At 35.5% G+C, this 144,179-nt stretch overlaps 1 pseudogene; it reads right to left on the bottom strand.

The window, feature by feature from the left end:
* Positions 1-1,258: 1,258 nt before the first annotated feature.
* Positions 1,259-60,579, bottom strand: LOC129494165 (tigger transposable element-derived protein 1-like; annotated as a pseudogene).
* Between the last annotated feature and the right edge of the window lie 83,600 nt (positions 60,580-144,179).

Raw genomic sequence — 144,179 nt, forward strand, 5'->3', positions numbered from 1 at the left:
TCCTACCCCTTCGTTAATGTAAATTATTCAGAACTACTTTTATGTTTTCAATTTAATTTACAAGCCTGTGGCTTATTTTATATTGAACATTTGGAGGGAGGATGAGATAAGCAGAAAATGTCAACAAGTGTACATGTTATCCTCAATAAAATAAATTACTTGGCTTTGTGACCCAGGTCACAACTGAGGTTGAGTAGTCCAAACTGTCTGAGGACATAATCATTAGGAAAATAGGGTGACTTAAATCTCAATGGGCCAATACTTATTTCAAGATTTGCAGTGATTTATAATCGTGTAGAGTCTACTCTCTATTCCTTACACCTGTATGTCATGATAAAAATTACTACATTTGTTGGATGAGGAATTAGGTGATTCAGGAGCGATTTATGTATCAACTATCTCTTGCGAAATCCCAAATAAAGTCATGTCTCCAGAATTACACAATGGGGTAAAATGAGCTGAACCTCAAATAATGGGTTTGTAGGCTGAGGCCTAGGGAAAATAGAAGGCATTCCATTTAGGTTTCACAGCACGTAGAAGTGAATTCTAATATATTATACAATGAAATCCTTTCTCCAACTCTTTGAGGTCAAAATGGGAAATGTTCCCATAAAGAAGGTGGAGTTGAGCTGAAATTGCCTTCAAATTGGTTCTTCCTTGCATAATCAGGGAAGAAATTAACCAGATGCTTTGCTCTACTTCCAAACCCAACCTCAATGAGGTGAAATATAAACAGATACTTGAAATTCAGTATTTGCAGTTCACAAAATGTACTATAATAAATCAATTTATTTTCTACTTTTCTGCATATTCTTTGATTTTTAAGTATGCTATGAAAATACATCATGTCGTTTATAACTACCATCAAGTACACAAAATACACAATGACGTTTTTATATCATTTTCTGATCATTACCAATGCTGCCCTTAAGGGGAGTCATTCAGGACAAATGTTTTTCTTTAATTTAGAAGAAAAAAGTTTTTGTTTTTGTTTTTGTTTTTTCAAATTCAGTGAATAGATTTAAAAATGCTAAGCAAGCATACCTTGGAGATATTGTGGGTTTAATTCCAGACAACAACAATAAAGTAAATATTGCAATACACAAATCAAATAAGTTTTTGGTTTCCCAGGTCTTATAAAACTATGTCATACTATAGTATAATCTATTAAGTGTGAGATAGCATTATGTCTTAAAAACCAATGTGCATGCCTTAGTTAAAAATACTTTATTGCTAAAATATTTTAGCCAATCTCTGAGCTTTCAGTGAGTCATAATCTTACTGCTGCTGGAGGATCTTGCTTCCCTATGGAAGGCTGCTGACTGATCGGGTGGTTGCTAAAGGTTAGAGTGGCTGTGGCCGTTTTTAAAATTACACAATAATGAAGTTTATCTCATCTGTTGACTCTTACTTTCACAAATGATTTCTCTATAGCATGCGATGCTGTTTGACAGCATTTTACCCACAGTAGAACTTCTTTCAAAATTGGAGTCAGTACTCTCAAACCCTGCCACTACTTTATCAACTGAGTTTATGTAATACTCTAAATCCTTTGTTGTCATGTCAACAGTCTGCACAGCATCTTACTCAGAGTAGATTCTATCCCTAGAAACCACTGTCTTTGCTCATTCGTAAGAAGCAACTCCTCATCCATTAAAATTTCATCATGATATTTCATCAAGTCGGTCACATCTCCAGGCTTCAATTCTGATTCCAGTTCTCTTGTTATTTCCAGCACATCTGCAGTTACTTCCTCCAGTAAAATCCTAAGCTCCCCATTCATGGGGGTTGAAATCATCTTCCTCTAAACACCTGTTAATGTTGATATTTTGAGCTTTTCCCATAAATCACAAATATGCTTAATGGCATCTAGAATGGCGAATCGTTTCCAGAAGGTTCTCAATTCACTGTGCCCAAATCCATAAGAGGAACCACCATCTATAGCACCTATGGCCGTACAAAATGTATTTCTTAAATAATAAAACTTGAGACTCAAATTCACTCCGTGATCTATGGGCTGCAGAATGGATGCTGTGTTAGCAGTCATAAAAACATTCATCTCATTGGATATCTCCATCAGACCTTGTGGGTGACTAGGTATATTGTCAATTAAAAGTCCTAATTTGAAACAAATACTTTTAACTGAGTTGTACATCTCAATAGTGGGCTTCAGATTCAGTTAACCATGTTGTAAATAGATGTACTATCATCCAGACTTTGTTGTTCCATTTCTAAAACACAAGCAGAGGGGGATCCCTGGGTGGCGTAGCGGTTTAGCGCCTTGCTTCGGCCCAGGGTGTGATCCTGGAGACCTGGGATTGAGTCCCACATCAGGTTCCCTGCATGGAGCCTGCTTCTCCCTCTGCCTGTGTCTCTGTCTCCTCTCTCTCTCTCTCTCTCTCTCTCTCTCTCTCTGTGTGTGTGTGTGTCTCGTGAATAAATAAATTCTTAAAAAAAATACAAGCAGAGTAAATTTAGCATAACTGTTAAGGGTTCTAGGATTTTGAGCATAGTAAATGAGCACTGGCCTCACTGAGAGTCACAGCTTCATTAACCCCTAACAAAAGAGTCAGCCTGTCCTTTGAAGCCAGGCATTGACTTCTCCTAACATAAAAGTCCTAGGTAGCATCTTCCAATAGAAGGCTATTTCATCTCTACTGAAAATCTGTTGTTAAGTATAGCCACCTTCATTAACTATCTTAGCTAGATTTTCTGGAGAACTGGTTACAGCTTCTGTATCAGCACTTGTTGCCACACCTTTCACTCTTATGTTATGGTTTCTTTCCTTAAACCTCATGAACCAACCTCTGCCTAGCTTCAAACTTTTATTCTGCAGCTTCTTCATTTCTCTCAGTCTTCAAAGAATTGAAGAGTTGGGGCCTCACTCTGGAATAGGATTTGGTCCAAGGGAATGTTGTGGCTAGTTTGATCTGCTATCCAGACAACTATAACTTTGTCCATCTCAGCAATAAGCCTGTTTCACTTTCTTATCATTTCTTTGCTCATGGGAGTAGCATTTTTAATTTCTTTCAAGAACATTTCCTTTGCATTCACAACTTGACTGGCCCAAGAGGCCTAGAATTTGACCTATCTTGGCTTTCAACATGCCTTCCTCACCAACATTAATAATTTCTGGCTTTTGATTTAAATTAAGAGATATGCTTGAACAGTTGTAGGCCCTTGCAAAGTTCTTCTTTGGCCTAATTTAATATTGCTGTATCTTAGGGATTAGAAAGTCCGGAGGAGAGGAAAAGAAACGGGAATGCCCAGTTGGTGGAGCAGTCAGAAACATACATTTATCAGTTAAGTTCACTGCCTTCAATGGGCATGGTTTGTGGTGCCCCCAAACAATTATAATAGTAACATCAAAGATCGCTGATAACAAATCACCTTAACAAATATAATAATGAAGAAAACGTTTGAAATATCATAAGAATTATCAAAATGTAACACAGAAACACGTAGGTAGCAAATACTATTGGAAGAATGGCATCAATAGACTTGCTAGATGCAGGGTTGTGACAAATGCTTAATTTGTAAAAAACACAGTATCTGCAAAAGTGCAATGTATGTGATCATCCACTTACATGAAATATCCCTTGTTTAATAAAATTGCTAATAGCATATTTAATAATTAATGTCCTTTCCAGACATTGAAAATCTATGATATCATTCTATATGACTAACATTACATGATGTTTTTATGGTTTTATACCTAGGCTAATAAATTCAAGCAAATATATAAGTATTATAAAACCTAATTTTGAGGCTTATGGCACAGAGAAAAGAATCAGCAAGATGAGAGTATGAATTTTAACTCTGCCACTTCCAAGAGAGTGACTTTTGCCAAATAGCTTTTGAGAATTGAAAATATGATAGAAATTTAAACGTGCATAGAACTAAATAGGGCTGTTTTGCATAAAGAGTAAAACTAAGAGAGAGATTAACATGAACATAGAAAAAATAAGTAAAATGTATATTTATATATAAACATATTTTACATATTTAAGCAAAATAAAATTTATTTTATATACTTATAAAATATAAGTAAAACACATATTTATATATGAATATATATATACACATATTTATATATGCCCATGCCCATCATCATGAAATTTTGTATCACTGAAGTACTAAGAGTAAAGGGGAATAAGTCACATAAAAGAATCAAGAACAAAATGTCTTCAGACTTATAAACAATAAAGCTGGAAGTGATGTCTTCATTATTCTAAAGGAAAATTAATTCCCTCCCTCTGACATTATCAGGCAAGTAAGACAGTAAACCAGCAGATCTCAAAATTTGCTGCCCATTACATTTTTTTTTAGAACTTCACCTCTTTATTTAAATTTTAATTTCAGTAGAATTAACAAACATATTATATTAGTTTCAGGTGTATGATAGAGTAAGTCAACAATTCCATACACTATCCAGTGTTCATCATAATAAATGCATTCCTTAATCCCCATCACCTATTCCACTGATTCCCCCCATCCACCTCTATGTATTTTTTTTCAAGATGCTCCAGGAGACCAAGTTCTAAAACATAGACTAATAAAATAAAAAAGAGAAAGCCATGGACAGGGACTCAAGAAAAACACATGGCAAGCTGTCCTATCAGTTTTAGCCTGAGCTGATAATATCCTAGTTAGCTGGTTCCAGAATCTTATCTACATTTGGTTTGTCTTGACCATGTGGAAATGAAATTATCCTCTTCCCCCTATGCCTCAGTTTCTGGAAGAGCTGAAAACTCTTTACTTACTCCTACTTACTCCAAAGAGGCACTCTATTTTGACTTCCTTCTGGAAGTTGCAGATACATTATATCCAAACAAGTAATATGAACATAATGAATCATTTGCATATTAGGCTGGACTCCTGTCCCTGCTCACTGACTTCTCTAGGGAAGGTTTTTGTACACTGTCAAGGAAGTGCCACCATGATAAAGAGGCTCTGCTCATCGACCTATCTTTTCCTGCTAAACTTCATAAACACTATTGCCATTGTACTTCTTAGCACATCTAGGTTTGTGTTAGCACCATTTTGTTGTTATTGTTGTTTTCTAAACTAAGCAATATATTGTTTACTGACATACAGAGAGAGTGAACTTACAAGGAAGTACAAAAGTATAATCAGCACAAATATTAGGATAATAGCTACGCTGGTGGGAAGAGAGATATTTGACTAAATTGGAATAATTGAGAGACTTCTAAACCAGTAAAAATTACTTCTTCCAGGGACGCCTGGGTGGCTCAGTGGTTGAGTATCTGCCTTAGGTTCAGGTCCCAGGGTCCTGGGATCAAGTCTTGCATCAAGAAGAGCCTTCTTCTTCAAGCCTTCTTGCATCAAGAAGAGCCTGACTTCTCCCTCTGCCTATGTCTCTACCTCTCTGTGTGTCTCTCATGAATAAATAAAATAAAATAAAAATCATTTCTTCCCATAACTAAGTGGTATTTATAAAAATGTTACTTTTATTATTTTGCTTTAAATTATACATATAATTTTAGATATCTTTCTATGTATAGAATATATTTGTCACACACATACGTCAATGGTTCTTTCCTACACCTGAAAAATTTCTAGATTGAAAAATCCAATCAAATTCCTCACACAATGAATGAACAGTAACTTCCTCAAAGCCCTTCATCGCAAAGAAATAAAGATCACCAGAATGTCTATAAAGTTTTTTAAAAAATGCAAAAGATCAGGAATCATAATGGCTGGAACTTCTTATCAGCAATTTGGAAGTATTTGAAACAATGAAAAAGGGTCTTCAAAATTCTGAAGAAAAGTACTCCAAACTTGGCTACAGTCCAACAATCAGTAAGGGGAAAAAGTCAAAATGAACTGTTACATATAATTTTTAGGAGCTACTAAGGATTTGCTAAGAAAAATAATATAGTAACAAAAGAGACAATATGGAATCAAGGAAGAATATTCAATACAGAAGAGAAGTATAAATGAAGGAAGTTATTTCCAGTACAAAAAGGGGACAAGAGGTTCAGAGAGCAGTTTGCCTTGGAGTGGGTAGATGGGGCTGTGGAAAGGAAGAATCCAATTAAGGAAATAGACCAATAAGTTAATTTTCCAATATATTCAAGAATTTGGAAAATTGCATTGGTATACATTATATAGGGTGAGAAGTATTTTGTAATGTATACAGGAAAAAAAATCCAAGGCAACTGTTAAGTCTGCGAAAAATTAAAATATATACATAATTATTGCATGCCACTTACTTAGCATTATAAGTACTTACACACGCATATATATATATACATGAACATTTATATATAAATATATAAACATTTATATATAAATATATAAACATTTATATATAAATATATAAGCATTTTTATGTATAAAAAATAAACATTTAACTTAATTCAAAATCATGATATAACTTATCTTCAGGATTGGAGGAGGGAAAGTAGAGATTTAAAATAAAGAAAAATCTCATTTATCAAAATATAAAGTCAAGACAAATTACATATATCATTGTTTTATTAGAGCAATTAATAAGCATATTATTATTTACTATTAGGAATCTGGGGTGCCTCGGTGGCTCAGTCAGTTAAGCATCTGCCTTTGGCTCAGTTCATGGAGTTGGGCTGTCTGTTCAGCAGAGAGTCAGCTTCTCCCTCTACCTCTGACCCTCCTCATTGCTCAAGCTCCTGCTGACTAGCGCTCTCTCTCTCTCTCTCTCTCTCTCCCTCTCTCTACAAATGAATAGATAACAAATCTTTTTAAAAAACAAAATTAAATAAATAAAATTAGAAATCTTATTCCAGTAGAAACAACTGAAAAATCTGATTGGAAAATTCCATTTCCACTCCTTCCCTTTGGTTATAGACCATATTTCAGGACAATTTAATCTATAACTGCCACCACATAAAATTTTGACTACAATAAAACTTGTAATAAACAATCATAAATAGCACCAAAATGAGAACTTTGAACTTCTCCAAAGTATGAAAACCAAAAATATGAGTTAAACTAATAGATTTTTAAATGATGATCCTTATGAATGTAATTAAAAGAGGAGATTTCCTGACTTTCATTGACTTTTACTTAAATATCCGGTATTCCTTAAGAGGAAACTGACTCTTATATTAAAGCTTCTTGACAATCATGTGGAATATGTATTTTTTTAAAGTAGACAAAATTTAAAACGAGTGTAATAGTCCCCCCCGCCCTTTGGCTATAGAAATTCTTTAGCCAAACAGTCTGTTCAAGATTCAGAAATGTATTACAGCACTTTATTCCCCAGGAAAAGTAAACTACTCCACAACTCCTCTCTACTTTCAAGTGCTAACTATGCTTTATTACTCCACAGGGTCTATTTCACTGGAAAAGGCTAACATTCTTAAAGAAGCTATTCCTTCATTATTTAGAATTTACTTATGAATAGACAGTGTGTGGTAGGTGTGTGAGGTCAATTCCCGTCACTTATGCTCATTGCTATATTGCATCAGCTGATGAACCTAGAACTAAATAAAACATACATCATGTTTACCATTTCATAGCACTAAAGTAATCTTCTTTTCCTGGTGGAGGAGATCATATAGATACTCAGCTGCATTCCCAAAGCTACTTAGAGCACATAATGGAACAGTCGATGTGGATAATCCCTGAAACAAATAAGGTAAACACTTGTGCTCTCAAAGCTGGTGTTATTTTGAGGAGATAGAGGCACAAATAACCACAACCCAAGCTAGACTTGACAGGTGCTTTGGTAGAAACACAAACGAGTGCTGTGGCAATGCTAAGAGAGAGAGAGAGAGAGAGAGAGAGAGAGAGAGAGAGAGAGAGAAAATATTTACTCTAGGGAATGGAAAATTAAGAAATTTTACCAAACGCTTCCAAAGGCTTCTTAGAGATGGCATCTGGAATGAGCCTTAAATGATAAGTAAAATTGTCTTGTCAGCTGAACACTGAGTACATTTTAAAAATTTAAAACCTTGTTTGCTTTTGCCATATAGACATGCATTATGTATTTAAGGGAGTTTTTTGTAATATAACATATACCAAGAGCTTACTTCAGCTGTTGCTATATCAGGCAAAAGTTTTAATTTCTTGCTTCTATTCCATCTCTGGGTCTGCACGGCATTGTATAAAAATCTTGTTTTTATTTTGCTTTTTATTTTTTTTTGTATACATCTCTCATTTTATATGGTTCACAGCACTAACATGCTCTGATTATAGGACCCTCATTGACTCTATCATTAAGCAAGACGGCCTATTTTGTACACAAATAATACCTATTTCTATAGATACCTAATAAATCCTTTAAAGAGAATAGTAAATGCTTTCAACATCCTATTTGAATTTAATTTTTCTGATGTGAAAAACATTCCTTTTTAGTTAGGATGAGCCTGTTTTTATTTCTTTTTTTTAGAAATGTCAATAAATGGCCTGGGATACCGCTTACAGTGATTGACGTATTGTGTTTCTTATAATAGCAATTTTTTTTTTTAACAACTAGCACTGCAAAAAAGTCCCTCTGATTCCCACTACAAGCATCACGATAGTAAGTAAAAATGAGGTTTATTAATGGGAAATAGAAGCTGAATGTGACCTTCTATGCCTTAAGATTAATCTAACCAATCATAACGAAAACCACAACATAATCAATACTCAATAAGTGTGTTTGGCTTGTTAACCAGGAGCTCCTGGTTATGTATATGTATAATACATATGTATATGCTCCTCTGACCAGGAGCAGAGCTGTCTACCTAAATATGTCTAGCTTCCTCCCTTCTGGGTATAAGAATTCCACTCCCACTGGGCTTTCCTATGGCTAGAAAATGCTGTGTGTCTAGTTTGGATCAAATAAATGCTAGGACATTTAATTAAAGGAGAAACTCCTCTAGACCTCTCTTTGTCCCTGTGACAGTGACTGAGCAATATTTGAGAGAGTTGCTGCTCCACAGTCCTGGACATAAGGCCCAGCCAACGAGTCATGGACAAACAGCTTAACAAAAGATGAGCCTTTGTTGTGACAATTTGGGGATTGTTTTCTTGCCACTCAGACTAGCACATCCTGACAGATACATACAGACATTGACACGAAGAAGAAGATATTTGACTTTTCAAACCCTGAAGGCTGTGTCATTTTTCAGAGTGTCATGGCAATAGAGAAAGCAGATGCACTCCTCACTCACTTCATTCACTTCAACCTCAGATGCCCTGGTGTGTGCTTCAGTATCACTCCCTTGATTTCACTCTTGCTTTGACATGGTCCAGTCTTTGAAGTTCAGCTCGCAGTCAGGTTTATACTGGTTCACACAGTATTTGTTCTAACAGTGGGTTGTTGTTTCTGTTTGTTTTCTTAGGTTTTTGCTAAGTTAAGACAAGATTCAAGATATGTATATGTATTGGAAGAGTGAGAGAGAGAGTTTATGCATGTCATTTCTGTGTCCTCTTTTAAACATCAAGAAATCTTTTATATCTGGGCTTGTATCTGCACCTTGCAAAAATGTGCACAGTCAAGTTGCCCCTGCCAGTCTGTTGTTTCCCTGACGGTGATGCTGAGCACTGGCTGCCATTCATCACCATACTCGAGCTGCTGTTTTTCTTGTAGAATCAAGAGGAGAGTGAAATATTCCTTACACTCATTTCTCTGCAGGAAATGTGAAAATAAAGGAGTGATCAAGAAGGCCACAAGCTTCAAGAAAAATGAGAAGGACCATATTTCTTTGTGGGAGCAAAGATGATTTTTTTTTTGTACCTGAACTATTTCACTCATTTTAGTTACTCATCTAAGCCCAGAGTACATTAAAGGTATCAACTTTGTTCTACCGATTCCCAACGTTTATTTGAGGATATCCTGCGGGGTATCTTTAGATCATCTACTTCATTTATATTACATTCAAAATGGAATTGATTTTATTTCAAACCAAAGGAAATATAAATAGGTATCCTACATCTGTAACTGAGAAATGTGAAATTCTTATGTTCATCTCACAAACACTAAAAAGCTTGAGTTTGAGTCCTGGATATGCTACTTGTTAACTTTGTGGCTTGAGCAAGTGTCTTTCCCTTTCTGTGCCTTGGAACCCCAACTAAAAATGGAGATCCTGATGCCAACTTCAGAAATAGTTATGAGACTGAATGAGTGAATATTAGTAACGTGTTTAAAACAATGTTGGGCAAACAGTATTACATACATAGTTATTAAATATGAACTCTATATTTGTATGGTTTGAAATCATTGTTCCGTTGTTGAAATTCCTATAGCAATTTTTGATTTGCCAAATTTACTGATCTTATGAATCTGTCTTCCTAGAAAGGAATGGTTCCTCTGGGCTTCTTCAGTTTTTTTGTGCTGGGTCTCTTGAGCATTTCCAGAAAACAAATAGGGAATTAGTAAGTACCTGTTTAATAAAAATCCCAAAAAAGGTATGCCAATCATACCATTACATTGCTAATGAGGGGGTTAGCCATAGATGACACTTAATCTTTCCCCAAGAACTGAAGAACTAGACAAAATGTATATGCCCCCCAGATGTTGAATGTGTGCTGAAACTTTCACTGAGTGCCCTAGCAATACATTATACTGAAATCTTATTAATCAAATTCCTCATTCAATTACCATGAAAGTCACAGTGATTTGAGGAGACAGAAAATCTGTTACAATATCAGTTTCATGGGGATTTGCCATGTCTTTCAAATACACACACACACATGCACATATGAACACGCATGTCACAAAAGGATTTAATTTTGCTTATTAGCTTTACAAGCATATAAAATCGTGAAAACGACAGCATCAATTATCCCAGGTAAATGGTTAACGCTGCCTGTAAAGTATTTGCAAACACAAGGTACCATGTAAATTCTTAATAATAGTAATTAGTAAAGCTTAGAGCTTTTTTAAAAGAGAAATCCATTCATCTTTATTTAATTTCTGCCGTTTTAAACACATAAAATTTCCCTAGCTATAGTTTCTATCTGCTAAACCAAATAACAATGTACAAAACACAAGCATTTGGAAAATTTAAGAAAGCATCACTCATTTACACATTGGGAGAAGCTTTTAAGCCCATTATCTCCTGTCATGGAAATATCAATGTATACAATTCTTAACTTGTCAAATATTTACTAGAAATTTTATGAGCCTCACTTAAATTGGATCCATTAGATATCCAATTAGTATCTAATAGTTGCTAGTTAGGACACATAATAGGGTATTTTACTTAACAGTTAGCAGGACAAATAATAGGGCATTTTACTTAACAGAGAAATATCATTCCACAAATACAACAAACCACAAGACAGGTCACATGTCATAAAAGCTGTAAGAGGACTTTTGTACAAGAAAGTCAGGTAAGTCACTGAAGACCTGTGTATGAGTCCTGAGAGTCTGGTGGGCATAGTTACAGTGACAAAGAGGAGATGGTATGCAGAGTTCAAACTAAAACCCATTCTATCATAGTGAAAAAAAAATGCAGTCATTTTGGATGGAATTAGAGAATATGAAAGACTCCAATAAATCTGATATTGAATATTTTACTTGCTTCTCTTAACATGTTGACATCTGTCAGCATTGTAAGTGCTGTGGTCAAAGAAAAGTCTTTTAGACTTAAACTCTGGTACTGCTATTGTCTTGTAGCATGGGGTAGGTCCAAATACATGTCCTATCTTGCCTCATCAATTCCCTCATCAATTGGATGAGGAAGGCATTAGGCCAGTGTTATTGTAGGTATCAAATGAACTGAAATTTGGTAAGTGCTTAAAGCATGTCTGCTAAAGAGTAAGTCCTCAAGCTGTATGCACATGCATATGTTTATCTAGTGGATTGATAAAATTGTCGAATAGAATATATTGACAAATATGATAAATATGCTGGACTGAAGGCAGGCGTTATTCATTAAACTTAGAGAAATAGACTTTTTTCAGTTTGGCATGGCTTGTGCAGCAAAAGTAAATGGACTATATCATTCACACTGGTTTGATACTTTTGTTGGTTTTTCTATTCCTACATATATTGTTTTCCCCACAGGAAAAAAAAATATCAGTATGCTTCATAAAAAGTAAAATTAATTATCTGGTTTAAAGAAAATAAAAATAAATCTACAGCTATTTGGGTAAAACAACTTTCTACTTGCTCCACTCAAGATTGGAATTGCCAAAAATGCTCTTTTCTTTAGCCAAATTTGTCAGATGGCCCAAAATCACAGTTTTTATATATAATATATAATATATATAATATATATTAGAATATGTTTTATATATAATATATATATTTATAAACAAATATATTTAATATATTGATATTAAAACATTAATATATTGATAATCTAATATAGAATCTATGTATTAATATATATCCATTTATATATGTGAGATTAAAAGTATGGCATTTGGAGTGAGACAGCCTTGCTTTGAATCCAATTTTCTCCACTTTCTGTGTGTGGATTGATGCACATTTCTTCAATACATTTTACAAGGCTCAGTTTATTTACGTAGAATGTAATCCTGGTATTTACCTTATTGAAATACTTTGAGAAATAAAACTGTGAGAATTAAATCAATGTATGTAAAGCACTGTACCTTGCTCCTATTAAACATAATTATTTGAAACTGTTATAGATCATTATGATATTTATTTAAATATTTCAGTTCTTCAACACATTATAATATTTTCGTATAACAATAATTTTCTCAATTGAACAAACACTGAACAATATCAGTTTTCTTAACAATGACTGTTCCTCAAGGTGTAGACACTAGACCACCTGGACCACGCACCACCTGGACACTTGTTAGAAATGCAAATCCAGAACATATGGGGGTTTGGACCCAGGAATCTGGAAGCAGTCTCTAGATAATCTTTTTGCATGTTTATCTTTGAGAAGCATTGATCTAGAGTAGCAGAATTACAGGTATGCTCACAGGATTGCCTCAGATAATTATGTAATCTATAGTAGCAGTTGGTACACTTTTATTTAAAAGGCCCATAGTGAATGGTTTAGGCTTCGTGGGCCATATAGTCTCTGCCACAAGTACTCATCTCTGCCATTGAAGTGTAAAAGCAGCCACAGCTAATATGTTAACAAATGAGTATGACTATGTCCCAATAAAACTTTATTTACCAAAATGGGTAGCAGGCTATAATTTTCTGACTCCTGCATCCTATTAGACTTGTGCACTACATAGTTTGCATAACCGTGATGGGCAAAATTGTTGTATCCTCTCAGAATCCACATATTGATACTCTCCCCCCCAATGGGGTAGTAGTTGAAGGTAAGCCTTTGGAAGGTAATTAAATTTACATGAAGTCATAAAGGTGGGTCCCTCATGATGAGATTAGCGCCCTTAGAACACACACAGGAGAAGGCCATGTAAGGACACAGGGAGAAGGCAACTGTCTACAACCCAGGAAAAGGGTCCTAACCATAATCAAATCTGCCAGCACCTTGATCTTGAACCTCTTAGCCCCCATAACTGTAAGAAATAAATATTTGTTGGTTAAGCCCCCCAGTCTAGGGTATTTTGTGATAGTAGTCCAAGCTGATTAAGACCATCACCTTATGCACTGGTCCTGTTTCTGTGGTCAAAGTAGACACTCTTCAGTATGCAGAGTCTAATAGATGAATTCAAGGAAGCATTTTTATTTTACTGAGGGATTATTTCTTTGGTCTGTGACATGATCCCTTGGTTTGTGACATGAGCTATTAGCAAATCACTAAATGGCTGTTCATTCTACCTTATGATGAGCTGTGCACAGTTAACTGTGAGAGTACTCAAAATCAAGGATGACTGGGTGACTGGAATGGGGCAGTCTCAGTGATTTTGATTCACCAAATGCAATCAATATGTTTTCTGTTCCCTGGAAAATGATAACTTCTTGAATTATTCCTCTCCGTTTTTCAAGAAGAGTACAAGGCAGCATAAATAGTTCCAATTATTATAAAAAAAAATCAAGACTTTCCTACCACCTTTTCACTCAGAAAAGGTAGCTGCCAAGGAGAAGGTAGAGGGCTTTTGCTCTGAAACAGTAACTCAGCTTCAAGTGATATTGCTGACATTTTAGAGGAGAAAAATGCCAGGATTAATTTATCAAACTTAAATTCTCAGGGACATTTTAAAATATATTCCAGTTTCCCAGGATTTAATTTAGTTCCTGGAAGCAAGTTATTCACTGGAAAATGACACTATTCCATTCACCTGTGTGGGTTGCAACCTGGCTGAGCGGGTGAGCCAGGCCAGGCCCCAGTCCCAGCTACAGACTCACATAGAGCAGGTGCTCCAAAGTATATGTTAAACAAAACTAACTTTCTTACTCAAAATCTTATAAGCCAACCCAAATTTTCATAAGGGTAAATACAGAGTCTCAAAGTTTTATTCCAGAATAATTTTTGATTAATTATTGATTATTTTACTATTCAAGGAGCCATAAGACACGAATTAATTCTGACCTTAGATTTAGAAGCCAATTGATTCAGTGCTTCAAGATTTTATTTATTCACTTGTTCCTTGTCTCAGCAAACATTTACTTGCAAATAAAGATTAGAGAAAAGAAGTCCTGTCTTTAAAAACTGCATGATATCCTGAGAAGGTCACCATAGAAACAAATACTTATAATCTAGAATATGTTCTGAGAACAAAGGAAAGTTTTACTGTCTCTTGTCAGAGATGATAAAAAAGTTTCAGGAAAGGGATTTATTGAATAATACACAGTGCCTGACACGCATCAGGCATTATTATAAACACTGGAGATATCAGTGAACAACAATAGCAAAAACCAAAAAGTTCTCATCCAGGAGGGTGAGATTAAACCTGTCCCATACATAGATTAACCTGTAGGCAGGTTACAATCTAGTGGCTGGGGAAGCAGACCATAGACAATGAATATAATAAAGGAATAAACCAAATAAATAAATAAATAAATAAATAATAAATAAATAAATAAAAAGGAGTAAACCTTGTAGCATGTAAGAAGAAATGTGCATTACTGAAATACAGCATAAGGCAAAGGAGATCAGAAGTACATTTCTGTTGGAGTTGAAACAAATCATATTAAGGTCAGGTGTCTTGAGTCATGGTGACGAGGGTAGAAACTGTGAATGACCATCCACTGGTGAGTATAATTGACAATAAAACAATTGCTAGTATAGCCTTCTATGAAATTGCTTGTACTACTACTTGTAGAACCTCCATAGAAGCATATTTTGAAGTTTATTCCAATCGTAGGATGCTGTCAGTAGCTAGAATTCTACAAATAGAAGGAAAAATAGCTACCAAAGTGCTGGGATTAGTATTCTAATTGTTAAGGCTAAAATATGAGATAGAATAGATGCATTAATGAATAAGTTCTAATGAAGTTCAAGGCCAAAGTAGTTAGTAGGTAATTTTATGGCATCTGCAATTTGGTTGCAGTAGTCTGTATGGACCTACGATATCTGGTTCTTTTCATAGCTACATATAGCCTAAACTAGGGATCAACAAATGTTTTCTCTAAAGGCACAGATCATAAATATTTTAGGCTTTGCCAGCCATACGGTCTCTATTACAGCTCCTCACATCTTCCATTATATCACAAATGTAGCTACGGGCAATATATAAACAAATAGACATGGATGTGTTCCAATACAATTTTATACAGATACCAAACTTTGAACTTTGTATAATTTTCATTCATCATAAAGATTTTCTTTTGATTTTTAAAGCCATTTTAAAATGTAAAAGAAAAAAAGGGGGGAAGGCATTCATAGCTCACAGACCGTACAAAAACACTGCTAGATTTGGCCAGTGGGTCACAGTTTGCCAACCACAACCCTATAACTTTTCATTTGATCAGGGCTAGAAAAACTATGGCAAATATGATTGGGATAATAAGTAGAGGAAGACTGGGCAAAACATACTTGTTAAGTCAAGCTGGAGTGGAAGCTCTTGGGATCACCATTTAACTTACATGCAATTATCTGGCTCTGTTACCTTCATGAGCCCTATTCTTTATTTACCAAATTTAGATGATTCCATCTAATCAATGTATGGGTGTATGGTGTTGTTGTAAAGTGGGCCTTATATCTTTTGTGGAATAAATGTAGTATAAATTGAAATTACTTGCTCCAGTCTAAACTCAGATCTCATAACTTTACTTGAAACAACAAACCCTAAATAGCTACTACACAATTAGGATGTATTGAGGTCCAACATCAAGGTCATAAACCCTGAGGTCAATATGGACTACAGAACAGGATCATGCTTCTATCCCAAGGACATGTTGTTCATGGATCAAAGTTTTGGGTCAATTAGTGGCATTATTTTATTTGACTAGGTAAGTCTAAGTTTGGTCATTCAGAGGTTTTTCTATGCTCTGAGGTCACCCTAAACAAAATTACTACTTTAGATAATGATTTTTTAGTCCCTCAGGGTAATTAATTTTCATATTGAACTAATAGATTAAGCTTCACATCTTATATATTTATTTCTTTATTTTCCCAGGAAGGTCAATTTCACTGAAGTAAAAGACATTAAAAATCTGGTTTGTCCATTTATTCAGTTCCTCATTTAGAGAACAAGTGATTATGCTACCTTTGGTACATATACCCTACAAAAGCGGAGGGGAAAGTTTATAATTAAAAATTATGATTATAGATTGAGCTTTGGAGGTGACATATGAAGTGAGTTTTGGAGGACATAAGTTAGCCAAGTGATACATGAGAGCAGTGCATTCTGGGCAAGGGGAGCAGGTTTGACTCATTCAAGAGCAACAGCACAGAGTGCTAATAATCGGGTTATTTATACATTGAGTCAGCAGCTTTGCACATAGCATTGTCTTTGGTCTTTATAACAGTCTACACAGGTAGATATTTTTATGTTCATATTATATTGGAGGAGACTGAAGCTAAGAAAAGAAGTTTTTTGGACTTGCATAGCCAAATAACTAGTAAAAGTCAAAACTGAGATAGGAACTCAAGAGTCATGTTACTCCTGAATATATTTTACTTTCTATAAAATACCAACTCTTCCAAGAAGTGCATCCTAGAAAGTTTAAAAACTGGGGCGCCTGGGTGGCTCTGTAGGTTAGGCATCCAACTCTTGGTTTCAGTGCAGGTTGAGATCTCAGGTCATGAGATCAAGCCCCACATTGGCCTCCACACTTAGCATCAAGTCTCCTCAGGACTCTCTCTCCCTCTGCCCCTCTACCTTGTTCTCTTTCGCTCTCTCTCTCTCTCTCTCGCTCTCTCTCTCTCTCTCTCAATAAATAAATACAATTCTTTTAAAAAAAAGTTTAAAAATTAAGGTCTTACATGCAGTCTGCACTGACGATTATTGTTGGATGAAAGGACAATTCAACAAAGCCAACATACTTACTATTTTTTTTTGGAATAAACAGACTTAAACAGAAGTGACTAAAGAATTATCAGAGTAACATATAAAAAATAGAGCAATTAGATTTTTCAAATATCAAAATATATGTGCAAAAATATGTCACAGAGATACATGGTTTGTTTTCCTAACCTACACTTATTCATTCAAATAAAAATAATACATGTAGGCCTTTTTATAAACCTTAAAGCTTTATAAATATCTACTACCATCACTAAGGAAAATGTATATATACTTGAAGTTTACATTTGAAGACATATTTCTTGGGGTGTCTTTAACCTTTTTATATATGTTATTGGAGAGTAAAATGTTTGTGTTCCCTGCTCTTTCTTATTGTACAACTTAAATTCAATCCTACTGATAATAAGCATATTATTTGTTGATGACAATTTACTGCCGAGTTTACTAGATATATTAGAAATGAGTTTTACAGAAAGGATTTATTGAAGTTACCTTAAGCAAGAATTTATTCTGATACCAGTATATTGCCAAACTCCCACAGCAATAAAACTTTGTGGAATATTATCAGATTGAATTAATTCTTTGAAAATTTAACCTCAGAAAATCTCTTTCAAGTAGATTATTGGTTTTAACCTCACTGTTTAACATTTCAGTGTATCTTTAGAATGCATTTTTACTTACATACCACTTCAATGAGATAATTTAATCATCATTGTCACTGTTTGTTTGTTTTTATGCCTCACTGAAGGATTAGACTTTATTTGAAGACTTGGAATAAGATGTGCTAACTTGAATTTAAGTAGCCATCTGTAATTATGGGAAGTCTAAGGTTTACAGATAAGCCACAAAAATAGACACACATAGAGAACTGTTACCCTTCGAACATTTAAGATATTTACCAAAAATTTAAAACTTCTATTTCCATTCATAACTCGTTTTTATTACATTATATTGACCAATTTTTCTTCACAACAGAAAGCTCTAATATTATATTTTAACTTTAATAATCAGCTTACAATAAACTACAAATATCTAAATGTATAATTTGTTAAGTTTTGAGATATGAATATGATTATTTGAAAGCAGTACCACCATCAAGACAATCAAACAACCTATCATACTTGAAAGGTTTTTTCCATGTATTTTCTATATAGAATCTCTCTGTCTGGCTCCTTTTCACATCACCCTCCTCTACTCCTTGTCCAGGAGAACCACTGCTATTTTGTCACCACAGATCGGTTGCCATTTTCTAGAACTTTATTTTTTTTTCTAGAATTTTATATACATAGAGTCATACTAAATATACTGCTTTTGTCAGGCTTCAATCAGCATAAGTACTTTGAGATTCACCTTATGTTATTATTATAATAGTAAGTTTCCTTTTTGTAACTGAGTAATATTCCTTTGAATGTATATTTCACAAGTGATTTACACATTCACTTATTGATGACCATTTGGATTTATTTTATTTATTTAGTTTTAGTTTTTAGCAATTACAAGTAAAGCTTCTCTAAGTGTTCATGTACAGGTCTTTATATGGATATGTTCTTCATGAATCTGCTCATTAGTAGACAACTGAATATGCAAATAGGAGACCTCTGAAAAGATGGGACTCTGTACCCAGTCTCATAACTGGTATCCTGTTCTTTAAAAAATATATATATATAATTTATTTATTCATGAGAGACACAGAGAGAGAGAGAGAGAGAGAGGCAGAGACACAGACAGAGAGAGAAGTAGGCTGCTCTCAGGGAGCACGATGTGGGACTCAATCCCAGGACCCTGGATCAGGCCCTGAGCCAAAGACAGATGCTCAACCCCTGAGCCACCCATACTCCCCTGGTATTCTGTTCTTATCCTCACCTCCTTAACACAAGGATTCTGCTGAGTTCACCTCTTCTCTCTCCCTGTGCCTCAGCCTGGAAACTAAAATGGTAATAAGTTGGGGCAATCATAGGACTCACTTTTTTTGTTTCCTAACTCTTAGGGGTCTGGGTCTTTTCATTACCTGATACCCATTTTTGTTATATTATCCATTTTTGTTATATTATTTAAATAATTGGTTCATATATCTCTGGAACCAAAGTAGTGTTTGGCAGGGACTTAAAATATTTTTTTCATAGGCAACTATGGCAAACTGAAAATACTATTTCATAACTTTTGAATAGGTCATTTTTCCCTAAGATTGTTTGTGAATCCCTTTATATCTTAAATGACATTCACTTTTCTCCTGTATATGTATGTGTGTATATATATATTTTAAAGAACAGGATACCAGTATGTACATATGTATATGTATATATATATGTATATATATGTATATTCAAAGGTGATGTGATCATCCATGAGATCGTCACAAAGACAATCTAGTGTATATTTGCTAGAGGAATCAAATTAGATTTTTTTGTTGATACTTATTTAGGAAACCAAGGAGGGCACTTGATGGGATGAGCACAGGGTGTTATACTATATGTTGGCAAATCAAACTTCAAACTTCAATGAAAAAAAAGGGAAATTTTTTTAAAAGACTTTTTTTGTTTATCAGGGATATATTAGAAAAACACAGTTTGTGTATTTAGAGATATTAGAATTCAAATCCCAGGTCTACAATCTGGCCACAGATTTTATGAGCCTGAAGCACTTCCAACTGTGTTAACAAGACACCTTCACTGCAGATTTTAGACAAATTCTCTAACCTCTCTGCAATTCAATTTTCTTATCTGTGAAGTTTGGTTAATAGTACCACCTCCTTCTCAGATTTTTACAACTGGTTGAGAGAACAGACCACACAGCAGGTATTCAATGAGTGTAGAATTTTATATGTTGATTATCCTGAACAAGGGGATTATAATGTTAACTCTTCCACTGGTTCTCTCTTTTAAACTGTGAATTTCAATGTTATTGACTAGAGTTTCTTTTGGCTTATTGATTTTTTGTTTGGGTTGAGTTCTTTGTAAATGATCAGTAGTGTTAAAAGAAAATGTGAGAGAATTCCATTTGGAGTCCACTAATTTTATATCTCATGTATAAACAATAAAGTAAACATTACTGCTGTTTTCTTTGTTCAAGAACTGCACTGAATTCTCTTTTGAGTAAAAAAAATGTATAACATCAAAGTATGACAGATCAAATGTTTGGATTCCATTGTCATGATCTTGATGACGTTTACTTTAGAAAAGTGATGAATTTCAACAGGCATTGCTTTTGGGATTCCATAGCAACTATATCAGAAAAGAAAAAGAACTGAATTCTAAGCATCATTAGATAATAATCAATGCTATTATTATATTTATGTATATAAAATTAGAAGTATGAATTTTCAGTGCATGTCAGAAGGCCTGCTACCATCATTAAACTTGGAAAACCATGTCTTAAACATTTTGACATTATATGATTTAAATAACAAGTTAAATCTTTTGTACCTTATCAAATTTTATTTTATTTTTTAAACATTTATTCATTTATTTGAGAGAGAGAGAGTGCATGCAAGCTGGGTGGGGGGGACAGAGGGAGCAGACTCCCCAATGAGCATGGCACCAGATGGTGAAGGTGGGGCCACTCTAGATCCAATGACCCATGCAATTATGATTTGAGATGAAACCAAGAGTTGAATCCTTAACCTACTAAGCCACCCAGGAACCCCACACTTTATCAAATTTTAAATAGGATAGAAAAATATAGATATCAAAGGTAACACAAACATAAAATTGGCAAGAGACACATAATTGTTTTAAAGAGAAATACAACTTACTGGTTGAGTTTGAATTATCTGGATAATTATCACATTATACTTTATGGCATAGAAGTCCAAATAAATTTTGTAGTTCCCTGGCTATGGACAAAGAGGCAATCATTGAATATCTAATGAGCCTGCTGTTTGAATGAGTCAATTAACATTTGACTAAAGTAATTGAAATATTTGTCATTATGTACCATATTAGAAAAAGTATATCTTCTAAATAATAAACTTTATTCCAATGAAAATAGTCATTAACTTAATCAAATTTCATTTGGTTAAGATAAAATATCAGAGGTGCCTGGGTGGCTCAGTCAGTTAAGCATCCAACTCTTGATTTCAGCTCAAGTCATTATCTCAGGGTTGTGAAACTGAGCCCCAAGTCGAGCTCTATGCTTAGCATGGGATCTGCTTAAGATTCTTTTTCTCCCTTTGTCCCTTCCTGGGCTTTCTTTCTTACTCCCTCTCTTAAAAAAAAGAAAAGAAAAAGATAAGAAAATATTGGAGAAGTAACTATTAACTACACAGTCCAGTTAAATAAACAGAAAAGAATAAGAAAAAAAAAGAATTAGGAAAAAATGTTTACTAGGATTGAAACAGAGTAGAGTAACAATTCTGTAACCATAACTTTAAGATATTTTATATTAGATAATCACACAGATAGAACCATATGGAAGGACATCCATAATGGCTCATATTTTCATTTCTAAGAAAGTTATTTGCACAGTGTTCCACTGAAAAATTATCAGAGAAATCAGCAAAACCCACTAACAACCTATAAAAAGGCTGAGAGCTCAAGTAGGTTACTTTCCTACAAAAATTCTTCATGGATTTAGGACAATTTACTTACATTCTTCATTCTTCCTATCCATGTGCTTTGCCTACTTCCTTATTGGGTTGTTTGCATTTTTCTTTATAATGTAAGACTTCATTACATTTGCTATATATGTTACAAATATCTTATTCTGTACTATTTATCCTTTAAATTTAGACATGCATATGGCATTGTAGGTATTTTTAATCTTTTAATTAAACATTTAACTCATTAATATTCAATATTAATTACATAATAAATTGTCATTCTATTTTTCTACTTCATATGACATACTTTAATATTTGGTATCACTTCACTATTTTCTAGTTTGGGTTATTAGGTTTTCTTTGAATTGTAGTTTTTTAGGAGCATTTGATTTTCATTTTAAGATTTTTAAGATTTACATTGATCATTGATTTCTACAGTAGATACAATTTGGTCAGTGACCATGATCTGAGTGCTTTCAATTCTTTGATATTTGGAGAGGCTTCTTTTATTGCCCAATACATGCTTAATTTTTGTATATACTGCTTGCGAACTTGAGTTTATTTCTCACTCTTTGTTCAGTGAAGACTATTTTGATTCCCTTTTTTATTACTTTAAAAAATGTTAAGATGAGCTTCAGTCTTAAAAGCTATCATTCCCATTCTTACAAGAAAAAAAAAAAAACCTCAGCAAACTGAAAATCAACGTTTGTTGGATTAGAGAACTGAAATTGTAGGACAAATTCTACCTCAAACTCTATACAGACAGGTGAACAGTTACAGCTGGGATCTATTTATCTGGACCAAAACCTTCTAAAGCCATAAACTGGTACAACCTTTAAGTGGTAATCTTGTTGAACTGGCTGGAGGCTGATTATGAATTAGTGTGAAAATAATAAATTCCTTCTGATGGAGACTTAGGAGGAATCCCATACTTTTGTGGGTTTTGTCTCATGGAACTCCACCAGGTTCTTGTATTAAAGAACCAAGAAAGATTACCTCACGGTTCTGACAGCGAAGGGAAAGAAATTGTGAAATATGCCTAGAGTATTCACACACAAAGTTGTATTCCCCAAAGGAAAAGACTTTATCAGAGCTTTCTCCCATATGCAGGAAGGACATTTATCAAACCATAGTCTCTATACTTTCTGACTCACTTAAGGTGTTAAAAAAAAAAAAACTCATAAACATTATGAAGGTTGAAATGCAGGGAAATAGGTTCACTAAGGGACTCATTTAATCAAAAGATTGTAGAATGCTTCCCCTCTTCAATCCCTTACTATCAGATTAACAGGGTTCTAGTATAATAATGGATTATTGTTGAAATTGCTGCATGACAGTCTTCTGAGAAGTACTTAGGACAGCCATAGCCAAGAAGGCATACAAAAACAAAAACACTAAGGAAAAGAAAGAAGATTAGAACTAATAATCATTTGACAGTTTCTAAATGTGTAACATATGCATGATTGGAATAGCAAAAGGAGAGAGTATTTGCAGTAATAAAAGTCAAGTGCTTTCCACAATTAATGATGACATCAAACTACAGATCTAAAAAGCTCAGAAAACAGCAAGCAAGATAAATGCCAAAAATATAAACCTACGTGTATCATATTCAAACTGCAAAAAAATGAAGGCAAAGAGAAAATCTTAAAAGAAGTTCATGTACAATATGAGGGAAAGAGAGAGAGAGAGAGATCACCTTATCTATAGAGGAATAAGAATAGGAACTGCAGGAGACTTCTCATCAAAAACCATGCAAGCAAAATGAGAATGGTGTGAAATATTGAATAGGCTAGGGAAATAATCAACATATAATTCTATACCCAGCATCCAAAGCATTCCAAAATATATATGCTTCAAATAAGAAGGAGGATATTAGCAAAAAAAAAAAAAAAAAAAAAAAGGTAGAGAACTCCAAAAATGTTCACTCCCCAAAAGTAATAATTAAGCTGGGAAAACTGCCAGAATCAGCCTTTTTGGAATTCTCTTACCTAATAATAATAATAATAATAAAATAACACATACATCATGAATGGAATACTTAAGATAAAACTGCTAAATTTCAGTAAAAGGACTCTGTGACATGTTGACTTATCCTATGACCACTCTTCCCTCAGCTGTGCAGCAGACTTGACTAAAGGAGCCTGAATTCCTGGTGTTGGCTGCCAGAACCTGAGGAAGCAATATAACCTTCTTCTCAGAAGAATTGTGTTAGCATGTTTTAACCTATCTGGTGGCTCTAAGAAGAACTGGCTCAGGACTTGACTTTGTTTCACCCACCTTGGAGCTTGTCCAAGGCTAAGGAACATTTCCAAGTGTCATTTGTTATAAGCAAAGAAAGGCAAATGTATTAGCTGTTGCTTTGGGGGGAGGTTATTAAGAAGAGATATCTACTGGTCATGAGCTGAACCTGGGGCAATTAGAGGCTCCTCACTCCTCTCTTCCCTGGAATGTGTGTTCTGCTTTGCTTCCTTATTCTAAGGAGCTTCCCACAGAATAGAGTTTTAAGATAGAAATGTGGTATTGAGACTACCTCCGTGGTATATGTGACTGAATCTAGGGAAAGGCTCTATATAAACTTAAGATTTGGGGGGCAGGTGCAAAAACTACTCTTCCTGGGCCACCCAAACCTCTTAAGTAAGTTCCCTTGTTCATTAAAACTGTCACCTACCAATCTGGAGTGCTTTGCCTCTTTCTTAGGTCTCTCCCTACCCTCCATGTATGGAAGCAGGTTTCAGATTACAATCAGAAAGCTCCCAGGGAGCAGGTGTTATCTGGGACAAAGGATCACAGTCATGCAAATAATAGATAGACTGAAAAACCTGGCAAGGAAGAGGTAGTGGGGAGGAGACACATGGGTTAAAATAAAGGATTTGAAAAGTTCCTTTATATTCCAAGAAATCTAGAAGGTTATACACTTACCCAGGATTAGATGTTCCAAAAAGACTCAAGAAATACTAATTTCTCAACTCTTGCTGACTTTTTGTGTCCACATAAGAGGTGAACACTAAGGTACAACACTAAAGGAATCCCCTAACAGCACCAATTTGCACAAGCTGGGAAAGCTCTGTTTGCTTCATTTCATTTGGTTTGAATCCAAATGTATACAGGTATCTTTGCCAATCATTAACTGACCAATAAGCTAACACAATGAAGACACAATGAATACACATGACAAACAATAAACACTTTACACAATTATTTCAGAAAATTCACCAAACCAATAAACAAAAACACATAAATCAATAAGAGAAGAAAATCACAAATATGTGGAAATTAGACAACACACTTTGTGACGACCAATGGGTCATGGGCCAAGGATGAAATCAAAGGAGAAATTAGAAAATACTCTGAGGAAAATAAAAGCAAAAATATATCAAAATTCATTGGATGCAGTGAAAGCAGTACACAGAAAATTTTAACTATAAATGACTATATTGAGAGAAGACAAATCCCAAATCAATAACTCAATGTTTTATCTTTATAAACTGGGAAAAGGAAAGCAGACTCCCAACACTAGCAATCAGGTAGGTGGAAATTAAAGGATAAAAAAAGAGATAAATATAATAGGAAAGAAAAAAACAAGAATGAAAAAGCAAAATCAAAAGTCAGTTCTTTGAAATAATCAATATGTTGATCAAACTTCAGCTAGACTCACCAAAACTGTTATTGCTAAAATCAGAATTGAAAGTGGTGACATTATTACCAACGGAAAAAAAAAAAAGGTTATAAAAAAAAAAAGAAACAAAAAAGGGTTGTAAGAAAAAAGTATGAGCAACTGTATGCCAACATCTTGATGACCCAGGTAAAACAGATTCAGAGAATCGTACAATCTATCAAAACTGACCCAAGAAAATAGAAAATCTGAACAGTCCTAAAGGGAGCCAAGACATTGAATCAGTAATTAGAAACATCCCAATGAAGAAAAGCCCAGAACTAGATGGATTGATTCACTGGTGAACTATACTAAATATTTATAGAAGAACTAATGACAGTCCTTTTCAAACTCTTCTAGAAAACAGAAGCAGAAGAAATACTTCACAATTCATACTCTGAGGCCAGTGTTGCTGTGACACCAGGCCAGACAAGGCATCACAAGAAAAGAAAACTACAGATGAATATTACTTATTAATATAGATGAAAATACACTTAATAAAATGATAGCAAATGAATCCAGCAGCATATTAAACAGCTCAGGCTTCATAACCAAGTGAGACTTATCCCAGGAATGCAACATTAAAAAATTAATGTAAAATACCACATTACTAGAATGAAGGAAAAATCATCTTAATTGATGCTGAAAAAGTATTTTACAAAATCATACATTCTTTTCATGATTAAAAAAAAAAAACTTCAATACACTAGGAACAGAAGGCAACTTCCTTAACATGATGAAGTTCGCTTATGAAAAATCCACAGTGAAATCTTACTTAGTGATGAAACCCTGAAAGCTTTCTACTAAGATAAAAAATGAGGTGAAAATACTCTATTTCCCCCACTAATATTCCACATTGAGCTTAAAGTCCTAGCCAGAGGAATTACCAAAAAAGAAAAATAAAAGGTTCTATATGGGAAAAAAAAGTAAACATCCATATTGATGATGATGTGATTTTATCTACAAAAATCCTAAATACCCCTCCAAAAAACTATTCAGATTTGTAAACAAATTTAGAAAAGTTAGAGGGTAATCAACCTACAAAAATAAATTTTATTTCTATACACTATCAATGAATAATCTGAAAGAAAATTATGATTAGAATAGTATCAAAAATAATAAGAGTTTATGGCAGTATTATCTACCATAACTAAATTATGGGAACAGCCCAGTGTTCATCAAGTGATGGATGGATAAAGAAGTGGTATACGCACACACACACACACACACACACACACACACAGGAATATTAATCAGCCATAAAAAAGAATGAAATCTTGCCATTTGCAATGACATGGATGGAGCTAGAGAGTATTATGATAGGCAAAATAAGTCAGAGAAAGACCAATACCATAAGATTTCACTCATATCTGGAATTTAAGAAACAAAACAAATGAGTAAAGGGGGGAAAATAGATAATCTCTATCAAAACCCTAAAGGCCTTTTTTTTGCACACTCAGAAAAGATGACCCCCTATTATTTCTATGGAATCAGAAAAGACTGAGAACATCAAAACAATCCTAAAGAATAAATGTGTAGGACTCACAATTCCAGACTTCAAAACTCAATAAAACTTCCCTACAAAGCTATAGTAATCAGGAGAATGTGGTACGAGCATAAGGATAGATGCATAGGTAAATTAAATGTATTTGAGAGTCCAGAAATAAACCACTTACCTGTGGTTAAATGATTAGAATAGTATCAAAAACAATAAGAGTTTATGGCAGTATCATCTACCCATTGCCAGGGAGATTATAGCCATCTTAGCCATCTTAATGTATTTAGTTCTTTTTTTTTTTTTTTTTCAACAGCGTTTTGTAATTCTTTGGCTAATTTTTCTCCTAAGTTTCTTATTTTTTAAAGTTTCTATTTAAATTGCAGTTAGTTAATGTACAGTGCAATATTAGTTTCAAGTGTACAATATGGTGATTCAACACTTCCATACAACACCTGGTGCTTATCACCTCAAGTACACTCCTTAATCACCATCACTGATTTCCCCCATCCCCCAACCAATCTCTGCTCTGGTCATCATCAGTTTGTTCTCTATAATTAAAAGTTTGTTTTTTGGTTTACCTAGATTTAATAATGGATTCTTACATATGACATCAAAAGCACCAGCTAAAAAATTTAAAGGTCATAAATTGGATTTCCACAACAGTACTATTTTTATATTAAGCAAATGATACTATCAAGAAAGAGAAAATACAGCTCATAGACTGGGAGACAAATCCTATGATTCATACATTTGTTAAGAGTCAAGTATCCAGAATATATTAATAACTCTAACAACCCAACAACAAAAAGAAAGACAACCCAAATAAAAAATTAAGAAGGGACTTGGATAGGCATTTCACTAAGTATTAATGATAGTCAAGGACTCAAAAAGATGCTCAACATCACTAGTCATTATTGAAATGCAAATCAAAATCACAACGAGAAACCACTTGGTACCAATTAGGAAGGCAATAATAATAATAATAATAATAATTAATAATGAAAAGTAACAAGCGTCAGCAAGGGTGTAGAGAAGTTGGAACTCTCATCTGATACTGATGGAAATCTAAAATGGTATACAGATGATGCTGAAACGTTTGCTGATCCCTAAATAAGTTAAACAATGAATTACTCTGTAATCAAGCAATTCCACCTCTGGGTATGTACCCAAAAGTACTGAAGCAGATACTCAAAATAGAACAGAACCAGAAAAAAAAAATGTGCATGCAAATGTTCATAGATACAGTATTCACAATGGCCAATTGTCCAACGTTTCACCATTTTAAGTATGATGTCAATGATAAGGTTTTTGGAGATGTGTGTTATTGTGTTATAGTTTCCTGAGCCAAGAGCAGCCTAAGGAGACATGACTATTAATGTAATGTGGGATCCTGGATGGGATCCTGGAATAGGAAAAGGACATCAGGTAAAAACTAAGGAAATCTTAATAAATGATGCCCTGCTGTTAAAAATATCAGTATGAATTTGTGAATTGTAACAAAATACCATGTTAATTAAAGATGTTAATAATTAGGGGTAGGTGCCAAATACATTGATAATACAGAAAGAACTCTGTACTATTCCTCAATTTTTCTGTAAATATATAGCTGTCTAAAGTATGGTTTATTAAAGCTTAATTCAATTTATACTTTATTACTAATTCCATATCTGAACTCTCTGGAGTTGTCTGCTGTTTATTTTCTCAAATGTTTTAACTTTATATCATAGTCCCATTCATCTGGATTTTTGTTGTAATGAGAACCTTGTGGGTTCTCCACATGTGTAGAAGGAATTTCCTCTTGCTTTTGGCATGCTGATGCCATTGTGGAGCTTCTTTATTTCCTCAACCTGGAGTTTCCCAGACAATGTTGCAAACAAATAGCATTTATACATACTGTGGAAAGGTAAATTAGTGGCTATATTTATTTAAAAGAGACTTTTATACCCAAACCCTTGTTGAGACACACACATTTTCATAGGGTCTCTATTTGCTGTTTCAGACCACTGATTGACTGTTTCACTGGGATTTTAGCTCTCCATGGCTCCAGCTTTATGAGGGATCTCAGTTCAGTATTTTTTCTAAATTGCCCAAAGTTTGGCTTTTTAACAGCCATTGAAACATAAGCCTTTGTATCAAGTCATTGAGATCAGCAAACCTCAACTTCAACTTTGCATTCTCTTGGTTTGGGCCCCTGGAATTTGTATTCCTGTTTTTCTAAGATCAGGTATGCACAGAAAAATATACTTCTAATTTTCATTAGTGTATATATATATATATATATATTATATAAAATATATATTAGTATTAACACATATATTAGTATATAACATATATATATATATATATATGTTTTAAGTGGAATGATGTTTCCTCATACATAATTTCCATGTTATCCTTTGTAGCTAAATTTATTGTTTTTATGGTATCTGGTTATTTTTTTAAAGATTTATTTGAGAAAGAGTCAGAGGAGGGAAAGGGACAGAGGGAGACAGTCTCAAGCAGACTCCCCGCTGAACCTGGAGCCGAGGGTCGGGATTGATCTCATGACCCTGAGATCATGACCGGAGCTGAAATGAAGAGTCAGACACTTAACCAACTGAGCCACCAAGGTGCCCCTATGGTTTCTAGTTTTAAGGTCAGAATGAGAAAGTGCCCTCCTTACCCCACATTTTTAAAGAGTCACTAATCTCATTTCAATTTAAAATTTAAAAATGCTTAATTATATCATTAATCCATTGTAATATGTATTTTGAGGAATATATTAAATACATGTAGTAGTATGTATATTCATACATATTTTATTCAATTTTTTTGAATTAGTCAGATTCTAGCATATATTGAATATGAATTCATTCTCCAATAATTTTACTACTAAAAGGAGTCTCTTTTCATTATCATTTTATTTACTGTCCTGAGTAGTTTAGAAGTTTTCTTCCAGAACAACAAATTTATTCATTCTTTCACTCATTTATTTTCTCTCTCTCTCACCTCCTCCCTTTTAAAAAGAGTAGTTTGGGAGGAATTTGAAGTATAAAATTCATCATTGAAGAGTTTGGTGAGAGTGCATTATATAGATTAACATGAATATTGTTGAATTTCTCATTAATAAATTTTCTTACTATCTCTGTGCCTTAATCACCTCACATATAAATTGGGATTAATGATGCACCTGCTTCATAATGATAATACCTACCTCATGAGATTATTTTGAATATTAAGTTAGCAAATATGTGAAAAGAACCCAGGCAAATACTGGGTATCAGCACTAGTTATACAGAATCAGTAAAAAGGAGGTGCTGGAAACACAGAGAAGGGATAACTGATAGAGCAGTATTTCAGAGGAAGTAACAAGTGACAGGATTCTCCAGGACTGTGGGAGGGCTGTTGCCTTACTTGCTGTGTCAGATTAGAAAGTTAAAAAGGATTTAGATCAGATAGTAAGGATTTAGATAAATTTTAGGATCTGAAGTGGGAAATTAATTAATCTTTTTTCCCCTTTAGGGAAATTGAGTTGATTGCCAAAATAGATATAGGATATAGTTACGGTAAGAGGTGTTAGCAGAGAAAGTTTGAAATAGTAGCTGTGGAAAATGGGGAAAAAATACATGAGAAGCATAACAATTTTTGACAGGGTTAAAATCTCAATGGACACTGTGACAGATCGAATTATATTTCCCAGTTTTTCACTCTAAGACCAGCATCTCCAGTTTTATTGGTTGGTGTCTATACTGGACTCTTCATTAACATTTTTTTTCATTAACATTTTTAATATCACAGTGCATTAACCTGGTAAATGCTGCTAATGTAATACTTTCCTATTTGAACATACGTGTAATAAACATTGGCCTGCCCTATAAAACTGTGTGTTCTTTAAAATTATTATCTTCTGGGATGCCTGGATGGCCCAGTGATTGAGTGTCTGCTTTCAGCTCAGGTTGTGATGGAGTCCGTGGGATAGAGTCCCGCACTGGGCTCCCTGCCTGGAGCCTGCTTCTCCTTCTGCCTGTGTCTCTGCTTCTCTTTCTCTGTCTCTCATGAATAAATAAACAAAATTACTATCTTCCTAGTCCTTTTATCCCACCTGTTAAGCAGAGAGCATTTTTTTTAATTTATGGGAAAAAAAGAACAAGACCATGAGAAGTTAAAAGTTATCCTTAATTGCTCACAGAATAAATGATGTACCTAATAAAATATAGAAATAGATACACCTGATTTTGATTTTTCAAATCATTTCACAGGTATAGAAGAGTCTATACAAACTTACAAAACTATCCAATAAAAATTACTTCCCTAATTTTCATTCCTATTGGAGGACTGGTTAGTGGTCGGTATTAATTCAGAAACCAAATGGTTCTGTCCATGCCTTTGATTTATTCGGAGGTTGTATAAAAGGTCAGAGAGCAGCACTTTTTCAAGGTGCCAGAAAGAAAATGAAGGGCTGCCCTGTCCTATCAAGCCTGGAGTTTAGGTCAGGCCTATTGACTGAGTCAGGAACCTTCGGTCATCTTTATGTAATAATTTGAAAGCTGCCTGTGTGAGAGAGGCCGTGGCAAAGCCTAACACAGTAATCACTAGAATAATAATAATAATCAAGCCTTTCTGCACCTTAAACTTATAGAATGTTATATGTCGGTTACATCTGAATAAGGGAGAAAGGAAAGAAAGTTGTCGGTTAAGAGAAATGCAGAGGCAACCCCAGCATCTGATACTTAGGAAACCCACTTGAACAATCTATTACAAAGTGGATTACTGACAATTCCGATCCACCAAAATCAGTGCAATGCATATTCCTCAAACCCAAATACACTTTAGTGTCCTTCAGCTGTCCGAAAATGGCCACTCCAAATGATTGCTTTGTGTATAATTCCAGTTTTATTATCTAGACATATTAAAGAGTTTACAGATTTACATATTGAAGCTTCAGCCTCAGGCTGCAGTGACTTATTACTATGTCATGGCTCATATCCTTTCTTTAATACTGTGTTTCCTAGAGATACAGCCGATGGAGTCACAAGCCGTATGTCACGGCTGTCACTATTCAAAGGACTCAGAATCCAGGAGTCAAGTTTGTTCTTCAAGGACTTCTGCTATAAGTAGAGGCTCATACCATCATCACTCAACTTTCCTCCATATAGTTTTTTTTTCCCTCTTATAATTTTGTAACATAATTAAAACAGTTTTCCTGAATCGTGCATTTATTATTCACTTCAACTTCATTTAGCAGAATTTAAAAGTTGGTAGGCGAGAAACTGTAGAATCTAGATATTGGAAAAACTGCAGGACAAGAGACTTTTTTTAAAAAATTAGATCTCTCACACACATACTCCTTTATCAATGATGCATTTTTTAAACTGGGCTTGCATGTTCAGTTGATTTATCATTCTTTTGCTCCTGGAAACAGGGTTGTAATGCTGTGCATATACGTGTGTGTGTGTGTGTGTGTGTGTGTGTGTGTGTGTGTGTAGAAAGAAAAAGTAGAGATTTCTTAAGAAATTCAGAGTACAGAGACGCCTGGGTGGCTCAGCAGTTGAGCGTCTGCCTTTGGCTCAAGACATGATCCTAGTTTGGGGATCGATCCCATATTGGGCTCCCTGTAAGGAGCCTACTTCTCCCTCTGCCTGTGTCTGTGTGTGTGTGTGTGTGTATGTGTGTGTGTGTGTGTCTCATGAATACATAGATAAAATCTTAAAAAAAAAAGAAATTCAGAGTACAGAACAGAATGGATGCAAGGATGAATGGTCAGGAAAAATTATAGTTTACAGATGCAAAATTACAAACAATGAATAGAAAAGCAAAGATACCTAAACACCGAACACCTATTTTGAGGTACTGACACATGGAAGGAATGGCCATGTTCACAGACAGGGATGGAACGGCAAATAGGAAAGATACTATGTACAGAGAATGAGATTTGTAGGAGGATTCAGTCTATACTCATCTAGAAAAAACAATCTATTGTTAACACTCTGCTGACCCCTCACCGTGGCTGACCACTCCCCCCCCGCCCCCGCCACACCCTCCATCCCTAATGTGGGCTGGCTGGATGAACTTCAAATGGTGAAAAATGGTGGAATAACCAAGCCAGATATGGGGCAAAAAGCAGTGAGATTATTTTCTATCAGAATTTGAACAAGGAGTTAGGTTTTGATTTTAGGAGCTGTGACTGGTGGAGCTACTTTCTGCCATATTACCTATTTAAGAAGTTAAAGTGGGTCAACAGAGAAAAGCATGGAAACAGAGCACACTGAAGCAAAGGAAAAATAAATTCACCCTATAAAAGAAAAGGAAGTCACTTATTTCTGCATTTTCCTACATTTGTTTTTTTTGTGAAAAATCTGTTGCATTTTTATAATAAAGTACAGAAGAGTACATATGCTATTAATATTTGGTAGCTAAGGGATCCCTGGGTGGTGCAGCGGTTTAGCGCCTGCCTTTGGCCCAGGGCGCGATCCTGGAGACCCGGGATCGAATCCCACGTCGGGCTCCCGGCATGGAGTCTGCTTGTCCCTCTGCCTGTGTCTCTGCCTCTCTCTCTCTCTCTCTCTCTCTCTGTGACTATCGTAAATAAATAAAAATTTAAAAAAAAAATATTTGGTAGCTAAGAAACAAATAAACCTGTCCCTCTGCATTTTTTTTCCCTGAAAGAAAATCAAGAAACTATTAAAACATGTTGCCTGTTAAAGGAAAAGACAAAATAAGGGTGGGGGGATGGAGGGGGGAGATAACAAACTTCACTTTTGTTTTCCTATAAATATATAGAAAAACAGGAAATATCCGTGAATTGGGTATATAGACCATCTATGTATCTTAAATAAAAACGAACACAGATTGCTTTTTTAAGTGTGAAATTGATCTTACAACTAATTAATGTCTAACTAGGAGAAGCAGGTAAATACGTATCAGTTCTACACTTTCATCTATTGGGTCTACCCCACATTAATGAAACTCTAGTATCCTGATGTGAGAAAAACAATTAGTTTGCAAATCAAGTATGAACCACCTGGGTTTCAAACTTTGCAAACTGTTCCCATTTGAATGAGCTTTGATATTGAGATGCTGCAGCAATGAGGTTAAAGTTATCATCATTTTCTCAGCATTTAAAAAAGTTGATTACTCACAACGTGTTTAAAAAGTGATGAAGAAATATTGGTTGAACAATTTTTTAATGTTATTAGTTTATACCACACACATCAATCACCTAAAATAATTCCCCTAAAACAGAAAGAGCTGGTGATTTAGCAATTATCAGAGAGGTAAGTGACATAACATTAATATAGATTAAACAGAGTCAATTTTTTTTTTTTTAGAAATTTTTATTTGAACTCCAGGTAGTTAACACACAGGGTAACACTAGTTTCAGGTGTATAATACAGTGATTCAACACTTCCACACATCACCCAGTGCTCATCACAACAAGTGCACTCTTTAATCCCCATCACCTATTTTCTCCATCCCCCCCCACCCACCTCAACCTCTGGTGATCATCAGTTCTCTGTAGTGAAGAGTCTGTTTCTTGGTTTTCCTCTCTTTTCTCCCCCATGTCCATTTTGTTTCTTAAATTCCTCACACGGGTGAAATCATATGGTATTTGATTTCTCTGACTGACTTATTTTGCTTAACATGAAACTTTCTAGCTCCATCCATGAAATGCCAAGATTTCATTATTTTTTTACGGGTGAATAATATTCCATTATAGATAAATACCGCACCTTCTTTATGCAGCCATCAGCCAATGGATATTTGAGAAACAGAGCCAATTTTCAGTTGCTTTCATTTGAGTAAGAGGGGAGGTTGTGCTGGTTTAGGTCAGCTCCAGAAAGTGCGTGGCACGTATAGCTTCAGGTTCTATTCTTTCCCCTTTGGTAGATATCAGTAATAATTATGGCACCAATTTCAACGCGTCTAGGTGTTGCCTCAGATTCAGACTCAACATTTTGTGAGAAAAAAAAACTAATTTGTCATTCCTACTAGTTAGGCTGTGATTTTTATGAATCTGCAGTTTGGGTGTCCACACAGGAAGTACTAAGTGTTTGACATCAGTTCATAACAAATAACGAAGTATGTTTTGATCATTTCTCTCTTGGACATGAGACATTGAGAACATATTTCATGAGAAAAATCATAGCTCCCATTAAATCAAGGAAAGACTAATAATGAAAATGTTGGGAAAGTGCAACCACTTAACAAGCACCCCATTAGGCACTAGGCACTGTGCTAAGTCCTTTATCATATGTACCTTGTTTGATTGTAACGATAATTCTATGAGACGGGACATGGCATATCCACTTTTACAGAGGAGGAAACCAAGATGTGAAATAACATGCTGGAGAGTATTGAAAAATTCACCGACAACCAATATTTCATAGCAAGGTGCTCTGACTCTGACGCCTATTATCTCAACAATTACTCTAAACTACTTCCTCCTCTCAGTCCAGGATTCAGAAGCTGACTGCCCTTTGCAGGAAAGGTTGTACTGTAATGACCTCATTGTGTAGTACCTGAAAGAAGGACTCGCTCATTAATTAAGGAAAATCTCCTTTTGGCAAGAGCAGTCCCCATTGTAATGAAAAATACAGCACTCTTCTCCAATTTAATAGGGATGCTTTCAGTTCTAATGGCAAAGAGGAGGTAGCTCTGAGTCATTACTTATTGTCACACTATGTCTTGGGGACAATCATCAAACAGAGGGGGAGGGGGCCATATTCTTTACTTCAGGCCACCAGAGCCAAACTGGTACCTCCTTTTCCTTTCAATCTGGTATCTCCCAAAGACATATGGGCTACATGTTATTTTTACCACCTCTAAAGTCTTATGGAAACTGTACAAATATCTGTACTAAGCTTAGCATTATTAGATGAATGAAGATGTCAGGTGCCCTTGATTTTACCGATTATATCAGATCAGTATGGTTATTGCAAAATGTAACTGCAAAGTCGCATGTATTTCCTTCAGATAAATCTGGGGTCTAGGCACTTTCTGACAGCAATCACATCCCTGCTTTCAAATGTCTCCATCCCATGTGATATTGTTACTGTTCACTTGTGCTACAGATGTCACAGGAAATGAACCATAAAGTCATATAAAAATGGCTTTCATGTGAAGGTCAATTTATTACTACATTGTAGTGAGTATATTTGCAAGAATAACAGGGAAACCCAAGTGCTGGGCTCCAGAACTCCTAGTCTGTGAGTCAGCACTTAGATTTCAACAGTACTATCTATTTCCACCCCCTACTTGTGGACAAAAAAAGAAAAATTAAAAAGCCTAAGCAGGGGATGCCAGCCATTTAATGAGTATGTGTTATATGATAGAACCTATGTAATGCTTTATAGCTATTCTCTCATTTATCCTTTACAACAATCCAATAAGGCAGGTGCCATTATTATCCTTGGATGGGAGAGATAAATAACCGGGATAGATTCACACAATAAATAGCTTAGTTGGGATTCATACCTGTCAGATATGCTGCTCTAAATGTCACAGTCAGCGAGGTCTTTTTCAATTGTTCCAAATCAACTTTCACCTGCATTTAACGGTCTCCCTGTACAAGTATTAGTTTAGGAATTAATCCCTAGCATCTTCATTTTATCAGGCACAGAATCTGGTTCCTGAAAATGGACTATGACTTTCCATACTAGAATCATCTCTCTTTGTTTCAGATAAGGAACACGGTATCTTGTGTCAACTGCATCCTGCTACTTTTTTAATACTTCTATCTCACCCTATGAGGAAGGGCCATTTGGGTACACAAAACTTGCAAAAGTCCAGAGCATTATATGGGATTCCTGCTTTTCAATAGAGTTTTGATTATAAAAAAAAATAGAACAAATTAAAGGCTCTAGATAGGAAAAAATAAGAAGAGTAAGTTTCTCCTACCAGCCATCATAATACGCTTGAGTTATATGGCTCTACATCTTCCCAGGATTACATTGTAGCACGGCACATGAGATTTTAGCCAAATTCTCTTAGCTGTTTCCATCATTTCCTGGATAGTGTGGTTCTGGGAATAAAGTTTTGAGGTCAGAAAGGCACGAGTCTGAATCCTAACTTTATTATGTAAAAGCTTTGTGAGTTCAAGGAAATCATCACTCCCTGGACTGACTGGTAGCTGCCTCCCTCCAAACAAACAAAACAAAACAAAAAGAAAGCAAAAACCACACTCTGGTAAATTACCAAAAATGTGATACAAAACAAGGTAAATCAGTAACCACTGGTGATTTTCTAATATGCTTCCAATAACGCCCAATACATACAAACAACCATCATTTCACTCCATAATTTCTCCCTTCTTTAATTCTCCACTTACTCACTCACAAACTACCACTAGACATATATACCCATTACTACCACTAGACTACCACCCATTTCTAATTCTCTTCAATGAAAGTCTTTTGCATTTCTATTTATACTATGACTTCAGACGTTATCTCTCAAAAGCCCTTAACAGGTAATAAACTTATTAATGAATTAAACATTAAAATGAATGTTTTCCAAGATGTAGGAAAAAAACACAGCAGCAAATATCAAAATATGATCAGGAAATTTCTTACAAACATTGCAACTGAACAACTTGCTTCCAAATTACAATTTGAGTAAATTAAAAATAAATAAATAAAAAACAAAACAAAAAACATTTCTTTTAGAAGCACACTTGTGGCTTGCACACACACCACACACACACACACACACACACACACACACACACACACAGTTGCTTATGGCCCAAATTGAAAATATATTCTCTATTTTATGGAATTATAGGGACAGTCATATGGAAGATACAGAAATAAACCCTTGAATTACTATGTCCTATGTGGAAGTTATGCCCCAATTGCAAGGGAAAATTTTAAGCAATTAATACTTCACATAAATGGAGGTAAAGGTAAGAAGGTGACAATTCAGTCCAAGAGATTCTTGTGTTGTTGAAGAATAAAACAAAAGAATTTATCAAAATTTATGAGCTGACTTTACTTACTATTGTATTCCACAGATCCTCCTGTTTGGAAGAGTTAACTTGGGACATAACCTTTCACAAGATGATAGTAAATTCTGTTTCTCTGTTGACATAATACGGAAGAGAAACCTAATTCCATTACTCTATTCAAACTCCCACTCCTGACTCTAACATCATACAGCATTTTTACCTTTTGAACAGAATTTTACGTTTTAACAGAAGCATCTTCAACATTTATCCTAGGCCATTCTCACTCTGTTCTGGTTTCATTTCTGTTTTTGCTTGAGAAATTCATGGGTCTTTTTCTAAGAATATCATGCATTATTATGATAATATGTTTGAAGTAAGTTATGAAAAGCTCTGACACGACTGTCAATATATATCTTTTGAAGCAGGCCACTTCATATAGTCGTAGTCAGGATTATATGGTTTATTCAAATAAAAGTTCTTCGATTATCTTGCACCTACATAAATACAAAAATTTTGAATGTTTATGTCTTTATCTTTACACAGGTGAAATGAAATATATTTGTAAAGGCAAAACCAGTTTAGTTTTCTTTTTAAGACTCTATTAAAATAATCGTACAGGCATATTAAAATGTCAAAGACCTCCTTAAAAGATGATGAAAGGAAGTTAACTGATAGGGATTAGGAGACGTTTCTGACCAACCCAGATTCATGTGCCATGAAATAAGGAACAGTTGTCTTTTGTAGGCTTAGTTCCCACAACTAGGGTTGGGATCAAATTGTGATGTGCATTAAAAGACCCTTCTACCTCTGTCAAAAGCCACTTAGTTTTTTTCATCAGAGGACATACCAACCATGGTCCTTTATTCTTAATTCATATAACATCAAAAATACACTATGGATTTTCCCTTAGAATATGAATATGGTCTTTCTTCATTCTCAATATTATTAAGTTTTACTTTCATGAGGATCTTAACTGATAAGTACTTATGGTCTGTTTTCATGGCAACATGGCAGGAACATATTTAAAAGTTTAAGGATTCCGCTTGCCAGTTTTTTAAATGCATTTTCAACTATCCTGGATTGCATTTGTTTCCTCTTGCTACCACCACAAATTATCAAAAAATTACAGCTTACAATAATGCAAATTCCTGATTTTATAATTCTTCAGGTCAAAATATTGGCATCGGTCTCAATTGGATAAGATCAAGGTGGCTGCAGGGCTGAGTTCCTTTCTGGAGACTCTAGGGGAGAATCTAATCCCTTGCTCATTTCTTGGGTTTGCAGAATTGAAACCCCTGTTGTCTTGCTGGCTGCCAGAGGAAGTCCATATCCAAACTTTGGAGGTCTTCTATGTGCCATGAATACTGGCCCCTTCCCTTGTCTTCAAAGCCAGCAACAGTCCCTTTCATGCTTCACATCACGTCTGCTTCTACCTTCATTTTATTTGACACAGTCATAGGTTCTTGGACTACAGCATGGGCATCTTTGAGGAGCCTATGCACTGATTAAATATCTTTCAGATTCTCTAGAGAGAAAGAGTTCTGTGGTCTGAATACTAGAGGCAGTTTCATCCATAAAAGCTAAGCAAAATGATGCATCATGAAAATCTAAGAAAAGTGAACCGTGGATCTCTTCAACTTTTTAAATCTATATTTAGACTTCTGTGTGAATTTGTCCACATTCTAAAATCAGTTAAGCTACACGTGCAGAATGCTTGCTTCACTCACCCAAAGCTTGTGTGTGCAACGTAATCAGAGACCAGGCTGCCTAATCCTTCTAATAGCTATTCCAAGGGACGGTTTATAACCAAAAAACAGTATTTATGGAGTGTTTGCATTATACAAAGTAGTCTTCTAAGGGCTTTATCTTCAATCCTCACGGCCATTCTTGCAACAAGCTCTACTAGTGTCTTTTTAATACCGTTCAAAAGATGAGGGTAAACGGAAGGGCAGAAAGTTCACATAGTCAGGATAATGAGCTGAGCTGATATTTGAATACAGGGAGATGACCTCTAGACCAGCTCTGGCCAAAAGCACTTTCGGTGATGACAGAAATGCTCACCGCAACACTCTCCAGGGAGGTTACCACTCTCTCCACGTGGCAACTGAACAATCCTAACGTAGCCAGTGTGACTGAGAAACTCAACTCCTTTGACTGTATTTAATTTTAATTAACTATTTTTAATTTTAATTAATTTAAACTTAGAAAGCCCCATGTAGCTAGTGGCTACCACAGTGGCTACTGTAATTCTAGGGGCCACCTTCTTGATCACCTCAAGGAACAGCCTGAAGAAAGCACTTCCCTACCCTAAATTCACCTTTCCACACAAAGGCACTGCAATTCAAGTTATGCTTTGCATTGGGAAACGGGAACAATTCTAGCATCGTAAATAGCTTAATTTAACAGTTTATCTCCTGTAATGATTTGTGGAAACAAAATAGGAAAGAAATCTGCTTGACAAACCATTTTATCTTGTCTTCCGCTTCTGTGTAGGTGAGAGAAATCACTTGTGGTTAATACACAGTGTTTTGTAATAGAACATCGTGATATAAATTTAGCATTGCTTCTCCCTGCAAATGTAAATGGCCCTTCTTTTCTTTCTTTTTAGCTTTATTGTGGAGAAACCTCAAACATATAAAAGAGCAAAGAGAATAGTATACTGAAACACTGTGTTCTCATTATTCAGCTTTAAAATTTATCAGCTCGTGGCTACTTCTGTCTTCCGTACTCCCACTCACGATATGAAGCATATGATGTGTTTTAATTGACTGCAATTATTATCCTCATTGATGTTCAAATGGTCCCAATTTTGGCTAGTGGGAGACTATTCAATTAGCTGATGAATTCTTTTAATATCTACATCTTATTCTACCAACTGCATATTTAGGTTCATTTGTCTCATTTAATTTTTGATTTTAGTGATTTTTAATGTAAGTTAATTTTATAATCGTGTCAAAATTCATAGCATCCTGAAGTAGAATACAAGAAAGAAGACACAGTAAAAAATAACCTGTATCCCAGTTCCCCTTACACTATTTTTGATTCCCCTTTGGATAACAGTTTTTATATTGCAAGGCTTACCTGTCCATTAGAAACATACAAACAAACACATAGATGCATTCATTTCTTCCATAGTTGGATAAAAACATAGATTGGCACCCACACTCTCTTCCTTTTGCTTTAACAATAGTTCCTGGTGATCATTCTGTAGTCATACGTAGAGATGTCCCTCGCTCCTTTTGTTACAGCTGCATGATACTTCATTATGTGGATGAGCTATTTTTTATTCAACAAAGTCCTTACAGATATATATTTATCCTTTTTTTTTAAATTTTACTATTACAAATACGTTTGCAATTAATAGTGTTCCTCATAAATCTTTGCATATTTTTGCCACCAGGAGACTTTCTTACCCACATGGTCACACGAACAGACGGTAGAACTCTAGTGCCTAACTCTTTGAAAAAATACTCTTTTCTGAAGAAGGTCATTAAGTGAGTATGTAAGTTTGGGCAGCATGTGGGAACGTGACCCCCCATACACATAAAAATATAAAGGCAGTGGGTAACTTCTAACACTTTTAACAGCACTTGATCTCTTCCCTCAGTCGCAGAGCTAGGATGTCATGCTAAAAGACAGTCACTATCCCTTCTCCCAGGAAAGTTCGAGAACCACGTCACTGTTGCTTCTCCCTAGTGTGGCAATGCAGAGGTAAGGAAGCCATCTCTATCAGCTTCTTTCTAAATCATCACCAAAAGGAAAGAGCGTCAGTCTCTGTTGCTCCATTTCCAGATACTAATTGGGCCGTGTTTGCTTGAGCATAAGGTCACTGCACTTTAAAAGACCCCAAACATATGTATACAATGGAATATTCTTCAGCCATTAGAAACACGAATACCCACCATTTGCTTCGATGTGGATGGAACCGGAGGATTTTATGCTGAGTGAAATAAGTCAATCAGAGAAGGACAAACATTATATGGTCTCATTCATTTGGGGAATATAAATAATAGTGAAAGGGAATAGAAGGGAAGGCAGAAGAAATGGGTAGGAAATATCAGAACGGGAGACAGAACATGAAGACTCCTAACTCTGGGAAACAAACTAGGGGTGGTGGAAGAGGAGGTGGGCAGGGGGATGGGGGTGACTGGGTGACGGGCACTGAGGGGGGCACTTGACGGGATGAGCACTGGGTGATATGCTATATGTTGGCAAATTGAACTCCAATAAAAAAAAAATAATAAAGCCCTTGTTTCTTTTGAAAAAAAAAATCTCATACACCTCGAAGGCTCTCTGCATCTTCCTCTGGTGTTCTTCTCTACTCACCTGTGGCAGGGAAGTAAGCATGTTCAGCATATAGTGTTTTCTTTCTTTTTCTCCTTATCTTTGTCTGTGTCTCTGTACCATCTATCTATTGCTGTTTCCCTCTATAGATTGAAAGGCCAAGTCCGTTCCCACAGGGGAAGAAGCCTCTTTCTTCTGCCACTTGGCAGGGAGTATGTAGCCCTGGGGAAAAATGTGACCTCATTTATACTGCACTTCTCTGCATACCCTCCTATGTTAGCAGATGCCTTGAAATGTTCTTTTATCTGAAGATTTTTAGGGCTAAGTAGCTTAAAGAAAAATGGTTGCTCTACATGGTCTTATAAAATTTACCAGATTTGTCTGTATTGTGGCTCAGGGCCCAAATCTATCTAGCAACATATCACTACTTTATAGTTTTGTACCACTAATCTTCATTGCATTTATCTTCCTCACAAATCTAAATACATTTATTTCTCATGCTTCTGTAGTATAAACATTTGCACAAAGACCAGAGATCATAAGAGAATTCACTGTTTAACTATTTCAATGGTACCACGACTGCTTTTACTACACACTGCAAAATGCCAAGCAAAGAACTTGAGTATTAGGTACAGGAAAGTCTCTCTTCCAATCAGTAAAGAACAAATGATTGATGCCTATTATGTGATTCAATTCCTCAGCAAAGTATGGCTGTCACTAATAAATATAAGGGAGACATAAGTTCATTTTACAGGAGAAGGTTGAAGTGTCTATTTGGCATTTGAGTTATAAATTAGCCTCCTTTTACCTCCAGCTGTATAACATATTCTTAAAATCTTATAATTCAGAACAGAAATATATCCTAGAGGATCAACTAATATTTCATAATGATTGATTGATAACCAACAAAAAAGTATTCTCAGGGCTGTGAAAATTTGTGGCTTTATAATTCCTACTGCATTGAAATGTCTGCATATTAAAATAAAATGTGATATTTTTTATAATGTCATCCTAGAAAAAGTGTATCAACATCAGTCTTCAGTTATGTGTTATGAGTAACAAACTCATACAAGTAAAAAAGTGAAAAGGAAGAATTATGCCTAGAATCCCTGACCTAGGTGTGAGAGTTTGCTTAGTCTATGGCTCCAGAAGGTAGGGAGAAAAAAAAAAAAAAACAGATTAGCATCAACCACACTACAAGACACACATTTAAAAATCATTGAAATTCTGGGGATGTCTGGGTGGCTCAGTGGGTTACGCCTTCAGCTCAGGTCATCATCCCAGAGTCCTGGGATGGAGCCTTTTTCCATCAGGCTCCATGCTAAGTAGGGAGCCTGCTTTTCCCTCTCCCTCTCCCTCTGCTTCTCTTCCCCCTGTGTACATGTGTCTCTCTCTCAAACAAAAAACATTTAAAAAAATCATTGAAATTCTGTAAAATTCCATTTCTTCACCTATTAAATGGGGGATGATACCTTGCTCAAAGTTTAAAATATTGGGGCACCTGGATGGCTCAGTGGTTGAGCAGCTGCCTTTGGCTCAGGTCATGACCCCGGAGTCCTGGGATCGAGCTTTGCATCAGGCTCCCCAGAGGGAGCCTGCTTCTCCCTCCGCATGTGTCTCTGTCTCTCTATGTCTCTCATGAATAAATAAATAAGTAAAATTTTTAAAAAATTAAATATAAATAAAATAAGTAGATAAATGTGGAATTCCAAAGCAGAGGCCAGTTATCTATCCAACTTCCCAAAGAACCTTAAACACCTGTCCCAGTATAGTAAAGAAGAAAGTGTGGGAAGACCTAGGTCCTGGCCATGTCACCTTGCCTGGCCATGTTACCTTGAAGTAGTGACATGACCCACTACATTTTTTTCTTAGTCGTCTGTCTCTCCTACCCTACAGAGCTTACATGAGGCGTTTCACTGTAGAAAGAACCTTGGTGCTCACCTAGAACCAAGGAGGCAGAGTGGTGCCCACAGTTACATGGCTTTATGTGTCACCAAGCTAAAAGAAGACCCAGGCCCCCTTACCCCTAGCCCAGGGCTCTTGTGCACCAGTTCACACTGTAGCTTTACATGAAAGTGGCAGGTATATCACATCTTGCCAGTATGAGGGAAGAAGTAGAGATTGAGCACCTTAGAGGCTTAGAGCAGGATAGTGTAGATTTTGAGATCCTTGTTTGTGGAGGGTATGCCAGAAATGGATGGGAGTTTAATAAAATAGATATTGGATTATCAAAAAAAAAATAGGACTGAACTTGCTTAGACTTCCAATGGGGCCACAGAAATGGATAATACTTTTATCAGCAGTATTATATCATAGGAAAAAATAGGTCTGGCAAATGTAGTTTCCTATTACTGAAATGGTAGCTTCTTCTAATTCTCTTGCAGTCTTGGTTGTATGACTACTAGTATAAGAAAAACAGAGATCTCTGGATTGAAAGTAAGAAAAGTCTGGGTCCAAAGGAAGTGATCAAGCCATTGGCTATTCACCTTGAATGGCACATCAGCTCAAGTGAAAAGTAGCAAGGAAATCTTTGTATCACCACTTCACTTAAAGTATATGCTTTCATGTAATAAAGATCCCCTTCTTGTAACAAGCACAGACCATGACAATGTTAACTGACCCCCCACTGTGTTGCATCCTTGTATCGAGTGCCACTGAATATGTCTACCATACTCATTGCCTTTTCAGTCTTTCCAATATCCCCTTAAGTAGTCAAATTTTATGTTATATGATACATAATTCTAATTTAACCATCCTTTTAGTAGACAGGCTAAGTATGCTCACCTCATCCAAACACAGCCAACTCCCAAACTCTATACCTAATCTATAATGCTTCTAGGAAACAAAAAGCTACGCCAACTGGATTGCCTCTTTTGTAAAACTGAGCTTAGAAATAGCATGAGAATGAGGCAAGTGGCCAGAGAATCAAAGCTAGAAAGCCATCCTGAGGAATGAAGCTAGAGCAGACCTGAGATCATGTTTAGTTGTAACTCTTGAGTGAGCAGAAATAAGTACACAGAAGCTGTGGGGGGGGGGGGGGAAGAATACGTGGTGAGGATATTAATTAGCAAATAGATGGAAATTGAAGTCTGTAGGTATTAAGACATACCAGTCAACAAAATGACAGATAATTAGTGAGGACTCTCATTTACAAGTGACACCAGCCCTGTTTAAACTGGCTGACACAATGCAGAAGTCCACAGGGACATTCTAACTTAGAGCTAAATCTAGACACCAAAATGCTTGTGTCAGGAAGTTTTACCTCACTTCTGCTTCCCTACGTCTTGGCTTCACATTCTTAGGCTGGTTATACTCTCATGGTGGTCCCACAGTGGCTTTAGTTTAATGGCCTCATGGACCCAATTTAGGTAGAAAGGGGAATTTCACTTTCTGAGAATTTCAACAGAAGTCCCAAAGTCTGTGGTTCTCTAATTGGCCACACGTGGGTCAAGTGCTACTCTCCTTAGAGTCTGGGTAAGCCAGGACCAATGAAAATAACTGAGATTTTAGAGAGGCCATTAGCCAAGAAAGAACGGGATGATATTACCAAACAAAGTAAGGTTGAATGGGTGCTGAGCAGGCTAGTATTATAGGCAGAGGTGGCCTAGAGCCTTGAGAATCATTTGTAGCTATAGTTTTTAAAGGTCATGAAAACCATATTACTAAACCAGTAATGGTAATTTTTAAAACTACTACCCATATCTATATTCAAGGAGACAAATCTATGTATCGTTATTATTCCATTAATCTACAAATATTAGTTGAACGATTATCATTTGCCCAATACTGATGATTTAAACTCTGAGAATACAGAGGTAGACACCAGGAGAGAAAAATATGTAATATGCATGTAAATAAACAAAGAAGAGAGTTATGCAGAGAATTGAAATGTGGTGAAAGGAAAATATGACCACGTGGTGACATTTTTATGGGGAAGATTTCTCTGAAAATTTGATATTAAATCTGAAATTTTTCATAAAGGATGCATCCAGTTCATTGTAGGCAGATGGAAAAAGTATGGTACCCTTCATATATTTTATGTAACTATTCTATGGCATTTAATGACTGGGCAACTTAAATAAAAAGATACTCCTAGATAACCTATATCTACCACTTTGTAAACTAAATGTTGATGCAATTACTTATTTGACATCTTTCTTATTTACCAGAAACCTTGCTCCTTACTGGCAAGGACTTTTGTTTTTCTGCTCAGTCATGTATCCTAAGTCTTGGTATGTACTCAGTAGATGTTCACAGAATGAAAGGCTGAATTCAGAAAAAAATGATCACACTGGAAATCTACTCATCTGACCTTTTGCAAAACAATAATTCAATTCTTTTTTTTAATTCCAAAAGGCAGGTGATCCCTGGGTGGCTCAGAGGTTTAGTGCCTGCCTTCGGCCCAGGGCGTGATCCTGGAGACCTGAGATCGAGTCCCACGCTGGGCTCCCTGCATGGAGCCTGTTTCTCCCCCTGCCTATGTCTCTGCCTCTCTCTCTATGTCTCTCGTGAATAAATAAATAAAATCTTAAAATAATTCCAAAAGGCAAACATAATCAATGTTGTCAAAGATTGACAAGGTATCATTGGAAGTGTTTTAGAGTTGTTCAAAAGCCTCATGTTTAGGAAATCTTCCAGAGCATGGTTAAAAAAAAAAAAAATCAGTCTTCCTTCATAATACATCAGTATTCCTGACATAAGTAATGACAGTAACCAGATCTTTCTCGACTCAGAATTGTACAATTAAACACATGTAACTTTTTGGTTACATCAGCACAATTTAGATACCAAATACACAAATGTGTTGATGTAGGAGCCTCAGAATGGTGATGTTTCTGGCATTCAATTTTAGTCACTGATTATAATTTTGTTATTTTAGCCTCTTCCTTACTATTGCTATGTTGACATGATTAGAAACAACTACTGCTTAAGAGGGTAGATGATTATGCAATTCATCGAGGATTTTCCCTCCTTGAAATAAATGTTGCTTATTCTGGAAGTTCTATGGAAATTAACTTGAAATGCAGAAGACCAATAATTGACAGAATTCAGATACATGACGGCAAAGATTGAAGGGAAACAGATCCATAAAGGCAAATGCTTGAGCCTGTATCAAGGTCTTGGATTAAAAACAACAACAACAACAACAAAAAAAAACACTCTAAGAAACAGCCTTAGAATGATGCAAAGGGCACCTGGATGGCTCAGTTGGTTAAGCATCTCTTGGTTTTGGCTCAGGTCATGATCTCAGGATCGTGATATTGAGGCCCATGTTGTGCTCCGTGCTCAGCTAGGACTCTACTTGAGATTCTCTCTTTCCCTTTCCTTCTGCCCCTCTCCCTGCTCATGCTCTCTCTCTCAAATAAATAATATATATATATATATATATAACTTATATTTTATATATAATATATAAATATATTCATATATTTATATTTAAATATATATTATTTATATAAATGATGTGACAGTCATCCAGGTTATTTCATTTAGAAAGTACCTTTGGCTGACCACTAACTGGAATGTGGGTAGAAAAATATAGCAGAAAAAAGATTAAATGGGGACTTGACTTTATTTTACACTGTAAGCAAGGGAAGAGGAACTTTGGATTACAGGAAAAATTAATAGATCAATACATAGATATGAGAAGAGAAGAAAGAGACACAAAGAATGATGTGAAAGAAAACAATATCCCTTATAGCTACACCTCTACACGGAATACAAGAGAGAAGGCTGGGATCTGCGGCAGGTTACTCATGACGGGACAACAGTGCTTCGTGCTCTCAGGTGAATGACGGCCATGCTGTCATTTGGGGCGGGCCTAAAGCTAATATATTATGTTCCTGTACCTTAGGGAGTGGGACTGACCACAACTACCAGCTGTAGTGGAAACTTTCTTCCAGTAAACACCCACTAGAGTAGTGAAGTATAAAAAAGAAAATGACCCCAAGAACCAAACTATAGAAGGGGGTGCAGTGCATGAACTGAGTGAGTGGAGAAATATGTAGCTTGCTGGGGAGCCCAGACTGGAATAGGAGGAGTCAACAATGGACTTCCGCCTAATTAGGTTTGGTGGAATGCAACCCCAGGGTCACTCGATTCCTACCTTGAAGATTCAGTGAGATACAGCATGTGAAGCCCTGGCATGATATGGGCCCACTGCAACTACAAAGTAAGTTTGTTATATTTATTACTTGATAGAGTTGCAGATATGGATTTAAAAATTATTAGCACCGGCTTCTGCTCTCTCTGGACTATGGTTGTTCTTACTTGCAAGTCCATAATTAACAAAGCAGTGTTTATGGTAGCTTTTATAGGAGCAAAATGAGTTCCATAGCATCAGATCTATGAAAGACATTGTTCAGACAGATAGTGGTCTACTTATATCTAAATGCAAGAACGTACATCTGTACTTCCGCTAGAACATCTGCAAATACATAGAACATAGCTTTACATAATTCTGGAAAAGCAGTTATACCAGTAGCTGAATGAAGCACATTTAAGACTGGATTCCAAATCTTTTTTTTTTTTTTTTTGAAGATTTTATTTATTCATGAGTGACACACAGAGAGATGTAGGCAGAAGGAGAAGTAGGCTCCCTGATGCGGGACTCGATCCCAGGACCCTGGGATCACAACCTGAGCCAAAGGCCGACGCTCAACCCCTGAGCCACCCAGGTGCCCCGTGGATTCCAAATCTTAACCAGGGTGCTTATTTTCAACTTGAACCAACATGTATTTGTTGAGGACTTGCTCTATAAAAGATAATCAGATACATTATGCATTTCAGGTGTCTCACAACTTAATAAGAGGAAATACAACAATTAAACAAATAACTGTAGTTTTAATCAGCTGTCTTATACTCTCCTCTTCATCTAGGAGGAGTCAGAAGACTTTGCCTATGTGTCTGCCTCTGTCTCTCATGAATAAATAACGTTTAAAAAAAAACAATACATGGACATGGAAGAGATGAAATTTAAAAAAGACTACAAAGATTATATTTGGATCATAGTGCAAATAATTATTGTAATATTAGCAATTCTATAAGCTTTTCATAGAAGTTTTCCTCTGTAACTTAAGGCCAAATAGGGACACCATGTTGAAAGAACGCACTCATAATGTCAACTGTGATTCTGATACCCAACATGTACATTATTCAAAGGCCTAATAAGCTACAGTTACTAGAAGGAGGATCTTAGTACTAACGTCACATTGAACAAATTCTGGAGACATACTAATATGTGGTTTTGAAGGAGCAAAGAGCCTAGGAGAGGTCATAGCTGGTTGATCCAAAAAGGAAATTTTTTATTGTTGAGCCATACAAGATGGGTAGAGAAGACACTGAGGAGAATAATACAAATGGAGAAATCAGCTTGAACAGATAGGAAAAGAAGAGTGAGGAGTTGTTGGTGAGGGAAAGAGAAAGAGACAAAAAAAAAAAAAGGAAAAGTAAGTCTGAGTGGTTTTTAAAGTATAAATTCATTTCTGCAGCCAACTGAAGGCTGCTAACCAGGCAAAGAGCAACAGATCATTGTTGTATTTGATTTAGGCAATAGACTCAACTATTTGACATTATCTAGACATGGTTAGGTATCAAAGTTAAACTCTCAAAATTAAAGTTTACCAAAGTTAAAGCAGTGATGCTCTACACAAATGAGTAATGTCCATTCCATATTCGATTTGATCCTATAAAGCAGTGACTCAGAAAGCAAGGGAATATTATCTGATTTCTAGAGTTGGCTTATAATGTGAAAGACAGTATTATATATTAAGACTAAATTTAAGTAGGTTAATTCGGTAAAATAAGTCATAAATTAAGACATTAACACTGCTTGAAATCAAGCTTACATGCTAGAGCAGTACAAATCCAAGTTCAAAATACCCTTCAAAGAAAGAAGAGCAAAAAAATATGTGAAAGTGTAAGGGGTGCTAAATTAGGACTCCGGTAATTTTGTTTCTGCTATTAGCTACCTATATGACCACCTCTTGGTCCTTTAATTTCCCTCTCTGCAAAATGAAGGTGTAGAATGCACTAACCTTCAAGTCCTTTGTAGCTCCATCATTCTGTGTGGAGAGGAGGCATTTTACATGGTGGAAAGATCAATGGCAAGGGGTATACTTCTTGTAACATTCAGACTAATTAGAGGTGATTTAACGGCACAAAAGATATGTGGCTCGTTAACGATCATAGGACTGGAAACCATGTAGTCCGTTATTTTTTTTTTCTTTTTCATCTTTTTTGAAAAGTGTTTAATTCTCTTGAGAACTCATATGAGAATAATTTATATTAAGATGTCATCACAGTTAATGGACCTAATGTAGGCTCCAGATTTCACTTTTGACATGGAAAATTGATCTTAAGAAACGTTCAAACATATGAATAACATATGTTTAGAAGTCATTCCTTTACCCCATTTTGTATGTTTATACTGCCTGTAATTTAGCCTTTGGTGATGATCTTGACTATTTTTAATACAGAGGCCTTATAACATTCCCATCCTTTACCCTAAATAGCATATCACTGATTTTCTCAAGGCAATGGGCAAAAATGATTGATAGTATTTTACTTTTCTAGAGGAAGCCCAGAGGGTGCTTCACAGTTTCTCTTGTAAATTGAGACTCCCACAAGAACATATGTTTGTGTGGCATTGCAATGGGAAAGTGTTAAAGGAAATAGATTCATTTCCACTTATAGCCAATGATATGTGAATGGAAGCAGAATCACCACTACAGTGTTGAGCAAAAGAAAATTAAAAAGTGATTCTATTTTGAATTCCATCTGTTTGGCAACCTCTAATTCATAATTAGCTGGTGTTACAGGGAAGATTAATTACATGGTCCTAACCATGCAATCACAGGTAGATTTTTTTTTTTTTACCCCCTCAGCATTCTAAGCAAGTGGAGCTCACCTTACATGATGATTCTTTTGGATCCACCAAATGCAATTCCCATATAAAAGGTGGAACTTGTAATGACTAAGTATTTAGTATTTAATAAGCATATATCCCTTTGACCAAAGAGGCAAGCTACAGTGCAAATAGCAGGATTCTGAAGCCAAGCTTGTGTTTGACTCTTTGAATCCTGGTTTCATCACTTGATGTGGACGTATGGCTCATCAATAGGAACAGCTATTATATTGATTGAATGAGGCTATCTATGAATTTATCCCCCAGCTATGTATCATGGGAGTAGGTACTCAATGGTTCTTCCCCATTCACAGGACACGCCATGCTACTTTATGCTTTGATTATCCTATTTCCTCTACCTGACATGATACGTACATTTTCTTCAACTGTTTAATTCCAGCTGGTTCAAGATCAAGACAGGGATTCACAAAGTGTGGCCAGTTAGTCAAATCTACCCCACCCACCCCAGTTTTGTCAACAGTTTTACTGGAACTCAGTCGCACCCATTTGTTTATTATTGACAGCTGTTTGACCACTACATAGCAAAATGAGTGCTTGAGACCTAAACCACATGGCTCACAGACACTAAAGTCTTTTTACTATTTCGCTCTTTACAGAAAAAGGTTTCCAACCCTTGATCTTCTCTATCCACCTTTCCTGTCTAAGAACAGGCTGGTTTCAATATTCCTTGTGCTATAGTTTACCTTAATGCTAACATGAGCACAGGGAAGTAGAGATTGTATTTTAGTTTTTCTTTTTTGTGTGTTTGTTTTTTCTTTCCTTCTGATTAACGTAGTATCTGACACTCAAATATTTTTTGTTTGGATTTAAAATACTGAATATAAAATCTAAAATTAATATAGAGAGTGTCTGGCATTCCAGTTATAAAGTTACATTTTTTAAAAGTTTTTTGTTTATGGAAAAGTACGTACACAGGTAATCCATAATTCCAAAAAAAAAAAAATCAGGAAGCTAATTTATATGTTTATGTCTCAGAATAAGAGGGTGGACCTCAGATCATGATAGAAGGGCTCTAACAAGTCCTTTTAATTGAAAACTCCAATGAATTTCATGTCTTACGTGACCTATTCCAGGGTTTTTTTTTTTTTTTTAACAGTCATGGGTGAGTATACTTATGCATGGCTTCTGCAACACAGAATTATTTATTGAGTTGGCCTCAAATTTGATTCAGAGCCATTTTTTCCTATGATCCTCTCCACCCCATGCTTTCTGGTCTCTTAACTTTAACCTCTCCTGATACAAAATATCACTATTCCAAATATGACTGATTTTTAACTCTGTTATTCTGAATATATGCCAAATATTTAAATTGTCTCAATCTATATGATTTTTATCTTTGAAAAGAATATATGTGAAATAAAATCTAGGTTATAAAACTGCCATTATTTAATTAATTCTTATGCAAAACATCTATTTACCTTTATAATAGAGTAGCTGCATATTGTTAATTACAAATGCTAAATTATCACGTTGTATGAAAGTGGAAAGCTTGGCTTAGTTACTAGCTGTATTGTTATTGGTGTTTGTTAAATAACCACAGCATGATATATATAAGACATTTTCCCAAACTGATTTTGCAGTGAGACTTTTATTTTCTCCTCTTTACTTCTTTTGATCAAATTGTGCCAAGGTCAGGAAACATTTTTAGACTAAGAGTTCTTTGTAGTTTTAGTTTTACTTTTATTTCTAAGGGTTTTATGACTTCACTATTTCTAGGCCTCAAAAATAGTGGCCATCACTGTTTTTTTATCTTTTAAGGATCTGCCAACTTATTTCAAGTCTGCCCTTTTATATATCTGGATCAGGCCACCATTACTGTTTTTTAGAGGGTTTTGTTTGTTTGTTTGCCTCGAATATCTGCTACAAGAAGTTGACATCATGATTACACAGCTTGGTATACCTGCTATAGTTTGAGTATCTTCCTCTATAAGATTCCTGGAGCATCAAACTAATACCATCTTTTATTAATGCTTCAGGACATAGATTGCAACAGAAGTGAATCACAGATATACAAACTTAATTGCCTTAGAAATGGGAATTATAATCCAGATTGTCTATCATTATGCACTGAGAGCAGCACTCTGAACAGAGAATCTGTACAGTTACTGAGGCTCTAAAGAGCCACTATCCTGATTTCAGTGCTTTATTATTAGTACCTGTTTATAATGGAGTAACATAGGGGCTATCTGAACTATTCCCAAGAACTATGAACTAGTAACGAATAAAATTTAGATGCACAGTTATATAATTAAAAACTCTTAAGAAAGAGGGGAGGTTGTTATGTTAGAGATAATAGTAGTATGTATGTTTGTATGTCTTGATTGATAGATTGATTGATTGACATTATTTTGGCTGCCTAGCTTCAATTCTCATTTTCTTCTTATAAAGAGCATTTCCCATTTGGAATTACCTTTACATTACTATGCTTTCTGTTCTGTTTTTTTTTTAAATATATCAAAGTATCCTACTTTTTCCTAACCAAGAAGAGAGCATATGGCCCAAGCCAGTTTAATTATGGTCTCTATCTTTCTCTAGAGTTTGTAAACTCAAACACTGAAGTCTAGAGAGAAATGTCTAAAAAAAAAAAAGAAAAGAAGAAAGAAAAAAAAAATCTCAGGGCTGAGTTATCCTCTAAAGAGACAGTTGTTAAGCTCATGCACCTGGATCACTGGTTCTACCCAAAGGTAGCACCTTACTGTTTCATTTCAACTCTGTGAGCTATATCATATGCTTCCAATAAATTTCCTTTTTGACATACAAATCCAGAGTAAATTTCCTTCTCTTCAAAACTGTACCTAATTGTTGTTTTTAAGTTTTTAAGTTGTTTTTAAACTTCTCTAGAGATTAAAATTGCCTGGAGAGTTTTAAAACTCCCATTCCCTAACCTACTCCTCAGAATAATTATAAAAGAATCTTTGAAGGAATGTACCCAGTATTAGAATTTTACAAGCTCCCCTGATGATCTTAATTTGTACCCAGGGTTGAGAACCACTGGCCAAATTTAGACAAAGAGCTACTGTTTTAGCCTTCTTGCTGATTGTCATCCATGTCATCTCATCATTGCCTTATAATAACTTTAAAAGGTAAATATTCTCATTATAATGGGAAAACGAGATCTTACACATGTTAAATAAATTACCAGAGGTCACAGAGACTAAGGAATAAAGATGCAATTCATATCCTGATTTGGATTATATTACTTCTAACCACCACTTTAACCAAAAACTTAAGAAAATGGCGTTACTCAACTAAACAACTGAATTTAAAGCTAGTGGTTTATAATATTCTAATAGAAACAAAAGTTGTTTTTAAAAAAAATCCTTTCTGGAAAATGAATTTCCACTGATAAAATGATAATTGAAGCAGAGGATTCTAATACTCTAATAGAAACAAAAGCTTAAAAAAAATCCTTTCTGGAAAATGAATTTCCACTGATAAAATGATAATTGAAGCAGAGGATAATCTGCACCATGCCCTTCTTCTTTGTCCCCTTCCTCATACAGGCTGAGGATCTCAGGACCCAGAAAGATCACATCAAGAATGCCTCCAATCATAGTGAAAGGGAATAAAGGAGAAAGGAGAAAAAATGAGTGGGAAATATCAGAAAGGGAGACAGAACATGAGAGACTCCTAACTCTGGGAAACGAACTAGGGGTGGTGGAAGGGTAGGTGGGCGGGGGGTGGGGTTGACTCAGTGATGGGCACTGAGGGGGGCACTTGAGGGGATGAGCACTGGGTGTTATTCTATATGTTGGCAAATTGAATACCATTTATGTTGTCTTATGTCTTATGTTGAATAAAAAATAAGTTTATATATATAAAAAAAAAGAATGCCTCTAATCCAAGCAGTCTTATGTCTTATGTCTTATGTTGAATAAAAAATAAGTTTATATATATAAAAAAAGAATGCCTCTAATCCAAGCAGTTTAGAAAGAAAGGGGGGAGTGCAAAAATGGATTATATATTTCCTATTATTTGATAAGAATGAGCCTATCAATTTGCAGTGAGATAAATTGATCCTGTGGTTTCCAAATTCTAAAAGAGATTATCTAAAGGTAATGAAAATGTCATTTGGACAACATAATAAGTATTCTTCTGAAGTGATCATTCACAAGATGCAGTGATGCTTTTCATGGTTTTCTCTTATGCAACAAGACAATAATACACGAAGATGAATTTAACACACTCTAAATTCAAGCTATACAAACTCTGAAGATTCAGTTCTATTGAATTTTTCTATACTCAAGGCCTCTAAGGATCCTAAATAAATGGCTCAGCAAGTCAGTTCCATGAGTGTTTTCAGAAAAAATAAAAATAAGTCAACCCAAGGGAGTCCACCTGAAAATCTCTTGAGTTTGCGCTATGCACAGTTCCTTTCTTTCCTTTATTCTGCTCTGCAAATTCTAGCTGTCTTAGTGCCCCCAAATTCCTATCCTGCTCCTGATTAAGCAAGACTACAGAGCTCCATGTGGGACTCCATTTCATACCTGCAGCCTGGAAATGACTTCTAGGCAGTAAACTTTATAATCATAGGGCTCACCATATTTGTTTCCTTCCTTTTCAGGAATGTAGTCCTGCATTGCTGTTGTCTAATGTCTGGAAACAGATATTGCATATATTTGGTGTAGTGTTATAAGGGCTATTAGCTCTGTTTTGGTGACACTGCAGTTTCTATGGCAGTTAATTCTTCATGGGCAGGATCAGAATCTGTCTCTCTTTCTCTCCCTTTTTATTTTATTTTATTTTTTCACTTAAATCAAAAGATATATTGGTTAAAAAGAACGCATCTAATCATCATATATAGAAAAGATAAAGTAGGGGCACCTGGCTGACTCAGTCAGTAAAGCATACCACTCTTGATCGCAGGGACATGAATTCAAACCCCATGCTGCACATGGGACCTACTTAAAAAAAAAAAAAAAAAAAGAAAAGAAAAAAGAAAAATGAAAAAAGTATTGATTATTTCTCAAAATATTTTTATGTTATATAATCTTAATTACTAAGGAATTTTATCGAAAATGTAGATATGTTATGGAATCTTTCTAATCACATGTAAATTGACTCCTATATCATAAACACAACAATAAATTCATGCTTCTCCAGGTGAAGAATTTGTGTTAAGTAATTATAGAAGAGTGTCATGATATATTGTCCACATATCTGGGCAGATGATAATTTTAATCATTAAAAACTCCTGGTTGCATAAATTATTTTAAGAAAAGGGCCTAAAATATCAAAACCATATAGGTAGAAGATCCATTTTTACTCAGGGGTCATTCACATGATGGATGTTGAATACGTGTGGGCAGAAAAGGAGAGTCAACATATATGGGTTTATTGTTGTAGGAATAAAAAATTTCCCAACCTCTGCTCCCTTACCCAAAATGTCTGTGAAGTGAAAAATATACAAAAGGAGAGGGCATCTTTTTTTTTTAAGATAAATATGTCATTAGTTAGACATATCAAAACAAAAGTTGATTCTTAGAAAATACAACATAGATATCTTATGGAAAGACAAATAAACCAAAAAAAAAAAGTGTTGAATGAACTTATTTTTAGAAAGAGAAATACAGGTACATATATAGCTGAAATTTTAAAATTATAAGAACATGTACTGCCTAAATTTCTTTACGTAGCATTTTTCTTGATCCTTCTGCAACACTATGCTGTCCGTTTTATCCAACAAAATATTGCCATCACAGAGAATAACCTCCAAGTTGACAAATCCAATGCCATTTCCTTTTTTAAAGTTTTTTACTTACTTACTTATTTCAGAGAGCGAAAGAGTAAGCAGGAGAGAGAAGGGAGGACCAACGGGAGAGCGGCAGAAGGAGGGGGAAAGAATCTCAAGTAGATTCTGTGTTGAGCATGAAAGTGACATGGGGTTCAATCCAATGACCCTGAGATCATGACCTGAGCCATAACCAAGAGTTGGACACTTAGCCGACTGAGTCACCCAGGTGCCTCTCCAATGTCATTTTCATTCCTCATCTGGAAGGTGTCTTGATAGCATAGGACATACTCAATCACTATTTCTCTTTTGAAATTATTTCTTTCTTTTACTTTCACGACAAGACAGATTTCTATTTCTATTCTATTTCTCCTCTTGCTTCACTCTTTCTCACTATATTTTAATGGTTCTTTCTCCTCTTCCTGACCTCTAGATGTTGAAATACTCTAGAATTCAGACTCATGCATCTTATCTACTCTCCAAAAAAAAAAAAAAAAATCATATCTAGTCTGTTTAGTTTAAGTACAATGTATAACCTAATAAATCTCAAGACTCTATCTCCAGACCAGACTAACTCCCTGGATTCCAGATTTTCTATTTCATTGTCTACTACATTCCTTCATTTGGACATTAATTAACCATCAGAAAGGTAACATGTTCAAACAAAATTCATAATTCCCCCAACTTGAATATGCTTCTCTTTTAGAATTCTCTATTGCAAAAAATATAATTAAAATCATCAAGGTTTCCAGGACAAAACTGTTGCCATGATCTTTGCTCTATTTCATAATGTGCATCTATCCCATGAGTAAATCTCATTGTTGAGATACATCTGAGATGAAAACGTGTGTAATTTTTTCATTGCCAACGTTTTGGTCCAACCACCATCTTCTCCATTGAGGACAATTCTAGACAATAATCCCCTACTTGATTTCCTTATTTCTTTTTTTTTTAATTTTTATTTATTTATTTATGATAGTCACAGAGAGAGAGAGAGAGAGAGAGAGAGAGAGAGAGAGAGAATGAGGCAGAGACACAGGCAGAGGGAGAAGCAGGCTCCATGCACCGGGAGCCCAATGTGGGATTCGATCCCGGGTCTCCAGGATCGCGCCCTGGGCCAAAGGCAGGCGCCAAACCGCTGCACCACCCAGGGATCCCAATTTCCTTATTTCTTTAACAGTTTTCTCTCCACACAAGGTCAATATTGTTCATTTAAAAATAAGTTTTATGTCATGACACAATCCTGCTCAAAACTTACCAATAGCAACCCATTATTCATAGACAAATGAATCTTGACACTGGCCCCTTTATTAGTTACTCTCTGACTTCATCTTTTAACATTTTATATCTCAGTCACTCTGCTCCAGCTACACTGACTTCCTTGCTGTCTTTCCAGTACAACAAATACAAGGATGTTTCTATTCAGGAGCTCTGTATTTGAAGTTTTCTCTTCCTATGTTGTTCTTCTCCAAGATAATCAAAAGATTTACTCCTTTTACTTCATGTTTGTTCAAGTCACTTCCTCAAAGAGACCTTTCCTACACACATTATCAAAAACATCATTTTATGCCCTTCCACCATTCTCTTACTAGCACTGATCATTACCTGAAGCAACTGCATTCATTTATTAGTATATTTTAATGATCTCTAGTCTAGAATGTAAAGTCAAAAAGGGCAAGGTTTTGTTTTGGTTTGTCCAATGTTATACCTACACTGTCTAGAAAAGTGTCTGGTACTTGGAAAAGAAAGACTCATTAAATATTTATTGAAAAATTAGATGTAATGAAAAATTGTCTGGAAAATACATACACTGTCAAGTTGATTCAATACTAAATAGAAATTTTGAATAAGCATACAACATTGAAATATATTGATTCTGTAATCCAGGAGTGAACAAACTTTCTGTAAAAGGACAAGGAGTAAATATGTTTGAATTACTTTGGACCTTATGTTCTCTGTTGCACCTATTCAAAGCTGTTATTATAGTAGGAAAACAGTCATAAATAAACAACATGTAAGTGAATGTGTATGACTGTATTCCAATAGAAGTTTATTTACAAAAATAGATTATAGGTCAGATTTGTCTGGCAAGCTGTATTTTGCCAATCACTACAGTAGTAAAGAAATCTACCTTTCTATCTAGCTATCATCTCTCTCTCTCTTTGTGTGTATATATATATATATATATATATATATATTTTTTTTTTTTTACATAAAATATGTAATATATATACATATCTATATCTACATCTATACATATCATATGTGAAACACACTCTATATTCACAAGGGTATAAAATTAATTTTTTCAAACCCTCATGGAATGTCTATTTTATAAAATGTTTACTAAGGCACATAAAAAGAGAAACTATATTCAAATGTATTTAATGAGATCAGTCTAAACTTGATTCCAAACCCAGGCAAACACAGTTTGATAAAGGAAAATTATAATCTTATTTATTAATAATGATATAAAATATCCCAAAATAAATCATGAGTTAATATATAAAATCACATCACAAATCACATCACAACCAACTGGGGTTCAATTCCATGATGCATATGTAAAGTATTTTTAAGAATATAAAAATATAGTTGACTACCTTAATGGATTTAAAAAAAAGACAAACTAGGATTTTAAAAGGTGCTATAAAGCACCTGATAAAAGCCAACACTTACTCTGATTAAAAAAAAAATCTTCACAAGTAGGAATAGAATTGAAGGGTATGATTATAGAAAAAATACTAGTTCAAATATTTCTTTAATGGGTCTATTAGATTATTCATGGAAGAGTAATCTCAGTTGATCAACATATAAAAAATGATAAATCTCACTTGTCATTATGAAATGCAAAAATAACAATCATAAAAGCAGTAACAGTTACCTATTAACTACCTGGTAGGCCTGTTACAAGTACTTTATATGATAAATACTTTTTGTGCATTTAAACATATTTTATACATTTAAGCCATTACTTGGATACAATGTCCACTACAGATATGGAAAGGGATAATTAACCAATAAAATAAACAAGAAAACAACCCTTGTTAGTCCCTGAGCTATGGCCCTGTGGGCAAAACAGCCTTTTCAATATTCTCTGATGGTTGGTATATGAAAAAGAACAGAATCAAGTAACATCATCATTTGCAAGTAGCTTAGGGTTTCATTCTGAAGGAGCTTGTACATCGCTTACTATGTGCATCAGTTTTCTGTTGTTGCAATAACAAACTACCACAAACCTGATGACTTAAAACAATATAATTTATTATTTTATGGTCCTGGGGTTCAGAAGTGTAAGACGATTTTCACAGAGCTAAAGTCACAGCAGTGGCAGGGCGAGTTCCTCCTGGAGGCTTTGAGGGGAGAATGCTTTTCCTGCTCTTTTCCTCCCCTGGCATCCACCTGCGTTGCTTGGCTCCTTGCTCCACCTTCAGAAAGCATCCCTCCAATCATTGCATGCCTTTTTTTTTAAGATTTAATTTATTTGCTCATAAGAGAGAGAGTGGCAGAGACCTAGGCAGAGGGAGAAGCAGGCTCCCCCCCCCCGCCCCCCAGGACCTAACGCAAGACTCAACCCCAGAGCCCTGGGATCATGACCTGGAGCCAAAGGCAGATGCTCAACCACTGAGCCACCCAGGTGCCCCTGCATACCTTCTCCTCTGATGCCTGCTTTCCCCTGGTGAGGGCAGTTAGAATTACAATGGGCCCATCTGGATAATCCAGGACCATTTTCCCATCTCACAATCTGTAATGTAATCATACCTGCAGATGCCTTTTTGTCACATAAACTAACATACACAGATTCCAAGGATTTGGATGCAGGCTTACTTGGGAGTCACAAATCAGTTCACTGTACAATTTTAAATGATGTATACTTGATCCTAAATGCATTTTGGCTTCTAAAACACTTATTGGTGCCTTTTTTTATATGGAAAAAAGAAAAAAGAAAGAAAGAAATGCCTTAGCCCTTATTATGAAAAGTAGAAAAGATTGAGATATGGTTCTATTCTTCTGAAAGCTCATAATTTCCTAAGTCAGAGCAAAGCAAAATGTAAGCAGATTTAGGTAGAATCTGAACAGATTTTCTCTTTTTATTACTTACTACAGAAGCTGAAGTATATGTGTTAATTCTCTGAGTATTTTCACACTTCAAGTGGCCAAATAAACCAGTATTTAAGATGGTAATTTGACAGTAGGGCTGCATGCAAAGTTCAGTGTGGATGGCATTTTGGAGGTCATGACTAAAGTCACTTTTTAATGATATCTCAGTGTTCTCTGAATTTACACAATCATCTTCTGTGATATTAGAATCTGAAGCAATAAAAACCTTATACCTCTTAAAGGCAGCATCTAAAGCAGTGGCTTCTAAATGTTCAGTTTTGGTCATATGTTCCATGACGAAGATTTCACTGGTCTGAGATAAACAAGGGAAAATATGAGAAGGTAAAGGAATATTTCATAAAGCTAATACATTGAGTTCTAAGACTGTCCGTTCTGTCCTTCTCATCATTTTTACTTTTCCTTTGAAAAACTGTAGAAGATGAGAAATATATCTTTTTCACTTGAAAAATGATTTTTAAAAAAAGGAAAAGAAGGATTTAGCAAATGCATATCAGTAGCAAATTAACATACACATACATATCCTGGCTTATAAAATTCAAAAATAAGAAAAGCAACAATAAACTGCTTGGATTAAATGAGTATAAAAAGTATTAATAATAAGGCCTGTAAGTGTCTAATGCTTTAAAATTTACAAACTATATTTATGTCAAGTGTTTCTCCCCCATCTCCAACAATAAGCCCATAGGGAAATATGTAAGCAAGGGTAGTTTCCATTTTAGAGGTTGGGAAATTAAAGCATGGATTTCTAAATAACTTACTAGAATTTTTCCAATTGATATATTCACTTACGCTTAACTATGTCACCTTAAACTTACTCTGTATCCTGGGACACCTGTGTGGCTCAGTGGTTGAGCGTCTGCCTTCAGCTCAGGATGTGATCCCAGGAGAAGAATTTTCTAAACTCTTCCTATGTTTAAGAATTTTACAGGGCATGTAACAAAACTGTTGCCATAAAAATACTCATACAATCCCTATAAAATACTTTAAAGATAAGGAACCTGGAGTATAGGAAGATTAAGTTACTTGGTCTATAGCACACAGGTTTGAAAGGTGGGAACTGGAATTGTCATTTATTTACTAAATGATTGCCAAGCCCCTGCACTATCCACTATATCAAGAGTTCTATAAGTAGGTAATTTTTTTTTATTTGACACATTTATTGAGAAGAATTTATATAACATGTGCCAACTCAGAGGTTCTCAACCAGGGGTGATCTTGTCCCTCAGAGATCATTTGGCAATGTCTAGAGATATTTTGGCTATCACAACTGCGACAAGGAGGTCTAGTGACATCAAGTGGGTAGAGGCTATGGATGCTACTACACACACTATAAGGGATAGCCTGCCAGAGCAAAAAAAAATATTAGACTCAAAATGCTGAGGTCAAGAAAACATGGCCCAATATTAGAAATTAGTTTATGGTATTTCAGCTAATAGTATTTCTGCTTAACCTGAAGAAAGTCACAACAGAAAAAGCCTGATAAAATATATCGTAGTTCTTTAAAACAATCAGATAGCCTGAAGATACAAAGAGTTTTAATAAACTAAATTTGAGGAAATGATGAGCTCTTCCTAGAACACTGATATAGAGGAGAAATCTACCACCAGTGGAAGCACTGACACAACATTGGACTTTCCAGAAAATTGTCATGGCCACAAGGGGGCCAGAATAATGGATTAGATCCCCAGAGTTTCACACACAGTATCTGCACCCAATGATCAACATTTTCACACAAGTTTTTTTTTTTTTTTACCATATATATATATATATATATATATATATATATATATATATACAAACAAGTTCTGGGGGATCCCTTGGTGGCTCAGCGGTTTGGCACCTGCCTTTGGCCCAGAGTGTGGTCCTGGAGTCCCAGGATCGAGTCCCATATCAGGCTCCCTGCATGGAGCCTGCTTCTCCCTCTGCCTGTGTCTCTGCCTCTCTCTCTCTCTCTCTCTCTCTCTCTCTCTGTGCGTGTGTGTGTCTCTCATGAATAAATAAATAAATCTTAAAAAAAAAAAAAACAAGTTCTTAAAACTCCAATATATATGGGGAATACGTGCAAGTTTGAGGACAAAAGAAAAGAGCTAAGAAATATCCCTCCATCGCACTCTGAACTTTCATGGGGGCAAGGAAGTAGCTGCCAAAAACTGTTGGCATAGCAGGAAATCTGAGAAAAGCCGTTCAGGAACTCCAGTCTTCATGAAGTACCCTGGAGTAGCTGCTAAAGGCTTGGAGCACAAAGAAAGGTGAAGAGAAATCTTTCAAGCTCAGAAAACCAGAGCCTGGAGTGGAGACGGTAAGGCCCAATGCTGCCCTCCTAACATTTGAAACCAGTGGTGACTCCAACCTAAATAATGCTACACCACAGCGCAGACCCAATGAGAGCACATAGCAGTGACCTGATGAAAAAGCAATGTATTCTTCTCTAGAGATGAATATCATTTACTTTTGTCTCTAACATTCAAGTATACATAATAGGTGGCACAATACGAATAACTACAGGCAAGAAAAAGCAAGAGAAAGTGACTCATCGCCTAGAAAAAAGAGATGGGAGCCTGGGTGACTCGGCCTGTTAAGTGGGTGCCTTCAGCTCAGGTCATGATCCCAGAGTCCTGGCATCAAGCCCTGCTCATCAGGGAGTCTGTTTCTCCCTCTCCCTCTCCCCCTCTGCCAGCTTGTGCATTTGCTTGCTTGCTCTCTTTCTCTCAAATAAATGAATAAAAATCTTTTAAAAAATAGAGCAGAATATTTTAAAATGACAGAATTTTCTAAAATTAATGAACGACTACAACTCACAAATCTAATTAGCTTAGCTAACTCTAAACAAAATTAAGATACATGGTTAAAGTGCTTAAAAAAAAAAAAAAAGATGAGAAATCTAGAGCACACAGTGGCAAAAGACAAATTATACACCGGGAAACAGCAATAGGAAAATATATAGTGAACAAACCCTAAGATGACTGCCATGATCCTGATATCCTCTTAAACATGCAATTGTCTCTCTCTCCCCTTGAGTGTGGGTGGAGCCTATAACTTGTTCTAACCAACAGAATATGGAAAAGATGACAGATATGAGTATGTGTATATGATTAGATTTTCTGATTGTGTTACATGAGATTATAATGTTTGTATTGCTACAAGACTCTGAGAGACAGGCATGTTGAGAAGACCACATTAAAAAAAAATTGAGGGCAGCATCCTGCCAACAAAAATCTGAGGTCTTCAGTTTAACAACACACGAGAAACTTCATGAGCTCAGAAGGGAAGGTACTCTGAGCCTCAGATGAGTTCTTAATCAGGACAAACATCTTGATGGCAGTTACATGAAAGATCTTAAAGGAAAAGATCCTGTCCCACAGATGCTATGACATACAAAGTTGTATTATTCTGGAGCATCTAAGAGGCCCATACAGTTAAGTATCTGCCTTTGGCTCAGGTCATGATCCTGGGGTCCTGGGATAAAGAACCACATGGGGCTCCACACTAAGCAGGGAGTCTGCTTTGCCCTTACCTTCTGCCCCTCACACCTCTGGCTCATGCTCTTGCTCTCTCTCAAATAAATGGACAAAATCTTTTTTTTTTAAGTTGTGTTGTTCTAAGCAACTAAATGTGTAGTAATATTGTTAGTAGATTGTTGATACAGAATTATAACATGATTCACATGAAAAAAATGAAAGCAGAAGACAATGAGAAAATATCATATAGTGTTAAAAGGTGGGACACCTGGGTGGCTCAGCGGTTGGGCATTTGCCTTCAACTCAGGGTATGATCCCGGGATCTGGGGTTGAGTCCCATGTCGGGCTCCCTGTAAGGAGCCTATTTCTCCCTCTGCCTATGTCTCTGCCTCTCTCTCTGTGTCTGTCTCTCATGAATAAATAAATAAATAAATAAATAAATAAATAAATAAATAAATAATAAATAAATAAATGAAAGAAAGAAAAAAGAAAGAAAGAAAGAAAGAAAGAAAGAAAGAAAGAAAAGAAAAGAAAAAAAATGTTTACCTGGAATGTTAAATGCATCATTTATACCTTCAAATAAGAGAAAAATATGACATTTTCAGATCGTAAAAATTGAGAAAATTCCCTGAAAAAGACCCACGTGACAAGAAATCCTAGAAAAAGTTCTTCAGACTAAAGGAGATAATACCAGCTACCACTTGTCCCTGAAGAAAGAAATGAAGAGCACTAGAAAAAGAGAATGTATGGGTGACTATGAAAGACTTTTTAACATTGTATTTAAAATTTTAAAATATATAGTTAAATATGGTTTTATAAATATGTACTTTTATATTTATATAAAACTACTGACATTAAGTGAAGACAATACCATACAATTATTATGGATATATAATTTATATATGGTTTATGATTTATAACATGACAATAAATGCAAATAGTGGCAGACAGTACATATGGAATCATACTGTTATAAGATGCAGAAATTTATAACATATTACAATATTATTTGAAGCCAGACTATGATGCCTAAAAATTGTTTACTGTAGTCTCCTAGAGCTGCACTGGCAAATACAATAACTAGTAGCCACATTGTTTATAAACATAAATTAAAATTAATTAAAATTAAAATAATTAAAATTTTAATTCCTCAGGCATACTAGCTATAGTTCAAATGCTCAGTAGCCAAGTGTAACTATTCATTACTGTCTTGAACAGCAGACATATATAGAATATTCTGAGAATTGCAGAAAGTTGTATTAGACAATGTTCCTCTAGAGTATCCATTAAAAATAGTACAAGAAAGGATAACTACAAATGACAAAGGAATATAAAAAGAAATACTACACTATTTGTTTCATGTTTAAAAGCAGGAAAAAAGGAAAAGAGAAACAAGGAATTTCATGTGCTAAAACTTAAATGAAAATAATCAGTAATCACACTGAGGTACCTGGACTCAGTATTCTAATGAAAAAGCAGAGATTAGACATCTAGATGAAAAAACTCAAGACTAGAGTTTGATAAGCAGTAGACTGCTTATATGAAATACAGTTTAAATATAAAAACATACACAGTTAAAAAAAAAGATGAAAAGGATACCATGAAAACACTAAGAATAAGAAACATGGGTTTGCTAGATCATTATTAGACAAAATAGACCTAAAGACAAAAGGTATTTCCAGAGATAATGAGACACATTTATAGTGATAAAGGATCAATTCATCAAGAAGATAATCAATCTTTAATGCACAAGCACCTGCTTTGGGCTGAATCGTGTTGCCACCCCCCAACAGTGAAATTCCACATTGAAAAGTCCCAACCTCCAGTTTGGAGATAAGGTCTTTAAACAGTTGATTAGGTAAAAATAAAGTCATTAGAATAGGTCTTTATTCTAATGTGACTGGCATCCTTATAAGAGAGACTCTAAGGGTGTGGAGGCAGAGAGAAACTAGCATGTGAAGAAGGAATGAGAGAGAAGCCTTCTGTAAACTAAGGAAAAAGGCCTCAGAAGAATCCAACATTGCCAGAACATTGATCTTGAACTTCCAACCTCCAGAACCGTGACAAAAGCCACCCAGTTTATGTTATTTTGTTAGGGTAGCTCTAGAAAAACTAAGATAGTGTCCAGTAGCAAATCTTTCAAATATATAAGCAAAATTAACAGGAAAAAAAAAGAGAAAACAGACTATTCCAAAATCATAGTGGAACATCTATCTTATCTATTTCTAAATAATTAATTAACAAGTAAAGAAAGCATTCAGTAATGCATGCAAGACTGCCTAATTTATACTTCTGGAAACAAGGATTTGTGTTAATAGTCTACATATTTAGTATAATGCACCCATGAAGTCATCTGGTCCTGGACTTTTCTTTGTTGGGAAAGTTGGTTCTTTAAAATGATAATAAAAATCATCACATCCATAGCAAGACTTACCCAGAAGAAATAGAGAAAACACAAACTAACAACATTAGATATAAATTAGATATCACCACAGATTGTAGAAAAATTAATAATATATAGATTTTATGAACTTTATGCCAATAAAGTTGATAATTTAAAGGAAATGCACAATTTGTTTTTAGGAAATATAACAGTAAATATGACACCAGAAGAAATTAAAAATCTCTTTACACCTATATTTACTTGAAAACTTGTGAATTAAAAAAAAAATCTTATCAACGAAAATTATTGATCTAGACAGGTCCAATGATCGATTCTATGAAACTTTAAGGAATAAATAGTTTAAATCTTACAAAAACTTTTCCAAGAAATAGAAAGTAAATCACTTTCCAAAAATCCTTTCATTGCTACCATATACCAAATACTAAAACCTAGCAAAGATATTTTAAAAAGAAATTGCATTTCAATGTCTCTAATAAACTCCTTAATACTGGCTAATTTATTTCATAAATGCACAAAAATAAAATATAAGAAAATGGGATTTATCCAAGGAATAAAAGTTTAACTTAATATTTAAAAATAATTCAATGGAATTTATTGCATTAGAAGAATAAAGGATAAAACTATATAGTCATTTTAGTCAGGTCCATAAAAACATTTTATCAATTCCATACTTTAATAAAAATTCTAAGAAAAAATCTACATGGAAGGCATGCTCAATCTGAAAAATGCATTAATCAAAACCTATACATAATATCATAGTTAATGATGAAAAGTTAAAGATTCGTTCAGTAAGATTAAAAACAACAACAACAACAACAAGGATTTCACTATCCCAATTTTTAGTCAACATAGTCCTGGAAACCATAGATGTCACAATACAGTGAGAACTAGAAAGCAATGCCTAATGTTGGAAAGATGAAAGTAAAAGTGTCATTGCTTGACTAAATTAGAATTATATACATAGAGAACTACTAAAGAGTCTACAATAAGTCACCGAAAAAAATTGTTAAATACAAAGCTAGAAAAAAATTATTTACATTTCTATGTGATAGCAATAAAATGTTAGAAAATGAGGTTTTTAAAACCAAACATTTTCAGTAGCATAAAAGAAAAAAATTTCCAGGAATAAAACTAAGAAACTATATGCCAAAATTTCATGCTAAAAACTATAATACACTGCTGGAAGAAATTAAGTGAAAGTTAATAAATGAAGGAATATACTATTTTCATGGATTGAAAAACTTTATATTGTTAAGATACCCTTCTCCCCAAATTGATCTATAGAAGCAATGCCATCATCCTAGTCAAAATCTCAGGAGGCTTCTTACAAGAATTTTTCAGTAAAATGACTAATGATAAAACTAACATTAAAATTTATATGAAAATGATAAAAATCTAGAAAAGTAAAAAAAATACAGAGTGTATACTATCTGACTTCAAAATGTCTCTATCATAAAGTTAATGTAATCAACATGTGTTAGCAGCATAAATACAGATAAATAGACCATGAAGACAAATGAAAAAGTGTATATACATAAGTGTGTGTGTGTGCATGTGTTTAATTGATTTTCAACTAAGAAACCAAATCAATTCAGTTGGGTAAGGAATAACTTTTTAACAAAAAGAACTGGAACAACTAGATATTAAATTTGGGGGAAAATAAACCTTGACCCCTACTGCACTGAATAACTAACTGGAGATGAACCAAAGACCTAAATCTAAAATTCAGAATTACTTATGAAAGAAAATATAGGAGAATACTATCAATCCTTGGTCTCAAGGACTTCTTGGAGCAGGAGAAGCACTAAAATCATGAAAGAAAACAAATGGCAAATTGGATTCCACAAAATTAAAATCTCCTTTCTTCAAAGAACATTTAACAACATGAATAAACAAGTCACAGACTGAAAGGGATACATATTCAAAATTAAAAAAAAAGAAACACCTAAAACTCAACAATTAATGAATTTTCATTAGATGAAAGGAAAAGGTAGAAGAGACTTGAAAAGCAGGTTTACAAAAGAAAATATATTGTCATTGGGAAATAAAAATATAATCTTCCATTGAATATAACACTTCCAACCCATAAAAATGACTCAATTAAAAATGACTGACAGTTTTAGATAATAGCAGAATATATAGCAACAGGGACTCACGCACATTGACGATGGGTGTTTAAATTGTTTTAATCAGTTTTGTGGACTGTGACCAAACAATTCTACTCCTAGGAATTTATCTATGAGAATCTAGAACACGTATCCGTAAAAACAGTATAGGGGCACCTGGGTGGTTCAGTCGGTTGGGCTCCAACCCTTGATTTCACCTGAGGCCATGATCTCAGAGTCCTGAGATGGAGCCCAGCATCTAGCTCTATGCTCACTGAAGAGTCTGCTAGAGGATTCTCTCTCTCTCTCTCCCCTATCCCGCTCCCCACTTAGGCATGTGCACATGCTCTCTCTGTAAAATAAATAAATCTAAAAAAAAAGATAAGAATATTTATGGTAACATTATTCATAACAAATAAAACTAAAAATAACTCAAACGCCTAGCCACTGAGCATCAATAAACAAAATTTTCTGTATCTATACCACTTGACAGCAAAATAAAAACAGAAAAAAATATATAAACATAGATGAAGGTATATATAAATATAATGATTACATAAATCTTTATCAAATTATATAAACATTCAAATTATACTGAATAATAGAAACTTGTCATAAAAGACTAAATACTGGGATGCCTGAATGGCTCAGTCGGTTAAGTGTCTGCTTTCAGCTCAGGTCATGGTCTCAGGGTCCTGGGATGGAGGCCCAAATTGGGCTCCCTGCTCATTGGGGAGTCTGCTTCTCTTTCTCCCTCTGCTGCTTCTCCTGTTTGTTCTTTCTTGCTCATTCTCTCTCTCTCTCTCTCTCTCTCTCTCTCTCTCTCTCTCTCTCTTTCTCTCTCTCATAAATGAATAAAACCTTTATGAAAAAGAAAAAAAAGACTAAATATTACATAAAACCTTTATGAAAAACAAAAAAAGACTAAATATTACATATTTTCATTTATATAAAATTCCAAAACAGGAAATACTTACATATAGTCATGGAAATCTAAGAGCAGTAGCTTTTAAGGTGTGAAGGAGAAAAGGGAATAGAGGAAGGGACACAAAAGAACTTTTGAGAATGACAAAATTCTTGTATATGTTATTTTCTGTGACCATCACAGTGTAAATAATTGTCACAACTCTTTAAGCTCACCACCTAAGATCTCTGCGTTTTGTTTTATATAAATTATATTCAGATTTTTTTAAAAAGTATCAACTAAACAGATATTAGCAGAATATTATAAGTCCCAAAAAAGGCTTTATTCTTTTGAAACTTTATGTGAATCAGTATGCTTAATAGCAGAACACAATTCTATATTCTTTGTCCTGAGAATAATTTGAAATAGGAAGACTTTTGCAACTGGGTTTAGAATCCTATATGTTCCTCAGAAGTAACAGTCATTGATATTCTCTTTTTAGGCATCATAAAATAGTTTTGTGATAGGCAATAACTGAATAAAGGATTCCCAGTACTATATAAGACTTTAAATGTACTTTATGTTTTGCTGTATTTCAACTTTGTTTTAATGATTTGATATTTCTTATTTTAATCCAAGGGAAAAAATAATAATGTTAGGATAGATTCTTTAAAAAGCATAAATAATGTTTACCTCTATAATAGCAAAAGAGGCAAATACCCAAATGTAATGTTACTTACACTAAAAGATAATGTTTTTCATGTTTTTTTCCTATGTATGGCTTCAAAATGCTTAGTATTTTATTAAACACCCTCACCATAAATGAAATGTTTAAATGAAATGTACTAAATTAAATGAAATACCAAATTTATTGAAAATGACTCCATGTTTCTTTGCACAGCAGCTAAGACATAAGATAAACTGATGTCATAATATAAGCACTCACCGTGGGCAGTGAATGAGGTTAGGTTCCATGATGCTTTCAATAAGAATGAAAATATTGTTATTTATTTTTTTTAATCTTCTAGAAAATTCTGACCTACATAAATGAGAACACAGTTCTCAACTAATTCCAAAATATGGCTTCCAGTGACGTCTATTCAAGATCAGCTCATTAAACCATCACAATTAAAAACCCTGCCCTAAAACTCAGTGCCTTCCACCAAGGACTCATAATAAAACCATCACCCTAAGTTTCAGCAATTTATTATGAAAAAGAAATAAAATCCATTTGAGAAAGAAGGTCAGGCACAAAAGACCAGATCTTGTATGATTCCTTTTATAGAGAATGTTTGGAAAAGACAAATCTATGGAGACAGAACATAGAATGGCGGTGTCTAATCTGAGAATGTTGGCAAGTATAGGATAGATATAGATATAATGATCTTATTAGAATGAAAAAATATTCTAAACCTGGATTCTGGTGATAGCACAACTGGGTAAGTTTACCAAAAATCACTGAATAGTACATTTCAAATGGATGAATGTAAGGGTATGTAAATGATACCTCGATAAAATATATATTTTTTTAAATTGTATTTGAGTAGTGAAGCTAACCAGCATTTCTCTAAATTAGGAACTAGTTCCTCACACATCCAGATGTTAACACCAAGAAAAAATAAAACAGTAAGAACACATTATTTCTGTCTGTTAAGTGATTAACACATTTTGACAATTAAGCTAAAATAGATGCAGAGAGTTATATATGAAGCCCCAACTTTCTTGATAAAACCAAGAAAGTCGGGTAGGGGAGAGTATCCCAAACTTAAAGTTTATAATGTTCTCCAAGATACAAATGGAGAGGAACTCCTCAATATAATAACTTATTTTTGTGTTTCTTCACATGTTAGAGGCACTGTGTTTTTCAACTTGAGAAAAGCAAGACAGCATGGAGTGCCTGTTTTCCCCCCCTAACTCTACATACTTAGGACCTCAATTCAATTTGACTCAATTAATACAATACAAGATAGAAATACTTAAATTGCTTAACCAGATTTCTCAACTTCAGCAGTATTTGGGGAGTATTTTGGTCCCTATTATTTGTCATGGGGACTTTCCTATGGAATACAAAATGTTTAGCAGCGTCCCTAGCTTTTGCTCACTAAATAATAATAATTAGAATGATGCATCCAAAAACATAACGAAAAATTAAAAAGATAGTATATAGTTTGTAGGTATGAGTTATTCATAATACTTTTAGGGTAGGGTTTATATTTAGGAGATAAGAAAAGGAATAAGAAATACAAGGAGTTGAGCAGCCCGGGTGGCTCAGCGGTTAGCGCCGCCTTCAGCCCAGGGCATGATCCTGGAGACCCGGAATCGAGTCCCATGTCGGGCTCCCTGCATGGAGCCTGCTTCTCCCTCTGCCTGTGTCTCTGCCTCTCTCTCTTTCTCTGTGTGTGTCTCTCATGAATAAATAAATAAAATCTTTTAAAAAAAGAAATACAAAGAGTTAAAAGGAAACATCAGTTACATTAGTAAAGTTAAAGAACAAAAGAGACCTAAAACTAGCAAAATCCAAATGCTTATAAACTGGGTGGTGGGGGCATTTGTTTTGGTTAAATTATACTCAAGTAATTCATAGTATTAGGTTCTATGTCATAGAGTCCAGGAAGGTTCGTAGGATATTTCTGCTTCTCATCTTTGTTTACAGAATCAGGAAGTGGAGCAGTCATAAGATAAAAGCATCCCTAGAAATTTTAAGAAGTCTGTGTTTGACAATGTTGCTGTTGCACTCTTTGTATCTTCGTGACTTAGTCCCTAAAATAATAGCAATCATTCACAATGCAATTACCAAGGATGAAAGTACAAATGCATGCTTAAAAGGTAATCCACTTCAAAAACTGGGAACTAATTTTTCTTACGGTCGACATAGGATTATATGATAGTCGAAGTTCAAACAAATAATCACCTTCCATTTCTCAAAAAGTGCAAAAAACTCTTAGCAGATGTTGTGATGATCCATTCTGGGTATTATTACACAGTTTGGTGTTATAAAAACTGAAAAAAACCAGACGTCAAATCGTGTCCCCTCAATCAAAAATAACTCCATATGGTAAAATACTGATAAAAGTAGTTCTATTGAGAGTTATTCCTGCTCCCAGGAATTAGCACAAGAAAGGGTTTTTATTAGAATTGAGATAATGGAAGCCCAGATTTTTCCTCTTTTAATTTTACAGTTGAAAGACCCCTTAGAGGGTTGTTTAGCTCTTATTTTATAGATGTGGAAAATGAGATTCAGAAAGTTCAGGTGATTTCCTTCTCCAAGGTCATCCCGTGAGTTAGTGGCAGAGCTGAGTCTAGAACTCATGTCTTCATCCTTCTATGTTCTTTCCACACTGCCAAAGTGAATCCCTGCAATATTACTTTTTTTTTATTTTCTAGAAGATAATATTTTATAACATAGCATAATGGCTTAATCAGTAACTACATGCCTAATGTGCATCTCAGAACCCATTAAGAATATTAATGTCGTTATTAGGAGGAAAGGCTATTATTGCAGCTTAAGCTTTCATTTTTTCCCCCATTTAATGCATAATCCTAGTTCATATCAGGGGGAAAAAATCAGGTTCAGTCAGCAACTTGTAACCAGTGCAAACTCCATGACACTATCAATATGACAGCCTCAAGGTCGAAAGACTAGATCATCTCTACATCAGTCAAGTCTCTGCAACTCAAAGATGTCAATCACTGGGAAGGATCAACCAACCCGTCTCCCCACAAGAACTCTGACTGATTTAATGTTCACAACATTTGTTGTCAACAAAGGAAAATAAAGAGAGAGGAGATTCAATTTGTATCCTTCCATTCTAAGGCACTAGAGACATAGACTAGAATAAATACACTGTTTATTCCCTCAACTGATGGCATTTCCCTGCTTGCTTTTATCTGGTGTTTAATTTAGCTCAACAAATCTTTCTTCTTTATTTCTTCCTTTGAGCCTCAGAATTCTAGAGCTTTTCACAAAGAGCTACCTGGATGAGGCTTACTAAGGAAAGGAAAGCCAGCACTGTTTTGACACACTGACATAGAAAGTTGGTTCAGCACACAGTGATCTGACTAAACAGCTTGCTAAAATGCTCTTTTCAAGAGACATATGTATATTCTCATTGTTACTAAAAAAAAAAAAATTGTGATCTGTTCTCATCTGTGTCTTGTCTTATGGGTACAGGGGCAAAAGCACTGAATCTAGAGAAAGACAAATTGGGTTTATATCCTAAATTAAGAACATTGACCTCACTGGGAAACATATGTCATTAGAATAAGGACAGGGGTGCCTGGGCGGCTTAGCTGGTTAAGCATCAGACCCTTAGTTTTGGCTCAGGTCATGATCTCAGGGTTGTGAGATCCAGCTCTTTGTGTCAGGCTCTGTGTGGAGTCTAGTTAAGATTCTGTCTCTCTCTTCTTCTCCTTCTGTCTCTCCCTCCTTCCCTTCTCTCTCTCTCTCTCTTAAAAAAAAAAAGAATAGGGATAATATGAAATTACACAAGCTGGGATTATATTTAGCTTTTAGTGACAGAAATCCAAAACAGGAACAAATACCTAAACAAGCCTGGAGTGTATGCTTTAATATAAAACACTGGGCAAGAAGATGAGGATTAATATGGTGGTTAATGGCATCAAGGAACCAGCATCCTTCATCCTGTTCTATATTTCTTAGCTTCTAGCTCTGAGATCAGGGAAAGAAGCATTTTGAGGTAAGACCAAGAAGGGAGGAAGGAAGGAATAAGTATGGAGAGGTAAAAGGTAAACATAGTGACTAAAAAAAAAAAGCAGATGTATGGCCCAAAGGCTTATGTCCTATTGGCCAGATTTGGATATGAGGCCATATCCATCCACAAAAAAGGTTGAAAAATATGGTATCCATTTTAGATGGACTTCCCTGAAACCAAAGAGTAGGGATCCTATCACCTTGGTAAAACAGCCAGCGTCTGTATTATACCTATCATAGAGAAGACTGCCAGTTTTCCACAAATTATCTGGACTGTGTTCCCAAGGCCATTGCATTTAGACATCACCATGAGATGATGTTCTCACCATTGAGATGTTAGTGAGATTGATGAGTGCTGCTCTAGGCCTAGGTCTATAAGATTGAATGTTCTTCCTCCATGTCCTTCTTGCAGTTTATACTTTTCCCCTGAACCAGCTGAAACCTGCACGTTAAGGCATCAACTTTTCTACGTAAGTGAGGAAGAGAAAAAATGGAATGCATCAGGTCCCCTCATGCTATATGAAGTGTATACACTCGCTGACATGGAATACTTTCTTGGAACTAGCACATTAGGGACAGATATCCTTCTACGTACATTTTCAATGTGTTATAGCAGACAAGCTTGACTTTGAGTGATATATTTACCTCATGGGGATCTTTCTAGAGGTTAAATGATGTAATGTCTATAAAGTGCTGGAAGTGCCTACCCAAAGTAAGAACATAAAAAAATAAGTGCACATACACACATATACATGTATAACAATCATATATATGTTATTTATATATTTATAGAACTACCTTATGTATATCATATGTATATGTGTTATTCTTATATGTATAATTGTGTGTGTGTGTATAATGATAGAAAGAGAACCAGCTATCTCTTTGAATTGTCATATGGGTCCTCCAAAGTGAATTTTACATCAAACATTATATATAGAAGATAAATAATAATATCAGGCAGACTTTCCAAATTCACATACACATAATTCCAAATACAAATTCAAATACACATACACAATATTTAATTTTCACCCACACACAATTGTTGCCCTGATAAAATAAGCCACAGTCTTATTTACATAAATAAAAACAGTATATGGACCACAATTACCTTAGTCATATGTCTCAATCCCTCTCCTTATGAGGCCTCCAATGGAGTACAAAGGATGAGGACAACAGAACAATTAGGGGAGTAGTAGTAGTAGTAGTAGTAGTAGTAGTAGTAGTAGTAATAAACTATAAATATTATATATTATAATAATATAATAATATATTATATATTTATATATTTAATATATAATAATTCATAATAATTTAATATATATTATATATAAATATATTTAATATATTTATAATATATTTATATATTATAATAAACCAATAATAATAACCAAAATAATAACGAACCAAATAATAATAAAATATAATAAACCAAATAATTATTGTATATTATAAATATAATAATAATAATTATTATTATTATTAATACCACTACTACTATTATTACCTGGGCTTTGACTTTATTGTAAAATTTATGCGTTTTTTTCTTCTAATCACAAAATCAATTCTCATATGTTTCCAATCTGGTACAAAAATTTCTCCAAATCATAATCACCAAGTGCCAGGGGGTAAGAAATAAAATAGGTGAAAAGAAGGGGATATATCCTAATAGAGTATATATAACACAGGATAACATCCTCAAGTCTTAGTATCTGCTCCAATAACTACAACCCTAATAGTTCATATATGCTGGCCCTTGGTTGAGGATGTAGCCCTAAACTCCAATTTTCTTCTCCTCAGCCCTGAAAAACTATCACTGCTACTTGCTTGTCTTTGATGCTCAGTGTCACAAATCAGCAAATGCTCTGAGGAGAGAAAGCAGGTAAAGGTAGGTCTCAGCACAAAGCATTTCTACTGTCTCAGGTATCCTGGCCTCTCAAATTCTGACTTCCTTGTGTGCCTTCTAATAGCCTCATAATTTATCCAGTTTTTGGAAATATTTTTGATGGATAAGTTAGTCCAACATAATGTACTATGTCACAAGAAAAAGGAAAAAAAAATCAGTTTTGAATGGTATAGCTGGCCTCTAAGATGACCCCAAATGATCCCTCTCTCCTGATATTTTCACCCTTATGCAGTCTCTTCTCGAGTACATGGGGTTTGGTCTGTGTATTAGAAAACAGCACAAGTGATGGTGCATCACTCCTGAGGCTAGGTCATAAAAGATGTATCTTTAGCCTCACTCCAAAACTCTTGCTCCAGGAGTCAATGCCATGTCATAAGGACACGCAGCCCTAGGAAAAGGCCAACAAGTGAGAAACTGAGGTCTTATACCAAGAGTCAGCAGAGAATGAAGTCTCCTGTCATTAACCAAATGAGAGTCATCTTGAAAATGGATCCTCCAGGGGGAAAAAACAAAGTGGATCCTCCAGGTCAAGGAAGATGTGGTACACAGACACACACACACTAGAATAATACACAGCCAAAAAAAAAAAAAAAAAAAAAAAAAAGGATGAGATCTTCCCATTTGCAGCAACATGGATGGACCTAGAGAGTTTTATGCTAATTGAAATAAGTCAGCCTAAGAAAGACAAGTACCATATGATTTTACCCATATGTGGAATCTAAAAATTAAAATAAATAAATAAACTAAAAATAAAAATGAAACCTGTAAATGTAGAAAACAAATTGTCAGAGGGAAGGATGTATAGGATGGGCAAGAAGGGTAAAAGGGAGTGGGAGATACAGGCTTCCAGTATAGAGTGAATAATCCATGAGAATAATGGGGCACCTGGGTGGCTTAGCAGTTGAGCATCTGCCTTTGGATCAGGGAGTGATCCCGGGGTCCTGGGATTGAGTCCCTCATCGGGCTCCTGGTGAGGAGCCCACTTCTCCCTCTGCCTGTGTCTCTGCCTCTCTCTCTCTCTTTCTCTCTCATGTGTGTCTCTCACGAATAAATAAAATTTTATTTTTTTTATTTTTTATTTTTTTGAATAAATAACATTTAAAAAAATTCATGAGAAGAAAAGGCACAGCATAGGCAATATAGTCAATGATATTGTAACAGTGTTGTATGGTGACAGATGGGAGCAATGCTTGTGGTTGGTCACAGCACAATGCATAGAGAAGTTGAATCACCATGTTATAAACCTGAAATTAATGAATGTGGGTCAACTATACTCAAATTTAAAAAAAAATTAAGGAAAAATAAAATGAATCCTCCAGCCCCGTCAAGCTTTTGCGGGGCTGCCATCTGAGACGATAGCTTAACCACAGCCTCATGAGAGACCCAAAGCCAGAAGAAACACTCAGTTAAGTTGCTTTTGCCTTCCTGGCCCTCAAAAACTATGTAGGACAATAAACGCATTAGTGTGGTTTCTTAATTGTGATAAAGTACATACAACATAAAATTTATCATCTTAATCACTTTTAAGCATACAGTTCAGCACTGCGTATTCACTAAGTGTATACCAAGTGTATTCACACTGTTGAGTACTTGTTTATACCAATATCTGTCAGGATAGAAATGAGACTGCTGGTTCAAAACAGAGCCAATTTTAGAGTACTACTAAATTTTAAGGAGGAAAAGTTACTGTCCATAAATAATGCATCCACAAAGATCATCTACTTCTTCCCACAGATTCTATGTTAATCTAAACTGAAGAGTTTGGGTTGGTAGTTTCTCTCACTCTATCCCTTTACCTTAAAAACGACTGAGCAAATGTTCAAGTCTTGCCAACTAAATCCTAAAAACAAACTTATTTTTCCCTTACTCTCATGGGATGAGACAAAGAATTTGATACCAAAAGATTCTGTGGGACTGTGGTAAGTGGGGTAAGAAGAAGAGGTGAAATGGGAGAGCTTCATCTCAAAGTTGAAATGTCATCACAAGTTAGAAAAACCCTACCCACCCCGATGTTTAGAGCAGCAATGTCCACAATAGCCAAACTGTGGAAGGAGCCTCGGTCCATCGAAAGATGAATGGATAAAGAAGATGTGGTTTATGTATACAATGGAATATTCCTCAGCCATTAGAAATGATAAAAACCCACCATTTGCTTCAATGTGGATGGAACTGGAGGGTATTATGCTGAGTGAAGTAAGTCAATCAGAGAAGGACAAACAGTGTATGTTCTCATTCATTTGGGAAATAGAAATAATAGTGAAAGGGAATATAAGGGAAGGGAGAGGAGATGTGTGGGAAATATCAGAGAGGGAGACAGAACATAAAGACTCCTAACTCTGGGAAATGAACTAGGGGTGATGGAAGGGGAGGAGGGCGGGGGGTGGGGGTGAATGGGTGACGGGCACTGAGGGGGGCACTTGATGGGATGAGCACTGGGTGTTATTCTGTATGTTGGTAAATTGAACACCAATAAAAAATAAATTTATTAAAAAAAGAAAAAGAAAAAAATAAACAAGCATTGAGTGTATACAACAACAAAAAGAAAGAAAGAAAGAAAGAAAGAAAGAAAGAAAGAAAGAAAGAAAGAAAGAAAAAAGAAAAACCCTACCCTTACGTACTAAGCCAAACAAGATTTGGTTGCCTTCAATTATTTTTCAAAGTTTCTAAATTGAGGCACATGCATTCCAGCATGTTTTCTTGTTATAATTCTCTAGTCAGGAAATATTATTTTCTTATTTTTTAATTGCTGTTCATAAGCTTTTAAGTCCTTTACTGCCTAAAGGTATCCATTCCTAAATTCTCAGAAAGGCAACTGTCTATGTAACATACAATAATTTGGTATTTATTAACCATAATTGCTTATTCATCCCGGACTACCAGTGGAAGACCTTACCTTCTCCCTGGGGCGACTTTGCAAAGGCATCAATGTGGTTATATAAGGAGAAAAAAAAAAATACAAAGAACTTTGATGACCTGCAATGCTTATAGAGCCAACCCCAACATGAGGTAAAGAAATAGGCTATTAAATAGAAAATCACTTTATTGTTCTTATTTGAAGGTCAATCCATCTACTCTTACTTTGGGTTTCAGCTCCAGCTTAAGGGTAAATATCACTTCTCTTGTCTTTTCTACCTATATCCTCGTCACATTCTCTGCCATGATATAGTTAATAGAAATAATTACTAAACTTTGCACCATATTTCCACATCAAATATACTATTTTAAATATTTTAATATTAATTTAACGGATTCACACTTTAGAAACATATAAACTTTTTCTGCCCATAATTTTGGAAGCTGTATATTTTATATAGTTGTGGAAGCATTCCAATTCTGACACAAAACAGAAGCAGATGTATCTGCAGTGAGATCCACATGAAGGAAACATAGCTAAACTTTTAAATATAGAAAACAAACCTTTTTTAAATAAATAACATTGTCTAGATTATTTATGCATTTTTCTTCAGATGACTCTAAAAGTATCCAAAATGTCTGAGTGACATTATCCATGGAGCAAGAACATTGTCAACTAGAAACTGAGTGAGAGAATGCCTAAAATTATATGCTAAAACATATAATTTGCTAATTTGCAATTATATGCTAAGACCCCTGGAACTGAGGGGTATTAAAAAATATAAATTTCTCTTCTCCTTGAAACTTCATAAATTAATAAGCACCAATATAAGAACAAGACCCACATAGTACTCCCTAATTAAAAAAAAAAAAAACATGCACATCTCACCTTACATTTCTTATTCAATCATTTCCTGTGAGGTTGGGAAGTTTTACATACATATATATGTGATTCTCTCTCACTTGGATCATTACAATAGCCTGCCAAATATACCTGCACATGAGATGAGGCGGGAAATCTGGAATTTTGACGTTCAGCATAAAACCTGGGGCATAAAGAAGCTACTACTTCCATGAAAATAAAGGAGCTAGACATGTGTCTACCCATGCATGTGTATATACACTGAGAAAGATGATCAGTTATCAAGGAAAGAAAAAATGTACTCCTCGGGAAAATGAAACCAAAACCTACTATATTACACTATGTAATTTCCAAGATCGCGTACTTGTCTTTTGCTCAAACCAGCTCTGATGATTATTCGGATTCTTTTCAGGGTCCAGAATCCAAGCTGATGAGAGATTCTTAAGAATCAAAACGACCAAGGCACTTGTACTCCTGGTAGCTCCTGAGTACCCAGACAGGACCTAAGACGCCCCACCTGTCCACACAATACCTCTCACCTGCCTGCATTCTGTGTGCTTCTTCCCTCTGCCCTAGGTGTTCCTCAAACATGTGGAATCCTTCTGGATACCCATGCAAATGAAAGCTTGACATACAGGGTAGTTCACAGGTATGGCCTGACCTCCTTACCAATGGAGGATAGAATCCACTGGATCCCAGACAAATTCCTTTCTCCCTCCTAACTCTCTCCCTTCCAGCCCTGCCTTAGACACAGCAAATGCTCCTGGTAGGCAACTGACAAGGCTGCTCAAAGACATGACCCCAAGAATGAAACTCTATCTCCCACGTAGCACCAGCAAGACGGATAACACATGTGCACACCAACTCTCTAGGTAAAAACACGAAACCAAATGCCACATATGGATGTGAAGTGCAAATTCACACTGGGAAGTGAGAGAGACTATTGCTGAGAAATTGATGAAATCCAGTATCAAACTGTCAGAACTTCTATTGATCTGATTGAAATAAGCAGCTGTTCCTATAGAAACTACTTTCATAGCTGAAGGCTCATGGGACTCCTATGAAGGATAATGCTCTTGCCAGTTTTGAGTGCAAACTAAAATAATGACAAACCACATGAATAAGTGAATTTTCATGAGTGACAGTAAATAACTCAGACATTCAAGAAAAGAACCTAATAAGGCCACTTGCACAAACCTATTTAAAAAATCTGTTTAAAATAATTAAAATCATTAAGAGTAGGAAACAAAATCAAATAACCAAATAATATTAACCATAATATATACATTTTTATGGAGGAATCAAAAAAATTTCCATGCATGTAAAATAGAGTGACCTAGAATTAAAACTCCGTTTATAGGTTAAAGAGCAAATTCCACAAAGCCAAAGAAGGAATTATTAAACTAAATTTGATGTCTAAGGAAATCACCCAAAACAGAGCACAGAGAAATAAAAGATTGGATATCATTTTTAAAAATAATTTTTTTCCATGAGTAACCAAATTTAAAGGTCTGATATATGGGATCCCTGGGTGGCGCAGCGGTTTGGCGCCTGCCTTTGGCCCAGGGCGCGATCCTGGAGACCCAGGATCGAATCCCACATCAGGCTCCCGGTGCATGGAGCCTGCTTCTCGCTCTGCCTATGTCTCTGCGCCTCTCTCTCTCTCTCTCTCTCTCTCTCTCTCTCTCTCTCTGTGACTATCATAAATAAATAAAAAGATTAAAAAAAAAATAAAGGTCTGATATAGTCTCTTAGGGACATTAGAAGGAGGAAAAAAAATAGGAGGATTTACAATGTTTAACGTGCCAAAGGTTGTACAATTTCCCAGAATTAAAATTACCAACCATAAAGTTGTTCTGCTTACTTTTCCATTTTTGGGCTCAAAAATAATGTCATTTGAAAAACTAAACCTGTTTTTAAAATGGCTAGCACAGTCTTTTTGGCACTCCTATTTGAAACTGCTGCATTTGTATTTCTCTGTCTATGGTATTTTAGTTGTTGTTCACGAGGCATGACTTTTGATTAATAGCCAGATATTCCTAACACCAGATTTTTGTTTCCAGATGCCTGGGAAAGAACACCCCTTAACAGACTTGGAATCACAGAGACCTCTTGATGCCAGATTGGACCCACAAAAGTATATTTTACAAGGTATATTCCCTCCTTATATGGAGGGTAAATGGCTTCCCAGAGAGCCACCTCTACATAGAATGCCAGAAATAATAAGAAGAATCAAGTATTTTTTTTTCATATTTCCGCTGAAATCAGAATAAAAAGTATTAGAATACTTTGACAGAGTTGAATATTTTTAAAGCATTTTATTGTTATATATGTTACCTGGGTGTCATTTTGTTTTCTTTGTATTTATCCTGCTTAGGATTTTTCTGACACTTTTGGCTCTGAAAGATGATATTTTCAACAACTCTGGGACTTTGGGGGGCATTACTTCATTTTTTCCTGTCCCCTCTCTCTTCTCTCACACTAATATTCCCATTACTCATATGTTAAAGTAATATTATTCCACACAATATTGTTCAATTATTTTTGCAAAATTTTGGCTTTCTTATTCTACTAATTCCTTTTCATGTGCTTTTAATCCAGTTCTAAGTAGTTCCCTTTTTATAGTTTCCATTTCTTTGCTAATATTCCCTATCTCTTCACTCATTATATGTTTCTGCAAGTCTCCGAATGTATTTCCAATACCTGTTTTAAAGTACATAAAATAATTTAATCATTTAGGAGATGATGTTAATGATGAATACCGTAAAGGTGGTGATGACAATTAACACATATTATTAAGTATTTGCTATGACCTAGATACTTTTAGACAAAAGTTACTTAATTTTCAAATAATCCTGTAATATAGATACCATCATGACCCCCACTTTACTGATGAGAAAGAATGAAGTGCACAGACAGGATTTTAGTTGCAACCAAAGTTGCACAGCTAATGATGGACGGAGCCAGGACTTGGATTAAGGTTGTCTCTCTCTAGTTTCTAGAAACTCTGACTCTGAGATTTATTCTGAAGTATCAGCATGATAACATGTTTATGAAGATAAATGAAATCGGAATATATAGAACACATTTTTGATAGGAATATTAACCAGTGACTGTGTTATATTCCCAGTAGCTTAATTAGGGACACTGTTAGTTCTGAGTGTGGTTTTAGAGAGAAGAGTGGTGAAGAGGACAAAGGTAGAAGGTGGAGACAGGATTGGCTGACCTAAGTAATTTCCAGTTCCAATTATCATGAATTTTTGAACTCTCAGGAAAAGAATTCTGGTTTCAACTAGCTGATTTGGAGCAAATCACTCTTTGGGAACTGATCCTAAAAGATAGTTGCAATCACTCTTGGAGGCAGAGGGACTGATGGTGTTCGACATATTGCTGGCATGTTCTGAATCCACATGCCTGTCAAGATTTTGAAAGACATAAAAGTAGTTTTCAAGTATTCAAACTGGGGGCCTGCGGGAGACTCTGCATCTCACAATTTGAAAAGAAATAAATTGTGTCAAGTGTTTACTACTCAAATCCTCCCTCAAAATGGGCATGTCAGATTTGCAGGGAGGGTGGACCCTTCATGTCAGTTTCCAGTAATAGTAGAGAAAAAGCATTTCAGATCTGCAGCACTTAACAACACAGAGGGGGTGGGAGATACTGCTACTCAGATTGGGTGTCAATACTAAAAGGTAGCAAGGCAGCACCAGGAAAGTAATCATCTTTTTTTTTTTTTTTTTTATAAATAGTCCAGTTTCTACCTTTGTTACTTCAGATGCTTTTTAACTCTGAAGCCACAGCAAGGCATTTCGCCAAAGAGTCAAACACATACAGAGTGATTCCCAAGTAATTTACCAATATGAAGTCTTCTTCGTTATTACATCTTAAAAAATATTACTGCATTTTCACATTGTGAATGATCCAAATACACAGAGACATGAAAGACAAAGTATACATGCCCTGCTATTTTTACTCCTACTCTGAAGTACCCATATATTAGCAATTTTGAGTTTATCCTTGCAGTTTTCATTCTACATTTCGCATCTTCATGTACACACACACACAAACACACACAGTTTTGTGGCTTTGTGAACACTGCTTTTTATTTTTTAATTTAATTTTAACAATGTGGTCTGAGACATCTGTCCGTGTCCTTCTTTTCAAAGTCAGGATGGAGTTTAAAGATAGGAATGCAGCATAATTTATTAACCAATTATATATTGATGAGTATTTAGTTCGTTTCTAATATCTTGGTTGTTGGTGGTGATGCTTTTGTTCTTCAGCACAATGCTTTGGAAACGCCACATGTAGCCATGGTTAAGTAATTGGTTCCAAACTTACCCTTCTGCCATAAGGAACTGGACAGCTGCACAAAGTGTATGACACAACTCTGTTCAGGCAATGCAGTATGGGGACCCTTGGGAGAAGTCCCTACCTGTGTCCTGACCTGATGCCTGAGGGCACCTTCCTGGAATACTGTGTAGTGAGCTAAATCCCAGAAGAGCAAAGAGGTCTTGCTGAATTGAGAAATTCCAAGCCACTGAAGCAGCTGGAATTGGGAAAGCTGAGAAATCTAAGGGAAGAAGCTGTGCAGGGAGCCAGGACCCAGAAGCCTGAGGATCATTGTGCAAGTGCTGAGCTAACAGACACAAGTCACAATTCTAAGACACCCAGCAGAGAGGGACTGCCACAGATTGGGGGCCTAACGGAGGAATCCGAGGTGAGAAAGTGCCTGGGGTCTCACCCCAGCCAATGTGGGGAGATTGTGATGATTGAGCACCTCAGACATTCAGTTAAGACCCCAGAAAGGATACACCTTATCAGTAAAGGCCAAACTGTTGAGTAAAGTCCACAAACAGAAGCAAAACAGAACAGCCATGACAAAACATAAAGCCAAGGGCATCTGCCAGTATTTTTGTTCTGACAGGCAGATCAAAAGTCAACATCCTCTAAAAGAAAGCAACATAACTCCCTATGGTATACTATCCACAATTTTCAGCATTAAAAAAAAAAAGTTTGTATTGTTTTTTTTTTTGACATGTAAAGAAACATATTTCATCCATTATCATAAAATGTGTTCAACATAAATAGGCCATGAGATGACCCAGGTTTTCACAGTCATCAGACATGCCCGCCCTTCTTTCCTTTCCCTTCTCCTTTTTCCATTATAAACTAGTAATGGTTTTCCATAAATTGGTTTCTTTTATTTTTGTCTTCAAGGATTTTACCTTCTTTAAGCAGTGCTACACCAATAGTAATTGCTTACTGTTGACACATGAATAAAGGCTGTAGTGTCAAAAAAATGAGCCCAAACTCAAAGCAAGCACTCTGAACTTTATGTGAGCTCAACCCCACTCACATTAGATTGTCACACAGTTTACCAATGCTTTAGATGCCATGGCGTGGGCTCATGAAGTACTTATTCAATGGATGATGATTTTATGAGGAAATACATATATCATCATTTCCATTTGATATTAATGAGGCACTAGAATTCGCTGAACAGATTAAGAAACTTATGTCTGACTCTCTCAATAGATAGATGATAGATAATAGATAGATGATGATGATGATGAAGATAGATAGATAGATATGGATATATATATATATATATATATATATATATATATATATATATATATATGATTATTCTCACCTACAATTGGCTCACTAGGCAGGACCTTGGTCTTACCTCCTGTTCTTTAGAAAGTGACCTTTGCTAGGACAACTGTCACCAGCTAAGACTCCAAGATCTGACCTTTTCTGCCCACCTGCTTCTACTCACCTACCTTTGTCCCACATTTTCCTTAAGCTCATCTTTCCAGCTTATCTCTTAACTCAGGCAAATGGAAACCAAAACCTCCCTTCAAGCATAGCAACTGCCCTGACAGACCTCCAGCCAGTCCAGACCATCCAGACCAGTTTGAGTGTAACCCCCAATTTGTGCCTGGGGATGGACCATGGAGTGGCTTCTAGAATAACTGACAACTACCTTTGCCTCATTTATAATACTAAAATCCCCGCCCAAGGTAAAGCATAAACCTCATATCTATCATATATGTACAAGCATGTTTCCTTAAGGGGCAAGTATGGCCTTATATCCTCCTTTGCATATGATAAGAAGGCTCCCCTATCTAAATATTCATCCTAACCCTAAATAAAAGAACCCACTCACCCTTGCTCGAGAAGTCATGGCATTGGAAGCCATTCCCCATAATCCTCTTATTTGCTGCAAATAAACTTTTCTTTGTACGAACACTCAACCTGGTGCAGTTTCTGACCCACCAAGGAGCGAAACTCACATTGATTCAGTTCCACATGGAGCTCTAACCTCTAGTGCTGAGAAAGCAAATTCAGATGCCTGCAATTATCCCACTATACCCATATAATCAGTACTTCCCAACAGGTGGGACTATCCAGTCCCACATAAATCTTTTCATCTCCCACCTTTTGTGAATTTTTTTCCCATTGGTTCATTTTAAACTGCTCCATTTATTCATGATGAGGAAGAACGTCTGAGGCATGAGACGTGATCTGTGTGACCCACATAATGCCATTCCAAGGGCAATACACAGAGACCTCAACTAAGATGCAATTTTGTCATGGGAAAACCCCACAGAAACATATTACACAGGCTAGGGCAAGAATATGGCTGAAATGTGTAAGGAATAGTAAAAACCAAGGGTAGCTCAAGAGGAAAGCATGGAAAGAATGGCCTAAAATAGGGTCAACAAAGCAGCCAGAGGCCAGATTACATAGGGTTTTGGAGGTTCTATCAGACATTTCAATTTTATTCTGAATGAGGCAGGAATCCACTGGCAAGGTCCCAATATGGTAAGACATTATCCTTTTTGCGCTCCAGGATCTTTCTGCTGTGGGGATCCCTGGGTGGCTCAGCGGTTTAGCACCTGCCTTCAGCCCAGGGCTTGATCCTGGAGTCCCGGGATTGAGTCCCGCATCAGGCTCCCCACAGGGAACCTGCTTCTCCCTCTGCCTGTGTCTCTGCCTCTCTCTCTCTCTCTCTCTCTCTCTCTCTCTCTCTCTCTCTCTCTCTCTGTGTCTCACATAAATAGATAAGTTTAAAAAAAGAAAAAAGATCTTTCTGCTGTGGTATATAGAAGAGACAGAAGTGATCTCAGGATAGGATAAAAAAAAAATGAGAAGGCTGTGGAGTTGTCCATTCCTCTGTTTCCTTGTTTTATGGTTATTAACACCCATCACACTTCCTGTTCTACATAAAATTGTTTTTAGAGCCTGGAGGTCAGGGACAAGACCAGTTTGTTGTTGCTGTTGTTGTTGTTTGTTACCTAATGCAATGCTTATCATATTCTAATTTTTTTTAAGATTTTATTTATTTATTCATGAGAAACAGAGAGAGAGAGAGGCAGAGACGCAGGTAGAGGGAGAAGCAGGCTCCATGCAGGGAGCCCGATGCAGGACTCGATCCCAGGACTCCAGGATCATGTCCTGGGTGGAAGACTAGCGCTAAACTGTGGAGCCACCCAGGGAACCCCTATCCTCCTAATTTTTTGAAGAATTTCTTGGAAGTTTTTCATAATAGTTATGAGAAAAAATTGAATTTCCATGGTTTCTAATGCATTTTTAATAAAGCAGTTTTAAATTATTGTTTTATTTTTAATTATAACAATTTTTCTATCATTTTGAATAGAAAGTCTTCCAAATTAAAGCTATGGCATAATCGGAACACTTGGCAAAGCAACATAGACTACCACCAATGCACTTCAGTAGTGTAAAGAGGAATATTTATTAAATGGCCACTTGAACACATGGTTCCGTAGGAAAATACTCTTTCATTATCCATGTTGGCAATCTTTCATCGGCACTATATTTATATCAGACTAACAGAATTTTGTAAGGCTTCCAATGAACTAAATTTGCATGTTTGACATGCATATGCTTTGTAAAATCTGCACAGTATTTGAATCATTGCATAATCCTATTCAATAGCTGTGAGCAACAAGAAACACCAGCAACCTCTCAACTTTCTTCTTCTGATCAAAAGTGTACTTCATTCCTTTGTAAATAGGAAAATGCCCAGACTCATCTATCATTTCTGAACCGATATGCATAACTTTGATGATCTTATCTTCTGCTTATAAATCTTCACGCAATGAGAAAAGGGACACAACATAAGCCTGATGATTGTAAAGAGCATTAAGTAACTAGAAGCTACAGACCTCACAGTGTCATGGAAAGGTGGCACACAGAATTACAGATAAAGTCTAAAGAGCTCCTCAGCTTCCCAGGGAAAATGATACAATTTGGATTGTTAAAATTATGTGAATCTCTGCTTCTCTGCCTTTTGATTAATTCTTAACACAACACACACGTAATTATGTTCCTCTAAAATACAGAAATTTTAAAAAGATGAAAAATTAACCGAGTACATTTTAAAATGATCAATTCAGTGAGTTTCTCAGATCCTAGAAATTATTTATTCTTTATCTTTCACAGCATTATCAAAGCATCCATTGGTTATCTAGTGTTTGATCATTTTTTCCCTCTTTGATGCAAAGTCCAGCAAAACATATTAAAAATCTTGGAAATTAATGATGGCCTTGTAATGAAATTATAAGAAGTAGAGAGTTTTTCTGTTTTTTTTCTAATTTTTATTTTGAAAAGGGTAAATTCAAGTAAGTTTACTTAGTGCCAATAACATCTCTCTCTTGAGAGATTTCCAGTCTCACCTTGACTTGAGGAAACAAATAGGAAGGCCAATGGACTTGATATTCCTGACCACTGTATTTTTTTTTTTTTTAGATTTTTATTTATTTTTTTGTGAGAGACACAGAGAGAGGCAAAGACAAAGCAAAGGGAGAGGTAGGCTCCCCCTGGTGATACCGATGTGGGACTCGATCATGTGATCAGGGATCAAGCCTGGAGCCAAAGGCAGACGCTCAACCACTGAGCCCCCCAGGCATTCTCCTGACCACTGTATTTTTTAAATTAAATCCTAATTGCCTTAAGACAGAGATCCTCATTTAAATATTATTGGTGCATATTAACTCCCCTCTATAAATACAATATTTGGGAATCACAATAACCGTTCTAGTTGCTATTGCTGGGTTGCATAACTATGCCAAAAAAAATGATTAAAAAAATTAGGCTCAGGGATTGTGTGTGTGTGTAACGTAGAGAGACTACAGCAGCAAGAACGATTTGTGTCTGTCCCTTATTTGAAGCCTCAGCTGGAAAGGTGCAAACACTGAGGTGACCTGAACACAGGGGCTAGGGTTGTGTAAAGGTGTCTGATGGTCACTGCTAGCTATGGGCTGGAACCAGAGCTGGAGCAGTTGAGAATGCTTCACGTGGCTTTTTTACGAAACCCGCACTTCCTCACAGCATGGTACCCTCAGGATAGTCTTTATATCATTTCTCAGGGCTCCAAAGTTAAATTTCCTAGCTAACAAGCCAGAAAGCCTGTTGCTTTTCATGGCCAGGTCTTGAGAATCACGTCGCATCACTTCTGACAAATCCAATTGTTTACGAACTAATAAGCCAGCTCAGATTCAAGAAGAGGGTAATTAGGGACCACATGTGGATGGCAGTGGGAAGGTTCAAAAAGCATAAGGGATGGGAGATACTGTACAGCCACTTTTGGAAAATATAAAGTACTTCATCGACCTTTACGTTTCTATGTTAACTGGAATGTACTTAGATGAGGGTCTTACAGAAGCACCAGCGGTAACAAAAACCTGTTATTTTAAGGTGCCTTACGAAGTTTAAGTGGGAGCGGAGCGCTCCTACTTCATCCATGCCTGAGTTCTCAAATACGGGAACTAACAATACTTTGAGCTCATATATCCTAAAGAGATTTTGGAGACTACCTAAAGAAGACTTGGTAAGTAGTAAACACAAACTAGTTATGCCTCTTTAGCTCATAATCTCTCCCAAAATACAAAATGAGGAAATAGTGCTCAAAGCCAAAGAGTAGTTAAAATAATTTGGGGGAACCCACTGAACTTAATGGACTTCTCATGGAAAAAGAAATTCAGGGAGAAGATGTACATGTTCTTGAAATATAAAATGAGGCCTCTGCACATTGGTAAGTTTCTCAGGCTAACAGAGCAGGACATAACAATAGCTCGAACTCCCTGACTCCCGCTTGGTCGAAGCCACTCACTCACCTCCTTACAGTCTCCATCTGTTCCACGGAAGCCCCTCTCTCATAGCACATAGAATAGCTGCAAAAATGTAACTAGCTCACTCTTCTGCTTAAAATCCTTCAGTGGCTTCCTAGTTGTCCGTGTGCCTCCATGGGGGCCCTGACCTCCTTTCATGCTTTCACCTCCTTGTGGATGATCTTCCGGTGTCCAGCACCACATCTAGTGCTTCCACTGCGGTACCCCACCCGCCAGTTGTTTGGAGCTTCCATCATTCTCTGGAACTCTACAGCTTTTCTTAGAGCTCACAACCTTGGATGCATCTTCCCATCTACCAGATATCCCTGCAACTTCATCACTTGTACAGAATGGTGAGTGTACCTCAGTGATGCTATGAGTTCCCTTTGCATCTTCTGTCTCTTATCCTAATACTCCTCAGACCTTATTATGAAAATTACTTGTCTATTTCTTTCTCCAGAAGGTAAATGCCATGAAAATAGTGACTGAGTCTATCTTTACTGCCACAAAACATCTAGAAGAGCATCTAGCTCAAAATAAGAACTCATTAAGTATTTATTGAAAAAACAAATTTTAAAAAATAATTTTCAACTTGCTTTTCAACTTCTTAGCAGGGTATTACCAGAATTTCCAACATGTATTTTATGTCATTACATGTTTTTAGGTTTTTATTTTTTTTTTTTTGGCTCTTTAAAAGTTTTATAAAAAATGGAAAAATAAAAATAAGTAGGGCAAATCCTGATGTGTGTTGAGAGTAATTCCACTTATTTTCATCAGTACCAAGACAACTGTTATCACAGGTGTATAATTTTCTTATTCACTCTTCCCTATAATATTATCAGCCTTTTGCTTTAGAAATGCTTCACCTCCATTGTACCTTTCCTTCTTTAGAGCTATTAAGTTTTTGATCTCCGAAGTTTTTTTATACAATCATGTACAATCACATATTTAGAGGATGGCTTCTCTCTGTCCCTTTGTCTCTCACACACACACACTTCCTTTTTTTTTTTTTTTTACCTATGATAATTAGAACTCTGAGTGTGAGACTATTTTACAGCAGGATTGCAAATGAAACAGGCTGAGCTGATGCCATTACATAAAAATAATTTTATGATGTTTCTTGAGGGCAATGAAAGCCCCATCTTGAAAATTTCTTAGGCCAAAAGGGCAGGTGGTAGGCTATATATAAAAGGAGTTAAATATCAAAATATATAATTTTAGATGCATTTGTGGATGGGAATTATTTCCCAGAGCTTAGTAGAAAGTAGTGTTTCACTTGGTCTAGTTCACAGCACAATCTTTCAAAATCTATGATTACACCAAAGGCACAGTCATTACCTTCATGGAGGGGAAGCTCAGGAATAACATGCACACCAGGACACTCCAGCAAGAACCCTGATTATGGAAAGTGGAAAAACAAGAGGGTCTTACTTTCATCTGAGCAAAACCATCTATAATTTAGAGAGAATAGCTACCACCATGTTCAGAGTGTATAAGGAAGAAAAGTGACTATCAAATTTTTGCAAGACAAAGGTATCATAATAAGAGCATGTGATATGGATTCGGAAAATAAAATCCCTCAGCCAAAATTTCTCCCACATCCAGAGAGAGGAAGAGGAGGATGAGGAGGAGGGTGAGGAGAGAGGAGAGGAATTAGAAAGAGGGGAGATGGGGGAAGAGATGGGGATGGGGAGCTGTATTGAAAGCATTACAATACTACCATTGGAAGTACCTAAATGTTCTCTGTTCATTGAAAGGATTTTTAATTTGGAGCCCCTGGATGGCTGTCAGTTAAGCATCTCTTTTCAGCTCAGGTCATGATATTAGAGTCCTGGGATCCAGCCCCTCATTGGGCCCCCTGCTCAACGGGGAGTCTGTGTGTCCCTCTTCCTCTGCCCCTCCCCCTGCTCATGCTCTGTCTTGCTCTCTTGCTCTCTAAAATAAAATAAAAAGATTTCTAATTCTTAAAAACGCTCTTGTGTTACTGAGTGATTAGTTCCTTTGTGGGGCTACTGGTTAATAAACAAGGTTCCAGGTGATGCTACTTTTTTGTGAATTATGCACTAATAATCATGAATTATTAGCCATTGTAGAGACCACAGTTAACGGACACTTGGTGAAACAGAATGAAGAAATGCTTATAAAAAAATTAATTCTTTGGCACAAGTTAAAGGATTAATTAATACTTTAAATACAAAAGTACTTCTAAGGCAACTTTTCTTTGATCCTAATAACACATAAGCTATAGAGCACAGAAATACTTTTGGATTTGTGTGATATATACATAAAAAGAGAAAAATGATTTTGTTTTCAAATTTGTGGTATTTTTGAAAGACTTTTCCTGAATTAAAAAAAATTATGCATGTGTCCATGGAAATAATTAAACTTTTAAATTCTTAAGTAACATCCCTTTCCACAAGACTCTGATCCAAGTGGCCAAGTATACAATCTGTGATCTGTGTTTTTCTAATACTTTGTTGGGGTAATTCTTAGGTTTGATAATCGCTGTTCTAACCTTTTTATGCCAATCACTCTCATAGTTGTACTATCATCTCTGTGTGAGTGATTTTCACATCTACATTTCTAGCTTTGATCTCTCATCAGAGATTCAGTTCAGCAGTTCCAATTCCATGCTGGATTTTTCCGCATGGGTGGCCTGCCGAACCTAAGTTCATGTTCAACAACAAATCCATGGAAAGGTATTGAGAGACACACACAAAAGAGCAGCAGTCTGTGGTCAATGGATATTTCAGTGCTGTTTTGGCCTTCATTTCACATGTGTTTGTTTCATTTATGTGTATAGCACTCTCAAAGAACTGACTTTTGTCCTGGGCCTTTGGTCATAGCTTACATGCACTTTTTTTTTTTATCTAAAGATGATTTTGAGTCTTTTCATTCTAATTCATGTATCTTCATACAGCTGTATTATTTTCTTTCCCTACATTTTCCAGGAAGGCTTTAAGTAATGATATTAGATGTTGGAAATTATATTTATGAAAATGATCAATATCATTACTGACAAAATGTCAGAGTTTCCCCAACACTAAGGAGGGCTTTAAATTGTGATCAGTTTACTTGTCCAGGACCAATGAGGTTATCAGTTGTGACTCCTGAGAAATTCTACCTCCAAATGTGAATAAAGATTTTAATTGCAGGTTAACGCTTTCTCTTAATAACGCTCATGCTATTATAATACATGTGATATTATAAATAAATGAGGCTTTAACAAAGAAGGTCTATGTAAATATGTTGGAATGTGGAAAGGAGCCTAACAAAAAAAAAAAAGTAAGAATTGACCATTTTTAAGTTGAGCTTCCCTCAAATTATCTTGTCTGTACCTCTGATGTTGAAACATGAGTTCAGTAAATTTTCCATTGATGCTACAAGCCAGCTACTATGCCTTCCTCCCCAAGTAAGCCACATATACTGAAACGAGGATAAGGAAGGAGCTCAGTACCTTCTCTCCTTATCTATTTGTCTAGGCAGTATCATTCTTCAAGACCTGTTTCAAACACATCCTCCCCATAACATCTCACATGATTCCAGAGGCCAGATATGATGATTGTCCCTTTGAACCACACCACACAAAACGTATGTGTCTTTTGGCACTTATTTTAAGTTGCTCCATGTTATCATTATGTAATATTTTGTTCTGTTGTTTTTGAGGAATTATCTCCTTCAATATTTCAGGATCTGGTTCATGTAATAGGTACTCAAATACCCAATTCACATCATAGATACTCAAATACCCAAGCCACACAATAGGTATTTAATTATACCAGTTAATTGAACCAGTTTCACCAGCACTCAATCTGTGCTATTTCCAATCTCTTCAATTTGGAAGCATGTGGACCACTATCAGTTCCAGCAGCAGAATAAGTCTCATTAGTGAAACAAACAAGTGGTGAAAGGACTGTGAACAGAAGAAGGTAAGAGAGCAGTCGTGGAAAAGTCTTGACACTCTTGGCCTATAGACCACAGATGCGGTTGACATTCCATCCCGCTGTCTCTCATATCACTGCCTCTGCTACTATCAGAGCTGGACCAGAAACCCTCTACATCTGTCAGTTTCTGCCCACAGGCTGATACTGCCATTTCAAGTATAGAACTGAGTTCTCAGAGATGTCCAATTTGCAGCAAGATCAGTCCTCATGGGAATCTTTGTCAGTCCAGATCCAGAAATAAGGAGAAACGACAAGTCTGAGTGACTGAGAAACAGGGAGAATCAGTTGCTCATTACACCAATTTGTTCTTTCTCATCTTCATTCCTCCTGCACACCCCACACTTTCCAAATGGTTTCCTGCTGTGGAGACGCAGTCTGCACAGTAGTATACTTCTCTCCTTTATTTGAACTTTGGTTGTGTGGTGTATTTTTCTGTTATAATGTACTTAGGCATTTTAGAACAGGTTGAAAAATTCTAATAGTAGACTCTGATCTTCAAAATTCAATTAATAATAATGGCATATAATTATATGATCTAAGCGTTTAATACATACTGATTCATTTATTCCTCATAATTTCCCCATGTGCTAGCTACTAATATTTCCCCCTTTTATTAATGAGAAACACAAAGCACAGGTTAGTTAAAGGAACTTACTCAATGTCACAAAATTACCAAGTGGAAGAGGCTGAGATACAAATTTAGGTGCTTGAGTCCCAAGTGTGTACTCTGTTATAAAAAAAAAAAAAAAGACTTCTCGATGAATCTCCTTTATTTGCTATTTCTGGGAAATGTAAAAGGTGTAGGACTTCAAGACAAAAGTCTAAGGCTAGATCTTTGCTTTACATCTCTTTGAACAAGATTCTTTGAACAAGATTCTTAAGCCCTTCAATTTCATTATCCATGCAAAATGGACAGAATCATAGTTTTCTTGTCTTTTTAAATTACTGTGATAATTAAATTAGATAATTAGAATGGAAACACCAAGCCCAGGACTGAACAAAAATATTCAATAAAAGTGAGATTTCCTTCTCTCTTCATTGGAAAATCTTCATGATAAAGAAAACTAATTCCACTTTTAGAAATAAAGTTTTTTTTTTAAAAGAAATATAGTTTTCCACCTTTATAATAATATCCTATCTATGTAAAACATAAAGACAAATATCATATGCGAATAAGTTAAGGACTACCAGATAGGATAATACTACCTGCGCTTCATAGAATCTTAAGATACCATTGATTGTAGGAACCACCATTAGTTTACATTTAAATGTGAAAACTGCTAATTAATCTATGATGAAGCTTTATTATAACAAAATGGTATTATTTACATGCATTAAAATCTCTTTAGGGACATCTGGGTGACTCAGTGGTTGAGTGTCTGCCTTCAGCTCAAGGTGTGATCCTGGGGTCCTGGGATCGAGTCCCTCATCAAGCTCCCTGCAGGGAGCCTGCTTCTCCCTCTGCCTGTGTCTCTGCCTCTCTCTCTGTGTGTCTCTCATGAATAAATGAATAAAAAAATAAAATCTTTTAATACACCCCACTGGTCATCACCCAGAGAGCCTCAGCTAATAGCAAATGAGCATGGGAAATGCAGGGGAACATGTAGCCATGTCATCAGCACTAATAGTAGCTATTACCATGGTCATTCACTTCAATCCATCATTTTCATGAAAAGTAACTTGCTCAAAGTCACTCAGCTAAATAGTGGTAAGGATGCAACGAGATCTAAACATCCATGACTTCAAGGGCATACATGCAGTATTGGGTAGCCTATACTGATCCCAAACCAGATATAAAGGTCAAAACCTAAACCTTTAGGAGCACTTTTTATAGACTGGGAAAAAAAATCTGACAATATAATAAGTTCTGTGATTTGGGAATCATTTGTACTTTTTTATCTTTCTTCCACATGCAACCCATTAACAAAATGTAGTACCTTTTCAGAAAAGTCTTCAGTTGCTAAATTATTCAATTGTTACAATATCCCACCCCCAGCCCTGGGCATTCTTCACTCTTTTTACTTTCTACCTAGAATGTATTATCATCTAATATGCTATATGATTGGGTTATGTGTTTGGTTTGTGTATTCCATCTTCAACTCAGAGGGCCCTCCATAGCCCCACGAGAACATAAGCTCCATGAACACTTTTGTTGCGATTGCTTTTTACTGATTTGTTCAGTTCTCTATATTTAAACCATGAAATACTGTCTGACATATAGGAGAAAATCAATAAATATTTGTTGAATTAACAAATACAAATACTATTCACATTATTTAATTATTGAATAAGCAACAGCAATCATCTCAATTTCAAATTTGGATAAAGCATTGCTTAGGACTAAACAAAATAAGGTGCACCAAATACTTCTGTCTTATACATTCACAATACTCTGTCTTTTTTCTTCCTCTTTAATGACAAAATATTTTATTGTTCTAGAAATAAGGTAGGAACATATCTCAGTGTGAGCCTCTTGCTCTTTTATTTCACACTGAAACAACCCCACCTTGTGGAATGAGGGTAAATTTGCTGAAATCTCAAGCATGCTGGCAGCATCTCTGCAACTGCAGATGCAGAGTACACAGTGTATCTCTGACACTTTGAGGTCTCTGCTGATTTCTAAAAGTGCCATAATTGCCTGGGCTAGAGACGCTGGAGACACAGGCTCTTTACTGTCCCAAATGAGCCACTTCCTAAGGTAATGTTTGAGTAACAGATTTAAGTGATTTTCTTTTACTGATTTTTTTTAAAATACCCTTTTGCCTCATAATTGTGCCAGAATACTGATACTTGTTCCACTTTGTTTTTCTAGAAAAATACCAAATATTCTCATAAAATGTGTAAAACTTTTCAGGTGGTATTGCCTAGTGGTATTGAACAATTAAAGGGCGAACTGCACAGTGCTACATCTAATCAAGATAGGAAGTTCTAAATTGGCTAGAGAAATCACCTATTATATCTTGGGGCAACTGTGAATGAACAGGAACTTTTACTCAGAAGCAAGATATTCTGTGCTCTGGATTATATTGTACCCTGAATAGTGCAAGTTCCAATTTAAGCTATTTTTTTTTCCTAAGGAAATAGCCATGTGTTCCCCATAGTGCTAACCACCTTGGAAGCCAGAAGGATGCTTTCTTTGATTGATATACTACAGCAAGTGACACGTTAAAAAATACCTTAGATTTCAGTGAGTAATTTTAAGTGTATTTGTACACTTAAAAATACATTCTGGTTAGAAACCATTGGCTTTATTTTTAGTAGACGCAGAAAAGTGAGAAAATTCATGCACAAGATGTTATTGCTGATTTTTGAAGTAATTCTTCCTTCAGATTTTTACTTTTATATTTTTAAGTAAATGTTCAAAGAAATGAATGTATCCAACGTTCCATTATCTTAAAAAAAAAACTATTCCAGTTTTGCAAGTTACCCCCCATTTCTGTCATTACAAAAGTAATTTTACATAGTTCAGTGTTCATACTGAATTTACATTTCAGCCTTTCTCCTTAATATTTATGGTCAATTTGGTTTTGGCACTATAAGCAGTCTTCATATCTAGGTAATATTTCTTTAATTTTAAATATATGTAATATTTTCTCCATTTAAAATTCATTTATAAATTTACTATAATCACATTATGAGCTATTATCATTTTTATGATTGTCTTTTTCTTTTAAAAAGTTATCAAATAAAGCCCAAAAGAAAGAATGGAGACACACACAATAGATTCAAATCCAGCATCCATGCATAAGAACAAGGAGGTGCTATAGGGTAGGCTTTTCTCAATTCTAACCCAGTCCCCTTTTCTCCCTATAAGTTCTCTGCAAATCTAGGAAACAGAATGACAGATTTTTTTCCCCTTGTCAGTGCTTATAGATCAAATTTAGATTATAAAGGCCATTAAAGATAACCTATTTTTTTTTCCCTTCAGGATGGCAAATAGAGGTACAATCCAAAAAGTAAGGGATCTGGAGTAGATTTCCAATATCCATACACATTAGAGTTGGTTGTTGAACAAATGGATCAACGGTGTACACAGAACATTTAAATCATGCCTGGCACACAGCAAGTACTCAATAAATGTTCGTTGTTATTACTTTTTTATATCTGTATCTATTCAAAGGTAGAGCTATTCTCCTTGGATCACTTATTCATTTTCAAAAGCTCTATATTATTCTTACATGATTTTGAAGAAGTAAGATATTTTGCAAAAAAATATTTTCTTGAACAAAATCATGCATACCTGGGGCTAGAATTCAATCATGGAAACATTATCTTTCTCCTCTCCACTCACAGTTAATGAAATTCTGAAACAAATTCACTAATTCTGAACTATTGTAAATACCAAACTGTAGAATCAGAAAGACTACAATTAGATTTTTACATTTCATGTAAAATTATAGGACTTAATCTCACAATCTAGAAACCAAAAAAAAAGGAAAGAAAAAAAAGAGAAATAAAAAACACTCATATCAAATGATTGCCTAAATAAATGCAAATTTGAGATTATTTATAAGACAATTTCAAAGAAAATGAATTACAAGGTTTTAGTATAAAATGATATTAGTGTAACATTCAGAATCCATAACTCTTTAAGTTTCATTTAATAGGGTTGAACATTGTTAATTTCATGGTGACAGCAAGCTCTTCCCCTGTGGTGACTGAGCAAACAAAGATGATAAAAGTCAATCAGGAACCTAGAATCACAATATGAGTTCTATTAATTTACTTTCATGGTACATTTTAGTTATTTTTAAAGCTTTCTTAACATTTGACAATATGCACACACTACTAGGGATCCCTATGGGATGTCAATTGTACCAAGGATATGAATTATTTGTAGAAAAGAATAAGTGGTGTTAAGTATTTTTTTTATATAAACGTAATTGATTAGCAGGCTCACATCTAATATATTCCAGGATGCTTGAGAGAGGGAGCTTAGGCATGCAAACACAAATTATGTCATTACTAAATCAGCCCCCTCTTGCCACCCACTGCATAGTAATCCTCCTTTCCACATCAGTTTTTGGTGTGATTTTAATGACTGAAGAAATGCTCTTTCATTTTCAGATTGCAATTTAAGTAGCAATGCAATCACACCAGAGATTTAATGAAAAATGTCTCCCTAATTTTCTCATACGCAGCATGACTATAATATAATGAGATGGCTGTGTCCTCTGCTCAGAAGTCTTCACAAGGCCTTCTCAAAGGCATTTCACGGGAAGACAAATCCCTCTAACATTCGCAGGCAACTTGGCTGAGAGGCAGTAATAGCGTGGTAGTTTCAGAGAAGAGACTCCAGAGCCAGATCACAGGAGTTCATAGCCCAGTTTAATCATCCAGTTGGTTCAATGAGGCATAATTGGCAAATATTGTATACATTTATGGTGTACAATGTGACATACACATTGTGAAATGATTACCCCAATCAAGTCAATTAACATAGCTATCAGCTCACATAGTTTTGTTTTCTTTTGTTCTGGGTGAGAACTCTTAAGATCTACTTTCAGCAGATTTCAGTCTAGATTCTAGAAATGGGGAAAGACCTTCAACTCTTGTTGGGAGGAACTGCAAAGAATCTGTAGCTATTTGTAATCCATGATAACACTGTTTAGTGATAGGTCTATTGCCATGTCTATTCCTCTGACACTATCTTCTCTCTCTTCTATGATTTTAAATGCGGTTACATGACCAAGAGCTTGTGGGACCGCCTGAGTCTTGTGGAATCCTTTTTCAATCTCCAGCTAGAGACTCATTGACTAATCTAGAGACTGAGTGTCCCAGGAAGAGGCACAGGTGTCAAGCTCCTAAGCCTTGTTCTAGCCTGAGATGAAATGGAAGGAAGTTGCTCCTTTCTAGAGTTAAACTCATTTACCCAAGCTCGTGATTAACAAGGAAAAGGCAACAGCATGAGAAACAGATAAACACTTAACAAAGGAGACAATCATCCCTCCTTGCCCCTCTCTATGGACAGTGTGTGTCACTCCCGGTTCCTGCCATACTGCGAAGAATAAAGGATAGGTCTCATGTCTTCAACCTCATCAGTGGAGATTCAGGACAGTTAGTATCATAAATTTTATTCACAGATGAGGCTATAAAGGAGTGAACAAAATGTAAAATGAAAACTAAACAGCCTAAGAATCACAGTAGATAATGTATTTAATTAATAAATTTTATTTCTAAATTTATTGATTTACCTTGGTCAATTATTATTTGAATATCAATTATTTCATTAGATACCAAGGTAAAAAGTTCTCTATTATGTTCTGGGGTAAGGATTTTCTTAAAAGCGTTTCTCAAGTATGAGTGTATCTAAATTCATAATCTCAAACAATACATATGGAGAGATAATCTGAACTAAGTCTGTTACAAAAATTCTACAGTCATATAAAGCATTCTACTATAGGCAACCTAAGGTAGGCACTAGAGTTATCTATGATGAGTTGCTCTTTATACTATTTTTAAAGAGACCATCCTTGCCCTCCTCTAAAGTTTGCTTTTTAAGAGTTAATTTGGAAATGGCCCTCACTTGATATTTTATATTCAGTCAAACCTTCCTTTTCCTTGAACTAATTTGCTCTCGAAATCATGTACAAAAGAGTTTCACTTCTTTCTTCCACAACCACACAAGTTATTGCACTTGTGAAAGAATAGATAAAATTCCTAATTAAAAAAAAGGGGGGGGCACCTGTCGGGGCTCAGTCGGTTAAGTGTCTCACTCTTGATCTCAGCTTAGGTCTTGATCTCAGGGTTGTGAGCTCAAGCCCTGCATTGGGCTCCATGCCAGGCAAGGAGCCTACTTAAAAAATAAATAAATGAAGATATGTATGTGTCTGTATGTGCATCTTTCTTGAACTATTTCATAAATATCTCATGATATTATTCTTTCTTTGCAATATTATTTTGTTATAATTTGGCAAACATCTCCTAAGACATTTACTATGGATAATAAAACCACTCCAGGCTTGTCAGTTCAACCTCAGTGAGACAAATGACCATTTTCTTTTTCAACACCTGCAACACTAACTGCCAGGAGAGAAATGTGCCTCTCACTCTGTGTCTAGTATAAATAGCACAGAAACAACGGCAAAGATGATTCGGGTCAATGGGAGCCAGCTCTAGCACACCACTGAATTGAATCCATATTTTAAAATATGATTTAATAGAATAAGATAAAAATTAATAATCCAAGCTTAGAGGAAATTTGTTTGGAATAACACTCAACACACAACATGTTTCCTTTCCTGAAAGCTGGGTTAGCTTTTTCAAATGAGGGTATCAACAAATTTTTAAATTCAATTACCTGAGGCTGAGACTATGAATCTAGAGAAGATTCTAAACCTGTCTAAAATAAGAATTATAAATTAAAAGAAAGGAATTTGGGATTATTTATTTATTTATTTATTTATTTGGGGGGATCATTTTTAATGAAAAAAATTTCAACTTCAGATTAGTGACATCATGATTTTTTTTTCTTTCACTTCTTTGAAATAGAGAAAAGTACTGATTTCAAACTTTAATCCCTCCCTCCCCTGGTTAGATACCCTGTAGTACTTCCTCTATTCCTACTGTTATTAATTTATTGGGCATTTATGGCTTATCACCTGAATTAAGGCAATATTCTTCTAACTGGTCCCCCTGCTCCCAAGCCATAATCTTTATAAATCCCATATGCAGTGCTGCTGAATGATTTGTTGGGGGGGAGGGAATCATATTGATCCTCTGCTTAAAATTCTTCACTATTTTCTCATTCCCCTCAATACAGATACAGACTTGACAGCCCAGAGTAAAGAACCTCAATGATATGGTCTTGGCATCTTTGTCAAAACGAAACTCATTTGTTGTGCTCTGTGATAGAAGGACCACACTCAATTTCTATATCTACTGGTACCCATGCATTTGTTCATACTCTCTCACATAGACTTTGGACTTATTAAGCCATGTAACTTTCTCTGGCCAACGGGACAACAGTAAACTTGATGCAAGCAGAGTCCTGAAATAGTGTCTGCATATTTCTACTTCCATTCTTGGACCCCTAGAAATATGAACAAGTCCCCTTCCTGCAGGCGGAAAGGCATGGATTAAGGACAGTCATCCCAGTCACCTTATATCATCAGCCAACAGCAGGGAGGCATTCAGATATTTGTCCCAAGCTGAGGGCAAAAGAAATGGTGAGACAAACCATACAAATATCATTTGTAGATTCATGAACATTAGCAAATCACCATTATTTAAGAATTTAAGTAACAAAGCACCGTTGCAGTAGAACCTAATTGACACAGAAATCAGCACCAGGCATTGGACACTGAATGCTACCATAACAACAAAAAACAGTAATATGTTTCATTGGCTATTGGAATGGGCATTGAATAAAGACTAGAACAATATTGAGAATACTGTTGAAAAATGTTGTATAGTGGCAAAACAATTGGTGTAATTGTCACTTGCAGTAAGTTGGAAGATGTAAAATTCACATAATAAAATCTCAGAATTGAGCAACATGGTTTCCAGGCAAAGGGTGGAAAGTGTGCTGGCTTTCCAAACTTGTATATGTATATGAGATAGATGAACCAGTATTTTCTGGGTAGACCTTAAAATTGCTTCTCATCTCCAAATTCCCAACTGGGAAAACGATTCTTAAAGTAAAATACCTAAGAGCAAAGATCAAATCAAGAAAGACTCACCTAACTAAGTAAAAAAGCTTCTTAAACTCATAAAAGCATTATCCCACTACAGAGAGTGGCACACAGGATATCACTAAATAAGTCTGGGAGACAGGTATGTCTCAATAAAAAAAAATTCTTGGTGAGACACTTTAAGCATCAAGTGGAATCAAAAAAATGTTTTGGATAGCCACAATATTGTTATTTTTTAGATAACCTACAATATTTTTTTCAATATTGGTGAAAGTGCCATTGGCCTAGAGTTAAAAAGAACCTATTTATTTCAAAATGTATTTTCAACGGGCTTTGGGACGTCTACCTTTATATGTGCAAGGATCAGGCTGAGAAAGTCGCCGAAAGAGTATATTTTCCAGTGACCTTTTCAGAAGTTAAAAAGTGAAAGTAACATACCTAGAAAGACATCCCAAGGTGCAGAGCCACTAAGTTGTGAAAAATAATGGAAAAGAGAGTTTACTCCTATACAACAATAGAGAACAACAGTCTAGAGAGCCAGTCCCAAGGAGCAAATCCTGGTCTAATCAAGAAACACCAACCGCCCCAAGTTTGGGGCAGTGGGAATTTGTTAACATGCTTCACCTGGATTCCACAGTTTTTATGAAGCAATGACTTCTATGTATCTCCCACCCTACATTTTAAATGAAATGGACTATTGTGGTTATCTTGTCCTTATCTGATTACAAGTGTGCAAAGACTTGGGGGTGGTGTAAATAACTTGTCTCTCTAATGTATAGATCTCTGAATAATGACAAACTAAACTATATATGGACCTCATGTAAAGCATGAGTTCCTGGATTCTGAGTCCAATATAACGATCAAAGATTATATAGATTATTAGAGGAAAATGGGTTATACATAAAGGGTATTAAATGTGGAAGAGACATGAATAACTGAACAGAGGGAAGATGTTGGCTGATTCTATTTGTGCCTCCAAGTTTTCATATCTTTCTCTATTCATGTTCTTTGTCGTAACCTTCTATGTGGACTCTGGGTTCAGCTTCATGAGTTGCCATGGCCAACAGGCCATTAGCAAACTTATCACAATCAGAGGATTAAAAAGTACTTGGTACTCTCTTTGGTTTGCCATCAGACTATGTTCAGATTTTCCAGCTATAGGTTGAGATAAGTGTCACAGTCAGGCTGAGAGTATTCTTAATTGGCAAAAAAAAAAAAAAAAAAAATCTGATAACCAGCTAAATATCCCTAAGTAATATCATCATTCCTTATCTCTAAGAAATGCCTGGCCAAAGTCCAATCAACTCGTAAACCTATGAGCAATAACAAACGTGTGTTTAAAGCCAGAGAGTTGCCTGCTGATCGCTATACAGCATTACTGTAATAGTTAATAGATATACTATCTCAAACCAGATTTTCCTCAAGCTCCCCCACACCCTAAATTATAAATTATGCCAATTCTACTTTTATAATGTTTTTAAAATTTAACCATTTTACTCTATTTTCTATAATCACAATTCTAACTTATACTTTCATTATGTTTAAGTTGTCTCTTTATAACATTCATCGCATATCCACTCTCTGTTGCCTATCTTATATTATTGTCCCATATACCAACAAGATTGTCCTAAAAGAGATTTCATCATGTCACATTCAGGCCTCAATGTCTCCGGCCAGCCTTACACCTTGGTTTGCTATAGGAAATCTTTCCCAACTTACTTTAGTCAATTATCCTGCCTCATCTTCAAACACACTACAGCATTCATTTCGGCTCTAGCATTTACAAATTCCTATCTGATTTCCAAATATACATGAATCTTTTCCTCTGGGCCTACTGTTCACTCCTCACTGCCCTTTTATTAACCATGTGTGGCTATTTAAATTTAACTAAAATGAAATATAATTAAAAATTCAATTCCTCATTCATACTAGCCAGATTTCAAATGCTCAGTAGCCACATTTCACAGCTGATGGCTACCATACTGGATAGTGCAGATTACAGAACATTTCCATTGCTGCAGAAAATTCTACAGTTTGATCTAGAATATATTCTCCTTATGTGAATATCTGCTCTGCTGGGCTAGGCAGGTATAATGTGGAATCCAAACCGTATTTGTATTATCTGACGTTCATGCCATTATTTTCATTGATAAAATATAGATGAAAGGGGGAAAATTCAAGGATAATCAGGCTCAGATTGATTCCTTTGCCAGGTTTCAAATGGACTAATGAAGAAACTAGTTATATAGAATCTCACAACAGATTACTAATGGGTTATACATTACATGACTCAGAATTGGGATTTAGGAGAATTCAATAGAATCCTAATACTACCAGTTTGATCTCTCATCTGATTGGCTTTCAGAGAATCTCCAGAAAACTCCAGCTCCTACTGTGGTCATTTTTCAAAGTCCAAATTTCACCTTCTCTCTTTAATATTCCATGTTATCTCTTCCTTCTAAAATTGCCATATCTCTATCCCATCCCATCTGGAATCAATTCCTATTTTTATGACTGTAGTTATATTTTGTTTTACATATCACATCACACTGAGATAATATGTTGCTTGAATTCAATGGAATTTAATGATTATATGCAAAATATTATTTACTAATCATGTCATGAGAATATAAGAATATAAGAGGATTAAGAGGGTAACAGGAATGTTTTATATTATATATATATGTGTGTCATCTACTTATAGATATTATGTATTTATTTCTCTATTCCTCCCCTTCAGTGTTCATTTGAATATTAAAGAGTTTGTTCACTCTGAATCAGATGGTTCTCAATTAAGAAGCTCTTCAGAAAATCCCGCGTTTTAGGAGAGATTATAGTCAGGGGCAATGCTTAATTCAGATGGATGAATGTTGTTGAATTTCAGCAACTGTGAGAGCTTGGGGAATTTTATGGGTAGAAATGTCTTCCTAGTAGCCTTCCAATCACACTATATGGAATCTAACTCCTACTATGGGATGAAATCTTGACACCAACTTTGAAATGGCCTTATTCTTCCGGTCAACCAATACAGGTCCCAAAGCACATAAATCAACAATTCTATTTAAGAGAATTCTGAGACTCTGAACATATTTCAGTCATGGGGGACCATTCCTGATAGACTTTTTTAACCATACAATGAACATTTTTACTGTGGCTACATTTTAAAGAGAAAATAATAGCAAAGTACACAATTTACTGCACACCTCGATAAGTTCTATATAAGAATTCATCCATCACTTGTTAAAGAAAAGACATTCACAGTTGAGATCACTTTGACAAATGTAATCAATACAATTGGTAATGAGAGTAGCAATCCAGTGGTAATATCCTGAGAGGAAAACCAAGTGCTCTATTGAACAATAAAAACAAAATGTCATAACTATTTTATTTTATTCTAAGATTTTATTTATTTGAGAGAGAGAGAAAGCAAGAGAGATCATAGGAGAGAGAGACGCAGACTCCCCCACTGAGCAGAGAGAGCCCATGCAGGGCTAGATTCCAGGATTCTGAGATCATGACCTGAGTTGAAGGCAGGCACTAAACTGAATGAGCCACCCAGGTGCCCCTGTCAGGACAATTTTATCAATGAAAGACACATTACAAAAAAAAAAAAAAAAGTGAAATTCCAAACACAGGTACTTCACTACATACTATTTCTGAGTTTCCTTTTCTATGATTAAAGCCTTTACCTATACTTATGCCTAGCAGTGTTAGCTCTCCCATCTGAACTCATACTTTCCCTGTATCTTGGCATCCATGACTATTGTTATACTTGGAGACGTGCTATCTCTTATACAAGAGTCTGTGCTTCTAAAAGAACAGTCAAATCTTTAAACCATTTATTCTCTGTTGTTCTTATACCTGGAACACCTGAGATATTAAATGAATATTGAATGTATATATCATAACAGCTTTTATGTGTTATTAAAATCAGTTAGACTCTCTTCAAAAAAAGAATAGTGTAATAATGACTAAGAGCAGACTCTATTCTTGGTGCTTAAGTATTCATTCTTTTAGTTTTTAGGTTGGGCAAAGCACTCAAATTCCCTAAGCTTCAATTTTGTGAAGTGAAATTTAAATTGAAATTTAGAGTGAAATTAATAAAATAATTATTTTATAGGGCTATGAAGATTAAATGAAATAATAATAAAGGATTATTTAAGGAATTTTTAACTATTACTACTGTTAATTAGGTCCAACTTAGACTTATCTTTAACAACTTCCCTCAAGGTAAAATAATATTGTAGAGACTAATGTGATTAAGGACCTTAATCATAATTGTCAGTTTGGTGTTCGTTTTTTTTTTTTTTTTAATTTGGGGGTATGGAAAAAGGTGATATGTTTTCCTTATCTTCTGTGTTAAGACACACCAAAGGGAAAAAAATGTCCAACATATAGGCATCAATAACTTGTTAAACTAAGACAGTGCTTTAAATTTCAAAGTAGCTCCTCCTCACAGCAACCCAGATAACCCAACATTTGGCTAAGATTAGTTATTAATTCCATTTCAATTATGGGAGATTATAACTGGCAAAAAAGTATGTTCTATAGTTGCAGAGTCAGCTTCACCAGCCTGATGCTCATCCCAGAGAAGCCAAATGAATAACAGATTCACTGTGAGCAATTTTCCAAATTTCTTGCAACAAGCACTATAATTTGCTTACAGGTGTAATGTGCCACCAATAATTGGACTAGCTTGAATTCTGTTAGTGTAGCATCTGCTGATACCATTCCTTCCTCCTAATTGCAATTATTAGAGCTCTTTTTGACTTTGTCAATTTCCAATTCCAATGCATTGGTTGTTCAAAGCTGTTTGAGTAATTATGATTGTTGTTCTCCAATCATGGATTAATTCTCTGAAGCATGAATTAGGAGACAGTTCAATGAGGCTGTTGCTTCACCATAAAAACTGAGAGACATTAAAGACAGAAAGTAAGTGTGACTATGTACGGATGTGTATACATATCCACGCATATGTAACAGATTTAATTCTTAAAAATATACATATATACCCATATATTTAACTTAACTAAAATCTTGATTTACAAAGGTTATATATTATGTTAGCTTCTTTCTATGAAATGGGGATAATATCAACCCAAACACAAAAATTTAAATTTGCTTCCCCAAACATTAAGTAATTTAATACTTACAGTTAATGTTGAGGTTATTTTGTCCCTTTCTTTCATGTTGTTATGTTTGTTGTAGGCAGAGGTTGCCTGTTTTGTGTCTATTTTAAGTTAACTGAGTAGTTATGAAAATAAAAGACTTATTTTGGGCTCAGTACGCTCACTTGCTTGTGCAGCCACAATCTGGCCTCAAATATATGATCTAAACTCCTGCAACGTGTCTTGATAAGTCATATCAATCATGATGATGCAAATTATTGCTAATGGGAATGTGACAGGAGAGCAAATATGTTAAACTTTAAATAAACTTGCTATGCTTCACAATGATTTTCTCATAACAATCATACCTGTGCTAGTTTTATTAATGAGTGACGGTCAGAACTGGAAACCCTCTTGTTTAACTTTTTGTAGTGAGGTGAATATAAGGTCTGAACCAAAACTAAATCAATCTGAAATTCTTTTCTAACTGTACAAAATAACTTAACAACTCTGAGGCTCACTTCAGTTAATATTATCTATAATATTAACATCATAAAATCTCTCTTATGAAATTATGAGGAATAGAGTTGACACGTATTAAGACCCTAGCAGATACTGCTCAGCAGAGTAGAGGTACCAAACAATGGTATTTGTCAGAGCTGGGTTGAGACCTAGGAAATAATACAAGAATCTCAATAATGTACTGTTACATAATGCAGGCAAACTAATAATGCCTTTAAAAGAATTAGTTATATAAAGACTCAGAAGTTGGCTTTACTGGTTTTATTCATAAAACACCTCAAAAGTTGAATACATAAAATAAATTGATAGTATAAAGTACATTTCACCATTTATACCTGAAGTTATCCACTTTTGGTCTTATAATTGCATTTCAGAAATCTGTCTTACCCACAGATTCAATTGATTCACTAATAAAAATCTGTGCTTATTTTATAAATCATTAATGAGTGGGTGCTATGTGCTAAGCGTATTAACATACAGTAGCTCAGTTATCAATTATGACAAATCTATATGATAACTTATTGTAGCCATTTTTTAAATTTAAATTTAAGGTAGTTAACATGTGGTGCAATATTGGTTTCTGGAGTAGAATTCAATGATTCATCACCTACAAACAACACCCACTCTCATCACAAGTGCCCTCCTTAATATGCACCACCCATCTAGTCCACCCCCCATCCATCTCCCTCTATCAACCCTCAATGTGTTCTCTATCATTAAGAGTTTTCAAAAAAAAAAAAAGTTTTCCTCTGTCCTTTTTCCTTCTGCCCCTCCCCTATGTTTGTCTGTTTTCTCTGAGTGAAATCATACAGTATTTGTCTTTCTCTGACTGACTCATTTCACTTAGCATAATATGCTCTCGCTCCATCCTAGGTCATTGCAAACGTCAAGATTTCATTCTTTTTGATGGCTTAGTAATAGTCCATGGTACACACATGCCACTTTCCTTTACCCATTCATCAGCTGATAGTCATTTGGGCTCTCTCCATAGTGTGGCTATTGTTGATAATGCTGCTATAAACATCAAGATGCATCTATTCCTCTGAATCTGTATCTTTGTACCCTTTGGGTAATATTTAGCAGTGCAGTTGCTGGATCATAGGGTAGCTCTATTTTAAACTTTCTGAGGAACCTCCATATATTTCCTAGAGTGGCTGCACCAGCTTCCATTCCCACCAATAGTACAAGAAGGTTCCCTTTCTCTACATCCTTACCAACACCTGTTGTTTCTTGTGTTGTTAATTTTAGCCATCCTGATGGGTGTGAGATGGTATTTCAACACGGTTTTGATTTGTATTTCCCTGGTGACGAGTGACGTGGAGCCACCAGGGAAATATGTGTCTTTTAGACACCAGGTCATCTTCTATGGAAAAGTGTCTATTTGCATCTTCTGCCCATTTCATAACTGGGTTGTTTGATTTTGGGGTGTTGAGTTTCATAAGTTCTTTGTAGATTTTGGATACTAACCCTTTATCAGATATGTCATTTCAAATATCTTCTCCCATTTCATAGACTGCCTTTTAGTTTTGTTGATTGTTTTCTTTGCTGTGCAGAAGCTTTTGATACTGATAAAGTCCTAATAGTTCATTTTTGCTTTTGTTACCCTTGCCTCTGGCAACATGTCTAATAAGAAGCTGTTATGGTCAAGGTTAAAGAGATTGCTCTACTTTAGGATTTTCTCCTTTAGAATTTTCATGGTTTCCTGTCTCAGATTTAGGTCTTTCCCCCATTTTAAATTTCTTTTTGTGTATGGTGTAAGAAACTGGTCCAGTTTCATTCTTCTGCATGTTGTTGTCCAGCTTTAACACCATTTGTTGAAGAGACTATTGTTTTTTTTTTTCCATTGGATATTCTTTCCTGTTTTATCAAAGACTAGCTGACCATTTAGTTGTGGGTCCATTTGGGGTTCTCTATTCTGTTCCATGATCTATGTGTCTGTTTTTGTGCCAGTGCCATGATGTCTTGATGACTACAGCTTTGTAATAGAGTTTGAAATCCACAGTCATGATGCCTGTAGTTTTGTTTTTCTTTTTCAGAATTGCTTTGGCTACTTGGGGTCTTTTGTGGTTTCATATAAATTTTAGGATTGTTTGTTCTAGCTCTGTGAAAATTTGGTGCCATTTTGATGGAGATTGCATTAAATGTGTAAATTTCTTTTTCCAGTATATTATAGCCACTTTAAAGATAATTTAAGAGGTTCAGACTAGTTAAATAATTCTCATACATTCATATATTAGAAGAGCTATTATTAAAACCCCCAATATTCAGCTTTAAAGTCCAAAGACAGTGAAGAACCAATAGAGGTTACAGTAGAGATATCATTTATCCGATTGTGAGTTGGACCTAACATAGGCCCAGTCCCATATAAAGGGGCTCGTTTGGACCCAACTTTGAGACTAGCCCATACAAAAATCCTGATTAAAAATAAGTAAATAAAAAGGCAGTTCTGGAAACAGTAAATTTAATTTGTTTAGTACTTAAGCAGAAAGATGAAAGGGGAGATGAAACTGTAACTACAGATTGCATTTGGAAGGACAAGGGCCTTACGTAAGGCATATCAACTGTTTTGTATAGTCAAAATCAAGTGCATGGCACCTTTGCTATGACCTCTGTTGGTTCTTTGCCATTTCTGTTGTTTCCTATCAAGTACTAAGTGGTTTGTCCAACAGTCAAATATCATATAGATGAAAATTGTTTTTTTTTTCAGTATAGACAAAAAAGTTATTTCAGAATTATCAAGTTGGTGCTATGACTAATGACTCAGTGGATATATATGGATTAACTAATACAACAGGAGAAATCAGAGAGGCTATAACTATACCTGGGCAATGTACCAAAGGAGAGAAGAAACTGCAGACTAAGTAATGGGAACACATCTAGTAAGGTAGGTAAAACATAGTGCTGAGCAAATTCAAGGTTACTTGATACCATCTACTCTTTCCCTTCCATTTCCATGCTATCACTGATCAAGCATGATCCTCGTTTTCCCCAATAAACCTTAAGAGGTTTCATTCAATTCCTTTGAAACCTGAAATGAGCAGCCATACCGACTGAGTTGATTTGGATGAAATCTAGTGGCTATCTTGAGTATACAATATCTAATTTAATAAATGTTTATTGAGCACTACCATTAGTATTATCGGTCCATTTTTGTACTCAAATGCACCCAAGAAAGTATGGTCCTTTCAAAACAAAAGAAAAACAAGTATTATTGTTAATAACTTAGCAGAGGAAATGACAATGTTACAACTTAAGATTTTTTTTCCAAAGTTTTATATTATATTTATTTAGAACATGCAAATCACTTCTGCAGTTATAATCTTTAAGAAATCTGAGAAATACTTAAAAGTTGAAGAAAATTTTTAAAAAATCCAGACATTTAAACGTAATATTCAGTCTCAAATGGTGAAAGGCATATAAAGTTGTTGTCCTATTTGTTTCACCTATTCATCCCATAGTTTATTCCACTGGTTATATGAACAAAACATCTCTGTAACATTATGCACATCAGTATGGTTGAGTAACTGGAAATTCTGTTACACAGAATGCTATGGCTGACAGTAAATAGTAATCTAGGTTAATTATTGAAATTGGGATTGTCCAACAAGAGATAACCTGGTAGCCTAATGATTGAAAGCTTATGACCAAACACTATTAAGAGATCTAAACCAGCAGGAAGATAGATCTATAGCACACCTTTCAGTAAATGCATGAGAAAGAAAAATTCTGGGAATAAGGGCAGGTATAATAAAATCTGGGCATGTTATTCCAACACATGTTCAAGCAAAATCTTTACCATGAATAGAGTGAAATATGATGGCTTTGTCTCAGGAATGAGGCAGAAATTCAAATTATAGAAGTAGGCTACAAGGTCAGAGCTGTACTGAAGCTCTTTCCTGAATTCTAAGCCCTCTGAGTATTGTCTTTGGGAAGTAAAAGACCTGAAAGCCCAAGTCTGAATTCTAGCTCTGCTACTTATTATTTGTGTAACCTTGGAAAAATTGCTTTGCCCTTCTGAACTTCAGTTTTCTCATCTATAAACTACTGTTAGCATACTTACTCTGTAGGGATATCTTAAAGATTAAATAAGGAAGCATATTTTAAATGCCTGATAGAGTTGCTAGCACAAAAGTGGACCTCAAAAAATGTACTTGGATCCACTATGGAATTGTGCCTCCTTGTCCACAAACGTTGTCAGGATCAGGTCTGGACTTTGACGTGGCATGGGGAGAGAAGCAGACTTCAAGTAGCTCCTCTGCAGTGGAGATACTGTATTAAAGGGAGGCAGTGAAGAAGTAGAGACAATTGGATTCAGAAGCCAATCAAGTGTTCACTCTTCAAACCAACATTGGTTTCATTTTTGGATGAACTTGGTTCAACAAAAGAAAGGGTAAAAGCAAATATAATTGTTAATAACTTTTTTTCCGGAAAACAAAAGGGCAAGAAACTACAGAGGTTTTTCTTCCCCATACGAAAATGCCCCAGATAAAAGTAAAGAAGGTAACTAGGTAACTGCCTTCATTACTGCAAGGGGGAATTCAGCTTTTAGCATAACGTCTTGAACTAACTTTCCCCTCAACCATATGCACCAGACAAAGCCCACTGATGGCGTGTGAATGAGCTGCAAGAGAAAAGACTCCTACATATGGTTCAGTCTCATTACAATCATACCTTCTTGCAGCCATTTCCACAAGATTAAGGCTGGGAAGGTTTTGTTTGGGAACGATGTAAATGAGAGAGGCTGGGAGCTCAGCTGCAGAGAAGTAGAGGCAATATATGAAATTGGCTTGCTGCATGTCATTTCATATGCATTTAATGTTTTGCTATGCCTTTGAGAAGAACTGCCAATAAAGTACTTCCTTGCTGCCACAGAGAAGAATAAAAAAAAAAATTCCTCAATCTCTTGGACTAGGTAATGATGTGTTTGCCTCCATTTTTGGAAAGCTGTATAAGAAGATTTTGAATACATGCTTCTTCTCTCTATCTCTCCTCTCTCCATATGTATGTGTGTGTGTATATATACATATTTGTATATGCTTATATTTATGTATATGCCCACACAAATATATATCGTACATACATTATTACATATTAATAATATGAATATGTAGCTTTTCTTATATGATAATTTGGGAAATCTTCTCTTGTATTGGGTTTCACTGAACGTCACATAAGAAACAAGCAAATCTTCAGCCAAATAGTCCTTCATTATTGCAATAACTCTAAAAGCCCACAAGGCAGTTCAGTATACCAAACAGTAAAAAGCACTACATTTGAACCATTAGATACCACTACCTCATGCTTAAATCTATAAAATTATCACAATACATTTATTCTGGGCCATAACTCTTTCTGGTTTCCAAAATATACGATATAGAAGAAGAGAGATAAGTAAATGCTATATTTTAGATGGTTAAGAAACTCAGAAAAAATGATTCTCTCTTTCCACTGCACTAACCACTCACATAACTCATCGAGTGATGATTTGTTTCTAATTAGGGACTCTAAAACTGATGAATATGAGTGAGCTCCTGGATTATCCATAAACCCCTGTACAATTTATGTTGAGATTCCATATGTATATAGTTATGTATTTTTCTAGGGAAAATATCCATAGCTGATAAAATTCTCAGATATGTGATTGCCACTAAATATAAAAATAAATGGCTACTACGTTTGACTATGTTTGCTCTGAGTTGTATCTCAAACCTGAAATTGTATTTTTATAAAAAATGAGAATTATTGGAGGCACAATGGAATACAGCAAAGTAGTGCAACTCCTTCATTTTCTACTTCCAATTTCGGTAATTGTGATGACAAAAAAAAAATTGTACTCAAATGTCAAGGAATGTTTTCTGAGGTTTACTCTGAACAAACAGCCAGGAAATACTAATTTAGGCAAAGGTTTCTAAAGAGTTCCTGTGCATACATATATTTCATACTAATTAAGAATGTCAGCTATGCAGAAGTATTACCTTTTGTGGCTCAAAAATCCATCCAGATATCCCAAATATCAGTACCAAATATTATGGATTTTACTTTTAGATAAGGACAGCGTATCTTTAAGTCCTGTAATCTCAAACTCATTTTTTGTCTGTATTCAGCTTTATGCCAGATTTTATCTATATGTAAATAGAAAGAGTCAACATAGCCATTTTCTTGAAAAAATCAGGATATTTCCTCTTATCACCTATGGTGTGATAACACTGGGGTAAAAAATCTTGGTTCTTCTATTTATTCTCATTTTCCTGGCATTTTCTCATGGGAAGAAGAATGCTAATCTAAAAGTTCCATATTCTCAGTACCTGAAGTCTTTTAGAGTCAGTCTTATTTATAATCCAGCCTGATGTCTCTGGCCCTCCCAGACCTGACTACACCTGGGCACACAAGGAATGTTAGGCATGGTCTTTGTTCTAGCTCTTCCACTGTGCCTCCCTATCAATGACTAAGACAATAAAGAAAGTTATATATCCCAGGGTTTGGATTTGAAGCAAGAAAACCCAATCCTTCACATACCCTCCAGTCTAGTATTGCCAGGAATCAAGCTCACATTTTGCCCCATTAGACTCACTATTTTGTAACATACTCTTACCTAATAGCACCACAAAACAGAAGGATGAATGGAAGCCCAAGCCAGACTTCTAACAAAAAACATAGACTTCTTGATATTTGTAGAATACTCTTTCAGAGAATCTTCAAAAGAGAGAGAGAAAAATAAAATAAAAGCCAAAGCAGAACATGCTAACCATGATCTTGACAGCCTAGGTAAAAGAATACTTTGTTTCATTGCACTTTCTCTAAATGGGCTCTGCAAATACCGTGTTTTTTTACAGATTGAAGTTTTCTGGCAACCCAGCATCAGGCAAATCTTTTGGTACCATTTTTTTTTTTAACAGTATTTGCTCACTTTCTGTGTGTCCCATTTTGGTAATTCTCAAAATATTTCAAACTTTTTCATTATTATTATATTTGTCCCAGTGATCTTGATCAGTGGTCTTTGATGTTACTATTGTAATTGTTTGGGGGAACCACAAACCACGCCCATACAAGATGCCGAACTTGGTCAATACATGTTGTACATGTTCCAATTACTCTACCAACCAACCATTCCCCATCTCTCACCCTCTCCATAGGCCTCCCTATTCCCTGAGACACAACAATATTGAAAATTAGGCCAATTAATAACTCTATAATGGCTTCTAAGTGTTCAAGTGAAAGGAAGAGTTGTCAATCTCTCACTTTAAATCAAACACTAGAAATGATTAACCTTAGAGAGGAAGGCAGGTCAAAAGCCAAGAGAGACCAAAACTAGGCCTCTCATACCAAAGAGTTAGCCAAGTTGTAAATGCAAAGGAAAAATTCTTGAAGGAAATTACAAGTGCTACTCCAGTAAACACATGCCAAATAAGAAAGTGAAACAGTCTTATTACTGATATGGAGAAAGTTTTAGTGGTGTGGATAGAGGATCCAACCAGGTATTACATTCCCTTATGCCAAAGCCTAACCCAAAGCAAGACCCTAACTCTCTACCATTCTGTGAAGGCTGGTAGAGGTAAGGATGCTGCAGAATAATAGTTTGAGGCTAGCAAAAAATAGTGTATGAGGTTTAAGAAGTTTTCTCCATAACATTAAAGTGTAAAGCAGCAAGTGCTGATATAGAAATTGCAGCAAGTTTTCTAGAAGATCTAGCTAAGATAATTAATGAAGTTGGCTACACTGAACAATGATTTTCAAAGTAGACAAAAGTCTTATATTAAGAGAAGGGAGGAGTGTGTTATTTGGATTTTCATAGCTAGAGAGGAGAGTCAATGTTTGACTTCAAAGCATCAAAAAACAGGTTCTCTTGTTCAGGGCTGGTGACTCAATTGAAGCCAATGGTCACTGACCATTCTGAAAATCATAGGGTCCTTAAGAATTATGGTAAATCTTTCCGTGCTCTATAAATGGAACAACAGCAAAATCTGGGTAATAGCACATCTGTTTATGCCATGGTTTATTGAATATTTTAAGCCTACCATTGAGACCTATTACACAGAAAAAAAAAGATTCCTTTCAAAATATGACTGCTCATTGACAATGTACCTAGTCACTGGAGCTTTGATGGAGATGTACCATTAGATTAATGTTTTTATGACTGCTAATACAATTTCCATTCTGTAGCCCATGGAGCCCAAAGAGTAATTTCAACCTTCAAGTGTTATTACTTAATAAATACATTTTGAGAGGCAACTGGGTAAATCAGTCAGTTTAGTGTTGGAATACTGATTTTGGCTCAGGTCACGATCTTAAGGTTGTGAGATTGACCCTGAGTCTATTTTTCACCCTCTTCCTCTGCCTCTCCTCCCACGTTCTCTCAAATAAATCAATAGATAGATAGATATTTAAATAAATAAATATTTTAAAAAATACATTTTGTTAGGCTATAGCTGTGATAGGTAGCAGTGATGGATCTGGGCAAAGCAAATTAAAAACCTTCTGAGAAACATTCTAGATGCCATCAAGAACATTTGTGATTCACGAAAAGAGCTCCAAATACCAACATGAACAGGAGTTTGGAAGAAAGTAGTCCCAGCCCTCATAGATGACTTTGAAGTTTCAAGACTTCAGAGGAAGAAGTCACGTTGATGTGCTAGAAATGCCAAAAGAATTGAAATTATAAGTGGAATCTGAAGAAGTGACCAAATTGTTGCAATCCCATGATAAAACTTTAGAATAGAGAAGAGTTATTTCTTATAGATGAGCAAAGTGGTTTCCTGGGATGGAACCCACTCCTAGTGAAGATGCTGTGAAGATTAGTAAAATGACAACACAGTTGTCATAAACAAAGTTGTTATAAAGTTAATTGATAAAGTAATAGCAGGATTTGAGAGGATTGACTCCAATTCTGAACGTTCTGTGGGTAAAATGCTAGCAAACATTATTATATTCTACACATAAGTCATTTGTGAAAAGAGTTAATCAACATGCCAAACCTCATTGCCATCTAATTTTTTAAAATGCCACAGGCCCCCCAACCTTCAGCAACCACCAACATTGAAGACCTTCCACCAGAAAAAGACTTTAACTCACTAAGAGCCCAGATGACTAGTATTTTTTAGCAATAAAGTGTTTTTTAATTAAAGTATATACATTTCTTAGACATAATTCCATTGCATACTTAAGAGACTATAGTATGGTGGAAAGAAAACTTTTACATGCCTCGAGAAACCAAAAAATTCATTTGAGTTGCTTCATTGTAGTGGTCTAGGGCCAAATTCACAATATCTTCAAGGTATGCCTATAATATATTATTTATGGGTGCAAAGTACATGGGAAAGTAATGGTAAATATTTTTGCTAAGTTTTCCTGCAAATCTTGGATTTGGAGTAACTACTGACCAAATCCAACCACATCATTAATGTAACGTCAGGACACACGAATACACTGAGCACCCGGTGAGACAACAGGTCTACCAACTTCACACAATTAATTGATGCTAAAAACAGTTAACAAAAGCATCTCCAGCCCACAACCTTCATTCTAATCTGGCCAGGCAAAGCCTCCTCTCAAATGACCACAGAATCTAGATTTGTTTCAACCTTTAGGGCAAAGATCTAACCCAAAGATCACTTAATCTTTACACTATGTATAATCACTGCCAGAGAAAACTGTTTAACTCAAATTTCCTCTGCTTTAGGAAGAGGAAAAAGAGAACCTTGGTTTGCTTGTGTGTGTGTGTGTGTGTGTGTGTGTGTGTGTTTAATTAATTAATGAGAGATAAAACCTGCAAGCCAGGAGAAAGTCCTATCTCCTAAGTGAAATATAACTATAAAAACCATCTATTTTGAAGAAATTAATGATTCATTCTATAAAAGTTTATTAACTAACTGATTCATGTAAATGTTTTAGAACTCAATCACCAGAATCTATTATATGGTGTTTAACATGAAACATAAAGGCATATGGCTAACAAGAGCCTCACAAACTGATGTTTTGAAACAGATCAGTGAATTTCAATAGATGAAACATTTCTACTAATGTGGGTCACCGTATACCCTTAGCACCCTTTAGAAAAATTATATTTATCCAGATTACATTCACTTTGCTTCTCACATGGAAAAAATAACAAGCTCTGAATTTTACAAAGGAAGAAGGTAACATTTATGTACTATTGAATTAAAATTGACTTCAATATAGGTAATTTATATGTTTAAGTATGAAGGTTCCTGATACTAGTTAAAGTAACAGTAGCTAATCAGAATGAAAAGAAACCAATTTCTCAAATGGGCTCTTTTTTGGTAGGCTGGGAAACAGAGGTTATGGAAAGAGCTCCCAAGGAAAATGATCAAGCAATAATATTAAAAAGTGATGATAGTGATGGGGGTGGGGGTTAGGGGAAATGGCTTCAGCTGACATCCAAAAACATAATCAATTGAATCAAATCCATCAAGCAAATGATATATTTATTGGGAGTTCAGGAAGTTTAAAAGAAAAAAAATTATTTGAACTGAGGTTGTGTGATGAAGATTGCTACCTAAATACTTACTTAGACCAATATGGATAGGAGATTGTATGTCTCATTCAGTTGCCTCTTCACAAGCCCTGAGTTGTGGCCCCTAAAAGATCAAACAAAATGTGCCACAGCAATCTCATGAGAATGTACTCAATATCCTATTGACCTTCCAATCCCTTCTCTTCTGTGGATTCCTAGCTTCTCTGATTTCACCTTCAATTTTATCATGGCTATTCTTAAGTCTCTACATCTTGATCTGAATAGATACTCTTATTAAACCTGTGGCGAGTAAGCAACCCTTGCTATGCTTCTTGTTCATTGTTCACATTATCACCCTCAGGAAGAGTTTTATTCTTTGTGGCTCCTAGGAATAATAACATCCCATGTGGTATATTATCCATATCCCCATCCCTTGGACTAGAGCAGAATTACCTCTAGATCTATTAGCAATGACACTTCTCTTATTTTCACATTTGTTATGTGTACCTCTTTCTGGTAGTCTGCAATTATTTAGGACCTAATAGAAAGTGGGCTTCAAATGAGGGTCCTAAATCAATCAAACTATAGAGATGAATGGAAGTCTACACAGAAATAAATTCTAAACCTATATCAAGTCTCAACAAGCTAGATTCCAGGGCCACACCTAGGTTTAGTGAGAAATGACATTATTTATTAATATTAGCTACTCATGACACAGGTTGCAAAATTTCCTTTGTCTACAAGTGGAGTTGAATCCATAGTGCACATGCAGCATATTTCTTTTCACTTAGAGAATTACCTCACTCTCATTCATTTGCCTACAGCTTCAATCCTTATACTACTAAACACACCTATCCACTTCACCCTGCCAATTTCACTGATGGCAATGTGTTCCAGGCCTTCCAATCATACCACCTGTTCTTCCACTTGCAATTCTTACAAAGAGTGAACAAATGACCCAAAGGCATATAACTTTCTAGGGACTGATATGAGACGTCCAGGAGAAAGAAGCATTTTCTTTCCTTCTTAAATTGTAATGAGATCATGTATTTCTAGAACTACCAGTGGCCAACCTTTCTACTTACATGGAGGAAGATCATCTACAGTAAGAGCAAATAGGACCAACACGTGCACATGTACACACACGTGCATGTGCACACACACATATATACAACAAAGCAGAGATATGTGATGTTGAAAAAAGGACAAAGAAGGGTATTCTAGAGGCATTAACAATTTCTGATTCTTCTGAGGAATTTATTTCTTTGTAATTTTTTAAGTAAAGTGCACCTTTTCAAGCTGAACATGTAATTTCCCTTTTGCTCCAGCCATTTATTCTTTTTTATTTTCAGTAGATATTTATTCATTGCATATGATTTGCTTGACCACTATTGTAGATAATGAAAATATAGCTACAAAAACAAACAAACAAACAAACAAACAAACAAAAACAGACCAAGCCCTGACTTCATGTAGCTCATACTCCAGTGGAGACAGATAGTGGAAAAAAAAAATAGAACTAATTACTTAAAGTGTGTTAGGTAGTGATATATGCTAAGAAAAAGAAAATGAAGCAGAATAGAAATATGGGTGCTGCTGAAGGTAAAGAGGTGTTAACAACTGACAAAGAATAGCTAGGAAAAGTATTTTGCATTAAACTTTTGTCACGTATCACCACAAAAAACTTATTACAAAACCCAATATTGTGTGGGTCCATCACCCTATGAATTTTACATATCACTTTTTTAATTTTTATCTTCTACATTACCCTCACATTGACATTGAAAGAGTCTATCCTACAAGACAATAGTATGATCTTATTTTATAGCAATTATTCCACGTTTTAGATGTTTTCATTTTATTTTTTTTAATCCTGTAAATTTTATAGTATTAGGTTGCTTCAAAAACTCAAATTCATACTCTTCATCCAAAGTAAAAATAACAAGTTTGCAATAGTTTTTAATAATGAGTACAATTACTTTATTAACTTTTGCTGCAGTACTGATTATAAAAGAAGCAGGCCCAAAATCTCAGTAGCATATGACAATTTATTTTATGCTTATGGTTTGGTAGGTTTTTGATCTTAGGAAGGACCAGAGAAGCTTGATAGAGATGAGTGGCAACTTGCTTCTTAAGGACATGGTTCAGAACTGGCACCCTATCCTTTCCATCCAAATTCCATTGGTCAGTACAAGTCACAAGGCCAAGCCCAAAATAAATGGGATAAAGATGAATATACCACTCACAGTGGAGCACTGCAAGGGCAGAGAAGAAAGGAAGAATTTTTCTAGATAATGTAATCTACCATAATCACCACATGTAATTCTATTAACTGAGCACTATAATACTTGGGAGTGATCTAACTATGGCTATATAGTGGAAATTCTAGAAACTTGGGTCCATTCGGGTGATACAGAAAGAACTACCAAAAGAAAGATAAGATTTCAAAAATATATGTAAAGGAATATGCCCACAAATGGAATATCATCATATAGTTGCCTGAACATATTATATTATATGCCTCCTTGACCTTCTACCTAAATAGTCTGTCCTTCATAATTGATATTCTCCTTTGTAAACCCCTGCCTGGCACTCTATGCTAATTTAACTGTGCTTCCTATATTTGCCCCTCATAACAGAATGTGTATAGAACTATAAAATATTTATTATTGCAATTTATCAAAAATGTGCTATGATCGATAGTTTATCAGCATTATGAGTTCTCTGAAAGTGAACACTATACATTCACCTGTGTGCACCCATGCATAGCTCAGTTCCTATATAGGGATATTCAAATATCAGACAATCCATTTGAGCTAAATGATCTTAAAAATTTCTTGCTACTGTATTATTATAAGCAAACTGCTGTAGTATCACAAGGATTTGGAATGTTTTTTAAATGAATTATCAGTGATTCTCCAATGCCAAAAATCTTTAACAACAATAATCAAGAAAGTTATTTTGTTTGCTGAATTTAAACAGCATTTGCTCCAACCTTTAGCTCCCAACCTTGGATTTCTTATCCTCAGGGTCCTCTTTTCATTCAGTGTTCAGTTGTGCTCAGTCTTTGGATTGCTGTTCATTCTGACGATCATTTCACAGCAATGATTTTGGCAGACAAAGCAACTCCTATGCGCAGCCAGGTGTTCACTCTGGCACCTCACCACTGGAAGGGGTTGACTCAGATGTTTCCCACACCTGTGAATTGGCTGCCCAATCTTAGCCAGCTCCCATGAACTTAATTATCATGCTCTATTTCAAAATTAAAAAAAAATAGTGAAGAGAACATACATAAAAATTCAGATGTGGCTGCTTCCTGTCATCCCCTGCCACATCCTCCCCAACAGAATACTACCGTAAACAAATCAGTGTTTCTTCATCATTTTAGTTTGATTTGTGGGATGTGGAAATTGAATACAACTCATTATCTCTGAAAAGCTGATTAATTCCAGCAGTAAAAGGATCTCTGTGTTTGCCCACTGGATTGTGACTAAGGTGTTTAACCTATAATCCATGAGTGAGTTAAGAGTCCATGAATAACCTTGACATTTGACATGTCTGTTTTTGAAGAACATTACAGTTTAGACATCAAAAAGTGGACGTTTACAATAAAATAAAATTGTAAATAGAATTGGACTTCAAACACATTCCCAAAACTTTTTCTTTTCTCTCAGCCAACAATTTGCTTTAATTCCTCAAGGAGAAATATTTTTGTATATTCTGAATAGCTATTCATTTGCTTAATACTTTTTCTGCTATTGCATTTGTTTTGGCTATTGTACAACCTAATTGATCATAATTCCATATTTGTTTTTTTCACAATGAAAATTAGGGTAATGAGAATTACATAATAAAATAAGAATTGACATAAAAATCAATAGAATAGATTAGACATTTCAGAAATAAAACTATAGTTAAATGATTTTTGACAAGGACTCCAAGACAACTTGATGAGGAAAGTAGAGTCTTTTCAACAAATGGTGTTGGGATAAATGGATATCCATAGGCAAATTAAGTTGGACATCTTCCCAACACAACCAAAATTAACTCAAAGTCAATGAAAACCTAAATGTAAAAGATTAAACTTTAAAAATCTTAGAACAAAATAGATGTAAATGTTCATGGTAAATGACCAAGAATTAGGTAATGGGTTCTTGTATATGGTACCTAAAGCACAAGCTAAACCAAGGGAAAAAACAGTAAGCTGGACTTCATTAAATTTAAACTTTTTTATCTCAAAGGTGACTATGAAGAGAGTAAAAGGGCAAGCCATCAAATGGGAATTAAAAATTTCCAAATAATATCTGATAAGAGTCTTCTATCTAGAATGTATAAAAAGCTCAAAAATAAAAAAAGAACTTAAAAAATAGACAAAGGATTTGAATATACATTTCCCCCAAGAATATATAAATGGCCAATAAATACATGGAAAGATGCTCAACACCATTAGTCATTAGGAAAATAGGGAAATATAAGTAAAAACAACACAATGTCCCATTACATCCACTAGGATAGTCATAATCAAAAAGACAATAACAAGTTTTGGCAAAGGCGTAGGGAAATTGAAACACGCATTGCTGCTGGGAATGTGAAATGGTACAGCCACCTGGAAAATAGTTTGACAGTTCTTCAAAGGTTAAACACAGTTACCAAAGGACCAAGCAAATCCACTCCTAGATCTATACTCAAGACAAGTGAAAACATATTCTCATGCAAAAATTTGTACAGAAATGTTCATAACAGTAGTATTCACAATAGCCCCAAAGTTAAAACAACCCTAGTGATCATTCACTGATGCCTGGATAAATATAATGTAATATATCCTTAAAATGGAGTACTACCCAGCCATAAAAAGGTCTAAAACACAGATAAATGAGACAAGGATGAATCTTGAAAAATTATGCTAATTGAAAGAAGCCACACAAAAGACCACATATTGTATGATCCATTTATATGAAATTTCCAGATTTGCAAGTCCATAAGATAGAAAATAAATTAGAAGTTGCCGGGGACTTGGGGGAAAAGAAAATGAGAATGACTGCTAACGGGTATAGGATTTTTGTTTTGTGAGGAAGACAAAATTGTTCTGGAGTTAGACAGTGATGTTCTAGAATTAGAAAATGTACAGTCTTTTGAATATAGTAAGAAGTCACTGAATTATATACTTTAAGGAATGAATTTGATGGTATGTGAATTATATTTCAGTAATAAAAAAGAAAAGCTATGATACATTAAGTAACATTTAGGGATCTCAAAATAATTATGTTGAGTGAAAGAAGTTAGACCAAAAAAAGGGTATATACTTATATGATTCCATTTTTATATTCTAGGAAATAGAAACTAATCAGTAGTTATAGGAGGCAGATCACTGGATGCCTAATGGGAGGTGTGACAGGAGGGAATGATTTCAAATGGGGCATCAGTAAACTTTTGAGGATGATGGATACGTACATTATCTTGATGTGGTTCCACAGTTATATGCCTATGACAGAACTTATCATATTGTATACTTTATATGTGTGCAGGTTATTATACATCAAGTATTTCTTAATAAGGTAGTTAAATGAAAGAAAAAAAAAAAGGACAGTGAATCTATTGGTGGCGAGTAAATGAGCAAATCATCAACTGTGAGGAGAAAGACCCAAACCTAGAAAATTGATATTAATATTTTAGTTTATACAATTTTAAGATGAGATAAATTGGACTTGATGAGCAGCAATCACTTTGAGAATTTGTCTATAGTACATGAGCTTCAAAATTAGATCTGCTCAATCATAAAAAGCCCAGGTGCTGATGGTGCTGACTAGTCTTTCTTCCACCAAGCTTCGCCATTTTCAAAAAGATGGGATGCAGGAAGAAAAACTGAATTTCATCCCAGGGAAGTCTTCCATCAAGACCTCTGCAGCCCACTCCATGTCTCCAAAGGAGTAGAGGAAGCTCCCCAAATGCCACCAAAGAGAGCTGTCAGCCTCGGTCGTTTGCCTACCAACAAGGCAGGGCTGTGGACTTTTCCACTGGGTTCTCAAAGCCAAGCTTCAGGTCTACCCCCTACTGTGGAAATGGAGAAACTTCCCCCAAATCATCAACTCTCAGGCTTTTTGGGGTTAACAGCATCATTATCACTGCTCTCCGTGCTATGGTGAAGCCCCAACTCTCAAATGTGCTAGGATAGGTGATTATAAGCAAAGGAAGAAAGAGGCAAAGAACTTCATGAAGGCCATTTCAGAGCCACTAGCTGGTGGCCTCCATGATAAACTTGTGTCTGCTCAGGGGAACAAAAAGCAGACATTATTTTACTTCAGCAAACTCAAGGAGGCGGCATAACTCAGTTCCCTTAATTTGAATACCAGAATTATAGAGATGGGTACAACGTTCTTGGCAAGACGATAAAATAACAAGATAACTGCTCAAAGTTAGAAGAACACTATATTTATCTCTCATATTAGCAGGCTCCTGGCAGTGGGCAATTACTAAACTTTTGGCCTGGAAAAAAGTGACAGTAGAAAACAAGGTCACAGGCATTCACAAAACCACCTAAAAATCATGTCCTACACAAAGCAACATGAGACCTTAGTGCCTGAGAACAGTACCTAATATAAAGTGACATCCAATAAATGACTGAATAAAATATTCTACGCTTCCAATGATTAAATGACCTGTTGTCACTGAAGTCCAGAATTACTTTAAACAGAGTGCATCTTGCATATGTGTAGAGCCACACAATTTGTGGCTCAAATGGGATCTATGACCTAAGTACAGTGAAGAATCACTTGTTTAGACCCAGGAATTACCATTGTAAAGCTTCCCATTTGAGAGAATAGAAGGACAACTTTCTTGGCTGTCAGGCGATCCCAGTTTGAAGGAATGATGTAAGAGCTGAGGTTTTCTTCTACTGGATATTTGTTCCCCGATTCAAAATTCTTTCTCTGCTTAAATCCTTTTTTACCTGGAATGCTCTTTCTCTGGCATAGTAGGCTCTATCTCATATTTCAACAGAGAGGAATTTCTAATCATGCTCTATCAGTGCCTCTCACAGCCCACATTACACTGTATTGTATCTCCTTGTATTTTCCCAACACTACAAACGCATTCCTTTAATACATATATTTTTTTAATTTGCTTTAATCTGGCTTCTCCAACTAGAATCTAAACTCCATGAAGGGAGGAAACTTATCTATCCTGTTCCCTGCTTTAAGGTCCAATACTCAAAGACCAGCACAAATGTAAACATTTAATAAACATTTGTGAATGAATGAACAAGTATACTATCAAAGAAAAGCTAGTTGCATTCTTTGAAGATCACAAAACTCTGTCTGGAGTTTAAAAAATTTAGGAAGGAACCTATCTAGCTCCCAGTTCAAGAAGTATAAAGTTCCTTTCACTCCACAATACCAAACCATGACCACTTCACTCCCCTCTAACAGTTCAATATTCTTTGAACATCCACTATAATCCAAAAATTGTTATTAGGCCCCGAAGACAGAAAGATTAAATAAAAGTTTTCTGTTGTTTTCCCTTTGGAGGACAAGCAACATGAAAAGAGATGAAACCCAAAATCAAAAGGCATCATCTTTAGGTAGTACTTCCAACACGCTTAGTGCAAGAAGAGAATGATGTAAATGACTAAATTCAAGATTGGGGACAGTCTGCGAATTTTAATTATCTCTACTATCCCTGTCTCCCATTGCCATGGATAATTGAAAGTTGGCCATATTGCTAGGTAACGCTTCATTCCCTGCATAACTTGGCACTTAGAAAACGTTTTGCAAAAGCAGCAATTACAGCAATTGTCCCATCTGGGGCGGGTAGAAGGGTGGATATAAACTGACTCTTGATATTTTTGCTCTTTCAACATATTTATAAGATAGATTCTTCAAATGAGTTTTGAAGACTTTCAAATGTATATGGTCAGTTGTGATGGGTGTCTGCCCTGTGTGGGCAGAGGGGCTACTCCAAGAAATACATGTCATCCCAGGGGCAGCTACTATCTTCGTTCCTTACCTGAGGATGCCCTGAGCAACAGCCACTATGGTCCCTCATTTCCCCCAACATATGTGTTCCAGGGTAGTAATGTTCAAGCTATCAATAAACAAAAAATATAAAGACAAAAACAAACAAAACAAACAAACAAAACATAGAATGGTCTGAAAAGGTGCTGGACTAACTCTGTTTGCCCTGTAGACTTAGTGGTGCTTTGTTGGAAGGGACTCAACAGATTTTACGAATTAAGTGCCTCCTTTGTTTAACCCATTACCTTTCTCCAACCAGGTCACTTCCTAAGTCAATGTTTCATCACTTTGACACAGTTTAGACTTTCTAAAGCATGGCACTTAAGACAACCCTTCTAAAGTGTGAACGTCTGGGAGGATCTGCTGTGTTCTCCACTCATGTTCTAACAGCTATTTCCAGACAGCTGTCTAGAAAGGGACCTGCAGGGCCTCTCAAATATTGCTTTCATTCTCTGGGGTATAGGCCAGGTAGAAAGATTATTTCCGGCAAGAGGGAGGAGCAGGCGTTTTAGTCCTGGGCTACACAGGATACATTTGATGTTATCAACACAACTGTCAGTGTTTCCTGCTACATTAGTTGGTAGGAGGGTCTCGGCTGTATATAAGGTATGTTCAGAAAGTACATTGAATGCAGATTTCTGGTTCAGAAAAATAAAACTCACTGATACCTGACAAGCCATCAGGATTTATTATTAAAAATATCATTATCTTCAGCTCTGTACATGTGCTGTTTGTTTCTGGTGTCAGTATTTTTTGGTAATCCTTCTCCTTTGGGTAGTAGATTGAACTTTACAGGGTATATTTCAATTCTCTTTCAAATTCTTTCACTTCTTATTAAAATTTTAGAAAGGGGAAAAGCTTAAAGTTTTACACTTAAAGTTTTCATAAAAGATATGATACAGGTAAGATTCCTTGATATTTCATTACCCAATTGGGCAAGTGATTTCTCCAAATTCACATGGTATCCCCTGATTTTTTTTTACAAGAACAGAAAACAGATTTCTAATATAATAATTGAAACTGTTTTTCCTTACCATCATCTGAAATTCGCAGAGGTTTCCTACTACACTGGATAATTTGTAGAGATGCATATGTGGATAGATGATTCAGAGTACTGGAAACATTTGCTGACCTTCCTGATCAGCTTCAGACCCGCCATGTCCTCCCAAAGCATCCTGTATGTCTCCTCTGCAGAACTTAGGACAATGGCAATTGATTATTTGTGTGGCTTTTGCTGACTAAGCTCTACCTGGGTGTCATTATGCTAAGTGCTTTGCAAATGTTATATAATGTAATCTTTAAAATAACCCTGTGAGCTTGATACTTTCATTAAGTCAATATTATAGAAATGAAAAATGTGTCTGAGTGATGCTAGGTAGCTCGAGGTCACATACTTTCTAATTGGCAGTGCCCTGAGTGACCAAGAGTTATGTGACCTCCATGGACATGATCTTGATCACTATGCAACTCTGACTTTCCAGTTGATGAACTCATGCTGGATTTTTTAAAAAGTGTTTTTATTTGTTCTATAGAGGTAGTAAATTGGAGGAGGCAATGCAGAGATGGTCCACATCTTGGTATGGGCTCCTCAAGAACAAGTAAAGAAACTATAATATGCAGCTAAGACCAGCAGAGTTCAAGAGTATAGCCACACAAGGCAGGAGCAGATTGCAAAAAGCATCTCACAGAGGAAGACATAGACATGGCCAACATGCACATGAGGAAATGCTCTGCATCACTTGCCATCAGGGAAATGCAAATCAAAACCACAATGAAATACCACCTCACACCAGTGAGAATAGGGAAACTTGACAAGGCCGGAAACCACAAATGTTGGAGAGGATGCGGAGAAAAGGGAACCCTCTTACACTGTTGGTGGGAATGTGAACTGGTGCAGCCACTCTGGAAAACTGTGTGGAGGTTCCTCAAAGAGTTAAAAATAGACCTGCCCTACGACCCAGCAATTGCACTGTTAGGGATTTACCCCAAAGATTCAGATGCAATGAAATGGCGGGACACCTGCACCCCGATGTTTCTAGCAGCAGTGTCCACAATGGCTAAACTGTGGAAGTAGCCTCGGTGTCCATCAAAAGATGAATGGATAAAGAAGATGTGGTTTGTGTATACAATGGAATATTACTCAGCCATTAGAAACGACAAATACCCATTTGCTTGGACGTGGATGGAACTGCAGGGTATTATGCTGAGTGAAATAAGTCAATCGGAGAAGGACAAACAGTGTATGTTCTCATTCATTTGGGGAATATAAATAATAGTGAAAGGGAATATAAGGGAAGGGAGAAGAAATGTGTGGGAAATATCAGAAAGGGACACAGAACATAAAGACTCCTAACTCTGGGAAATGAACTAGGGGTGATGGAAGGGGAGGAGGGCGGGGGGTGGGGGTGACTGGGTGGTGGGCACTGAGGGGGGCACTTGATGGGATGAGCACTGGGTGTTATTCTGTATGTTGGAAAATTGAACACCAATAAAAAATAAGTTTATTATTAAAAAAAAAGCATGGTGCTGCCTGTGAAAGGTGAATAGGATTTAGTTAGAAATGTAGGCATACCAACTTTCATTTTAATTTGTCATTAGTACATGTAGAAATAAATATGCTCTTAGGGTTTGGGTTTTTTTAATCAAAAAGAATAAAGAAGAAGGTATCAAGTTCCTTCAATCGTACCACTGAGAAATAATAATTGCCAAAATTCGGTGTACTTTATTCAGGATGGTGAGGATATATATACATACACATGTATGTATGTATGTATATACATATAATATGGCGATCTTGTAAATTATTCTATCAGGGTAAGTAGATAGAATCACAAAATTACTATTTATAAAGACATTCCTGAACATGGATTCATATTCTCTGTGCTTTAAAAAATAAAATATTGAAATGAATTTCAATTAAAATTAACATATGTAATAAAAATGCTGGCTTTCAGCTACACTAAAATAGTTACTGAAGTTAAAGAAATGCTTCTTAACAGTAAAAGGTATTACTAAATATCTCAATTCAAAATTTAATTGAGAACCATGAGAAATATTGAGGTTGGAATAATTAGTTTTTAACTCCACTTTACAAGTTTAATCAAGTTTAAACTGTATCAACTGATTCTGCTATGAAAAATGAGGAAGAACTTCATTCTCCTTCCAATTTTCTTAACTATATTGAAATTTTAAACCGTCAGTGTTCTTAACATATATTATCTTGTATAATCATTACTTTAAATTTACGTAAATTTGACTAAATGCTCACTACCAGTCCTTTTCACATATATTCAGTCCAAGTTCTTTATTATGAATTAATTCTTCTGTGGGCTGGATTTCATTATCAAGATTTCTTATCCTCTCAGAAAAATGGGTAGGTGCTATAATTGCTGTATTATTTCCTTTTGAGAATATCTGTCTCTTGGCTTTGTTTAAATAATAAAGACAATTTGGTTGGGTTTAAATTATTTTTAATACTTTGTTTCATGCACTAGACAATGTACATTGCTGCAGTTTTTTGATATATACTGTTGTGAAAGAAAACTTAGCTTACAATTTTCCTCTTCCTCTGTAACTTTTTTTTTCTGCCTACACATTAACTTTCTCCTTTGTACTTGAAGATCAGCAACCCCAAAATGCCTTAATTTTAATCTTTCAGTTTTGTTTCCATTCCATTCACCAACAGACTGTGTATTCTTTTGAAATGGAGAATCAAGTTTTATTTCAAGAATACAGTGTTCTGGCATTGTTAAACAAACAGCATTTTTTAAAAGCTGAAGTCATTTTGATATTTCTAAGTATTTGTGATAATGTCTTAAAACGGTGTTCCACTTTTACCTATTTTATAGACTTTCTCTACAAGACTCGAGGTGGTTTGATCAGGTCAATGGCACCTCCAACTAAGAGATGGATCATTGTTTTAAGTACAACTAGGAATGAAAACATGCTGTCACTGAGGCGGTCAATTTATTGTTAGATGTGTTCCAAGTTAAAAGAGGTGAAAGTGTGGTAGGGGGAGTAGGCATTAGAACTGATGAAATATGAAACTCTTCTCATTTTTTAGGTTAAAAAAATCCAACCAGGTTCAGTAAAAAGACTCACTGACTTCACTAAAGGGACTCAGCTAGTTAGTGGTCCATCCAGAAGCCTCCATTCCCATGTCTTTTAATTCCATCCCCATTTCTCATCCACTAAAATAGCTTCCTTCATCCTACAATATGTGAAGGTGGAAGGTAGTGTGAGGAACATAAGCTCACGATGACAACAGTAACAACGCCAAATTACTTTCAAATAAAAATCTCAGCTTCCACGATTCCCAATATTGGATCATTTTAAACAAGCCATATGTAACCTAAGTCAACTTTTTTGTTTGTTTGTTTTTGCTTCAGTGGCTGACCAGAAAACTATAATCTGTTAATTTTCCTCCTTTCATTTGGGGGTAAAACCAAAATAATGGTCTATTGATTCTACTGCATATCCAGCATTCAGAATGACCCATTACATGCAGTTGCACCTTTCCTGTTATTTTATCTTATGATTGATAGGAATTCTAACAGCTTTTGAATAGAGTCCTCTCTGACCATTTGTAGATCATCATTATTACATAATATAAGTGTGATTAGGTTGGAAATGAATAAATTCTCTTCACTGAAAAGGATTTTCATTTTGTTCTTAGATGAAGGAAAAAAATCTTTAACATGAACAACAGGATCAGCAGCTAGTAACAATAAAACCTATATTAAGAGGAAACTAAGGCTAATCTGGAGAGTAACCTACCCCTATAGGATGGCCTAGAATGTTATTTTGGCACCAAAAGTTTCTATTAGACATTGAAGATACGATTTTGCATCCCAGCTCCACAAGAAATTACCGTGTAAGATCTGTAATGTCTGTCTACCTCTCTGAAGCTGAGTTTCATGGCTACTCCTATATGCAAGGTAGATAGGAAAATGTAGCCCAGGGCTGCCTGGGCGGCTCAGTTGGTTAAGCAGTTGACGGACGCTTGATTTAGGCTCAGGTCATGATCTCAGGGTCCTGGGATCAATCCCCTCCCTTGGGGGACACACTCAGCAGAGTCTGCTTCTGGATTCTCTTTCCCTCTGCCTCTCCCTCCACTTGCTGGATCTTGCTCACATACACTCACTCTCTCTCTCTCCCTCTCACTTTCTCTCAAATAAATAAATCTTAAAAAAAAAGGAAGAATATATAGCTGATAGCTTTAGTAGGTATAAACTCAGCTAAAACTGAAATGATACTATTACTAAAAGGAAAGTATCAAAAATTCATTTTAGAGTATAAGTAGCTAAAAAAGCTAAATTGCCTTTTATATTTAAATAAAAACAAAACATATAAATGCAAATACTTTAAAGATACAACGTCTTATTTGTAAACACTTTTTTTTTTAGATCTTATAAGTTTTCAGACAGAAAGTAAGAGTTTGTTTTTTGTTCCTGCTTCTCAATCAAAATACCCTAATTTAGGAGGAGGCTTTGCCAAGCATGTTTAGTGAAATACTTGAGTCAACCAGAACTACAGAATAGTTTCATTTAAGCGACTTGTGATGGTATTAGTGACACAGGTGAAGGCATTGAAAATGCACGTTAGTTTTTATCCTGTCCCATTAAATAAAGAGACATTTTGTTGAAGCAAGATGATTATCTCTAAGATATTGTTCTTTCATCAAATTTCCCAATTTAACCCACTTCTGAGTTCTCACACAGTCTGAGTAAAGAGTATTCTAATTGCATTGTTGTAGCTAATGATATCCCCTGATGGGGAGGCAGGAAAGCAGAGCAAAGTTTCGAGCAGCTGAAGGTGCAATTTGGCCTGGTGTGAACCTCCTTCCTTGCAGAAGATGGAAGGGATAGCAAAACAAAACAAAAACAATAAATAACTTCTTGAACTAATATATATTAGAGAAAAGTTTAAATTTAAAGATCTCCTTAATGGTAAGTTTTTTCAATCTATGCCTCCACAGTATATTATGCAAGCCTTGAGCTTCTGGTATTTTAAACAAATTTTACATGGTATTTGAACAAAAAAATTGAGGGAGAAGATAATTTTTCATCTCAAAATTTCCTAATCAAAAGCCCTTTCTGGGGGGTCCCTGGGTGGTGCAGTGGTTTAGCGCCTGCCTTTGGTCCAGGGCGCAATCCTGGAGACCCAGGATCGAGTCCCACATCGGGCTCCCGGTGCATGGAGCCTGCTTCTCCCTCTGCCTGTGTCTCTGCCTCTCTCTCTCTCTCTCTCTCTCTCTCTCTCTCTCTCTCTCTCTGTGACTATCATAAATAAAAAAATAAAATAAAATAAAATTAAAAAAAAAAAAAAGCCCTTTCTGGGATCCCTGGGTGGCTCAGCAGTTTAACGCCTGCCTTCAGCCCAGGGCACGATCCTGGAGTCCTGGGATCAAGGCCCACATCGGGCTCCCTGAATGGAGCCTGCTTCTCCCTCTGCCTGTGCCTCTGCCTCTCTCTCTCTCTTTCTGTCTCTCATGAATAAATAAATAAAATCTTAAAAAAAAAAAAAAAAACCTTTTCACTTCAGAAAGCAGTGTGTCATGCAGACCAAAGGCAAATTTTTTTGATACACAGACCCACTCTAATCCAGTTAACTGGTCAAAATAAAGTTGTGGTTGTTGTTGTTGTTGTTGTTTTTTTTCTCAAGAGGGGCAGGAATCATGGCTAAGACTGACTGAAGAGAATGGCAAAAATTCTCTCCTCAAAAAGCAACTACAGAGCCAAACAACAGACCAAAAACAAAACAAAAATGAAGAAAAACATTTCAGCGCTCCAAAAATCAACCAAAAGCAAAATACAATCTGCAAAGTCATTATGGTTTAGAAACAGCTGGATATTACACAAGAAGAGTGGAGACCTATGGCACTCTGGCTTGGGCCTACTCCCATCCTCTCCTGTACTCCCAACTCAGCATCGTGGTTCTGCCAGGATGGGTCAAGACACCAGAACTATCAGAGTCTCTGCAGCATGAAAAAGCATCTTACTTTATTTGGGGTGACACATGACACCTATGCCCAACAACACTGTCAGTGGATAGGACTTCTCAGAGGTAGGTGGGTGGAGGCAGGTAGGTAGGTACGTGGCCAACATAGCAGGTCTACTAGCTTGATATTGTGTGGTTAGGAGACAAGCATATTTCTAAGACTGATCACTGTAACAGGAAAGAAAAGATGGAGTAGACAAAATATCAGATAAAATAAGACTTAAAAAATTGCAAATTTGATGAAGATAACATTTACACAATCAAGAACCTCAACAACCCTAAGCAGGAAATCCATATGTAGATATATCATATTCAAACTACAGAAAGACAGTCAAAATCTTGAAATGAGCAGGAAAAAAAAAACAATTCATTGATCCCAAGGAGCATCAATATTATTATTTCTCATTGAAACAATGGAAGTCAGAAGGTGGTGGTACCGCATATTCAAAATGGTAAAAAAAGAAAAAAATGTAAATGCTTAACAAAAAGTCCTATACATTGCAAAACAATTCTACAAAAGTAAAGGTGAAATAAAAAATGAAAAAATTTCTGCTGGCAGAACTGCCTTACAGAAATATCAAAGGAAGTTCTTCAGGCTGACCAAAAATGACACTAGATTGCAACTAAAATCCATAGGAGGAAATCAAGATTACAGGAAGTGGCAAACATATGAGATAATAGAGACAATATAAATATAAATCTCTGTTCTACAGATTTAAATAAATATATAAATATACTTTTCATTCTTAACTTTTATAGATGGCAAAAGAACACATAAAATGATAAGAATAACACCATATTGCTTGGGCTTAGATTAACTATAATGTACTTGACAATAATAGCAAAAAGAAAGGGAGACAGAATGAATGTATATTGGAATAAGTTTTGATAAATTTAACAAAACTTGGTCTGGTATTAATCTGATTTGTGAATAAGTTAATATACATATTATAATCCATAAAACAACCATCAGAAAATGACCAAATCAGTGTACTGTGAAATCAACAGATGAATAGAAATTTCATTTAAAAAATACTTCTTTAGCCCAAGACACTGCAGTCTTGGAGTAACAGAGAAAAAACAAATGACAAGATAAATCCAACCATATCAAATAATCACTCTGGGAATAGTCTAAATATCCCAATCAATAAGCAGAGATAGTCAGACTGTATATGGAGTGGGGAAAAAAACAGTAAGACCAACTATAAGCTGTTTATAAGATATTCACCTGAGATGAAGAGACAATAGTAGATTTAAGTTGAAATGATACAGAAAGACTTACCATGCCAACAGTAAACCTAAGAGATCTGGAATGTTATATTAATATAATACAAAGCAGACATTAGGAAACAATATTACATAATTTCATATTGCATAATTTCATAACAGTAAAAAAGATCAATACATCAAGAAAATGTGATAATTATAAACATGTATACACCTAACAACACTGGCCCAAAATATAAAGTTAAAAAATGGACAGAACTAGAGGGATAAATAAGCAATTCTACAAAAATAGTGAGAAAGCTTGATACTTTACTCAATATAGTAATAGAACTCCTCAAAAAAATCAGAAAGTATATAGCAGACCCGAACAACAGTATCAACCTAACAGAGATCTATAGTAAATTCCACCCAACAGCAACAGACTCCATATTCTTTTTATGCACCACTCTCCAGGATATACCATATGTTAGGCAATAAAACAAGTCACATTACTGTCAAAAGTATTGAAATCATACATAGTATGTGATCTGATATAATATTGTGATTTATAAGGAATATGTATTCATTCCTTTGACCAAAATACATTTCTCATATGCATCTGATCTTCATCCACACTTAGTGGCTTACAGCTCCCAAAACTCTCTTAGAATTTCCTAAGTGTTGAAGGTAAAGCAGGTATTTTTTGTTATATCAATGAAGGTAACTTCTGGATCCTACCCAAGTTCAGGGGCTGGTTGCCAGAAGGATCAACCATGTGATTAGAGGTTGAAATCTTCAGACCCCTGAAGGGTATGGAGGTTGAACCAACCAGGCCAAGGACTTAGTCAATTATGACTATGCAACAAAGCCTCCACAAAAACCCAAAGGGACTTGCTTAAAAGAGCTTCTGGGTTGGTGAACATGCAGAGATGGGGGGAGAATGACACACCTGGAGAGAGCATGGACATTCTGTGCCCTTTCTCCATACATCACCCTCTGTACCTCTTCATTTGGCTACTGAAGAGTTTCCCTGAGTTCTGTGAGCCACTCTAACAAACTGAAAGAACCTAAGGAGGAAGTTGTTGGAACAGTCAGTCTGTCAGCACACATAACAGCTTAGGGCTTGCAACTAGCATCTGAAGAGGGTGGGGGATCAGGGTAGAGGAAAGTCTTATAGAACTGAGCCCTTAACCCGCAGAATCTGATGCTATCTCAGGTAGGGTCACAAGTGAGTTGAATTCTTGGTGTCCAACTATTGGTTGGTGTTGTATTGGGGAGGAACACTTGCACACATATTGGAACTGGATCTGGGAACCCAAAAAAAGTTAATGTCAAGGGACTTGATCACAATAATTATATAAGTAATCAATCAATGGGAAGAAGTATGGGAGATCCCCTAATATTATTAAACACTATTCTAACTAATGGATCAAAGGAGAAATCATAGGTAAAATAGAAAATATTCTGAAATTAATGAAAATGAAAACAGTATACCATAATTTGTGTGATGCGGCTAAAACAATGCTTAGAGAGAAATTTATAACTATTGGCCTACATCAGAAAAAAAGAAAGGTCTCAATAATAACCTGAGTTTCCACCTTAAGAAACTAGATACTGGGACACCTGGGTGGCTCAGCTGTTGAGCGTCTGCCTGTGTCTCTGACTCTCTCTGTGTCTCTCATGAATAAATAAATAAAATCTTAAAAAAAAAAGAAACTAGATACTCATGAGCAACTAAACTCTAAACTAACTAGAAGCAAACTAAAAAATATTAGAAGAGGCATCAATGAATAGCAGATAAACTGAGAAAAAAAAATCAATGAAAACTGAGGTTTGTTTTTTCTGAAGAATTCAAAAACACAAATTACCAAAAACCAGAAAGGAAAAAGGACACATCATGACTCTAGAGAAATAAAAATATGTAAGGGATTATTATGAATAACTTTATACCAATAAATTATATAACTGAGATGAAGCAGGAAAATGCAGAAAGAAATGATCAAAACAGACTTATAAAGAAGTAGCAAATCTTAATACACTCATAAAGAAAATGATAACTGAAAACATTGCCAAAAAGAAAAGCTCAGGTCTGGGTGAATTCTATCAAACAAAGGAAGGAATTATTATAATTTTTTTAACAAACTATTTTTTTACTGCAAGAAGAGGGATCACCGACCAACACATTTTCTAAGACTAGCATAACTTTGTTACTCAGTCCAGACAAAGATAACCCAAGAAAAGAGAACAAGAAAAATATCTCCCTTGAACACATATCCAAAAACGTTGATAAAATGTCAGCAAACTAAATAAAATATGCACTATAATTGTTTTAATTAGGTTGCTATAACAAGATACCATGGACTAGGTGGCTTAAACAACAGAAGTTTATTACTCACAGTTCTGGAGGTTGGGAAGTCCAAAATCAACATGCTGGTCCATTTGTTTCCTGTTGAAAATCCTTCTTATTTGGTTTACAGATAGCATTCTTCTCATTGTATCCTGACACGATAGAAGCAGAGAAAGAATAAAGCTTTCTCATGTGTCTTCAGATTCCATTCTTATGACCTAATTATTTCCCAAAGACCCCATCTCCAAATACCATCACATTGGGAGTTTCAAGATATGAATTTGGGGATGACACAAACATGCAGCCTGTAACAATGACCAACTGCTATTTATCTCAGGAATGTAAGGTTGACTAAACACTAAAATGAAATAATGTCTTCATGTTAATAGAATTAAATAGAAAAACACATGACCATCTTGTTAAACACATAAAAGCAGTGGGCAAATTAAAAAAAAAAAAACAGAATCTGATTAAAAAATGATAACAGCTGCAAACTATGAATAATAGGGAACAACATCTTCAACCTGATAATCTCTATGAAATACTCAAACCTAACAAAACCCTTAGTGGTGAGAAAGAATGCTTTCCTCCAAAAATAAGTAACACATATGTGTATTCTTGCCACATTATACTAGAGATTCCTACAATAGCTGACAAAAAAATAGAAACAAGTACAATTATTTTATTTATATCTGACATGATGATCTACATAGAATATCCTATAGAATCCACTAACATTAAAACTAATGAATTCAAGATTGCAAGATTTACTATTACTGTTGATGATAAATATATTAAATATTATATAAAGAAATATATTTCTTAATATTTAATATATAATATTATATATTTCTTTATATAATATATAATATTCACTATAGCAGTGAATATTACAAAAATGAAATTAAGAAAGTAATCCCATAGCAATAGCATCCATGAATAAAATACCCAGGAATATATTTACTATTCAAGGATGTGAATATCTACACTTAAAACTATAAAGCATTATTGAAAGGAATTTAAGATCTAAATGAATCTAGAGATAACCATGTTAATGGATCTAGTATTCTCAAAGATCTAAATGTAAGGATTAAACTATGAAGCCTCTAGAAATCAAGAAGAAAAAGTCATTGTGACCTTGACTTTGGCAGAATAAAAAAACATTCTTATACTTCAAACATGATCCATTAAAAAATTAATTGATAAACTGAACTTCATCAAAATTAAAAATGTTTCTTCTTAAAAATATCATTATGAAAATGAAAAGTCAACCCACAGACTGAGATAAAATACTTGAAACTCATGTATCTAATAAAGGACTTATGTGCAGAATATATAAATAATCCTTAAACTCAGTAAGAAGAAGTCAAATAACTCAATTTAAAAATCAGCAAAAGATTTTAATGGACATTTGACAAAAGAAGATATATGAATAATAAGCAGTTGAAAATATGCTTATATTATTAATCATTAGGAAAATGCTAAACTCAAAAAGATACAACTATACACCTAATAAAATGGAAATCATTAAAAAGTCAGAAAATACTACATCTCAGAGAAAATACTGAAAACTAAAGCCATTATGCACTGCTTGTGGGAAGATTAAAATGATACAGCCCCTTTGGAAAATGTTTCTTAAAATATATAAACATTTATTTACCACACAACCTAGCAATTTCACTTCTAGGAATCTATCCAAGAAAAATGGAAAGATGTGTGTGAACGTTCATAGCATCATTATTCCTAATAACCCCAAATTGGAAAGAACTCAATGTCTATCAACTGACAATGATAAATAAAATGTGGTAGACATATACAATGTAACAGTATTAAGTCATAAAAAGTAATGAACTACCAATATATGCTACCACGTGGATGACCTCAACGCCAGCAGCATAAGTGACAGAAACCAAACGCAAAAACTACTATGTATGATTTTATTTATAGGAATTTTCTAGAGAAGGCAGATTTATAGGGAATGAAAATCAGTCGTTTCCTACAGTTAGGTGTGAGAGCAGAGATTAATTTGGGGGGATGAGGCAATGTTCAAAGTCTGGATTTAGGGTGCAGGTTGTACTACTCTCAATTTGTTCAAATTGTATATTTGTTATTTTTAAAGGTAGAAGACATGAACAGACATTTCTCCAAAGACAACATACAAATGGCCAACAGACACATGAAAAAATGCTCCACATCATTTGGCATCAGGGAAATCCAAATCAAAACCACAAGATACCATCTCACACCAGTCTAAATGGCTAAAATTAACAAATCAGGAAATGACAGATGTTGGTGTGGATGCGGAGAAAGCCCTCTTACACTGTGGGTGGGAATGCGAGCTGGTGCAGCCACTCGGGAAACTGTGGAGCGTCCTCAAGAAATTGAAAATAGAGCTACCCTACGACCCAGCAATTGCACTACTGGGGATTTACCCCAAAGATACTGATGTAGTGATCCGAGGGGGCACCTGCACCCCAATGTTTGTAGCAGCAAAGTCCTCAAAAGCCAAACTGTGGAAAGAGCCTGGATATCCATCGAAGATGAAGGGAGAAAGAGGATGTGGTCTATTTACAATGGAATATGACTCAGCCATCAGAAAGGATGAATATTTACCATTTATATAGACATGGATGGAACTGAAATAAGTCAGACAGAGAAAGACAATTATCATATGGCTTCACTCACATGTGAAATAGAAGAAACAGTGCAGAGGGTCACAAGGGAAGGGAGGGAAAACTGAAGGGGAAGTTATCAGAGAGGGAGAAAAACCGTAAGAGACTCTTAACTATAGGAAACAAAACTGAGGGTTGTTGGAGAGAAGGAGGTGGAGGAATGGGGTATTTGGGTGATGGGCATTAAATAGGGCACATGATGTGATGAGCACTGGGTGTTATAAGCAACTGGTAAACTACTGAACACTACATCTGAAACTAATGATGGCTATGGTGGCTAATTGAATTTAAATAATTTTTTTAAAAGTCAGTTGTCAGAAATCACTGTTACATTTGGTATATTTACACTTACAAACTGATCATTAATTGAAATAATTCACTGCAGAAATATATTCAACCTAAAAAGAATAAATAAATAAAACCAAATTTCCCCTTCTTCTCAGGGTGGAGTGTTGGGGGCAGGAAGGACATATGACAATCTTCTTCCATCTACATGCTTATGGTCTGCAATTCCTAGAATCTTTCCATCTCCAGTTTAGGACTAAAGCCTTTATTCAGAGATAGTGCAGGAAATCCATCTTTGAGGGGGAGCAACAAAGTAACCAGATCAACAGAAAAGTCCCATTTCATTGCAAGGATGCCTGATATTTGAGGCCATTTTTCTAGTGCTGTCCTACTGTCATGGTTTACTTTGTCAACGAGGTTAATTTAAAGGCAGTTTCATGTTACAGGCAAAAACCCATGTTACAGAGACAGCCAAGTCTAGCTTTAATCATTTTTTAATTCTCCCATTTACCAGCAGCAACATTGAGAAAGTTACTTGACACCTTTCACCCACAGATTCACCCTCTGGAAATGGGGATGAAAACAATGTCTTCCTCATTCAGTTGTTTTGAAGTCAAGTGAGATGCCCCCATATATAAAGTACTTAGCACAGTTTTTGACACTTCAAAATATCTATGAGAAAGGACCACTTCTCACCTCTTCTGCTGTAATTTCCCTAGTTCCTGATAGCATCATCCCTCTTACATAACCAAAATAGCTGTTCAGTTGGTTTCTCTGCTTTTGCCTTTTTCCTCCCATGAACTATTGTTCACTGAGCAGATGTTTCTAAAATGTAAATAAGATTATGTTACTCTTTTGCTCTAAGATCCTTCAGTGGTCTCCTACAATCCCTATTACATGATCTGGCCCCACCCCTCACGTCCCTTTGTATTCATTCCCACCAATAAATATCCTCCTTGATCACTGAATCAACCTGACCTTACAACTCCCCAAACTAGAAAATAAATTGAAAAGTATTTGCCCCTCCTGTTTACTTTTCTGAAATATTCTTCCTCCAGGTAATCAAGTAGCTTATTACTTCACTCAAGACAGATGACACCTTCCCAAGGATACCTCCCCTGAGTCCTCTAACACAGCAAACTGTCACTCTATGTCCCTTTAAAGTTACATTATTCTTACCATTGAATAATATATATAAAGTTTTCTAGAAGCTTATAAGTCTTGTCCCTTCTAGAATACATGTAGCATAAAGGAAGGCCTTTTGTATTTTACTACTGTTTTCTTAGGATCTAGAACAGTGCCAGGTACATAGTAGGCTTTCAATAAATATTTGATAAATAGCAACTCCTCAACATAAATATCATTATAATTGAACAAAGACTTTAGGTGATTTGACTCAACATTAGCTAATACACATAGCATTGTAATCAATTTCCTAATCATAATCAGGTGAGTATATTAAAATCCTCTTAACGCTCATTTAAAAATCAAAACAGCATAAAAACAAAAAAACACTTGTCACTCCAATTGGGTAACATGTTCACAGGTAGTATAAACACTTCTATAAAAATTAAATGGAAAATAAAATATTTTTCTATATAAATTCATTATTGATTTACTACTTTCTATTTCTGTTTCAATACTAAGCTTAGTATAATTTATCTCCCTAAGGGAGCATGAATAAATTTTCTGACCTGCACATACTACTATTACTCTCTTAAGAGAACAGGAATTTATCCCTATAAACAATTAATCATAGTCTACTGGAAATGCTTTACAGACCCAATCTTCCTCTAGCTATTTATCTCCTTCTTTATAAATTACCTCATTATACAGTTTAACACTTTGCTCCTTTAATTTTCTGTTATATTTCATATTCACTTTGTAACTACAGTAAAATCCTTCTACAGCATACTAAGCACGACCCTAAAATTCAATTTGATAAAGTTCTGTGGGAGCACGTTACTCAGAATGAACCCATTGGCACCTTGCCCCAAACAGCTGATGACACAACTGCTGCATGCCAACAAGGATCGCCACTCTTCCTTCAAACCCTGGCCTCTGGCAGCTTATCCACACAGGATTTCTCTCTTCAGGTCCCACCATCCCTCTTTGTGTTCTCTTGGTCAGTGTGTCAAATGACTTCAGACTGGCTCTTGCTCCAAGTCACACACGTCCACCACTAGTAGTTTGGCCTCCTTGTCCCGGCATCGCTCATTACTCTAAGTATCTCTTGGTCTCTCTCCTCGTCTCAAGCTGATAGCTACAGTCTCTCGACTCCATATTCCTCAATAAGAGTCCGTTGTGTTACTCCTCTACAATTATAGGAAACACATACCAAGCACCTCAAAGGGTCCCAGAGAAGCCCACTTCAGTAGAATTGAAGTTGGGGACAGGTACCCTCATATCTCCACTTTGGGGTGGCATACACTCATAGAACACACACAACTCTCTCCAAAGAGTTCCCGCGTAGCCTCTCTCCATCCTCTCTCTCAATGCATTTATGTCGTTTGGGACTTTAAAATCCTGAACTTGCTTTGACATATTTCCCTGGAAAATATTGCTCTGTCATATCACTGTAGAATTGTATGTCTGGTTTGATTTGGTCTTGATTGAAAACTGACCTGTGGTTACATTGACATCACTGAAAAAGGGGTGGGTCTAGGATTTAAATCTAGGTTTTGGGACTCCAGAGAAAGCTAATGTTCTGATGTCCCCACACACAAGTATACACAGCAGTGTCACACCCCTTCCCACCACCGTCTCCGTCATCTTGCCTCTGACCTTTTTTAAATGCTCTAAGGAAGTGGTGATCTTGCCTCGCTCTCTTGAAATGGTGTAGTTGGAACCCTGAAGGAGAATTTACTCCGGGTCTTACCCACTGACTTTAAAGAATCCACTAACATTGTGTGTCTTCTCTTTCCTTTCATGCTTTATCCAGTTAATTTCTTTGTGGGAATATCTGTGTGGCAACTTTTCTTCCCACACCCCATCTTGGAAAATGACAACAGTTGCTTTCCTTCTCAGATAGACCTTGCATAATCAGAAACTAGGTTAATATTAAAAATGTTCACCTGATCACTGTATATACTCTTTTTCTTTTCAAGAAATATATTTGGTAGCTGAGTGGCATAATTTTTTGTTTTCCCTTTGAAGTATTTTTTATCACAAACTATGGGGTCAAATGAGCCTATATTTACAGACCATTTGGTAATTCCAATGATTCTACTACAGTTGGTTATATTTTTTGGAAGCAAAAGATTACTAATCTAATGCATGCAAAAAAAATGTTACTGGGATTCAGAGGACTAATAATATCTGCCCAGACATCCACATAACATGGTCGATAAATGTATATAATAACATTTTGTAAGACATAAAAGGAGTTTAATGCCATTACCTGCCCCCACTCCTGGCTTCATAATGCACAGAAAAGCACTGGTTACATTCATCAAGAAAATATACATAATCAAAAGACACATAGTTGAAACAATACTTTATTATTAAGAGTTCTGTAAGAGTTGAAATTTCCTTTTATGAAGTTAGTGAAAGTATCTGGGGGATAACATTGCTTTTATTCTCATTCACTAAATCATCTGTACACTACTGACTACTTTGAACAAATTCTTCAATACATTTGTAACGTATCAGAAACATGATAGG

Source organism: Nyctereutes procyonoides, unplaced genomic scaffold, assembly GCF_905146905.1.
Source record: "Nyctereutes procyonoides isolate TBG_1078 unplaced genomic scaffold, NYPRO_anot_genome, whole genome shotgun sequence".
Classification (NCBI taxonomy): domain Eukaryota; kingdom Metazoa; phylum Chordata; class Mammalia; order Carnivora; family Canidae; genus Nyctereutes; species Nyctereutes procyonoides.